At 32.4% G+C, this 114,152-nt stretch overlaps 3 protein-coding genes across 4 annotated transcripts; 2 read left to right on the plus strand and 1 right to left on the minus strand.

Moving 5' to 3' along the window:
* The first annotated feature begins 5,102 nt into the window (after positions 1-5,102).
* Positions 5,103-36,225, plus strand: LOC126846887 (kelch-like protein 17). Its single transcript, XM_050586733.1, has 12 exons — positions 5,103-5,426; positions 25,667-25,800; positions 26,140-26,236; positions 26,325-26,446; positions 29,109-29,223; positions 29,933-30,039; positions 31,246-31,362; positions 31,490-31,703; positions 32,200-32,344; positions 32,860-33,116; positions 33,907-34,162; positions 34,983-36,225. Exons 1-12 carry the CDS (start codon positions 5,375-5,377, stop codon positions 35,263-35,265), a joined length of 1,899 nt encoding a protein of 632 aa, XP_050442690.1. The 5' UTR covers positions 5,103-5,374; the 3' UTR covers positions 35,266-36,225.
* Positions 36,226-36,671: 446 nt separating this feature from the next.
* On the minus strand, positions 36,672-39,341 carry LOC126846890 (prohibitin-2). Its single transcript, XM_050586739.1, has 7 exons — positions 39,070-39,341; positions 38,787-38,959; positions 37,879-38,052; positions 37,579-37,812; positions 37,317-37,394; positions 37,117-37,213; positions 36,672-36,811 (listed from the first exon to the last, which is right to left on the minus strand). The coding sequence occupies exons 1-7, from the start codon at positions 39,194-39,196 to the stop codon at positions 36,705-36,707; spliced, it is 990 nt and encodes a 329-aa protein (XP_050442696.1). The 5' UTR covers positions 39,197-39,341; the 3' UTR covers positions 36,672-36,704.
* Positions 39,342-41,801: 2,460 nt separating this feature from the next.
* On the plus strand, positions 41,802-85,106 carry LOC126846678 (ubiquitin carboxyl-terminal hydrolase 48-like). 2 transcript variants are annotated; one of them, XM_050586398.1, is made up of 18 exons: positions 41,802-42,082; positions 42,204-42,413; positions 44,046-44,252; positions 44,336-44,546; positions 44,613-44,728; positions 44,790-45,032; positions 45,101-45,279; positions 45,699-46,261; positions 46,388-46,563; positions 46,668-47,463; positions 47,550-47,725; positions 58,193-58,309; positions 61,382-61,494; positions 65,675-65,817; positions 70,998-71,201; positions 76,720-76,848; positions 82,220-82,280; positions 84,990-85,106. In XM_050586398.1, exons 2-18 carry the CDS (start codon positions 42,274-42,276, stop codon positions 85,007-85,009), a joined length of 3,594 nt encoding a protein of 1,197 aa, XP_050442355.1. In that variant the 5' UTR covers positions 41,802-42,082; positions 42,204-42,273; the 3' UTR covers positions 85,010-85,106. The 2 variants fall into 2 exon arrangements, with proteins under 2 accessions (XP_050442355.1, XP_050442356.1); XM_050586399.1 differs by having other exon boundaries at positions 41,802-42,069.
* Positions 85,107-114,152: the final 29,046 nt, after the last annotated feature.

A 114,152-nucleotide genomic window follows, 5' to 3' on the forward strand; every position in this document is an offset into this window, starting at 1 on the left:
CATTTTAAATGGTTTCCAAATCTATAATTTTTCTAGTACTTAAAACAAACAAATTCGGTATATATTATATTTAATATTAAGCAAATAAAATATCTATATCCAAACAATTATTTTGTATTAAATATTATAAACATATTTTTTTATTATTAAAATAATCGTTATTGGCTTTTGAATAGTATCATATTTTTTAGCATACTCAAATATACAATGTACCCAGTTAGTCAATATAGTAAACCGCGTCTAAACGACACCTTGTACGCATTACCTATATAATTGATTATATATACATAGGTGTAACATAAATATATATATTTATACATTTTTTTTAGGTGAGATGCAGCCTATAATATTATTCTTTAGTATACTTAGATCAATTACCTACATAGAACCGAGCATAGTATGTTTTTTTTTTAATTTGTGGTAAATAAAATCGAATATGATTTGCAATAATAATAATTTGATGTTCATCTTTGTTTTACTCTTATGGTCGCTTGACGAGGAATTCAACTCAGTGGCTTGCAGCAATCGACCGGACAAATTGAACGCTATTCTAAGTAGCTTTGGATGGAGCCAGATCGAAAACGTGCAAAGCAAATGCAATTCAATAACGAGATCAGAATGGTTCTCCGGACATGATTTGTATGTAGGTGTTGATGACGAAAACGCCAAAATCACAGCTGGTAACTTCAAAGAAAAATTGCACATGGCCATCCATTTGCTGGGATGCGTCTATGTGAACGCTGTGTTTGAATTTGTCGATTTCCTTAAGTACATGTTGCACTTGTGTAAATTGACCAAGCGCAGGGAATTGGCGTTTAGTAAAAGAATGCAAATCAACACGGACCACCAGCAGGGCAATTACGAACACAATAAAATGTTTCAAGTGGTTTTGAGACAATTGGAAAACAGTGGATTCATGTTCGAGCACATGGCTGGCGCACTAAACTGCTTGGTCGGATTACTGCAGTTTGAAGATGAAGAGAGAAAGTTTTTAACACAAGTCATATCGGTGTTGACCAACGGTTTGCGCAGGTTTAGCCGGATAGACGTTTGTCAAGTAAAAGATGTGGATGATTCCCATAAGGTCGGAAAAACGATAAAAATCGGCTGCCATCATTCCAGTACTTTCCACACTTACCTGAATACTCATATAAAACGTTACTTCGGTCTGTTCAGGAAAACCTATTGCCGACAGCTACCCGACCACGTTGATGATTCGGTCAATGCACAATTCAAAACAATGACTTCCGTGTTGCCAAAAGGCCCGAACAATGCGGACAAGTACGCGATAATCATATACATATTCGAAAAGCAATTTCAAAAGTTCACCAACCACGTGGTCGAAAAATACTACTCGGATTTGGGTTTCGACGGACAAACGCCAGAAATAAACAGCGGCATTGGCCAAGCGTCTTAGGAGACAATGTCTTCAGACATTTAGTCTGAATAGTTTTTGCGATTATTATATATTTAAGTTAAAAATATTAACGAAAAACAATATACCTACCTATATATTTTTTCAAAGCCTTTTTCCTTGTTGTTATAGAATAGTGTAGTAAAGAAATACAATATTTAAAATACAAACCTTTAACTGCAAAAATAATAATACTCTATGGCATTAACCGTCAAAACCAAAGCGGTAACTGGTAAGTGATAGTATTGCCATAGATTTGCCGCCATACCTGTGTGAGAATCATGGTAAGCACTACAAAGATAATTCCTAATTTTCTCTCAATTCAGGCGACACTATTTATTTCCTAATCGGAAAATGCGTGAAATCAGTTTCGACAACAATGAATAGTTTGTAATAATAGTTGATTTCTGGCTACACTGTCTCTTGTGGTTCTTCTGTGGTGCCACCAGCCGTGGTTTGTTTCATACTAATCCACGGATTGTTTATTTCTGTTATGTTATTGACTGGTTAATAAGTTATTTATCAATTCAACACCTTTCGAGTTCTTACTAAAGACAAATTAAATGGGTTCTTCTTCTTCCTTGGTTTTGGGCAATCAAAACCATACCTCTAAATAAACATACTGTCAAAGGGATTGCAGTTCGTCGTTGAGTAATTTCCTCCATTAATTTGTCTGACCGATAAGTATATGGCCCATACATTTTCCTGAGTACTTTTCTCTCAAACGCTTGTCATCCTTTGTTCGTTTATGATTTTTAAGTTCTTAGAGATTGCTCTTGATCTAAATAATTTTATAGATAAATTAAATAAGACAAAGGGGTCAGGGGGGTGATAAGTATGATGTTTAGACTACGAATATACCACCTACAACTAAGAAATAAGCGATCTATATTCTTTACTTATGGTATGGAAATTGTATTGTTTTGTTAAAAAAAAACACATGTGTTGGTCTAATGCAAAATCCACCGTGTATACTTAACGTGTAAACAACAATGAGTTGATTAACCGCTGTTGAAACACAATGATCAAACCGTTTATTTTATAAAACTACTTTTTTGCCCTGTATTTTACATTTGTTCGCAAGCAACTGTGTATTTGGTTGATTTTTACCATTATTTCGTCGTTGGAAATAAAATGAATCTCAAGTTTGTGAACAATAGTTTACTTTACATTTTCCAATCGATGCTGTATTGCATCGATTGTTGCGCGATCGTTTTCGCGATGGAAATAACAGTTTATAGCCAAAATAATATTATCATACTATTTTGTATTGTATCATTATAACAGGAGGATGCCTATAATTTTTTTCCCTAAACGTTTAGGTGCATATTTTACTACATTTTTCGACATTTTGAAAATTTTTAACACCAATCCATATAAGCCAAAAAGGGGGATTTTTGTTTTTTTTAAATGATAACATATTTTTTTAATTACATAAATTTATAGACAACGAAATAAAAAATATGTTAGCGTTTAAAATTTAAATTTTCATTTATGTGTTCATTTGTTATGACTTTATAAAGATTTGATTTTTTCACTGTATTTCTTAATGTTGTCAATCGTTACTACAAAGACGAGTAGTTTTATTACATCGTACAAAAATAATTTGATGTGTTACCATACTCTGTATCATAATCAGATATAATAAATAACCTGTAATCTAAGTAATATGTAGATAAGAACCGGTTGTCTATAATTATTCCAAAATCTTTTATAGTGACTTCCTAGTTGTTAGAATAGTATCGCCAACTGAACAATGCGAACATAAATATGAATTTTATGTGCTACTGGTCTTAGAAAACCGAAGAAATATGATAAATATTAAGAGGAAATGTAGTATCTTTACAAGGTCGTAGCTAATGAAAGTTCAAAATTCAAACGCTTACATATTTTAGCTTCGATGCAGAGCGGCGAAGGTATTGGTTTTACTCTGGTGTGGGTTTTTTTTATCTGTATACACTGTAACTTTTTTAATACTGGACCAATCCCTTCGAGTAGCAAACCATACGAGTAAACTGTCTTTTCGCAGATTGCGTATATTTTAACAAAAACACCTAAAATCTTTTTAAATTTAGTTAGTATTTTCAAGCCAGTACAGTCCAAACCAGTATAAACCAGCAAAGTTAGAAAGTATTAAATTGAGGTGCTGTATTTACAAATAAGCATCAAAGCGTTTATTTGAAAGTGATTTTATCCGAGAGGACTAGTACAGTAGAGTATAGGCGTAATGGAATCAAAGCAACGAAGGGACGAAGATGTCACAGGTCTACAGGAATTATTATAAAAAAAGTGATAAAATTGAATAAAATCACATTCAAATAAACGCTTTAATGCTTATTTGTAAATACAGCACCTCAATTTAATACTTTCTAACTTTGCTGGTTTATACTATGCTTGGTTTGTACTGTACTGGCTTAAAAATACCGATTAGTATCGAAGCGTTTTTTTTATCACTTTCAGATTTAACAATTCCTGTAAACCTGTGACCTCCCCGTCCCCACTATGTCCCGACCCCACTGTACTGGTTTTTTAAATTTTTTGTCTACAAAATTATGTAATTAAAAAAATATGTTGCCATGTAAAAAAACCAAAAATGCCCTTTTTTGGCTTATAAGGATTGGTGATAAAAATTTTCAAAATATTGAAAAATGTAGTAAAATATGTAACTAAAAGTTAAGGAAAAAAAAATCCTCAAAATATTCATAAATCACTCTGTATATCTATTTAATACTTTGACACGAAATAATTAAATTCATTGTAAAGTTTTTGTACCTTTCGAGATTCGCATCGAATCTAAAGTTAATCCGAGTTTTCAAAATGCTTAAATTATATTATATCTTTATAGCAATTACCATCGGAGCCAGAAAGAACGAACGATAGTGAGGCTGAATTTATTAACTAAATCACTTTTTTTATTTTAATATCAACTACATCTGTATAAAATAAACAATAAGCATTTGTGATATATTCATAGGCGCAATTTCAATTTTTAATTTGGGGGGGCTGGAATTTTTTTTAAAATAAATATATGTAAGTAAATATATTTTTGTTTTTCAAAATTGTATGCATAACCTAATTTTTTTGGGGGGCTAAACCCACCCTAGCCCCCCCGTATTTGCTCCTATGGATATATTATATGCATATGACATACTTAGGAGGGGAACTCCTACTGACTTTGATAACTGAAGGAGGTCTCTACACCAGGATCTTTATAGAAGACGAGGAGGGTTATCAGGGATCGTGCGGGAGGACAGATTGTTAATAAGAGGGTTTGGATGATTTAAGAGACAATTGTGAAAGTGTTTATATCTAAAGACAGCTTTTTTTTTAAGTCATTATCTTTTTATTTAACTGTCGAAAAAATGAAAACTGGAGGCTCATTTGAGGGTCCCCCAGATATCCAATCACCTATTACTTACCTTTCGTGCTGGAATACCCTGTATATGTATATTTAATGACATCAGCACTGTGACAATTAACATATCCATGTCAAAATATTAACCAAATAACGCGGTAATAGGTATCGAACGGCCGTATTGATGTGGTTAACCAACCGATCCGGCGAAACGGTCGGTCGGGCGCCGTCGGCCGTCGTCGCCGGCGTCGAGTCGCTCAATCGAACACGGCGCGCGCGGAGGTCAAGGGACGGCGCGGCGCAGCGTCTGCCGTGCAGCCTGTTGTGAGCGCGTGGTCGCCCGGGCTGCTTGATCTGTACTCCGCGCACACCGTCTTCAGCAGTCGTCGCCGAACCCGCCAAACCGTTTAATAAAAAATAATATTTTCATATTTTATTAGTCGATTGGCGTGTGTGGCGTTTGAATTACAGCCCAACGATTATTATTATTATTGATATTGTTATTTTTTTTTGCCCGGTGTTAATGAAATAACATTGCACACCTACCTATATCATTATTGTGTATTCTGTATTGTGTTTTCCTTAAGAATCGCCGCCGCCAGAGTATGTCTTCAACCACGTCGGGTACATGGTCATCTTCTTCGTCGACTGGTCCGAGTGAGTACCGCCAAAGTTATTACAGTTATTTGATATTATTTCCAAAAAAAAGTCTGTTGTTTGGCCAATTCTAAAATACCTACTTTTTTAGGGTCGGTTTTACCATAACATAATTTTTTAAACGGAAAAAGAGTTTTTTTTTTGTTAACTTTTCCAAAAGTCTTACAAAGTTATATTGGCACCGCATTGGGGTTTTGCATAAATGCATAGGCGCTACAAACTAGACCAACATTTTACGAGGTGCTAAAATGATGTACATACCTGATTAAACTTGATTCTTATCTTCAAACTATTAAATATAAAATAAAATATTCTAAAATACAAATGTTTAACAGAGTATGTACCTATAAAAATCAAGGATTAAGGGTGCGAAAGTTCCCCTTGCAACCCCTATAGTTGCGCCTATGCATAAATGAATCGTTCAAAGTATAATAATTAAATGAGTGGATAAAGGTGTTAACTGACAGTGTTTTCAAACCTTTTCTTATCCACCAACCCCCATTATTATATTTTCAATTATTTATTTATGATAAAGCCAATGGGTTTAAAAAGTTTGTAAGACTTTTGGTAAAGTTAAAAAAAAACTCTTTTCCGTTTACAAAAATATGTCAAGGTAAAAACTGGCCCTTTAGATTGGCTAAACAAAGTATATAAAATTATTTTTTTACAACCCAATTATTGAAACTTAAAGTTTTATTGCCAATGGTTTTGTTTAATACATATTAAACTAGCCAAAGTACAACGTTTAACAAGTAATGACTAATAAGCCAACCGAAACTAAACATTGTATCTTATATTTTAAATCACGGATTTTAAACAATATTTTTGTTACGGTTAACCTAACCTAACCTAACCTTACCAACCTGATTATAGGTTAAGGTTTAGTTCAGGTTAAGTCACGTTAAAATATTTACACAATAAAGGAAATGAAGACATTAACGGACGATGGATTTAATTATTTCCAAAATGTATTCTTAACGTTAAGGCGGTTTTCAAGGATTTTTATGTAATCAATATTGAAATAAAAAAGTGGTTTTATTCATTTTCGACCATGTCAATTTATTTTCCGGTTATTCGTATACATTTATTTTGAACGTACACAATTTTTTCTATTGAAAAAAAGCCATTTTGGTGGTAAAAAAATGCATTTGCTGTAATAAAATTCTAAAATTATGGCTGATCCAAGTTTAGTTCTGAAAAAAGAAAATAATTTGTCGGTCGCTTTACTAGGTTATATCAAAAATTGATTTTCATTGAAAAAATACAGTTTTTTTGTAATAAATTTGATTTAATTTAAACGTTTTCCGATATTGAAAAGCAGTTTTTTTACATAAAAAAAGGAAAAAAGTAGCCAAAGAACTTGCATGTCTTCATAGTTCTTAGTCAAAATGAGTTAATTTATTCAGATTTTCAGATCTGAAGTTTTAACTCATTTTGATCCATATTTTTCGGTTGATTTAATATTCTAACTTAAAAGAATTTAAGGAAAAATCACAAATGTTACGATAACAACAAATAATTAAACTCTTACAATAATGGTGATTTTTTTTCAATTTGGTCTAAACTTCGAATATTGATAGTTTAGATAAATAATATTTAGCAATTTAGTAGAAATATTAAAAAGTCCGTTTATATGCGTTTTATCGTGATTGAAGTACTTAAACTTCAATAATAATGTTCTGGAAATAAGTTATTCACAATATTTACAAATTTGTACTATATTTCAGTAGATAATATCAATACAGTTAATAAAAAAACAAAAATAGATTTTATTAGAGATAGAGGGAAATTTGTCTAAAAGAAACTAACTTCGATTACCTGAATGATAATTTCTATAGAACTAACCTAACATAATTTTTAAATTGTGTCTTTTAAACGTGGATTGCAGTCAAGTTTTTTATTAGTTTTAAATTTATTTGGTTTTTTTTAGTATCTCTTTATTTATTTTTTTGTTAATAAGAATAGACAGTCCAATTTTGTAATAATCATTATGTATTTTTTTTAAGCTCAGCAAATGCTTTAAAACAAAAATCAGTGGATTTTTGATTACAATATTATCGTGGAACGGTTAAGGGTTTTTAAATTGTTGGAAAAAAAACTAAGAGTCGAGTTGAAGAAGGTGAACTCATTCAGACCTTACTCTCTCTCTTTAAAATCCTGTTCAATGATTGGCACATGCTGGAAAATGTTATAATAGGTTTTGGTCGAGTGGTACTTTGGTAGTATATTTTTTTTAATTTTATTTTTAGTAAAACGCTTACCTTTTAATAAATTCATCAAATGAAGTGTATTTTTCTGTGCGTTGAACGATCTAACCTCTTTGAAATTTTAATTCTGGCCGCTCGTCGAGTTGTTGTTTGCACAATGTATAATAATAATTTGAAGAGGATAACCCCCCTAAACAAATTTGTAACTTTTTTCCAAGTGGAAGGGACACATGTGAACTTTTTGTGTTACACAATACCTCTAGGTCCAGTGTTTTCTATGGTTACTACTTACTGGGGGTTCACTCCTAATGTATGATGAAGACTTAAGTATGGAAGCTGGTTTATAAAAATCAAAGCCCGGCACGGTGAATTAATATTATTATTGGAATAGGTAATCTAATGATCCAGAGCTGATAGAGGACTATTAGTTCCGTTTGTTGACTACGATAGGCAGTTGCTTATGTTATGGTAATTTGCCTTCTTTTAATTTGTAGGTAATGAACGTTCTCATTTTTTAATTTAAAGGAAATATAATTTGGCCACAGGTGTCTGCGTACCTAATCGAATTATAATAACACGTTTTGTTGCTATATAATAATCATCAAACGGAATGTCTGGGTCTCAATGCACACACAGCGGCTACCTAGTGTTTTTAAAATATCAGGATTGATTATATCCAGAGAAACAGATACGACCGAAAAGTGTGTAAAAAGACACGTTATTACTGTCGTCTTATAATATATTATTATTTAATTGCCCGTCATTTAAATCTACCTACTATAGTAAAGTAGTAAATTAGTCATTGCGTGCCTAATTTATCTTGTACTGTTAAAAGAAAAACATTTAGAGCGTACAACTACACAGCTAACTACTCATTAGTCATGTATTCTTACACAACAAACTGAGTGTCATGATAGTTTGGATTATTTGTTTGCAAAACAAAAAAATAGTCGAATTATTACTCAAATCAGTTGACTTGTCTCTTGTAAATATGTTATTTTTTATCGTTTTCACTTTATCGAATGTAATCTAAAAAAAAAAAAAACACTAAAATCGGTATCTTGCACAATTATTATTACCTTTAAAGTATATAAATGTAAGTCTGTGTATTTGAGCTGAGACCTCGAATCGAATTTTTCTATTATTCGAATTATTCGAATGATCGAATAATACTATTCGTATGAAAATAATTCGAATATTCGAATAATTCGAATAGTACAAATAGATTATTAAAAATAGATCAAGAACACCTTAGTTGTCTCTTAATTATTATTTTTTTTAATCTAATTAATCCTCCAAAGAAAATGATAAAATATTTGAATATTCGAAAAATCAGATTGAATATTCGAATAACCTATCGAGTATTCGAATAAAAAAGAATATTCGTGTGAATAAAGTATTCGAATATTCGAATTTTTTTTATCCGAATAGTCCCACCACTACTGTATATACTACACATAGTTCAATTGATTACACACGCAGAGTAAAACTATCTTTACCTTGAGACACATTTGGTGTGGGACAGTTTACTTTTTAATTCATATTTCTTTAGTTTTAACTTATTAATCACTCTAATACTATAATACAATGTCGAATTCTATTTAATCAACGTCAATACTTTGAGACGACTAATATAGTAGTTTAATAGTAAAAAAAGCAATGGAATTAATGGGAATGGAAGTTATAAAAAAAAAATATTGATTATTTATGACGACTATTTTTGTCGTCCCAAATTTATGCCTTTTTTCAGCATTAAAAAAAAGAAATTAATAACCTCATAGCAAATTAAATGTACGTCTTGAGGTTTATTATATTTTAATGAAAATAAACGTTTAGTCTTTTAACTGAAAAAAAAATGTGGATATGTAGATGACAAATATTAAATACTTGGTAATACATTACAAAATTAATTTTGAGAGCTAAAATCTCTATTTATAAGTTACGATTTTTATAGTTTTTAATGTACACCAAAAGTTTTTGGAAAATTATTGTGTCGATTTCAATAGTTGACTTTATAATATGAAATATTGTGTTCACCAAAACGTTTTAGTAAAATTAAAAAGCTATTTTTTTTGTCTCTTGTGTCGTACAATTGAAGAGTTGAAACACAATTTGAATGGAATAGGGTCGATAGCTAAAGTTCATGTAGTATAGAGGGACATTGAACTTGGCCTTAACATGTTGTGATAAACGTGTAGCTTAGTTACCGATTCATGCAACGCAAAATATTATTTTAATTGTTTGAAAAGTTATTTTAAATTTTAAGATAATATAAGATACGGAATTATAAAAAAAAAAAATCCAAAATGCTTGAAAAACACAAAAAAACTGTTTTTTGCTAAACACAAACGTTTTAAAAATTCAAAAACCATTTTTTTATTGATATTTTTTTAAAAACATTTTTAGGTACTTTTTTGAGCTTTTCCAGGCAGTCGCAACTTAATTATTCTTTTCCTTTAAAAAATTTGTGATTTACAATTATTTTTATTTTTACAATAATCGTAGTTTTCTTGTGATTTGAGTTTTACTATAAATTTCGCGCTTTTCTATTTTTACTAAATTAAAAAAAAGGATAGGTACTTATAATAAATCCGGTCTAATGAATTGTAATAGTAATAAAAAAAATGTATTTCTTGACATGCATTACACTAAACAACGTCCCACGCATGTTTGTTTTGCAATGTAAACACATAAATATAATTAAGATCCAGCGCGCGCTTTTCTTTTATTTATCGCATGATATAATTTAAACGAAACACGTCGTAGAAAACTGAAGATATATATATATATATATATATATATATATATATTTATAATTTAAGTTATTATCTTAGGATTAGGTGCAACAAAAATATGCAAGTTTAGTGATGTAAAACTACATATTTTTTTCATCGAACTTAACAGGAAAAAAAAATTAACATGACATGTACCGTAATGTAAATTATAATTTATTATAAAAGTATATTAATGTAGAGCGTCTTATTTATACGGCTATAATTTAGTTTTGGAATACCTACGCTTTTTTTTTGTTAAAGTTATCAGTTCTACGAAAATATTGCTTTATTTAATAAGTTTTTTTTTGTAAGAACAATATAAATGCAAGACAAAAATATTGATTCATCAATCTTCTTCTACCTTATAGGAAAGACTCTTTATCAATAAACTTTTATTAGCTGTTATTCAGTAATTAATGCTTTACTTTTATCGCCATCCCATTGCCAACTGACATAAAAACAAATATTTAAAAATAGCCAAAGAGACAAGAATATAAGCCGCTCGACAAAAAAAAAAGTTTGTTTGGAAATATCTCAAAATTAATTTTGTTTTAATTGCTTTAAAATCTTTTATATTTATCCTTTTTAAGGAAAGACATTGGATCATGAACATGTATTTTGATCAGCTGTCTCTTATCAATAATCTCATATCAGCTGATTCTCTTATCAGTTATTCAAGAACAACCGGTTTCTCCTCATCACACTATTCGACCTTTAAGATTTATTAATTTTGCGCGCCTAAACGTTTAATTTGTTACTTTATCCATATGTTAATATAAATAGAAATGTTAATATCATACAATATTAAAATGTTGAACCCTAAATCCAAGGGAAACGATAAATCGTGGGTCTTCGATTTCGGAAATTGTGATTTTGTGCGTACAGGAAGTGTTTTACATACACATTATTAGAACCTACTAGGTAAACGTGACCTTAGCGACATCCGATTTTAAACCGTTTAAATTTCTTCTGTTTAATTAACGTGAAAAACGAAACCGTCGTAGGTAGGACCGTAGATCCGTTAGTATACCGCCAGACAGAATGACATTAATTTAAATATATATGTATATATATATAGATAAATATATAAATACATATATATATTCATAAAGGTACTCCTATTGTATTTAGTTTATTTATTTTTTGTGAACGATGTTAACTAGTTTGCGACATTATTATTGGTAGGTTAATCTATTACAGTTTCTTGAGCGGGTTACACGTGAAATTTAAACAGGTATTTATTTTTTTTCTATGGACAGGCAGCCGGCTATATTGTTATTCATTATAGTCAAGCTTATTGTGCGAGCATATTACAGTACTGTATGGATAGGTCCATTGTTTCACAGGGAACCCGGACGCCAGGTTTTTTTTTTTTAAATAACCAAAATACCTTAATATCGTTGAAAACGAGTAGTCCAATGTGACGGCGTTTATTGGCCGTACACAATAAATAATAATACACACAATAAACTAACAATTACATAGAATGAAATGCATCTGTCGACCGTAACAACTAGCGTGTATTATTCTAATATCACATTCCGACCGACGACCGTTAGGTTAAGTTAAATAAAGCAAAACAAATAGCTAAGACACTGTTTCGTCATTTTCGGTACCAATTTTAAGCATTTGATCACGAGGGAGGGGAAAGAAAAGGGTTTGGAGAGATAATCCTCGTTTAACTGATAAGAGATAATTGTTAAGAAAATCGGCTGATAACAGATGAATGATATGAGAAATAGCTGATAAGAGACAGTCGATTGGATAACTGCTCCATAGGACATATTAATAAACTTGTGCGTTTTCCAGTAAAGGGAAACGAATTTTTTTAGGTCTGGCGAAAATAGGAACAATATGGAATTAATTTTTACATATTTTATAATATATTATGAACGAAATATGATTAAAATTATTAGAATTATTGATTTGTTGTGTAAAATAAAAGATTGTACTTCCAATGTAATATTGCTCTGCGTGAGCCAAATTAACAGTTCTAGTAAAATTTGTTTTGCATAAAAACCTTTACTTTCGGTCAAGAATGATCAGTTTTCAACAAAACGTGTAAAAAACAACAGGGGAAAAATTTAATTTTAAAGTTTTGGAGTTAATTTAAATAAAATGTTCGAAATTGAAACTTTGTTTAATTTTTTTTTTCAACCCAGCAAAATTTGAATTTTATTATACCGCAATTGTGTACTTGTGTCTCCTTTGTTGATAAGAGTAACTAGAACCAATTAACTTCCCGTGTGAAATGCGTTGTACATAAATTGTATAGTGTATAATATTGTATTTCACAGATAACAGTAATCGCTTTGTCGTTTATTTTTTTGCGACGGATTAATGTCTTATTGCGATAAATTTGTAATAAATATATCATAATCATTTTCCTAGTTAACTATTTTTAAATATCGAACAATAACTTTATCAAACGCGAAAAATATCGTAGTAAATGGCAGTTAAAAACAAGCTGTTATTTTTTTAAACAAAAACTAAACATCGGATGCAAATAAAAAAATAAATCACTTGTTAGATAATAAAAAACGTAAAATATATCTAAAAACAATAGGTTGTATTTTAAAAAACTAATTTTTAGCTTGTTTATTAGTTTTTCTTGCAAAAAAAAAAAAAATAAATAACAATGAAGATTCTTTAAAATTTATTTTTGCGTTCTAGGTATTTTGTACTGTATTGGCCATCTTCAGTTTTGCTGTTTTGTAATATTGCTGACCTCAAGTCCTAAAACCGTGTTCACAGTTTGTCTTAATGTTTTTCTATTCGTTTTACAAATTCCTTATCGCACTTCATCCCTTTTTACAATTAGCTCAAATCACAAATCTATCCATTTTTTTGCGGTTAGTGGTACAATTTCCTTAAACTATCTCTTGAGTCTTGTGCACGCATTCTTAGTTCTATCCAGCCTGTTTACTCCACAAATTTCAGCGATTTTCATTATTTTCTTTCTTTTCTCTTGTCCACAACGACCAACATTCACTTCTTCTATAATACATCATTGCTAGCCTCGCTATGGTATAGTATTATTATAAGCGATTTTCCTTTCGGCTTTCACTCTACACCTTAGACGCAGGTCTTAAGACACATTATTGTAACTGAAAGTGATTAAGTCACTTTGAAATAAACAATAATTTTTGGCCCAATAAAGTACTTCTCGAGTAGGATTTCTTATCTTAAGACTTGCTTAAATAAGACTGAATAAAAAAATTCATCATTGTAAAAACAATATATTTTCATAGAAGCCAAAAGTTACTTATTTTTCTTCTTATATATATATATATATATATGTATAAAACTAGTTCTATTTAATTTTGATTGTTTTTTTGCTCTAAATAACTGTTTGCTGTAGTACTAATTCAGGTCTGTGTGTGTGTGCCTCAATACAAAAAAATAATATAATATTATAGAGTAATGCCAGCTGTGACGGGTGTGATGACACCGATTTTCGTCGTGTTATTATCATTATATTTATTTTCTATTTAGTCGGAAAAGCGGACATGACGAATCGCGGACCGTCTTTAAGAATCTAGTCCATTCCAATTCGCGACGCCTTAGTGAATAGAGAATATTGTGCGAGTGAAACCGCTTTATCAATACAGAGAAAAGTCGTTTGTATAAGTATATTTTCTAAATTCCCAGTGCTGAAATAATACCTAATAGATACTGAAGAAAGTCAAAAATAAAAAAATAATGATTAAAAATATTCACATCAAATGAGGGCTTATACTACTCAGATTGTTGATTATTGTTTACAATAAAAAACTATAATATATTTATTATTTTAGAAAAACAAAACCAATAAAAAAAGTTTCTATGTTGTGTTAATAGACTTAAAACCCATAAAGTATTATACAATTTTGGAAGATGCGATAAAGTACAACATGCAAAAAATGTAGGTTAATTATTACTATTTTTGTTTTAGTTTCATTTACCAAAACTTGGTCGAATAAGTGACAAACATATATTGAATATTTTTACCCAACTGAATTTCGAGTTAGGACAACTAAATTCGACGGTTTTTTGTGATCACAAAGTATATTTTTATTTAAGTATTTTAAATTGTGATATTTAATTACATTTTTTTTTAATTGTTTTAAAAATAGTTTAAATTTTACTAATAATGTTTCTCACAAAAACCGTCCAGTTAATGTTGTCAACTTGATTACATTTTCAGTTCAAAATTATTTTTATTCAATAAGGCAACTACAAAATTTTGTTGCAACTAATTTTTCAGGAAATTTATTTTTATCTAATGTGTAAAGGTAGGGGACTAAATTCCAAAATTAACCTCTAAGAATAATTTGCAACCCTTTCCAGGAGAAATGACCTATTATATTTTTTTGGGCTTTTGACTGTGTATCTAGTGCTATATATAAAATATACAGAATGCCTTTGCTTATACAGATTGCCTTTGATTGAATCACTTTCAGATGTATTAACTGTCTTGCTCTTACTTTGCCAATTTTACAGTGTTGGTATGTTTCTGTGTTTTCTTGTGTACCTAACTCTGCGCTTGTTCTGATGTGCTGGTTTGTACTGTATTAGATTTTTTTGCAAAAACAAATGTTCGAGTCAATTCAACAAATTTATTGCGCTTTATTTAAGCTTTTGTTTATAGATGCACTCTGTTCGTTATGTAAGAAAATATACTGATGTTTCTAAAAATTGCATTAAAATGAATTCGTATAATCTATATTTATTACGTTTCATATAAATTATATAAATTATATAAATGATATTATGATATATTTATTTTTAGCAGTTATTCATAGCTTGCCAGCGATAATAGTTTGGATTCAAACATCCGGACGGGAAAATTCAACTAATTACACACGAGTCAGAAAAATAGTGCATTTTGGCAAAGGAAAAATTGCATGAAAAATGTTGGTTTACTTTAGAAATTACTTTCATTTTCAGAAATCTCAATCAAGAGCGACTTTTGGCCGTCGCTACTGGTGTGTTTTTTTAAATGGTAACTTAACATACACGTGTGGACTTTGTTGTGTATCGCAGTAAACAATTTATTTTGTAAAAAGCGTGCGCAGTTTTTGACATTGAACTTGTGATCATTTCTATACATAATAACAATAATAATAATTTATAACGAATCGAGTTGGCATGTGTATTGATTAAATCGTACAATACATTATGCCTTTTTTCTTCTTTTCTATTATACAACGTTTTTTGGTTGTAAGGACAAATATCGATTTACTAAGTAACCTAAAACCCATCCCAAAAAAAAATATTTCTAGAAAAATGATTTAATTACAAACAAATATTTCCCTTGAAGAATAACAAAGTGGATCATGGATATGTCTTAAGACTAGCTGATTCTTTTATCAATATTTTCTTATCAACTGATTCTCTTATTTATCGTCCCTTATCAGTTGTTTATCACGAGGTATCATGTTAATTGTTCCTGATAAAAAGATAATAGATGTTATTTGCAAGGGAGTTAACTGGTAAAAAGTCTATACGTTAATGCCGCCATGGAGAGTGGTTAAGTTGAGAGGATAGGGACGTCCTATTGATTAAAAGAATTTGATAATCCCTGAATCACTGATAAGATGTTATTGATAAGAGATGAGGGAAAATAAATAATCTGCAGCGGGTAACAGACTATAACACATAATACTAAATAGGTCTTTAAAAAATGGTAGTCACGTTTTTGTTTACTTTGAAAGTGACTGACCCTTCTGATTTTATCTATTCTGTGGTTGAAGTTACCATTTTTCGCCATCTTTGTGGTAACCTTATCACTTGTTTATAACTGTTATCACTAATTATAACAAGAGTTGATTGCACAGAATCATATACATTTATATATTATTTTATACACACATAAATCCCGAAAAACAAATGGCCGACGTCGACTTCCATGCTTATTACTAGTTAGCAATTTAGATAAATTATATAATACATTTATGTGACTACAGAATACTGAAGAGATTTGTTCACAGGGTTTGGGGAGAGTGTTAATGCTATTAGTACAGTCGACCATATAGATTTTTTGTGTGTCGAACAAATCATTATACCTACGCGACCGGTTGTGGATTTATTGATCCGTGTCGGTCGGGTTTATAATATATTGTAATAGATCATCGACGAGAGGTCGCCGTCGAGCTTAGGTCAAAAGCCGGATCGTGTGATAAACGTGTGTAATTAATGTGAAATTAACCAACCGTTATTAGCCATACGCCAGAAGCCTATAACCCGTGGATTTTTATGGTAATCCGTCAGCGATATCGCCATATTAAATGTATGCAATAATGAACGATTATCTTTTATGCCTCTACTAGTCGGTTATTCATCTGACAACACAATGAACGCTGTCGGGTAATTATTGTGATTCGACCGAATTTACGGTTTGCATAATAACATAGTGTGCATAATAACACAATAAAAGCATATCATACGTTTAAATATAAACTGTGTAGGTGTTGGCGACCGTCCTTGGCATTGACCTTACACTGCGGATTTTTCTGTTGACACACATTGAACTTTAGATCTTCCACTTTCGTTTTTGTTGTACTGTTATAGTTGCCCGTGCTTATAGATTTTCGATTTTGTTACATTTATTATTTAACTTTTATCAATCGCTATGAGTTTGTACTTCATAGAACACAAAGTTCCACTAAGTAAACATATCATGCGACTCGTTATTTAGTGTTTAAGCTGAAAACGTAGAATGACAATTTTTTTTTAAACATCAGCTGATAGACGTCATTCTTATCAGCTGATTTATCCTTATCACTCACATTTTTTAACATTCATATTTCTTTTTCAAAGCGCATTTAAAAATGTCCAAAATTATTTTACTAACAATTAGTATTAATTATTTTAATAACAAATCAAAATGTTTTCTTGACATTTTTTTTATTTTGTTTCGTTTAATAGTTATTCAGTTTTATTACTTATTGTCATATTAAGTATTCTGGATAATTTACCAATAGTAAATTAATTTCGTTATTATTATTTTATTTGAAAAAAAATATTATTCAAGTATGTTATTAATCTAAAAAAATAAGTTTTTCAGTTTTGTTACTTTTTGGACTTCTAGTCTGTAGTTATGGTATATACCAGCAATCAATGGATTTTAATACTATAATTTAATTTAAAAAAATACAAATCTGCGCAACGGTTTTAATAATAAGTCTGCGTTAGGTTTACCTGTTTTTATACATCAAACGGGTTTAGTTTTGACCATTCAACCCCTTTCGGATTAGCCGCTTACTCGCACAATATTAATAGTTAAATTTTACAAACTTCACTTACCTATTAAGTAATTGTAATTAAAGTGGAAAACAAGTTGAATTTGTGCAGTAAACTATCGGTTTACTATGGTCATAATACAGGTCGTAAGTTTAAAATATTAATCGATTTCTGACAGAATGCCAAACGCGGTGGAAATTACTGTTGACATTTAGAACGGAATATTTTAAATGATTTTAGAGGGGTTCGTTCAAGTCGGTAATTGCAACCCGGGTATTGTATGTGTATGTATTTATATATATTATATATGCAGGAGTGTATGTGTGTGTGTGTGTGCTGTATGCATCAGGGCGTTGACATCGAGCGTTAGTAAGCAACGATGGAAAACTTCCCCTTTGTGCTGTTACACCGGTCACCACCCGCATGCGTGGTGCCCGCCTATTCCTCTCACAGGTAACAGGCGGTAGCTCCCAAAATCGAAAGGCAAACACAATAATAATGGTATGAACAACACCGACCGTGTATGTTTTGACGGCTTGGGCAAGTACGGTTGAATCGTTTTTATAAACACCTTATATTTTCACATTTTACAAAATAGCAATTATACGTCATCCTTTTCCATCCCCACCCCCAAAGGTTTTAGAGATGTCTTGTCCCCACAGTGTTTTTTCCCATTAATAAGTGTACCATAATTGAAAGCACTCCTTACGTTCCAGAGTTACCCCATATCCTCCTCTCTCTGCCCCTATCCACCGTAAAACACTCCCTTCAGTTGATAAACCATTGATTCGCTAATCGAACCATAAATTATTGTATTGAGGAACACAGTAAGTTTGCCGTCTCTCAGCCAACGAACTTGGACCAAGCTTATTTATAAAAACAGTAAAACTCAAAAATTTACTTTGTACTCTTGTAATTTTTTAATTCTATTATACTGGCAGTACGAAACTCCCTAATTCTTGGCCCATACTACAAAATAGCTAACTAGTGCACAGTAGAAAGCTCCTTGCAGCAGCAGCAGGAAGCCTCTAGGTATGTAAGCATAATCCCAAGATCTACAACTGTACAACTACCCACGGGCTTTAACGAAATATCATACAAACTTTATGGGATCACGAATCTTGTTAAATGACCTGGTATTAAATTCCAAATCTAAAGTCCTTGCCAGCGTTTGCAGACAATTTTTCAGTTTTAGTAGAAGATCTTCAGAAGGTTATTAAGAATAATCTAAATCAAGCTGGAAAATTAATGGGCCTTAGTGTTAGTGCGGAAACAAAGAAATATTTGATAGTTATAAGTTCCTTAAGTTGTATCAATTTAATTTTTGAATATTGCTATTCCTAAAAGAAGACATGCGTATTACCCATATTTGTCAGAAGACAACACAAACCTAATCGGTTCAACGCATCTTTAGAATATTTTCACGTGCATTTCTTATTCATACTTCAACGGTCGGTTAACGGAATCCCCAAAGCACAATACATTACATTATTGTGTGCACACGAGCTGACAAGCGCGGATCTAGAAATAACAAAAATAATAAGATGTGCATTACATGGAGAATGTGAGCAAAATAGATTTAGGCACAAATATATATAAATGACCAAATTGCTTTATTCTAGACACAAAAACCAATAATTTAATCAAGGCCAAATGGGGAGCAACAAAGTGATTCAAAGTAGTCTAGAAATTCTTGGAATAAATTAAGTTTTGATCGCTATGAAATCTTTCCATTGAAGGAAGATTCGTGGATATGTACTATGATTTACTATCACTCTTTAAATCATCTTTTATCAGCTGATTCTCTTATCAGATATATTTTTAACCTCTTATCAGTTCCAGAAATTGTCGATTTACTCTTATCACAAGGCTTCTAGCGAATTTTCGACATGCTTATTTCTGTTTAACACCACTAGCGTTCTCAATTATTAAGTTTTAATTGTTAAAATACACTGACCGCATCTGAGTTATCGATTAATAGGTCATTCAATGATTTTTTTTTTTCCCAATACACAACATGTTTTCGATAAAATTATTAAAGTCGGTTGACCCCCACTATTTTTCGCGTGACCTTTGTTGTAAGTTTTTCCGGTTTGCCGAGCTTGTAGAGCTTCTAATTGAAAGTACGTTGACGCTCTTCAATCGTTTCTGAAAAACATTCTGCACTGGACAGGCCTCTGAAAGCAATTACGTCTAAGGAACCGCAGCAGAATATCTTGTTAGGAATTCCTAAGTGGCCACGCACGTCTTTTTATTCTATGTTGGAACTAGGAGATTTCTGGGACAGGTGGACTACTTAAAAAAATGATTTTTAGTATTTATTTACCAATAAAAATAATAGAAATCTAAAAAAACTACCAGATAAAATTTTAGGTTCGATGCGACACTTAGCTGAGAAGGTATTGGTTTTATAATGAAGTGTATTTTTATATGTGTGTAATTTTTTTTACTCAAATTGTTTTGGATTTACATAACGTTGAAAAAGTTTACACGCATTTTTTTTCCAAATCCAAATTTGTTTGGGGGTAGTATTAGGATTTAAATTTGCTTTGGCCTAGATGAAGGTATTGCTTTAAATCTATTTTTTTCAAATCTAGTATGTGTTTGTAAGATAATTTTTTGTACAAAAATCTGTAGGTAGTTTGTTTTTTTAGGTAACACAATATTTTTCCTGTCTCAAATGATTCTTTTATTGAATTATTAATATTTTATTATTATCTGTAAAATCCATCTACAATATTAAAGTGTATATTTGAATGCATATTATTTGTCTTCTTCAAACAACCATACAGTGCCTAATGTTTTTTTTTCTTTGCACATATATTCTTAAGAGTTTACCTAATGACAGAAACGTTTAAAAAAAATATTTGTTTTCCAAGTGTTTATGTAGCTTTATTTCTCTTTCATGTTAAACATCTGTATTTTTCTGACATACGATTTCGGCTAGAGTTCAAGTTCATTGTATAAACAATGCGGTGTCTAATGTTGATGAAAAATAAATTTACGATTGTATCTACGAAAAAATAAGTTAAAAACTAAAAAAATACTTCAAACAAAAACATTGATGGCTCATATAATTTCCATGTATAATAATACAGAAAACTATAAAAAAAATTATGTAATAAAAATACTTGATTATGCTGAATTACTGATGATTACAAGTGAACTCAAATATTACCTATATGTAAAATAAAATTTTCAGTAAAAAAACAGAGTAAATGAAATGCAAGTTTTCTTTGAAACAGTTTAACAAAAAAAAATTAAAATCGATCTATTTAATGACAACTAATAACAAAATTATAGTTATTATCCATTAATAATAATTAATTTGCGTTATTTAAATAGTAAAAAAACTTTAAAAATATGAACTCAAAGTTTAAGATTTTAGCTTTTATAAAATTAATGTATTTATTTTACAACATAGGTACTTCCGGTATATTTTAATTAAGTTTCATTTGTAGTAGACATTCAAATAAAATAAAACAATTTAGCTGCTCATTTAAAAACAATTAAAACATGTTGTATACTTGAAAAAAAAACGTTTGTGTTTATTATTTACTGTTGACAGTACATGACTAGGTTAGATGATTGGACAACCAAAATAGTTTTTTTGATGAAGCTGAATTATACATGATTAAATATTTAATTTTTTTTTATTACAAAAGTTATTTTCACTACTTTTAAATTTAAATTCTATAAACGACTTTTTTGTTGTTTTTAAATTACCTTTTGAATAATTATAAATAAGTAAATCGGTCCTAACACAGATTAACACATTTTTTGCATTCAATTTTAAATTATGTTTCCTGTAGAGTAAAGAAAACTTTATTAACGTTTCTCTGGTTATTTTCTATTACTATTTTTAACTATCAATAATTTACTCAATTCTGCACCGTTTTACTCTTTGAAGAAACGACTTACTTCCTTTATTTACAGTCTTACTTACTTGCTTAGTAAAAACGACCATAGCACAGCTGTGTAATCCGAAGTAATGTCATGTTTGGAACGCACTTCTTTGTGCTTTTTGTTCTTATGGTAATGACTGTTGCATTTTGCCTGTAAATCGAAGCCAGCAGATACCAATATCTACTAATAATACGTTCTAATGAAGGTTGTGTTCGTGGAAAATAAAATAATAGAGCGGTCTCATCTGCGTTGCAAGTGAATTATTATTATTGCGACAACAAAAAAAAATCCTAAGAATAGGAGTAATAATTAATTAGTTGCTGAACAAAAAAAAAAAACAACAACAATGGGAAACGCATACGCATGATAAAAAAAAAGTCGGTGTTTTTCTTTATATATAAATATATATATAATATATATATATATAAGATATATATATATATATATATATATATTATTATATTTCAAGTCCACTTTCCTTTGGTCTTGATCCAAGAAATTATCATCTTGACACGTGCGCAGTAGTGTTCCTGTACACTACACGTGTGTATTATTAATCGTGCCAACGATACATATAAATAATAATAATAATAATTATATATAGAAAGGAAATAAAGATTAATACATACAATAGTAATTGAGACACTTATTAGATCAATGTCTTTTTTTTATTGGAACGCACTGAAATAAGAAAATATAATTTTTTTTTACTAGCAAAAAAAGCCACATTAGTGTTATTTCATAAACCAAAGTACAACTGTGATTGAAAAAGTCTTACAAAGAATAAAGTGTTGTAATATTCTCCTCAAAGTTAATATTAATTTCTATATGACACTTTTTATTTTTTCAACCATGTTAATATAATATTGTGCATGTTTTATTGAATGAAAAATGTTACATTTCATAAGTAGAACAAGTATTTTACTAAATAAATATAAACTTTCAATTTTAAAAGTTTTGATTAGAACAAATAGGTCAGATTTAACAACTTTTAAGAAATCTTTAGGCTAAGTATAAAATTAAAAATTAATATTTTTATAAATTAAATCAACCCGTTAAATGGTAATAAATTTGACAAAATATAAAGTTAAAAAAAGGTACCTAGAAAAATAGTTTTTTGTGTCTCAATTATTAATGTATTAAATAGGACTTTAAAAGTGATAAAATCGCTTTCGAATAAACGCTTTGTACTGTTATAAATATATTAATAATTTTATTGACAAAATAAAACTGTGTTATTTTTATTTTTGCATAATGTAAGATAAAATTAGAAAAGAAAAAAATAGATCTATTTGTTGTAAGTCGAAGCTTTAATCGCCATTTTTTTCCCCAAACAATTTAAATACAAACCTTGTTATTATTATTTTTTTAATCAATTAGGATAGTTTTATTTGTGTCATTCCAAAACGTCGATTATTGTCATAAATAACTTGAAACAAATTTTAAATTTAAGTAAAGAAAATCGGTTTAAAGAAAGACAATAAACTAAATCGTGCACTTTGTGGCGTTTAATAGTTTCAAACCGTACAACGTAGTTTGGATATGGTTTTCTTTACTGGTTTAATAAAAAAATATAGGTTCCTTTTTCCAATGGAAGCCGCTTAAGTTTGCTACTACATTAAAAAATGGGAAATCTCAAGTGCAGTGTGTTTTGCAATACTTTACAAACGTCATATTAGTATTATTATTGTATATTACAAGTATGGTTTGCAATGGGTAAGTCACGTTCGCGTTTGTCTATAAACTTCTGTCTTTGTGTATGACATATAGGAAGGCCACCGGGCATGACGTTATCGGTTTTTGTTTGAAGATATATTATTGTATTTCTATATTGGTAAGAAACCAACAGGTCGCATCGTATCCTGACACGCGACCTGTTGATTGCACGTTATTAGTATAATATTGTTTAAAGCAAAACATTGCTTTATTAATTAACGATGTGCTTTTAATGTGTAATGAATCTAATGGTTAATAATATTGCAATATAAACGGCAAACGACGGTGTAAAATTACTTAAGATTTACCATATTGTTTTATGTACATTTTGTAGTAGGTCTCAGATACATAGGGTGATCCATTTAATGTAAGACAGCAGATATGGTAGTGATTATGATATACAGGGTGATCCAACTACTAACGCAAGACACTCATTTTCTTTGAAAATATGAATATTTTGAGAACTTTTTTTTTCCTAAACTTTTAGGTACATATTTTACTACATTTTTTGAAAATTTGTATCACCAATACAAGCCTTATAAGCCAAAAATAAGAGGGATTTTTGGTTTTTTTAAATGGCAACACATGTTTTTAATTACATAAATTTGTAAACAAACAATTTAAAAATATGTTAGCGTTTGAATTATTTATTTTCATTTATCTGTTCATTAGTTGTGACTTTGTAAAGACACTTAATTTACACTTAATAATAACTTCGGTTTTTCAAAATCGGTAGCACATAAAATTCATATTTATGTCCGCATTGTCCAATTATTGCATAATATTGCAATTATTCTAACAACTAGGAAGTCACTATATAAATATTTTGAAATAATGATAGACAAACGGTTCTTATCTACAGATTACTTAGGTTACAGGTTATTTATTATATGATACAGAGTACATTTACGTTAGTTGGATCACCCTGTATACATATAATATATATACACTATGAATGATATTATGGTATTAGCGCAGAGATAATTAATTTCTGGCACCGATCCAAGGGCGCCATGTCCAAAGACGTCATATCGACTAAACAGATGTTTTAACAGTTAAGTATACAAAATTATTTGCATTTTCTTAGAATGGATTTTTATCGAGTGTTGCCTTGTGCGTTACTTTAAGCGTAGGTAATATAATATTATTATAAAATCGTATCCAAGTCTGGAAAGTATAAAGTATCGACCAAGCGTATAAACGGTAAAATGCACGGTGTCTATTATTATTATGTATATTTTATTTATGTGGTATTTCTTCAAACGGTCGACGCCGTCGCGTGTCTCCGGTCCGTTTAGGTGACCAGACACGACGAAGCAATTTGCTAATCAGACTTAAAGCGCACACGCTATATACTCATAGGTACTTTGCAGTATCTGCTTTTCGACTTAACGACATAAGTGACGGTAGTATAGATTGACAACTTGGGTTTACAGACGGCTGGTACACGTGTAAGTAACGTGGTCACTATTGTCGGCACTGCTCCCGGTTTGAGTCTAGATAAAAAAATGTTAATATTTCAAGAGTTCCCCATCCCTCATAAAAAAAAAAAAAAAACTTAGAGAACATATAAATAAGTCTTAAAAAAATTTTCTTGAGATAACTAAAGATAGATGTGTAGGATGTGTTTTGGCTTTATTATATAAATCGAGTAAATTAGTAAATAAAAAACTTGTTAAAGAAATGTTAAAAAAATGCATTATTAACTGACCGATTTTTCAAGTATAGAAACATTGTACACAAATAAATGTGCTTAAAAAAAAAACGTTTAGCCCACCAAAGTACCAATTGCATACGATTTCGTATAGACAATTGTCTGTCCGTTAAATTGGGCTTCATTGGCCTTCTTAGCTACCAATGAATAATATGTTAGTATTTCACGTTAAACAGTTTTTTTCCATTATATTATATACATAGTGGCTAATCAAATTAATATGTTCCATTTCTCGAATAAGCGATTCATTTAAGAACAGTCTTGTTTAATTTTTTGGCTACTTTTGGTGTACGATGATTGAATGATTCCGCCAAATCTCGAAAGTCACCAGTCACAATTTATTAGAAATGCTGTGTAATTAGCATAGAGTATAGTTTATCAGTTATATTTAGTAGACTAACGTATCAATGGAGAGGCTACTACCTCTTTCACACTCTTTTTTACATGCAAAAGTGTAAAGTGTTCACAAACCATTTCCTATAGGAATAGGCGACAGGACAGGGTAGAAACATTTAACAATGCGGGCGACCTACCGTGGCGCCATCGTAGTGCCTTTGGCGTCTGGCAACTTTGGCCGTAGTTTGAGTGTAAAAAGTATTTTTACGACCACTAAAAACATAACGTCTTCTCGGTCCTTCCCCTTGCACAGCCCCAAAATCGTTTTTATTGTATTATATTCTTTTCGTTTTTCAATTGCAGAGCTGGAAGAAACTGTCGAGGAGACGCCGCCGACTTGCGAGTCGCCTGAACCCATGTCTTGTTACTTGCACCACGATCCGGAACATCCTATGTCGTCGTTTTCGGTCATCAATAAAATGCGAGTCAACATACAGGTAAATTTACAATTTCCACTTATAATTTGGCAGGAATTAAGTGGGGGACTTAGGCAAGCCAGGGTGTTGTGTGGACGGAGCATATTGATCAAGGAAACCCGTGAATAAATCCATAAATCTTCTGAAAAAGTCTGGAAGAGGTTTGATACGTTGGGACCAAATTCCTAATCGTGTATGTTGACAACTTTGATGTTTCATTGTCAAAAACAACAAATGGGTAATTGACCCTTCTTGACTCGAGCCACGAGTGTTAATTAAAAAAAAAACATGGAAACGAAGGACTCCTGATAAAGTCCATCGTATATGATACAAATTATTTTTAATGGTGTGCCTATATAGCTGTGCGACGTTTCCCTCCGAATAGGATCCACCGTCACCAAAGCTCACAGACTGGTGTTGGCATCGTGCAGCCCATATTTTTATGCCATGTTCAACGGTGGGTGTTATAATTTAGTATGACATATCGAATTCCTTGTAAGAAGTATACACAATTGAAATACACTTTTGTATTGTTATGTGCACAGACGATATGGCCGAAAAGTGTCAACCCGAAGTAGTGTTACACGACGTCGACTTAGGAGCTCTGCAGCTCTTGGTCGAGTACTCATACACCGGACAAGTTCACATAACTGACGATAACGTACAGGTATGTTGACGATTATTTTGAACAAGATTAAACATCACTTGAGGCTTATACCAGGTCGACGCAAAAGTTATTGAAAGTCACAGTCGAGTAGATGATAGGTTAGGTTAGGCGTTTTCTGGTGTAAATCACTTAAACCTGAATCTGTTCCCTGGTTAGATCCACATGCCACGCTTGAATTTCTGACCATTTGAGCCGTTTTCTTAAGTTTGTTGCTCTTGTACCCTTAAAAAAAAACTGCCCAAGACATGACTACTTCAATATGCTTCACCATCTAAGTCCTTCATTTGTTACCGATTAAACAGTTGCCATTCTTGCGTAACCTTATTGAAGGGTCAATTGATGCTTCATTTATTCTTTCTGAAGTTCAGTTTAGAGGTCCCAATCGACGTGTTTCTCTGTTAGTCTCTCGGTCTCATAATTACTACAACCATTAAAATTGATAATTTCTACCAAATTTAAAACTAACTTAGCCAAAACCTTCCTTGACGTTTGTGACAGTTGAATCCATTCTTCAATACCTAATCAATTTGTTACTTCTTCTCTTGAAAAATTCTATTATTAGTATATTAATATCTTTTATCACTTCTCATTTTCACTCATTCTTATTATAAACTATTAGGTGAATGTTCAGTTAAGATTATGTTTCTTCTTGAAAAGGAAGCAATTTCTTCTACTTTTCCTTCTCATTAGGTAATTGAATATGGGCTGCAGTGGCTCTTAGATTCTTCCACTTTTGCCTGGAATTTTTCATTGCTTCTTCAATTAACAAATCGAAGATCCACATGAATAACAAGCGACCTACTATGTGCATCGATAATTTAAAATAGATTTTATAGAGAACCATAGGTCGTAGGTAAATGCGGTAACTATCGGTTTCACATACTTACTCTGTATAATATTGACTACTAAGAGCTAAAAAAACGCTAATGGGTGTTGGTACGATAGTGTAGGGTTTGAATTTGAAAAAAAACATAACTAGTTATTATAATGTTATGATGGAAAAAAATCGTTAAATAGGAATGTAAAACGTACAAAGAGAATAAATTAATTTATGCTCTTTTAAAATATATACACAATAAACAATATTCGTTTTGCACACAACACTATAGACTGTTTGCACTCGTTTTGAACATGGTTTTATACAATAAAGCACAACGAAACGGCTTTAATCGAAATTAATTTGTTTACATCAATAACAACATTATTTCCAAAGTATATTAGTTGGTGTCGGAAGTAAAGCTATTTGTTATAGGGTACGTTGTGTGTACTTTGGCTTTGACCTAGATTTCGCTTGACCATAAAAAGAAACATAATTTGTAACCGACAAGTTAATTATATCATATTGCATGTTTTTGTACCGCTTTTGAGCTTTGGAACTAAGTTTTAGGAGTTATTATTAAAAAAAAAAAAAAAAATGGGAGTAATAAACGTTTGACCACGAAAACATTATGCGTTCAATACAAGTTAAATTCGATGGTTTTTCTGTGTCGACACAAACACATTGGAATTTCTATAGGCATACATTTTATGAAAAGGCAGAATCATCGTTTTTCTCATCGGGATGTACATGTTAGACTTGACCTAGATACGAAGTACCGGAGGGGTTGAATGCGTTTTGTAAAATGATTCTGTTACAATGCCCTTAGGGCTACTCGAAATGAAAAAAAAATCAGCAGGGTACCAAACGCCATTGTGTTTTTCTAAAAAGATGTACTGGAAACAAAGGTATCTTTGACGTTAAGAGGTTTACAAGAGTTGTTGGATGCTTCAAATAAATTATTACATAATATAATTTGTATTGTTTCTTTCCACGCAGGTGCTTTTATAACAACATTATAAGGATTATATTCAAGTTTTTTTCTATACTAACAACTTTTTCTTAAAAAATCTGCGAGCGCCAACTATTGTTAACGGATAAATAAATTGATGTTTATTAAAGTTGCATAAATACTATTTTCTCGAGACGTCTATTTAGTACAACCAAAAAGACAATTTTCGTGAAATTCGAGTTTTCTAATATTGTACATATTTATTTGAAGAATTTGAAGCTTAAAGAAATTTTAAGGTGGTCAAAAATATAACCATATTATTGATTCTTATCAACTGATAAGAATAAATTCATTTATTACAGACATGATAGTGATAATAATGGCGATTGATTAGGCAAAATATCAGCTGATAACAGATATGATAACAAAACTGATAAGAATAGTAAAAGTGGAATAATTCGAAGTTTTCAGATTTAGCTCGAAAATGTTATGATTAGCTTCACGAAAAGAGAAAATAAAAAGACAATTTTATCCTAAAATATTTGTTTCTACTACTCGAAATTATAATTGTGGTAGTAAAATGATTTGAATAATACTCATTTTCCATTCTTTGTATGGAAACTATATCGTTGGGTATAATAAACTTTAACTAGTATTACAGTTTGAATTCCCTAAGGAAGAATAAATTATTTTAGACTGTGACCTTAATCGGTCCATTAGCTGCTGACATAATATTCGTGGCATTTGTTCGTGAACACGCCCAATTTGCTTATGCTGTCAAAGGCAGGTCGAATATACCGTGTCTGGCTATCATATTGACATAATAAACTGTACCCTAATGGACATGGATACTAATTAGTAATTATTATTATTATTCTTGCGCTTCCTTTTAGGTTCTACTGCCCGCCTCGTCTTTACTGCAAATCAATTCGGTCCGAGACGCGTGTTGTACTTTCCTAATGAAACAGTTGCATCCCACCAACTGTTTGGGCATCAGACAGTTTGCCGGTAAGTTAATAATACACACATTGTAGTAGTAGACGCTTTTCCATTACTGTCTTTCACTCAGGTTCGACAAGCGAATCGACATTGTAATTTGTAATAGTATACAATATTTCTTCCTATTCTAAAAACAAACATATTATGAATCGTGAATTTGTCTTATTGTAATCCACTCTTAAAAACGTATCATCTCTCCTTATCTCTTATCGCCTATCCTAATATTTGATCCACCATTTTTTCTCTTATCGCTATTTATATGTTTTCACTCCTCCTTATCACAGTTAGCTTATCTATTATAATAGTTAAGAAGACCTATAAATAGTTCAAATATTTGTATGAAAATGTTCAGTACATTTTAAACTTTCATTTAACAACTTTTTAACTGAAAATTGTACATAAAATTCTGTTTCAAACCCGCCTTTGAATAATTAACAAAAAAAGGCTTAAATTTATTTTTTAATATTTAACCAGGAAATAAAAACAGGTACGATTATCTATAGGTTAAATCCGTTACTTTGAGATAGTGATGGGGAGGGGGTGATAAGGGGAAATCAATAAATTCCTAGAACACTGATAAGAGCTGATTGATAAAATAATCAGTGAGAAGAGATGATAAATAAAATACAATCGGCTCATCATAAGATAATAATTACGTTGAATATCCGATATCTTTTCTTCAAAATGGAAAGATAGATTTTATTTTTATATTTTCCAGAAACCCATTCTTGTAACGAACTGAGAACAAGATCGCATCGTTACGCTCTGCAGAATTTCGAAGAAGTCGTGAAAACCGAAGAGTTCCTATTTCTGTCGTTTTCCGAGGTAAGGCGTTTAGTGTATAATAGTAATAATAATGATATATTAAACTATACAAGCCGTTTGTTTTATGCGATGGCGGCGGTAAAACTCGTCTGGGACGGGCCCTCGAAAGGTCAAAAACATTTGAGTTTACGGTTGTTAGCCAAGCGCAGACGGACCGACATGGACGGGGAAAACCCTTTTTTCGGGGAGGAGGGAATGTAGTATAGCACAATAGAGGGGAGTGGAGGTAGATTAATAAGGATATCCACCCTTTGCGAAACGCCGTCGAATTTATCTTTACAGTGTCGTTTCTACACGCCGGCTGTGGCTTGTGGTCTTATGTTGTATATACGGTTTGGTAGAAACACTCAAAATTGTTTCCTAACTCGACGACCCCAAAATGTAAAGATAGTCTCACTGCCATTACTCAAAATGTATTTTTATTTAGCGCATCAAATAATGTTTTGTAAGGCTGTTTACTTACAAACGAGTTGTTTGAAGAATCTTTTCTCAAGAACTACTTGGCCAAATTGTATGATTCTTTTTGGGTCACATTTTATCTCGGCTGACTCGCTGCAATAAGAAAAACACTTAATTTTCAGTGCCAAATTTCTTTCCCTTTCCACTGATATTAAAAAAGTCGAGAGTATCAATACATGGATATGTCCTGTAATCTAATATCTAATATCTTATCTCTATTAATACTTCTCCATAATCCCTAGAGTACCTAATCTCTTATCTCTAATACTATGTAATCACTTACAACCGCTAGATCGTGCCACATTTCTTCGGTAACGTTCAGCGTGATGCACGCACGTATAAGATTTTCTTATTAACCACCAGCCAAAAGACATATCCGTGTCAAAACGGACAAGAAGGGGCTTCCCACCAAGGTGTGTCTTGAGGGAGGTAATACATTTATCTCAAATGGCAAAAGAACTTGACATTACAAGAAGCATGAGTTTTTGGTATACTATAAAGACGCGTTGGTTAAAAAACTTAAAAAAATTACATAAAACGTTTCCGACTTCATAGTTGTTCACAGTCGCATTTAAAATAAAACCGTTTTTTTTTACTAAAAAATCAGGTAATGAATGTGATTGTAAGAACCAGAATTGTGTAAATATACACATTTTTTAGCGGCTATAAGAAATTAGCAAGCGAAATATGTTGCTTTTTTTACGTTGTGGAATGATCTATATTCAACATTGTTCTTGGTTTGTTTAGGTGGAAGATTTAATATCGAATGATAAATTGAACGTCGTGTCGGAAGAGCAAGTGTTCTTAGCCGTTATGGATTGGATCAAACACAATCCAAGCGAACGGTCTCAGCACATCGCTAAGGTTGGGAAATATTTTAGCTTACCTACTTTAAGTATAGGTCGGGGTATTTAGATAGGGTTTTTAGACGGTACTTATCTGGCTAATTGCGGCCTTATTGAATAACGATTTTTGCAAACGGGTTTTCTAGCTGTTGGGGCACGTGCGATTGGCTCAGATGTCCAAGATGTTCTTGCTGAACGTAGTGGAAACCGAACCGCTAGTTCGTAGCGAGCCCAGTTGCAAAGACTTGTTGTTGGGTGCCATGAAGTACCATCTGTTGCCTGATCAAAGATCCGACTTCGCTAGCAAACAGACGGAACAGAGAAGTCCCGACGGTCTGATGCCTTACATCTTTGCCATTGGTAAGTTTGCCAATCATATGAATCAATAGTAAACAATAGGGATCACATTTTGTGGCGTGTCCCGTCATTGGTACCTCACTGTCCTGCCAAGTTTTGAATATGTAGCCAGGGATGGTTTGAGAAATGTTTACTTTTTGCCTCCAATGTTGACTTTGTTTGGGAAGCAGTTTATATGCATTAACAACGTGGCGATAGGCTGAATTGGTGGATGTAGTTTTCACTTACCTCACTCCTCTTTCAATCATAAATCACATCATGTAAGTAATTTTCTTCTAAATGCACGTTACCATCTGAAAGCAAACTAGAATCGTTAAAATTTAATTTTTCAATCAAGATAATCACAGTTTTCGTAGAAATCCTCACTCCCCTGGATCTCGGACCACCAGCAATTATTGTACTAAAGTGTTTATTAGTAAACGAAAAATGACGACCATTTTTTGGATTTTGGCCTTGGTAAAATTAAAAATATGACCGACTTACCGTTTGATTTACGCAGGAGGTGGCAGCCTGTTCACTATACACAGTGCTGGCGAGTGTTACAACCCGAGACACGACCGATGGCTACCAATCGCTCCCATGTCCAAGTGTAGAAGCCGTGCGGGTATCGTGTCGCTGGGCAAATTGATCTACGCCATTGGAGGGTAAGTGAATCTCTTGTAGATCTAATGTGATTAATTGTTGAGAAGCCTAGTGAGTGGTAAGAGCACGAGAGAAAAGTGGGCGATCGTAGGAAAGACTTAAGAATAAACGCGTGGTGGCCATTAATGGAAACAGCCAAGTGTATACAGAAGAGACCGATATCGATGGAGGAAGGCATTGGGAGCTAAAGCTAGAAATATAGAAGCACGATCACGTTTTTAGGTTTTGTCAAGGGAGGAGAGACGAGGTAGACCGAAGAAGAAGCGGCTGGATTTTATGACCTGGAGATGTGTGGACAGAAGGACAAAATGAAGCTACGAAGGGTGTGCCAAAATAACTGAGAGTAGTGCTCGTAATACCGAATTACACTTTCTACCAAGCTCATTTGGTAAAGAACTTTCATACAGTAAACGCATACATACGAGCACTACTCTCAGTTGTCTTGGGACATCCTTTCTCGAGCCAAGTCCCAAAGTCGTGTGTTCGTTGATTGTTGAATGGTTATATTCCCAAACAGGTACGACGGCATCGTGGACTTGTCTTCGGCCGAGTGCTACGATCCGAACTACAACACGTGGTCGTCCGTCACTTCGCTGGGCACCAAGAGAAGCTGCTTGGGCATTAGCGCCAATCACGGGCTTTTGTACGTTTGCGGTGGCTTCGACGGGGCTTCGTGTTTGAGCAGCGTTGAACGTTATGACCCCTTGACGGGTGTTTGGTCATCGTGCCCCAGCATGACTACCCGTCGTAGATACTGCCGCGTGTCAGTAGTCGGTAAGTAAACGGTTACAATGCTTTAGGTTAGGTCACACATATCAAGTTAATATGCCAATTAATCAAAATTAACAGGATTATGATTTTATCTCTACTCATTTCTCATCCCTTGTCTCCTTATCCCTTACCACTCATCTTTTTTTTTATAAGCTACTAGGTGAATCGTGTGAGATGTAATTTTCTTCTTAAGTCCATCTTCCAGAAACGGAAGACCCCTCAGTTGACGTTGGCAACAATCCCTTTCCAAAGCTCTCGGTTTTCTGCCGATCGAATGGCCTCTTCCAGGGGATAGCCAGAGATGGTCTTGATCTGGTCTATCCAACGCATTGGTGTTCTCCCACGGCTTCTTTTCCCTTCGATCATCAGCTTATCCAGGCTCGATCCATCCCTTCTTATGATGTGGCCAAAGAACCTTAGGATCCTCTGCTTACACACCACTGCCAGTCTTGTTTGCACTTTTCCATTTAAGAGATTCTCAGCATCCGTCTGTAGGCCCACATCTCAAAGGCGTTTATGCGCTTTACATCTTCCACTTTGAGTGTCCATGTTTCAGATCCATAAAGCGTCACTGAGAAGGTAAGTAAGGCCTTAAGCAGCCGCAACTTGCTGTTCCCATCTGCTTGTACAATTGAACCTAAATAAGTAAACTCATCTATTTTATGGTGTTAGACGTTCAATGTTATAATTAGGAGTGGGTGGGTGCATTGGCAAACGTATTCACGATTCGTACGTCTCTCCTTCGAAGTGGAAGACAAATCTCTTGGACTAATTTGTGTATTTTTACTTCTAGACAACTGTCTGTACGCTTTGGGCGGATTCGACTCGACCAACTACCAATCGAGCGTGGAGAGATACGACCCCAGGATGAGCAAATGGATGTCAGTGCCGGCAATGAGCAGCAGGCGCAGTAGCTGTGCGGTAGCCACGTTAGACGACATGCTGTACTGCATTGGTGGCAACGACGGCACCATGTGCATGTCCAGCGGCGAACGGTTAAACATCAGAAGGAACGCGTGGGAGCCCATAGCCACTATGCAATGTCGAAGGTACTTACACAATGTCAAAGCTCTACAGGAAATAAGCGAAATTAAATGACGAGATCACTCTCAAAATCTAAATAAACGCTTCGATGATGGCAAGGTTAGGTTAGACGTTCGGTGAATGCTCTCTTAGATGGTAGAACCTATAGAAATAAAAGCATTGTAACTGGGCTGGAAGTACTTAGAGCTCGTTTTTTTTTCAAACTTAAAAAACGTTCCTATTTAAAACAATTAACATTACAAATAAATTACAGTACTTTACATTTACTGCAAAGGAACTTACCTAATTTTAATCTACCCTGTGTAGAGTTAGTGAGGCAATCTTTACAACAATCATATGTGTTTTCATTGGATTACTTAAGGATCTTGGGATTTGAGTGTGTATGTACTCAATTAATGCCGTTATCTAATAACAGGAAATTTGAAAAATGAACTAGTTTTTATTAAAAAAAAAGTTCCACACTTGTAATTAAAGTTTAATTAGTGAGGGGAGCAAATGCAGAGACTTAAGTCCTCCAGGCTACATTAATTCAGTCTATACAATAGATAATATGCGGTTATTGTATATTTTTCCATTAATAGCAAATATGCTTAATATTTAAAAAAAAATTGACTTTAGAGAGTCCAAAAACATCATCATGTGACAGAACTCAGAAACATTAAAATTACTATAATAATACTTTTGCAATTCAGTTGGAGATATTATTTTGTCTGTATATTATATAAACTATAGAATTTCTTCAGCTATACAAGTGTTTTAACTAAAAAAAATATAGTAGACAATAATGCTATAAGTTTTTGTTTAACGTTGTCATGTTGTGTTTAGAGCTACACATGACGTTGTGGAATTGGACGGTGGCCTAATGGTTCTCGGTGGCAACGACAGCAACTCCAGTCTCCACTCGACCGAACGATACGATCCACGCGTTAACCGCTGGACGATGTCCACTCCGATGCCGACCAGACGCAGTTCGGTCGGTGCCGCACTGTTGTATTGTTTCAACATGGAAAGTAAACTGACAGCTCAGCCCGTGGCGGCACAGTGCAACTCCTTGGGCACGTCGTCGGTCACTCATTCGCCGTTCAAGTCGACCGCTACGTCCGTTTGATGGCCGTTGTCGACCTCCGACAGTTGGCGGTCAGACGGTATCGAACATTCTCATTCATTGCCAAACTAAACTTTTTATTATGTCATTAATGTCTGATTTAATAATTGTAAATTTACATTTTGTACATTTTCTTTTTTTTACAGTTAATTATCATCCGTAGAGTTAGGCACGATGACTTTTTTTTAAACGTAACTCGACGGATACGTATGATAATTTACAAAATTATTATTACACATTTATAATAGTTTATTTAAATCTATTAAAAAAATAAATTGACACTGATTATACACACTTACTCAATATTTTAAATAATTCTTTGTAAAAGCAAAAAAAAATAAAAAAGTGTAATAATACATTCCACTTGATTTGGATTTTTAAGCTTGAACCGAATTAGAAAAGAATGTGTTAACATTATTGTCTTTAATTCAAATAAACTAAATGAGAACACATTTGACGTCTTTAAAATATACAAATATTTTTTTACCGTTTTATAAATAAAAAAAAACAGACACTTAAAACTACGCTATTATAGTTTTTTTTAAATTGTTTGTGAGAAAAATTACAAAACAAAAGTCAATAATTTTTGTGTTGATTTACACTTTTCGTCAAATAGAAACGCTTAAAAAGTTTGCACGTTGTTCGATACAAGACACGAATTTAAAACTGCGTCTCGTTTAACGGATTTGATTTTTTCCAGTAACTATACGTAACGGTATTAAATTACAGGGCTATCGATTATTTTTCTTAAATTTTACTAAACAATGTATAAACCACTACAGCTCGGCTAATAGCATAAATTAGTTTAAAATATATATATAAATATTATACTACTAAGATTTTACAGCTATCGAATAAAAATCATACGATAACAGTACAATTGTACTCGTTTGGTTTGCGAAATGTAAAATATTTTGTCAATAAAAAAAAAATATAGTCATTATTTTACAATTTTACATGTTATTGGTTCCTAAATATTTTTACCATGTTTTTTTTTTTTTATATTTTGTAGCAGAGACTTTTTTTTGTTGTTGTTTACGTCACCTATTATTTCGCTTGTGTTTAATTCTACTCAAATAGCTCAAATTTTTGTTTCGAATCTTTGGCGTTTCCTACCTACCTTTTATATTATTAGATTTACTATTATTATTATTATTATTTACTGTGATGTCGTGTACACGACACAACCTATGTACGCTTGTATGAAAATAAACAAAACCTTTTTTATGTCTATAAAATATTATATATAAATGTCTTTTTTTTTTTTTTAATTTTAAGTAGAGTTTGTTTTAACGAGCAGCACAAATTATAACAGAAGAAAAACAAAAGTAAAAGTAATATAATGGCAAAAAAAGATAAAAAAAAATGTTTATATAAACTATAAAGAGAGAAAAACGATTGGTTTAAGACGTTAGATCGGTTTTTATTGTTTTGGTTGGGTTTTACCTTAAACGATTGTCTACAATATGTGTTGCAATACTGAGAACATTGCTGTTGGAACGATTGTTAATAGTCGGCACGTTATTTGGATCTACGTAATACAATTCGCCTAAAATAATGAGAAAAAAAAAGTCACCCTGTATTTTTTTCACATAATATATTTATTTTTATTAATAAACTTATATATTTAACTTTTACATTTCTATTTTTTTTTTTTTTTTTGGAGTGTTTAACATACAAATCTTTAAAACAATACAGTACATTCTTCGTACCCTTAATAAATTGTTTATGAAACAAAAACAAACATTGAGATGGAATACATAAAAAAAAAAATTTAATTACCATGACTCGACTACTACGTAATTTTAGCTTCAATGCAGTTATTAAAAATTAATTTTTACTTCTACTTCTTACTTCTTAACTTATCGCTTTGTTCATCAAATGCAGGGTCGCTAATATTCAACATGAGACCGTTTCCGTTCAAGTAAACTCTGTTTTGAGAACCGGCGATCTTTAAATTAAAAAAAAAATTTGTTGTAAACACAATTAATTAGTATATTATTGAGAAAAAAATATATACAATATCATTCGACTCGACTATAAATTGTACGTACCGTTCTGGAAATGCTCTGGGCCGCTCGTATTTTACGCAACTTCAAGTAACCCGGATTACGACCAATCGCTTCTCCCAAGTGAACATCTTACAGTTAAGGAAAGAACAAATTCAACGTTAATACGATAAGACAAAACAAATTTTTTTAAACAAACACCTAATTCTTCGATACCTAGTTAAATGTGGGTATTATTTTTCAAACTGTTTAGGAATTATAATTAAATTTAACAATAGTTCTCTTCAAACACCGTTTAAAAGGATATCATTTTTGCCGCTTCCGCTTCACCCTCGGCTTGTAGAATTTTCTGCTGTCTTTCTTGCTTTGCCCGTTCAACGAAGAACACAGCTCGTTGCGCTTCCTGGTGGGCAACTTGTTTGGCTTCTACAGCTGCTGTGTATTCTTTGCCGAAACTCAATTCGGTAATTGAGACGTCGTCCAATATGATGTTGAAATCACGTGCGCGATCTACGAGTTGCTTTCTTATAAGAAGCGATACCTGAATAAAAATGTAAATATTTTATTATTGGGATTGATATAATTAAAAATGTCAAGTCTATCTAACCTGTTGTCTTTGCGTGATAAGTTGTGAAGCGTTGTATTTAGCTACAACCGACTTGAGCACTTCGTTACAAATCGACGGCAAAACTTTTTCGTCGTAATCGATACCTAAATGTTGGTACATCTCAGGTAATTTGATGGCGTCGGGTCTGGACAAAACGCGGAGTGAAATATTTACCTGTTGGCAAATCAAACATGAAATTATGACATATTGAAAACAATTTTTTTTATTCCTAAGTAATTTTTTAAAATAATAAACAGTTCAAGTAATTAGTAATGTGGCAAAACTGTTTGACTCTGAACCGAATCAAATTTGGGTTGTTTGGTTCAAAAATTGAACTTGATAATATTTTCTAATTAATTTTTGACTGAAGTACTCTTTTTGATAAGGTACTTTTTTTAAAGTTTTAAAATCACTTATTTATTATTAAAATGGTTTGCTTTAATCATTTTTAAGTTGGATTACGTTTGGGTGTGGTAAAATGTAAATAACTGGTTCGATTTCAAAGGTGATATAAAATAAAAATTACATACTACAAATAATAATAATTTATTTCCTTAAATAAATAATAGGTAGTTTTTTTTTAATTGGTATTTTATATATAATTATGTATAATCAAATTTCTTAATAAATATTACTGAAATCTCATGTAAAAATTCTTATAGCGTAATCAACTGTTAGGTCGTTACACAAAAGCAGGCAACGAAAATCGCCAAAGTCTTAAGTAGTAGATCTAACCAGACGAGTCTGTGGATTTTCAAAAGTAGTAACAAAATTGGCATAAATAAAAAAAAATTAGCATACAACGTAAAGATCAATCCGGTCCCGGACAAACCGCAATCAAGGTTTGGTCGGGTCCAGTCCCATTTTTGTTTTACAACGGTACAGAAATCTGAGTAAATTCTACCTACCATTTGCAAATCCTTGGAACCGGTCGGCGACGATATTTTACGAGGTCTCGACCTGATATCGTAAATGATGGGGTACTGAAACCAAGGTAGGCGAAAATGTAATCCTTCGGGAAACACGGTTTGTTGAATACCGCCGATACGGTTGAACATGATAGCACGATGGCCGCCTTCGACTGTAACAATAATCGAAAACGACGATACGTACATAATGGAATTGGACTGTTTATTATAATAGATTTAGTGACGACAATATTATGTAAGCGTTTTTTTAAAATTATTTTACCTGTGAACATTGAATTTGCCACACCGTAGGCTATAACGCCGACACCGGCGACGAGTTTGACACCTAAACTCAAGCCTTTAGCAGCTCCCATTTTGTTGACAAAGTCGTTCATTTGTTGTTGAGCCATGACGATTGCGTACGTACAACAAAATAATATTTATTTGTGTTTTTCTAATAACGACTTTTAATTAAAGCAATTTTTACTGTCTTACACACACATTAAGAACAACGCGAAGAACGTCTCGTTGCTTTGCTATCAAATTTATCAACTGTAACCTCAAACTCACCGGTGGAAAATATTGAGCAGGGGTTCTCAGAACACAGACAACGTTAAGTCGACCGTGGAATAGTCAAATAGGTATGTCGGTAGGTCACGTTATCAATTTTTATAATACGGCCGCTGATTTTCTTGCGTAAGAAATAAACGACCGCTTGGCAGCCATATTGTCGTTATCAATGTGTTGACATACCTCTTGGTTTTTTTCATGATGTCGAAAAACGACAAAAATATCAGCTGGGCGGCAAAACCGGAAATCTTTTTACAATATCACAGAATAACCAGAAGGGAAACCTAGACCGCGAACGATAAGTGTGCGACATTTTGTTTTGCAGTCAGGCTTTTTCGACGGTTCATAGAACCCATGTCATTTTTTAAAGTTACCCTTCGGTGTTTCTGTGATAGTATTATCAGTATCAACAAAATTTCAAAATTTCAAATTACAATTAATACAAAAATAAAAACATGTTAATACCCGAAAAAATGAATAAAGATTTACTTGTAAACTTAAAAGTAAAGTCCGGATTTCAACGCATTAATAAAACCTTAAAATTATGCTCTTAAATTTGATTAAATATAAATGCAAAAAAATTCATTTGTTTGCTACGTTTTTTTTTCATTCGAGTACTTCATACTTTGAAGTCAAAATGCCTTTTTAAAACGTGGTATAAACGCAAATAGCATAAAGTAATATTTTGAAATATATGATTTAATAAACAATTAAAAGTTTATTGACAGCTAATTACGCAACATTTATCATTTTAGAATTAATCGGATTAGGTACTTTTTTTAGCAAATCTTATTTGTATATAATTATTATTTAAAAAAAATATTTTACATTAATATTATTTATTACTAATATCAAATAATAAATTTCCTTAAAAAAAAAAACTTTAGTTATTTTAAAATACGATAAAATAATACAAATAATTTTCCTTTTTTGATATTTTGGTCGGTTTGTAAATTTTATAATATTCTAACCAAATTGTAAAACAACAAACAAATAATTTTCAAAAAGATATAAACTATTAAAAGAATTACTTGAGAAATAACGTGTCTAATGTTAAATTGATCATTATGTTTATTTGATAAAAATATTAAAAATCACAATATTTAAATATCCTCAATTGACAATACTGCGTTTGTACCTTGTCCAATTGTATATTTTGTTTAGTTATTTCGTTTAAATATTTTTGTTGAGAAGGAAAGAAAAAAACTACCTATTTTTAATTTAATTTTCAAATCTTATCTTAATTTATCATTCAATAAAAATAAGAATTAACTGTTGCGTTATCTGTTTTGGGTTTTTTTTTAGCCGAAACCGAATTTGACCTCATTTTTTTACGGTTTATTTCAAATACTTTAAATATTTTTTTTTTTGCTCAATTCAGAACTGTCCTATTAGAATTAATGTAGTATTTTAGGGAGTTCTATTGTGGACAAAAGACTATTTTGACTTTTGATTGATACCTATGTTAGTTTATGACTTCGGAGGCGATTTAAAAATAAAAAAATACTTACTAACAACAATTCTGAGGCCAAATTCAGATTCTATCAATTTTTTAAAAAATAAGTAAATATTTAAAGTTTAAACCATGTATTTGAAATCGTAGGTATGTGTCAGTTACAATCAAAATAGGATAATTAAAGAAAAATAGCTAGTTTTATGCTTAAAATAACCGTCGTGAGTCGTGTTTTCTTTAAAAAAATCATGTTTTGTTAAAAATTGTTTTATCAATTATGTTAAAAAAAATATGCATAATATTATGTTATTTCACATCTGTCCAACTCCCTGCAAAAAAAAAATAAATTAATAATCATACTTAAAAAATATTAGATTATGAAAATTGCTGCTTGAAAAAAAATAGCTGGGGGGATAAGACACTCATTTTCTCTTAAAATAGTTGCAATTTTATAGTTTCTTTTTTTGGAGACACTTTAGTGTATGTTCTTTTAAAATATTATACAAATTCAAATTTTCATATTATTTATTTTTGTCCACAGCACTATCAAATTTGTATAAATTTAGTTAACATTTTAAATTTAGAATAATTTTTTTAACATTTTAATAATAACTATAAAAATGATTAAAGTTTAAAATTAAGGACTGAAATACTTACTACACTCCACCCTGCCTTCCGTCCTTAATCTTAAAGTTTAAAAACTTTTACAGTTTCTATGAGAAATATCTATTATCTACATTATAAATTGGACTTTAAATGTCAATTATTTAAAAAAAAAATATATATATTACATTTAGACGAAATTCGCAATTATGTCGGTCACCCATCCGGCCGCGGGTGCCGGTAACGTACGGTATCAACCACGTGTGCGGTTACCGGCTTACCGCGAAACGGGTTAGGTCAGGTTAGGCCATGTCGAACACAGAGATTCGGATAGTATGCGGAAAAATTTGCGAACCCCTAAACAACATTTGGTCGTTTTGGTGTGTGCGGCTTTTTTCCTATGTTGTTGTTGCTGCGATAATAAAAATAAAATAATTGTACGCCAATGCTCGACTGGATATCGTATGTTTTCAATATTATGAAAGCCATATTATTTATCCATTTATCACAAAAGAAAAAGGTTCTTGATGAAAGCCCGTGCTAGCAATTACCGCTTTTCGGATATCCATCGCGCCCGACGGCAGTTGAATATTAATTGCCCGTGAATAATCGCCACTGTCGGTGTACAGTCGACGATTCCACCGAAAATTTAAAAAGGTATCTTTTTCTTGTAAGTATAAGAAAACAAAAAAAAAAATTCTTTTCAGTTTTGATATTTTTTATACATTTTTCAATGTACAAAATCATAATATGTTATCACGATTTTTGCCGTTTGTTTACAATTTTTTCAGATAGCCGTTGTCTTTGGTGTCTGCCGTCGTTGGCCGTTGTACACCTACCGTCGTATATGGTGCGCTCGAGATGGCGAAAAAGCGGCAAGACCACGAAAAGAAGAGTCCGTGGGCGTGGGCCGAAAGTACACATCCTAACGACATAGACTACGAACACCTGTGCAAAGCGTATCGTCTCAATTATCCAAAATGCAAGCCGCTCTCTTGTCGGTAAGTACGCTTTAATTTTGAAACAAGATTATAGATGACTGTTAACACATTGACGGACATGACTGCTATATCAGTTATGCGCATGACCGTAATATTAGTGTCACTCTCATATCTCAATAGCTATCATAGTTATGACAAAAAATGTTAGAGCTTTTCTGTTACAAATTGTGATCTAAATACATTGTTAACATAAAAATATATCACTGCTATAGCAGTTCGAGTCCCTTGAAAACTTTTTTTCTTTTTATATGGTCGTGTGACTGCTATAGCAGTTACATAAATAAATTACCTATAATGATGGGTTTTCATTTATTTCATGGCACATAATCAATGAAATAAATTATAATTAACAACAAATGAGTAAAAATTTTAAACAAATAAGATTGTTAATCCACAAGAGGCCATACAAAATAATATTAATACAATTTATTTTTAAAAAATTTGATAAACATTTGCCCGACCTTTTGTTAAGTCACAATTGGACACTGCATAATTCCCAACACGGTGAAGCCATAACAACAGCCACTGCAATAGCAGTTATTCTATTTTACGACTTTCAAAAATTTAACTGTTATAGCAGTCATTAACGAATCGCAACTTAAAAGATTATGACTACTATAGCAGTGAATGTCCGTCAACGTGATAAAAATAATCGAATCAAATTACATACCTCTTAAGGGAGACCAATGTTCATCATAATATGTATACCGTGTTATTATTATCAAAATGCTTGGTGCCAAATTTGGTCGTTGGTGTTGTTAAATTTATTAAAAGTATACTTGACTGGGTCTTAAGGATACGTTGAAGAAATGTTATACATATTATATACTTTTACTTTTATTGCATTACTTAGAATTTCGTTATAAATTATCATAAATATTGATATTTTGGTTTTGGTAAAACGACATAGTTATTAAAATTTCTACTGCAGAGCGTCTTTATCAAATTAAAGATTTTTTGTACTTTTTATTGATATACTTATATTATTTTTTTCTTAAATTCTTAAATTTTCTATAAAATTGAAAATCTTAAGCCTATCAAGCAAAGACTAACTCCAAAACAAAGTTTAAAATAATAGTTTCATATCATAAAGTCTGTTTATGAATATCTGGAGGACAACAGTGTACAATCAACGATGACCGATATAAAAATATCTACATTTTATTGTACTGTATTATTTTTTCTTTTATTTGTTGTTTGTTTAATTAGTTTTTCTCTTCATTTCTTCTATCGCATTTATTTGATTAATAATTAATTTCCAACAACAATTCACATTACTTAACTGAATACAATTATACATTATTGTTAGTTTTTTCTTAATGACTAAAATTATGAATTTGAAATAACTCATCAACAGTTTGTGTATATATTTATATTATTAACGCATCATTCATTCGCACAAAACTACCTCCATTATAGTTTAAATTGCTAATTCGATTTTTCTTCGGTTCGAGTTTTATTGAACTTAACTGTTGCGTTTTGATTATTTTTTTTTGTATTTTTGATACGACTGTAGTTGGCTAGAAGTATAATTTTATTTTGGGTTTCTAACAGTGTAATGTTTTAGTAATTTAAAATATTTTTACATTGTACACTTTGTGTGTTGTATTAAAAAAATTGTATGGTTTTTAGGCGCAATTGTAGAAACAATCCGTATTGTTTATCGGGACTCGGCGAACAACGCTGGCTACAAGACAAAGTGCGAACGCCCGTTCCTGATTATGAAGACCCCGAACTGGAGCGTCGTCAGAATAATAAATTTGTAGGTTTAAAAAACTTAGGTGCTACTTGTTATATTAACAGTTTACTGCAACTATGGTTTCATAATATTAACTTTAGGTAAGAAGAGTTTGTCGATAATTTTTTTTGTTGAAAAAATCGGCACAACACGTTTTAAAAACCGTACGTATCACATTTTTTAGGAAAGCTATTTTCAATTGGAATCCAGAAGAAGACTCTGGGGAGAAACAAAACCAAACTTTGTATGTTGAAGATGCCTACACACCGGAGACTAGCGTCGGCCACTTGCAATTAGTGTTTGCGCTCATGCAATGCGGTATACAACGATCGGTGGACCCAGGCGATTTTATTACCACTCTCAGAATTAATACGGGCATCCAACAAGACGCCCACGTAAGTATACAATTGTTTTTTCTCGTTACACAAAACTACGATAGCAAAATTGTTTTTTTTTTTCAGGAATTTTCAAATTTATTCTTGTCCATGTTAGAAAGCAAATTCAGCACTCAGTCGGACACCTCGGTCAGGGATATGGTCAAAGACAATTTCCTCGGCGAATACAAATACATTACCACGTAAGACAGTATGGTTGAATTATATTTTCCGATAATATAGCTGAACGGATGTTTGGATTAGGTGTGTGAATTGTAAATTAGAATCTACGCAGCTGTCGACGTTTTACGAACTGGATCTGAACATCAAAGGCCATAAGTCGCTAAACGATAGTCTACAAGAATTTCTCAAAGAAGAACACCTTACCGGGGACAATCAGTACTACTGTAACTATTGTAATAGCAAACAAGATGCCGTCAGGAGAATATGTTTAACGAATTTACCTCCTGTACTGAATCTTCAATTCATGCGTTTCGTATACGACAGGTAAATTGCTTATTTTGTTATACGCCATTGTTTTTACTCGATTTTTGTACATATTGATATTTGTCCAGGCAAACGATGCAGAAGAAAAAACTAAACACTTACATACAGTTTTCGCAGACGTTAGACATGGCCAAGTATTTGAATTTGCCGTCTCAACTCGATGAAGCGTCTAAAGAAAAACACATGTACAATTTGTGTGCAGTGCTCATTCATAAAGGCTCAAGCGCATATTCCGGCCACTATATAGGTTTGTACTTTTTTTTTTCTTATGTACTGTACGTCGTTTGAGCTTGATAAATATTTACTTTTGTACTCGGCGCGTCAAAAGAAAAACAAATTACAAACATTTTGTTGTTATTTCACCAGCTGAGTACACAAAAATAAATATTTGTTTGTACTCCTTTTTTTTTCCTGTAAATACTAGTAAACAATTTTCATTCATTAAAAATATGAATTCTAAATTTAAATTAAAAAAATAAAATTATTGAGCGGTTTCCAATATTGCATTGCAAAATTGGTTTAGCAAATATCTTCAAACCGATTTCAAATGGGTTTACCAAAAAAAAAGTGTATAGTTAATTTATTTTTCCGATTGACCAAAATAAAAAAAAATTTAGCTTCGACATTTGTGTAATTTTTATTAATGTTGTGTGTGTTTTTGTTTAGCTCATATAAACGATATTGCCGCCGAAGAGTGGTACAAGATCAACGACGAAAATGTAGAGAAACTCAAAGGCAAAGGTTTGAATTTGTGCACAGAAGACGAATTCAAAGTAAACGGTTCTAAAATAGCCAAAGCTCCCAAGATCCAAAAGGGTATGCTACAAACGAATAACGCTTACATGTTGGTTTACATGCACATCAGCATGGTGAAAAAATTGAAAACCGAGTCTTACGACTGGAAGCTATCGCCTCGGTTGGCGCACCTGGTCAACGCCCGTAACGATAACTTTGAAAACACCATATTGAACATAAAAAGCAATCGTGAGTACGTCGAGGATAAAGACAAGGAATTCGTCGAACAAATGTTGAACCTAATCACCGAAATGAACGTGGTGTCTGTAAAAGAAGACGAAATGGAAGCGATTTCGTTGCAGTGGTTGAACTATTGGTTCAAAATTACTCCCAATCAAAGCGTCAACGAAATCAGCAATCTAGCCGTGTTGTGCAAACATGATCTGCTCGACCCCGACAAAGTCTCTGAAGTTAAATTTATTAGAACCGAATTGGTACGTGTTTAAAATCAATTTGATCATTGAAATTAAAAATGTTAAATTTTTTCAAAGTCCAATACCCTGTCTAAGTTCAGTTCTAAATACAATACGTTTAATTTATTTACTTTTGATCATGTTTAGGCCGAAAAACTGTACGGAATATTCCAAGGCGGTCCGAGACTGAAACTGAAGACTTCTTTGTGTTTGAAATGTGTACGGAATAAGTGTGCCTTACTGTACACGAAAACTGTGACTTCTGAACAAAACAAGACCATAAACACACTCTTACAAAACTGGAATCCTATTAATATCTCAGAGTATGATTTCGTATATTTCTAATTGATCGATGGATATTTTTTTTTTTACCAATATCAATAACTTTTTTGTAATTTTGGTATTAAAATTGTGTTATTATTTACAGAAATAAGCCGTGTTATTGGGTCGGAAAGGATTCGTTAAAAAATTGGCGTCGCATGTATTTACAGTTGTTTGAGTATTTCGTCCAAAACCGCGATGTTTCGCCGGGCATAACTCTTCCGCTCAACCCCGAAGTATTGTCGGCGGTGTTTGACTCGAATAACAGTTTCGACGACAAAAACAATAGCAGTGTTCGATCTCAATCCAATTGTCAGCCGGCTCAAATGGGTGGAATTACGCTCGGGTCCGTCGATCAGAGTCTCAAGCTGGCCCGAATGTTGATCAACAATTCGGAGACAGTTTTCAAAACGCTGCAACTTACAAAGTTCCAGCCGTTTCACATATCCCTGCTCGAATTGGAATCGGTATTGGTGGAAATGATGAACATACTGACTTCGGTGATTGCGAGGAAAGTTAACGGAGAAATATCCATCGACAACAAGCACGATCTCGACGTAATCAAAACCGAGGTGAATTCCAAATGCGAGAGCAAAATTTCCATCGAGAGCGACTCGAAAACGGACGACGAACACAAAGAAGACGACGACAGAATGGACGCCGAAGACGTAAGCCCAGAAGAAAAAGACAAACACGAAGATTCCGATTATTTGGATGTGAAACACGACAAAGAATGTATGTCTTGGGTGTTCAACGACGACATCACGTGTGTTCACGGTGACTTGACCATCGAACAGAACGTCAAGCGTTTGATTCCGGAAACCGTGTGGAACATCCTTCATTCGTACTTCCCCAGAGCACCGATATTTAATAAAGAAATCGAACCTTGTCATTATTGTCGAGTAATTATTTTATATTTAATTTGTTTTCAAAATTAAACACAAACATTATATTTAAAAACTGTAAACTGTTTTTTCTGCACACTTAGAACATGCACAATCAAGGCGAGATTACGAAAAATATTCACAAGCAATCAGCCATGACTGAAAAAGAACTGTTGAGTGATTTGCTGTTAAACAAGAAGCGACCGATTCCTTCGCGAGAAAATTCACCTTATCCCTGCGTCACCAAAGACTTTTTGGAATCTTGGCGAAGGTTTATCAGGTAACGTTTAATGTTTTGCTATTTTTGTGTGATTTATGCTGTAAAGCTGACATTCGTTCTGTCACTTTTTTGAAATGTGAAATATTATACAATTTGTCGGTACCGAACAAAATTTCATAGTATTCCCAAATGTAATGGGGAAAAAAAATACTAAACCAAAAAAACATATACAGGAACAAAAACTTCAGTTACGAATATTTTCTTAGAAAAAAAAAATAATAACTTGTGTTTAACGGTTTTTTAATGTGTGTCTATACACACATTGAAGATAATGAAATTTTAATTAATTAAACAAAATTAACATTTTAACATTGTTTAACGGCAGGGACTGATGAAATTGAATATTCCAAGTACAAATTTACACTATTTGTTATTATACTACTGCCAAACAGTTAATAATATACAATTATTGATAGCTAAACTCATTAAAAAAAACTTTTCTTTGAAACATAATTAATTATTATACAATACATTTTTTTGTCTATTTAATTAAAAGTTTTAATAGTAAAATTTAATAACAAAGTTTAGTCACATAAATTATAAAATTACTGGTTAGTGATTAATTTATAATATTTATAGTACATAAGATATAATATAATAATTATATAGAAATTTAATTTATTTAGTAAAAACATATTACTTATAGTTACCCGAGTATTAAAATGGTTTTTTATTATGTTTATATATAATATATATATGTATATATTTTAAAGACATGAATGCTATATAATTTATTAAAGACTATTCTATTAAGGTCTAATAGTTTTAAGAATTCAAGTCTGATAGTTAGACTGAATGTAGATCTAGAATAGGGCTATAACAATAGATTTTCTTAAAAATCTTTAGTCAAACTTTTTTTTATTAAAGAAAACCCAAAGGGGAAAATTAACTGCTAAAACTTGATAAAACAATATTACAAACACAATAAGTTGTATAAAATTGTAAAATGTAAAATATATATTATGCAGCTTGTTACGTTTTAAATCTCAGCTGAGACTTATGGAAATGTGTTACAATACATTTCTCAAACGAAACTGCTTTTTTAATACATGTAAACTGCCAACCACTTATTTTGTGTCTAATCAAAACAATGTTTTAAATTGCGTTGCGTGTGATGTAAATATTAGTGAGACAACAAATCGTCGTAGACAATCGTCTTACCGTCAATTACCATAATTAAGAAAACGATATTTGTCGATGAAAATTGCTGTTACAATATTTGTAAATTATTTTCAACATTTTACAATTATAATATGCAGATGTTAGTTTTTGCAATGACATTTCTGACTATTGCAAAGTCCACTATCGGAGACTAACAGACTGTCTGCACTGTTTAAATGTAGCAACTAAACCGAGACTACTACACACATCATACGAATCGATTTTGTTTTTGGACTTAAAATTCAGCCTAAAATCGAACATCTGGATACATCTGATTTATTTTGAGAAAGTTCTAGAAAATAAAAAAATGTGTATACACATAAATTAACAAATCCCGATCGTTATTATACCAAAATTATATTTTTTAGTTATTTACACAGTCATTGACCTACAGAAATTAATATTTCTGAGCAAAGTCGGGTAGCGCGTTAAAGAAAAATGGAGTAAAACTAGAGTTTGCTTTTACATAAAGTAACAGTTTACATAAAAGTATTTGTTTCGTTATAGTTTTTAATATTTTATGGCACTGTCTATTTTATAATATTATACATAAAAGTAGTAAAATGCTGAATCATTTTTTATGTGTCCAAATATTTGAATTACTAATTGTGTTGGGAATAATATTTAAACGAACCGCCGCGTTACTTTTATCGTTTTAAACTGACAAGAATAATATACATTTTAACGTTGTATATTAATATGTTTATTTATTTTTTAACTGTGAAAATCATCACTGACTTGCCGACTTACTTTATTTCAACTAATTCAACCTAAATTGTAAAAATACAATTTTAAACACATCACGGTTTTGTACAATGCTTTGATACAGATTCGTGTTAAAGCTTTCATCACTTTCAGTTGTATAATGGTTACTAAAAACCCGAGATTGTGCTGGCTTTTTTTTTTTTATTTTTTTTTTTTCAATAAAGTAACCTTTTGGTTCTTTATCGTTTTTAATATTTCATGACATTGTCTATTTTATAACTAATAACTATACATAAAAGTAGTTGAATAGTTGTAGCAGAAAGCTGAGTATTTATTTTTTTTTTTTGCAGGAGAAGGGTTTATATTTTATAATTACTGTGTTGAGAATATTTTAATGAACCGCTGTGTTGTATTAATCGTTATAAATTTACAAGAATACTTAATATATTTTAATGCTAAACTATGATAATTATGAACATCATTAATAACGTGTTGACCATCTTCGTTTTAAAAATATATATTTTCCTAGTAGTCTACCTCTGAATAAACTTAAAGTAATACATATTGTATCTCTAACACTTGTGTCTTTTAACATTTCATGATTAAAACTCTACGTTTTATATTTGTTTCATATAACTTTGTTAGTACAGTGATTGTCTTGTGTCAGTCCGAGACAATACTGTTAATTTATTTAAATCAAATGCTGCACAATAAAAATAGTAAACAGTTACAAGAAACGAGAGAAATAAATAACGGAATATTTTATCATAATTATACACAAATAAAATTAAATGCCACAATTGGAAGAATGTCATTCTGTGACAGTGGGAATCCAGGGGCAGAGGCGAGCCAGAACCCTCGTAAAAATTAATCCTTTACATTTCAGGGATTTAATGTGGGGAAGATGACATGTCAGGTTTCCGGGATAAGTGCCAGGAATATCAAAAATTGTATACAATCCTATTAAAACAACAAATTAGAATTACACAATATATTATGCACATTACCTTTGCAAGTTCAACACAACCAGTTTTGTTTGAATAAATTACATTACATTTTTCAGTTGTTTTAAATTGATTTCTGTTATTAGTGGTAGCTAAACCTTCAAAAGTCGATTACAAACATGGTAAAAAGTCTTAGTGTTAGTTTTACATGTGACAACATTTGGTCGTGTATAAGTTTTGCGTTTGTTATTTTTCTTATTATTATTATTATTTTTTTTTTTTTGCTTTCTCTCTAAGCTGCCGTTCGCAGTTTGCCAACTGGACAGATATCTTTTGGGGGAGGATATTTTGACACATGGAGATTTAATGCACTTTATATATATATATATATATATATATATTACTGGTAGAGGTATATATATATATTGGTATAATATATTACTAGCAACGGTCTTCGGTTTTGTGTGCGGTTTGTCGACTCTGCTCATTCCGGAAAATATTACCCTTTTTTCTTATTTTTTTTTACCCTTCAAAATTGAATTCTGATTTATTGGCTAACCGCTTGCGGCCGCTAACCCTTACAAACACTTTTGCTTTCCCATTGCCGCCGTTTTATCCCGCAATAAAAACAGTAGGTAAATACAGGGTGTTTCCTGTTATTCAGTGCGAAAAGCTCACCTTAAAAGAGGGGTCACATCGTTTCAGTTACTTTCGGCACATAACTCAAAATGTATTTTCTCTTATCACTTTTCTTATCTATTAGATTTATTCGTTTTGAAAAAAAATGTACACTAATTAGTTTAAAAACGAACGGTTTGATGTACACTTGTTGTGAAAAAGTGTACAATTTTTGACAAAACGAACAAACCTAACGTTTCTAATTATTTATCTCTTATCAATTATCTTTTATCACTTACCATTTATTTTTTATCTCTTGTCATTTTTTGAGTTAGGGCCCGAAAAGGACTGAAAATGATGTGACCCCTCCCTCTTTTAAGGTGACCTTTTTGCACTGAATAACTAAAAATATTTTTTTCTTTTTTAAGTCATTATTTTTTTACTTATCGAAAAAATAAAAACGGGGGGCTTATTTGAGGGTCCCCAGATGTCCAATCACCTATTTACTCTCACCTATTTTCACCTTTCATGTTAGAACACCCTGTATACAACGATTCGTTTAATTATTATTATTATTATTATCGTGTACCTCTGTGAAGAGGATACAATAAACAAGATTGATTTCTTTTCGGTTTGGTGTGGCGGCACGGCCATTCGTCACTGACAACTATATAGGCTGTCGTTCAACGAGGTGTGTAACGAATTACTGGCGGTTGTGGATAATGAAGAATCATTGTGTGCAAAACTGTACGTTCATTACGTTCATTTTACACAGAATCTATCACTCGGACGGTTGTCTGTCTTCGAGTGACGACCGAGAGCTAATTAACGGTTGGTTTAAATTCATTTATAAAAAAAAAAAAACTCCAATTTGATCGCCGAACGACATCTTTCTCGGGATTCGGAATCTCGTCAATAATCTCAACAAAAAAAAAAAAATAGCCAGCACAATCTTGGTTTTTCAGGAACTATTACATACAACCGAAAGTGATGAAAGCTTCAACGCGAATATGTATCAAAGCATTGTGACATGATTAAAACTGTATTTTTACAATTTAGGTTGAATTAGTTGAAATAAAGTAAGTCGACAAGTCAGTGATGATTTTCACAGTTAAAAAATAAATAATCATACTAATATTCAACGTTAAAATGTATATTATTCTTGTCAGTTTAAAACGATAAAAGTAACGCGACGGTTCATTTAAATATTATTCCCAACACAATTAAGTAATTCAAACATTTGCACACATAAAAAATGATTCAGCATTTTACTACTTTTATGTATAATATTATAAAATAGACAGTGCCATAAAATATTAAAAACTATAACGAAACAAATACTTTTATGTAAACTGTTACTTTATGTAAAAACAACTCTAGTTTTACTATTTTTTTTAACGCGCTACCCGGCTTTGCTCAGAAATATTAATTTCTGTAGGTCAATGACTGTGTAAATAACTAAAAAATATAATTTTGGTATAATAACGATCGGGATTTGTTAATTTATGTGTATACACATTTTTTTATTTTCTAGAACTTTCTCAAAATAAATCAGATGTATCCAGGTGTTCGATTTTAGGCTGAATTTTAAGTCCAAAAACAAAATCTATTCGTATGATGTGTGTAGTAGTCTCGGTTTAGTTGCTACATTTAAACAGTGCAGACAGTCTGTTAGTCTCCGATAGTGGACTTTGCAATAGTCAGAAATGTCATTACAAAAACTAACATCTGCATATTATAATTGTAAAATGTTGAAAATAATTTCCAAATATTGTAACAGCAATTTTCATCGACAAATATCGTTTTCTTAACTATGGTAATTGACGGTAAGACGATTGTCTACGACGATTTGTTGTCTCACTAATATTTACATCACACGCAATTATTTTGTTGATTTTGACCTTTGAAGTTATAAGAAAAGGATGATTGGACATGTTTTTTAACCCTATCAGTCCCCAGGCATATTACAATGTGTAAAACTTTTGTTTTACATTTTTTTGTGATGATACTCACACATATGTGATAACGATATAACTCAATTGACAAACATACAAAATAAATTATAAATGTGGTATTGCATGTTGTATTGTAGTAAGCACCTATTAGAAAAAAATATTCCCTAATTTTAATTTGCGACCGAAAGGGTTAAAAAGTTCAATACCGAAAGTGGTCACTTTTGGCGAAATGACTCATTTGTGTAAAAATGTGGTCTCCGGATTTATGTAGGTATGTGTTGTTAAAACGAATTTCCTGTCTTGTCCGACCGAGCTGTAAAGGTTATAGCCGTGTCGGACCGGCCGGGGAAAAGATACAATAGTATAATAATTAATCACAAAAATATCATCCGACAATGCAAAGTCAAGTCAAAAAAGGGACGGCTTGTGTGTATTGTTTTACACCAGCCCTTCGTTAGGTTGTGTAATTAATAATTCACACTTAATTAGTCAGAAGATATTCTTCGGGTCGTGGTCAGGGCCCGATAACAATACTTAGCCCTTAAGAGGTTCGGCGACCGGGAAAGGGTTGGGGATTTCCCGGTGGCCAAAATTTATCGGACAATGTAATTATTCAAAATCCGTATCGGACTTTTTGCTTGTTCGCTCGGACGTTAAGAAACGTTTATAAATTACATATTATTATCATCACAAAAGGCCGGTTATGCTTAAACACTTAATGCTTTGTTGTTTGCCGTGTGTGTGTAATAAGACCGCCGGCCTCTGCTGTGATTAAAACGTGTGGCCGTACCGTATAATATATCAATATAGCTATCTTTTAGCCCAAAGCGTAGGGGCGAGGGGCGTAGGACAAATCAAAACACCATAAATCATTCATAATTTGATTAATATGCAAACTCTCTTGCTAACGACAACATTGGAATTTCCCAAACTAAACGCGCATTCGATCGATTCGAGCACCGCTTTAATTCATATTATTAATATTACCATAACGGTAGACAACTGCGAAATTCTTCCATCGTTCATCATAGTATGGTATAGTTATATTTAACTATTAGTCCTCCAGAACTCGAGTAAATTTTTTTTTACATTTTTAGGTAAACTTCGGATGAGCTTTAGCTAAAAAAAAAAAAATAGGTTATAGTCAATTTTGTCCCAGATAAAAAATATGGAATATTCCAGCTAGTTTACATTAATTAAGGAGACGCTGTATTTTCTCAGTATTTAACTAATACTAACATACAATTTTTTTAACCGAATTATTATCCTTTACCATTTATGATTATATTAAGAGTTAAGTATAAATTGGTAAGCATGTAATGGATAAAAATTGAATTGAGGTTATGATATAAGAACTTAATTAAGCCCAGACTAGTATAATGTTCTGTTCTCTTAATATATTCTGGTTTTCAATATTGTATTATGATTTCTTTACTTTTTACTTTAATACATATTCCGTTGAAATATAAATATATGCACGTTGCAAGGTATAAAATAAACCATGCAGCTAGTGATAAAAAAGCCTGAAAAAGTAGTCATGCTTCGACATTGTTGTTTTTAACCTAACCTCAAAATAGCTAGTATTTTTTCAAAAATGTCTCTTATTACAATACCTTAGTTTAGTTTAATTACATTTTTTTTTATCTTCGGGGTTAATCGATTAGTTTTTGGAGATGAAACTTTAAAACAAAACATTTAAGACATAAATAAGTAATTTTGAGTGTCTTTTGATAATGTTAAAGTTGGTTTAAAATATTTTAGTTGATAACTTCATCTTAAGTATTATTATTTTGAACGGTGTCCGCATTGTTATCAATATTATCATATTATGTTAATTATTTTATCCTGTATGAATGAAGAGATGTAATTAGTCGAGTGAATTGGAAATAGTTTTGAGTTGTATGTGTCTAAAATGCGACGGTTCTAGTGTAGATTGTTATTTACATCATAAAACGATTCCATAATCCTTTAAGGTGTATTGTCAATTGAATAAAAAAAAATATATATATTTATATCTTATTTATTATTTAACGCGCTACTTGCTTCCAACCTTCGAGATTTGATATTGAAAAAAAAAAATCAAGTAAAGGTCACGCCTATAATGGTAGTTGTTATTCTATAGTATCCCTGGTCATGTGGGCATGCAATCCGCTCTGGAACCAATCATTTAAATAACGCACAAGGTTATTTTCACTTGGTCTGAATATTGTTTGTAATAATATTATAATATTATAACATTTATATTATCACGTCAGACATAGTATATTAATTTGATTGTTGAAAAAAATATATATTTTTTTTTATTTGTATAACCGAATTTCCATTTATAATATTATTATATTATTTCAGACGCATTTAATATACCTGTAAAAAAAAAACAACGGCGTGTAAACTAAACGGTTATTGTTAATGTCTTAATAAACCAAATAAGTGTGTTAACTACTTGTATTTTGTTCATAACAACCGAAAAACATTGAATTATTGATATGTTTTTAGCACAGAGTATAGTCTATTATTTATTAGTCTACCAACACAGTGTGTTAACATGATTATTATCATACAATACAATGCATTATGATGATGTTATTAAACCGTAAAGTTTTAATTATAGTTGTACAATTATTTCCACAAGCACAGTAAAAAACATGCCATATAGTTTTGGGAATAAATTATAAAAGGAGTTGCTTTGACATTTATTTATATTCTCTAATCTATTATATTATTTAAGCAATAGTAAAATTTAAATTTTTAATGATTTTGCTTATCCGTTATCACATTTCGTGATAACCAATGAGAACGTTGGAATCAAGGTAACCGCCTTGGTATAACCCAACTAACATTTCGTTAACTTAACAAATAGAATTTACTTACTTCATTTAACCAGATATTAAATTTAAATGAAATATTAATTAACATTAAGCTGAAAACCGGCTGAATATGTTGTTATTTTATTTGTTATTTAAAGTGTGAAGTTAAAAATTTGCTAATTTTTTTGCACGTTGGGTTTTTCCTGGGATCCGTTGCTGGGTCTGACCCATTAAAATCCTAATGGTTTGGGTGCAGTGCTTTAATCGGTGTCCGACAATGAATATTGATCAGCCGGAGGATAAGCAACGTGCGCCGATAAATCGGTTCATCTCGATGGAGTATTACGAGGTGTGTGTGTGTGTGTGTGTGGAGGCGTCCGTCCACGGTGTGTTGTCCTCTTTAAGTACAGGCAATTGCCGGCCGATGGCGGCGCGGGTCCCCGTAAACGACCGGCGGAGGAATCTTTATTGGAAAAACATTGTTTCGGCACGGCCGGCTCGCGTTTTGTCCGCTCGATGGATAATTTTTTTTTTCCTGACACCGCATTTAGGCGGCGGCGGTTAATACAGTGCGGCTGCCGCAGAAGAGGACGAATATCAGTCGCCGAATGTTGCGCCTACGTGGGCAGGAGGGTCGCGCGTACGGTATTGCGTGTGCACCGCGCCGGCACTTGACTAGGCCGCCCCCTCGGCTTCCCCCGGCCGGCTGCGGCGGTAAAGTTGACTGATAGCCGGCCGTCGTACACATGTGTTGCTGTTGTTGTGGCGCGTTAAAGACTTGTCCGAAAACGGTGAATTACAGGGAGGGCGAATAGTACGGTGGCCGTGCGACGGGGAAGAGAGCAAGCAGCAGCAGCAGGGAGAAAGAGGACGATCTTAGACGATCGCAGATGGATTGCAGGCCATCAAGGCTAACACACACACACCGGCCGGCCGGCCGGCCGTGTTGCTAATGACGTCTCTCCCTCCCTACGGTATATTTTTACACCGAGGTATAAAACATATATATCCCACCTCCACTCACCCCTGTCGGATCAGGAAAATCGATATAAGTCTATAGAGCTCGGCATCGTATGCCTTAAATAAGTGGCCAAATAGGATGTAAATAAGCAACACTTTCTTTGTTTTAATTGGGAACCAGCTGGCTTGGTTTTTGACATGGATGTCTGATGGCTTGGAGTCATTTTGAAAGTCACGTTTTGTGTCACAGTGCTGACGTCATTATGGATCATGGAGGGATTACGGAGGTGAATTAATAGAGATAGTGGTTTAGAGATAGATATTAGAGATACTATATTGCAGGACATAACCATGTATTTACACACATATATCTGCATGAAGTGTGGATACTCTTAACTTTTATTTACAAGTAGCCAGGCTTTTGCTTCTTACTTAGGACTCAGTTCGATGGGTTTGTTTTATACGATATGCAATAAAGTGCATTATAGTGCACTGGATAAAAAACGATCAAGCTGCGTTATTTATTAAGGGGCAAAGGATAGGCAATATATGAAAACAATTTATCCAGTTTTAATATGTCGACTGACTTTAAGGTGAACAAACGTCAAGTCTTTCCAAGTAAACAACTTTTAAAATTATTTTCCTCCGAGTTATGGCAAACGTTTATATGAAGCTTACTAACTTCCCTGTGGGAGTTAAAAGGATGATTTTTTATTTAGCTATTTGGAAAATTAGTTAGAAAAAACTATAAAAAAAAGTAATAATATAAAATTTTGAAAACGAAAATAAAAAAATTGGTCTGTTAGCACCATAGTGAAGATTTGTGACTTTATAACAAAACAAATTTTTAAAGTCTGTTCAGTAAACACTTCAGAAAGTTATACTTAGCGTTTTAGTCTTTATTTTTTTTTGTATAAAATTTGGCCCTTTCCGTTCCCCTTAAATATTCCTTATTACCAGGAATCGGTAATCTGTTATTATTCAGAAAGATCAAAAGAATATTATTCATCCTATTTACTGCAATAGGTGGAAAAAATAGTTTTTTTTTTGTTATCTTTGTAAGTAATAGTCGGATTTTATTGTTTATTGCTCCTAAAGGTAGATAATTTTCCCATAAACATTTTTTTTTTCTGAATAAAAGTGGACACCTTTTTGTTGCTCTAAGCCCTTCAATTTTCAACTGTGAAGTTCTAGTAGTAAAATAAGTGTTATGTGAGGTTTTATGTGTAACATTGGTTAGTAACTAAATGAATGAATACTATTTTATTACAATATCTGAACTAATTAATAATAAACTATATATTTGTTTTTTTTTAGAAACCCATCAAAAGAACCGAGGCCGGATTCAATTGTAAACGAATCGCTGCTGTGTAGTGAACATAATGGACTACTTTTTGAACCTGGTTCGGCAGTGTTTCCCTCTGATCAAAATCCGTAAGTTGAATAACTGCTGGTTACAATCTATTAGTGTACTTTAGTAATAGTTACAATAGTTACAATATTGCAATTACAGTAAATTTAGTTGGGTTCTCTTTGCTGCAGTTTACACGTTACACTAGTACATGCTGTTAACGTTAAAATTGGCATTTACATATTGCCATAAAAACAGAGTTCTAGTAAAATATAAATCTTTCAAGTATAATCGATTTCTCTTGGCTTATTTGTTTTGCTAATTTTTTCAATAAAAATGTATGGTTATTTATTATTTATGCGTGTAAGTTATTTGGAAAGGATTCTTGGCAAACGCACATAAACATTTGAGGAAAAATAATATGCGGAGTCGAAAACTTTAGAAAAAATATAAATTATTTATTTTTGTCACGCCCTTCAAAATAATTAATTTATCCGAAAAACGATAATATATTTTAAACTTCACTAATTTTTTTACAGTGTGTTCAAAAAGGGTTTCTTATGTACCCAATCCAAATTATTAGATTTACAGCGTATACTATTTTATTAACTTGCCAACGAGATTTGTACATATTAGTACACATTCTTTCTTCTTCTTGGGTTTTCCGGCCATCAAGACCATCCCATAACACATCCAATCTTCCAGCCTTCCCTATCCACCGCTCTTGTTTTCCAATCCCATATTAGTACACATTACTGTCAGAAAATAATTTTTGAAATTAATTACGATGGGTGTGGACTATGGAAGTAAAACTAGAGGTTATAAATAGATGTATTCCTGAAAAAGAAAACTGAACGTACCTAATATGTATTATCGTAATATTTGGTTTCCAGTAAATTGAGGTGACCTCATCCATGACCACTGTAGAGTTACAGTGGTACTTAAACTGAAAGCTGTTTAAAAGAGATTAAAAAATGTATATGTTCTAAGATTTCTGCTCTGTTGCAGTACCACAACACAAAAATAATTTGTGTTGCTGTTTTTTAGGTTTTTATAATACCAACGGTACCTATATGTATTTCGCACAACACCGATACAGAACTACACTTACAGTTTTATATTATACTTCAAGTTATATATTGATCTTTCTTTGATCGTTCTTTTGGGACTTAAGGTCTGAATAGTAGACTGAAACCACATCTAAAATAGGACTAGACGTTTACAAGTTTCTTAAAAATCTGTAGTCAAACTAATTTTATATTGAGAAAAAAGTAAAAAAGAAGGGAAAATGACACTTGGATCATATTTTGTGAATGAATTAACAATAAACAGGTATCAGAAAAATATTTTTATTATTTTATAACAATAATATATTTATTAACTACTATTCTTTGGACCACATTTCGACTTCACACCTCTCCTTTTCCAACTACCGTTTACACGTTTTTTGGAAGACCAAAACTATTTACAATCAATCCTTGAACCCCTCCCCACCCCCCCGTTTGGTTTGTGATTTTTGCGACTCATCTCGTTTGGCCTAGAGCGTGATGCGCTCTTAATACGTTTTGCAATTATTTCAAGTGGAAAACGGCTTCGAAACTTTCAAAGCGGTTTCTCGATTGGTGGGGTAGGGGGTGAACCACGGGGGAGGGTAGGGTAAGTCAATCTGTCGTTTGTACTTGTCGTTTAATTTTACATCGCCTGAGTATAAGATTCCACAGGTTTTTATGGCGGTTTTCCCGACAGACCGACCGTGTTGGTTTTTAATTAATTCCAAAGTTTCACCCTGCACAACCGTGATTGCTTCCCACACGTTTTTCGACTCCTGCCCTCCCCCCTCCCCCAAGGAGGGTGTTACTTTTAACGGTCTACTTTTGGCTTGCCGTGGGTCAAGTCGCCACCGTGTCCCAGCGCCGCCACATTATAATATTTTCGCGGTCTGTTCAAAATGGTTTTTAATAGCTGGGCGGGTTAGAGCGGTATTATTATTATTATTATTATACGTCTCGGAAGGGGTATGCGTTTATATTATACATTTTAGCTGAGAAATGATGGTCTCTTATTGGCCGGCTGCAGGCAGCGGCGGCGGGTCTATGCGGTGATTATGCAAATAGACCATGTGCCTCTCGTTTGTGCACAGCTACTATGCAAATCGACCGCGTGCCCATAGGAGATGTTTTTGTCAGCTGCCGTCAGTATTTAACAAATTATCCAATTAATTAAGTATTATCGTTGCACGCCCACCGGAGAGGAGTCCTCTTTGGTCTGCTTCAACCACAGTGCACACCACCGGTGTTTCGCCCAAGACGGCAACCTCTGGTACCGCCGGACTTGTCTTGATCGACGTGGCCCGAGTCGTGCCCAGGAGGTACTTTGAAAACCTAAAAATTAAATGCACGCCTTTTCCTTAAAATCCAGTAAAAAAACACCCTCAGATTTGATTTATTTTTCAACGACTTATGAGAAGTAGGTACAAAACTACTGGTGTAGGTCTCAAAAACCAAACAAAAAACCAGGACAGCCGTTGTGGGGTCGGACGGGCCTCACTCTAGATCTACCTTCAGTCTTATTTTCAGACCTTAAATCCTAAAATCACGCTAGTTAAATTGAAAAAAATATGCCAACCCTTTAAGGGGTTAAAGGGCTGTGGTATTTTTTTACTAGCGGTATCGAGTACTTATAACGGTTACTTAACTTCTTATACACTGAAAAAATAAATTATAACATTTTTTACTGAAAGTTTAGTGCTTTCATCTTTAGTTAGTCATAATAATTGTATACAAACTTGAATTGTACACAGTCGCCTCACTGTGGTGAGTTTATTTTTAATAAGACAATATTGTTTTAAACTCCAAAGCAATAATAAGAAGGTACTTGTGTGTGCACTAAAGTCAATTTAATGTGCATTAAAGTCCATAGATCGAAAAACCGTTAGCCAAAGTTTATCGATAAAAAAATCCTAAACATGTAATTATATACTTTACCTACCATTTGATATTACTCTGTCATTATAATATTGGAATAATTGTAGTAAAATCATTTTCAAGAAACGCTTGGATACTTAATTTTATGGAAAGCTACCGCGTTTGTTTCTTCATTGGATAAGACTTTGATCTCAACCTGATGAGGTTTGTAATGCTTTTATCTGGTTCCAGATTAGCGCTGTTGACCAAAGACGAATGGGAAATCATTTCACGCTGTTATCAGACCGATTATGGAGTGTTTTTATATTTTGGCGAGTACGGAGAGTTTAAAACGTCGAAACCAGGTAAGAAAATGTATTTTTTTTTTCATTTTTAATTGGAAAGTTTATTAAAACTCTTCTTTGTTCTTATATCGAGTATACAACAATATATTATACATTCGGTAGTATTAAAAACACACCAAAGGGAATACAACAACTCGTTGAACGTTTATTATAAGTAAAAGACATAGGAAAATGTTGTCTTCGTTGTCGTATTAATATTATTTTTATTGTTATTATTATTGTTGAGATCAAATTTGTTTTATTGCGGTACAATATAATATACTTTTATTATATTTGGTATGTTCGGTTTTATTTAAACGCTAGACACTTGTTGGTAGGTCTTGTGCGAACTTTAACGACTTAATCTTATAATGTTTGGTTTCTTCGAGTAACGAATTGAAGTTGTAAAATCGTTTTTATTGTCTTTCCGTCCGTTTAACGTGGCCAATAATGATACACTAGAGGTTCTATGGGGAGACGGCCTACTCGTCGTCGTAAATCGCACAAGTTGCCATTTCTCATTGAGAAACGCTGTTTTTATATATATAAAAAATAAAACATGTACAAAACGGATTATTGTAAAATAATAGCCGACTAAAAAATGTCGAAGATGGGTGGGTGGTACCTATCGCTGTGTAAAATAAATAATTGAGAAACCGAAAAACAGTGGAAATATATTAAGTGAACAAATGAAGAAGTTGAATAATAGTAATAAAACTAAACTTGACTTTATTGAGCCAATATCATTTAAATATTTATTTAAAAAAATAATTGGGTTTAAAAAAAATATTATGTATTAGTATTAAATAAATACAAAAATAGGTTAGAGTAGTAAATTTTAAACTGGGTCTCGGTTTCCCAAATCTGCCTTATGTATATTTTACAAACACACTTGTATTTTTTTTTTATCTATTACTTTCGACCGTTACTGTGTGGCCATTAGCAAATTGGTCTAATTTATTAAGATTTTCACCGAGGTCAAAGTGAGTGAGTGGGGGTGTGGAAGAGGTCGAGAAAGGGTAAACGAGACAAAACGGCCAACGAGCGTGAGATATTGTTATGTATTTTCATTTGGAACAGTCCCAGGAGAACCCAAAACTTTAGTCCGAGCTTCCTTGTTTTTTTCTTACCACCACAGCCGCGCGCCACACTCCCTTCGGGCGCGCGCGTGCACCGCTGTTTTTGCTTGCCCGAAATTGATATCTCGCAAGCGCCACCCGCAGCTTCTGCTTGTCCTGCGAATTTCAATTGAGAATCGTCGGCGAAAGAGGTCATCTCTTGTCCCACATCGTCTATATAATATTATACCGGGGCAACAACATACACACACACACACACACACACATAATATTATTTATACCCGCGCCATAGGAGCAGCAGAGTTAGCGGCGGCAAGAAACTAATTCATTTAAGGGACTCGCCAGAGACGTGATGGGAATGCTTGTAAATCATTAAAAGGTCACCTTGTCGCGGTGTTTGCACCGAGGGGATCCGGCCGGACCCTGTTATCTGTGGCCAGAACGGCATTGATCATGTTTGCGGCGAATCCAATTAAAGATATGGAACGCAAGAAGAAGTCACACGGTTCTCCAAGCACAGACAGGGGATTGTATATTAATCGGACGGGGTCATTTTACCCTTTGCGCCTCCCTATGGCGGGCATATCGCCTTGTCGCGGCATCGTTTAATCACATTCGTATACGGTATTCACAATGGTTCTACTCTCATTACAACACTGCCGCACACATTGTAATATATCATAATACGTGTAACGTTTGGCGGCACCGAATCTCAGAATTAAATTATTATCGCTTCCCGGTGCTCTACCAATCAGAATTTAATTTATTTACCATACCGGACCATTGTCCCATTTCGGGCATCCGATTCATCGACGAAAAAAAGTTGTAATTTTTGATATATTTTCTCACATGTATTTTATACAGCTGATGCATGATCATGATTGAAAACGTTGAATCAGTGCCCACGTTAATTAAAGCTAGCTAAGAACACTTTCGGGAATTCACAGGTTATTTTAGTGGTTATTTCATCAAGATGAAAACATGAATACGTATGTTCCCATCAGACCTAAACATGAAAATAGCGGATTTCATAGGTACACTACAATTTTTAGAAATCTATTAAAATTCTGGCATTAATTTTCCCAGATAACATATTGATCCCATTTCCCTCCCTTTCATTATTATTCCCCTAATTAATACAGGTTTTAAAATTCAAATAACATTTAAGATTTCGGGTATTTTGCTATAGGATTTTTCAGTCTTTGACAGTATTGTGTTTTTAGTTTCATCCACCTTGCGTCAATCTATTTGGACTTTAGATTGTATAAATTGTTTAAGAGTACTATTCGATTTTTAATAATATTTTAAACCCTTTTATTGTCACGCATATTATGTGGAATAATATATTGTATGAATATTTGCACGATATCGGATTAGTTGAGGAGTAAATGTGGGTTTGTATCTAATACAATTGCGCTTTCTACCGATAGTGATAACAACGGTAAAGGGTCAATTTTGTCTCCCCTCGCACAAAATAGTTAAATGAAGCGTGTTTTGTTACTGGTCAGCGGAATAGCAGATAACCCGAAAATGATTCGCCTCGTTTAGAGATAAGTATTGTTTTAACTTCACCGGGGGGCTGAGAAGGTATTGGTTTTTTTCCCGTGTAAATTTGTAGATAGACCTAATGATGAAATTTTCCCAGCAAAGCGGCGCCCAGTGGTCAGTAGTTTAAAATAAATGTTTGGTGGGATAGGTAAAATTATGTTATTTTTTTTTTTTTGGTCGCTAAATTGTTAAATGAATATGTTTTAAGACGGAGGTCTATCTGTAATTACTCAGCGACACCGTTGGTTAGGTTGGGTTTTAATTAAATAGGTAAGGCTAGGTTAGATTTAGATTCACTTTAGGTTAAATTTGGATTGGATAGGTAAATAAAAAAAAAAGTATCCAAGATTAAAGCGAAGAAAACTTCGCTTCGAAAATAGAAAGGTACAGAAAATGTAAACGGTTGCATTTTTATTTATTTATTTTAAATTCACTCCTTATTTATTAGTTGAGGGGAGTGTTTTTTCAATTGGACAAAAATATATTTTGGAAATAGACTTAAATGTTTTTAGAACCACTGTTTTCAAATAAAATATTAATTTTTAAATGAACCCCTAACATTCAGAGTTGGGAAGCGTTAAAAAGCAGTTAGTGGGTTTATACAGGGGGGGGGGGTGGTTTAGTTTTGGGGAAGCTGATTTAATAAATTTGATATACTTTTTAAAACTTTTCATACCTAACATTTTATTTTCATAGTACCAGGGCGATAGGTTATAAACTACTTTCTAATGTGATATTAAATTGCTGGCAACTCTAAAGGCGGCTGAAGGTAGATAAATTATATAAGGGGTTAAAAAGCTGACAACTTGTACTATAACCACTTACAATAGATTAAAAGTTCATCTGTATCGATTGCTTCTATGTAAGTACACTAAAGGTTATAATATTTTAAATCAGTAAGTTATAAACCGGTTTATCAGCTGCATATTATTTATTGACAACTTTTTTTTTCAAAATTATTTTTGACGCTTAAACATTCATTTTGGACCACTGTGCGACGTTTACACAAAAGTAGCGCAGAAAAATCAATTTTGATTTCTCGACTTGTGTTTTTTTTTCGGTCTCACATAAAAAGACCATCGATTTAATAGTTGCTCAATACGTTTAACGACCGGTTGAAAAATCCGAGAAAACCTCTTCCGCCCTCTGTGCTCGTACCCGTAAAGGTCGTTAAGTATCTTTTTTTTTCACCCGAGTAGACCCTTCTTTTTTTCTCTGGCCTCCGAGCAGGTTAAAACGAGGGCCCGACGTGGTTTAATAAATGACAAGGCATTTGTCGCTGTTTTATCCCCCTTTCGAAAAAGGGATAGCTCATCTTGGCGGCGGTGTGCGACAAGGTCCAAAGATAATTTGGAAGGAAAAAAAATACTAATGACGCGTTTTTAAACATTAACACGGTAAAAATTATACGTGTGTAAAGTTATTGTTATTTTTTATCAATTTGTTATCTTTTTTTGTTGATCGACGTCGAGGGTGTGTGAAAAAAAGTCATCGTATTCTTCAAGGCACTCGTTACCTTGTCGTTAAATTAAAAATTACCCTTAATTTTTTTTTTTTTTTTTGCACTGTTATAGAAATATGTGAACCCTGTCGTAAGAAAAAACTGGACGAGGAAAAACGGGAACAATTGAAATACAACAAAGCGAAAGTTTTCATTAAAGTCGTCGAAAAAGAAGAACGCGAAGACGGTTGCAAGTATAACGGCATCGACGACAAGGTAAACCGCGTTAACACATTACAAAACTAATTTGCTTCAGCTAGATTGGAAATAAATTAAAGGGCTGTAAAAAAAAACGATCATAGTCAATTTTTCAAATTTCAATTTTAAATAAGTAATTTTTTTTGTTAATTTTTAACTTTGTAATAAATGGCTAAATAATAATAATATATCATATATTTTGTGGAGTTGCCTTATATCTTATCTACGAGTCTGAAACTGCATACATATTTAAAATTGCAACACTGAAAATTGGGAAGGATTGACTTGATTACGATTGTTTTTCGCCGCAGCTCTTTAATTGTTAAAAAAATTTTAATTAGTATTTTTATTTTGGGGGCATCGTATGGTATCACACTTTCTTTTAGATTCTAAATTTCAAATCAACGTCCATAAAACCATTTAATTTGACCAATCTTTTGAAGTCCAGACTTTGGGTTTAGATGCAAAATTTTAAAAGGTATTGGTTTCACAATTATGTGTTTTTCACACAATTATAACAATTAAAAAATGTTCTTTGTTACACATTTTGTGTGGCGGCTCATCACGTTCAAATATAAATTTAAAAAACTGAGTAATTAAATCATTTTCAAATAGACGTTATGATGATGTATCTATAAAAATTATTGTTAATGCAATAGCATGTTTAATATTGTATATACAGTATTTGGGGAGAGGGGGGCTAATTAGGGTTGATTGTCTGTCTATAATACAAATTTATTGCTTCTCTGTCGTTGAATCAATGATATATTTGAAATATTTTTCTGATACCTGTAGGCAACCTAATTATTAATTACAGTGTAAAAGTGTGATTTTCTTCCATTTTTAGGGATTTTTTTGCATTATAAAAAAAAGTATTACTACATATTTTTGAGAAAATTGTTTGTCTTAGCACTCTATGTCTCAATAAATCAGTTTAATTTTTAAGCCATAAGTGTCAAAGCTACGCTCGAAAATAAAAATAAAGAAAAAGGCTTCTGGAAGAAAAGATTTATGATATTTTTTTGACTCGTCAACGTTTAACGACAGTACACTATCTAAATAATATCTCTCAAAATTTCGAATTGGACTATTAAAAAAAAAATCGTGAGATTTTGAAGTGAAGTAAGTCGTTTAGATGTATTATGCCGGTTTTAGGCCTTGTTAAAGAAATCATCTTAGTTAATGCAGTCTCTCAAAAATCGCAAGAAGTTTCTGGGTTGACTCCTAGCCTATAAAAGGTTAACAATAGCTTCTCAGGTCCGCGCGTTGGCACAATAAAAAATGTAATTCAAATTACTATTGTTTGTAACGTGAATTTTCGAGACATTCTGTGAATTGGCGAGCTAAGTATGTGTGTGTATTCGACGTTTCTCGAACCCACCCGGTCGCACGAATAAATGAATGGTGTTAGGCCTCTCTCTACCACCATGCCCCTTTGCCCAACCCTCGCCTATATAATAATGCAATTGTGTATTCACTCGGTAATCATAAAACAATATAAAAATGCGTAAGCTAACGATAGTGTTGTTTTATTCGATTTCGAGCACCGACAGCCACCACAACCCTTCTTGCCCGGCCGGACTGAAAGCGGCGAAGGCGATCGTAAAACCCGATAATTTCCTCTTTCTCGAGAGATGAGAGCGAGAAGGAACAAGCAGAGAAAGATAGAAAAACACCATATACATATAATATGGCCTCGGTAATAAAGCCATCGTGAACCGTTTGTAAAACGTTGCTCGATGCTGTGTAATCATGCGCCAAATCGTAAACTCGCCTACTCTTAAGCACACACACACACACATATAGCCAAGACCTTATAACCACCGTGTGTGCATTATAATTACCTGCTCTCAGAAGAACCCTTTGGAAACAAATCAACCGGCGACGACGACGACCACAATAAAGTCGGACGTAATAATATCATACGTCGGAGGAAAAGGAGAAGGGAAAAAAAACACATCCTCGGGGCCGCCGTTGTATATAATATGGTTAGCGTTCTGCGTCTGGACTGTCAAAATAATTACCGTGTGGTTTACGACCTCGCACGCCGCTGCTGTGAAATCGGTTGCTGTCCCCTTTATTTATTAATTTTTTTTATTCATTATTACCCTCCCTCCCTCTTGTTTCCTCTCCGTTTATGTGTGTATTTCCTACTTGCTCGGACGATTTTCTCTTCGTCCTCTTGACACACACCACACGTTGGCTTACGCCGAAAAGACAGCAGCCATAACGTGTATGACTGTTTGACTGACGTCCAAACAGTTGCAGGTGCTCGTCGCACAGTGTTATGTTTCTCCGGTCACCGAGAAAACCCTAAACGATTTTCAACCCTAAACCCGCTGCGGTACACCCTCGTTTATGCCATTACGAAGGGGATGACACTTGTACACCACCGGCGGCACCGTTTGCTAAGCTCGGGGTCTTAATACAATTGGTTTTTTTATTTTAACATGAAGTATGTTTTAAGGCTGCGGATCGGTTCAAAATGTGCGCAACACTTTTTAAGTAAGATCAAAATATGACAGTTTGTTGACCTATAATAAGAGATAAAGAAGTGTGATAAGCGGGGATGATAGGAGCTGAAGAATGATAAGAGATTTTCAAGAGTGGGTGGGTGCCGTATAACATACTCATAAATCATACTTTTCTCCTGAAAAAAGAAAACATTTACATTTTTTTTCTAAGGATTTCTACACTAGTGTTTATTAAGGAACATTGTATAGGCAATTTCTCATTAAAACTTGACTTAAACTAAAATTTGTGTTTTATGTGCTTAATTTTAAAATTGATATCGAATTTGAGCTCATCGTTTCAAAATTACATAATCATCTCCCAATCATCTCCCTAACCGCTCTTTATATCTTGCTAGCTCTCAATGTTGGAAGTTAATTTAGAAATTAATACTATTTTTAAATTCAGTGATATAAAAATCATTAAAGGCAATATGAAATATTTTTTTACAAATTAAAAAAAATGGGTAATTTGCTCCCTGGTCCTTTGAACCACGTAATTGTGTATAGAAATTAGAAATCATAGACTCGTTATGGAATAAACTGTACATAATAACACCTCCTATACACTAATTCTCGCTCTTTTTGGGGAATTATTAATAATTTCTATATAGTTTTTCCTCGGTGGACGTGTTAAACTTTTAGTATGTGTCTCTTGCTTAATTATTATGAAACCGGTTCTCTTTTTACGCCCAATACATTTGTAGTATTTTTTTAAAGTATGGTAGTACGTCAATACCAATTTTAAAAGTCAATCATCTTGAGTAATAATTATAAACCGTTAATTATATGTTTTATAGTATCTCGGGCATGATATGATTTATGTATTCATATATACTTACTGAATTCTAGTATGTTTTAATGATTGTCATTTCTTCTTCCAGATAATACTTCTTCGACGCCACGAACTGTTTAATTTGTACGTTCTTTTTTTTAAACACCATTTTCCGATGCGTCATAAATATCATTAGGATTCCTCCAATAAATCATTTAAAAAAAAAATACTAGCAATAAATATAGCAATTATCTTGTTACTATATTGTGTAGAAATATAATATATACACCTACCTCAAGAACGGCATACTACTTCCCTATGCGTTGTTTATTAATTATTTTACATTTACATATGTATTTTAGTAGTTGTATTATTTCAGAGCTATTATTTATTAAAATAACAAAATAATTATTATTTGCGGTGCAATTATTTCTAAAACGTTGGCTAAAGTTGTTTTATTATTGTGAGTTGTCAGTGGAATATAATACAATATTTATTGTCTGTGCTGAAGCTTTAGTTCAAAACAAAATAGAAAGCTTACACAGTGTGAGGGGTCTTCAGTAATTGATAATTTTGACGGTAAAGGCCTTAAAATTTGGCTTTATAAAATACCATTGTACCATTGTGTAAACTTCTAATTTGAAGAATTCCGTCTTGTGGTTACAGACTATATTCAATTCTAATAAATAAAATTAAACATTTTGTATGTTGTTAAACAATTATGTGAAAATCTACGAAATTGCTGAATCTGTCTGCAATAATGATTGTTTTATTTGTCTATTATTATTTCAAGTGTTGCTAGCTAGAAACGTCTTACCCAAATTTTCAATTCAGTGTTTTATTGTAACTAATGTTTGTAGAGAGCATCAGAAATATCAAACCCGGTTTTGTCTTAAGTATCGAATGTCGATCGGAATGTATTTCTCGCCATTAAAGGTTAGGTAATAATTATATCACTTTGAAGTATAAAATAAAACAAGAGGCGTATGAACACGCCTCTGGATCCACACGCTAAAACACCGATACTTAATCTGTGTAAATAAATCATGCTCTAAGGTTGTTTAAAAAATAAACAACGCACACCGTCCACAATACGACCGAAACGCCTCTGAAAACAAGTGCCTGTTATCGCCCCGTTTGATTTATAATCAATAAGTGTTGGTTTGGGGTTTGGTCAGTCGGTCGTGATTCCAGTACTCAACATAGTGTTTGCATATAGCAACATGTAATATACAAATGTTCCTTCCTTCTCCAACAACCAAATCTTATTATATAATAGTGGACAAATCAAACAAGTATTTCTAGATTTGTCTAGGTCGTCACTGTAGACCATAGAACTAATTCATATTTTGCCAAATTTCGGTTAGGATGATGTGATGTAAATTAAAGAAGGCGTGTTATTTATCGATATGATTACGTCCACTGATAATAAAACATGGCTATAAAATACAATAATATGTGTTAGGTAAAAGTGTTCTTTGAAAGGTTACACTGTCGCCCTTACGAATACTTCGTTGCCAAGTACAGTGTCTTGTGTGATATTGTAGCTATCTCTTCTTACTTTCTATAGCATGTCGTATGACTATATAGGAGGAGACATTGTGTTGTGCACGCATAATAAATTTCGAATGTTGTGTGTGTTAATAAAGCTCTCGACGGGTGGTGACTAATCGAAGAAAGGGTCTATGCCTGCATATAAGTCAACCCTTGTATAATAACAATAATAATAATAGTAATAATTAGCGACACGTCAAGTCGGTAATATAGTATAGTAGCTGAAGTTGCGTTTTAAAAGGAAACGCGTCGTGATACCATCTTGCCATTACAATAATAATAATAATGTGTCACTCGAGACTGTTGTGTACTTTCGAAATTCTGGTCCGTCTTAAAATGTAATTTTGTTTTGATTACAGGATGAATTGTGGGGCAATTGCTCGAAGAAAATGAAACTAGAACCGTCGGTAAACGGTAACAGCGTACCCGTAGCCGTGCCCACTGACGTCAGCAACAGCGCCTCCCTCGAATACGGCATAAGGAGGAGTGCGAGAAATAGAAGACCTAGGGGCGAACTGATAGTAGTATCTTCGAACGAAACGTTACTTGATCTCAAAATGAAGGTAAGCTAGACAACGTTGTTTTGGGTGGAATAATATTACAATATCGCATGCTCTGTCCCCGCTATGCCCCTCCAAGGCCTTTTCTATTGAGCATAAACCGAAAACAACTAAAACAAGATTACTAACACTTTTTTAAAACCGTAAAATCTAAAGATGTTCACGCATAAAGCAGTAAAGCATGAATTTTTAAATGTCAGCCGAGACTTATGTAAATTTTTACAATAAATAATAATAAGTAAGCTGTCTAAGATTTATTTTGTGTCTAATCAAAATAATATTTGAATAATTAAGAAAACGACATTTATCGATAACAATTGTTTTTAAAACATTTTGAAATTGTTTTCAACATTCACAGTTAAAATATGCAGATGTTAATTTTTGCAATGACATTTCTTCTGATACTGTACTATGATATGTTACTGTACTGTTCAGTTGAAGCAACTAAACCGAGACAATATAACTTCATGTGAATAGATATTGTTTTTGATCTTAAAATTCAGCCTAAAAATGAACACCTGAACACATCTGATTCGCAACATTTTGAAAACTTTAATTTTTCGACAATATTTTGGAATTTTTTTTAAAAAAGTATTTATTTTTTAAATTTTGAGTAAAATGTTGTAAAAGGATTTTGCATGAAATATTGTGAAAAAATTCTACTTTGTTAAAATCATAATTTTATTGAAAACTAATTTTTATTAGACAAGTGTCGCGAGATCCATGTTAATATCGATATTAAGATCTGAAACTTGGGACCTTTTTGTTTTTACCCATTTGAACCAATTTAGAGAGCATCTCCGTTAAAATTTTACCAAAAAATTCCAAAATAAAGCCACCCTAGTACGCTTTGTATTAATGTTTTGTGAAGTAAAAGTTAGGTTTATAAAAGTTTTTTCTTTGCTGGTCGTGTATCGTGGACGCTATAAAATAAAATGTACGATAATTGAGATTTAAAATTATTGTATGACCACAATGCTCCACCTCTCCGATTGTGTTGTTCGTTTTACGATTTACAAATGGGGTTTAGCCGATATTATTTAACACACGGTCTCTCGGTATTATATTATATACTAATAATTGTTGATCATAGAGTAGATCATTATTATTATGCGCCCTAGTCCTCCGTGGCCAGCGATGATTATGGGCAAAAATTATCTTATCGCCGTCGCCACCAGGCTATTGAGTCATTAAAAAACTGCGGTCAACACGCCTCGGGGCCGATTCCTTTGGTTATAACCCGTTTAAGTTTAACGTCCGCCTGTTGTAATGTTTCTTTTGTGTTGATTTTCGAACCTACTTGTCCTCGCTCCGCCATTAAAATTGGTATTTCCCCCCGACAACGCATAAACCATGTAGCCAACAAGATTGCCGTCCACGGGTATAAACGTACCTATTAACAACAACCCGGTCGTCGTTATCGTTTTCCGTCTTTGAACAACGCAAAAATGATATAGAAGCGCCTCTTGTCAAACAAGTCTCGTATCTATTGTGTTTCTCAGTGACAGACACAGACAGATAGCTGTCGGTCAAAGTTGGACATAATATTACAGCGATTACATTTTTTTTTTTCGTTTTAAAATGACCAACGGCAAAATGTCTAAAAAAATAAACTAATGACTAAATTTACTCAAATAATACTAAAATTCTTACTATAATAAATAGAATAACAATAAAGATGTGTGTTTACATGCTTTACTTAAGGGAAGAGCCAAATAAAGATTTAAACGCGATGTCACTACAACTGTTTTTAAAATTGTGTTATAATTGTTCATTTTTTTACTATTCCTAATCGATTTGAAATGGTTTCCTAATATTTAAATTAAAAAACTACCTTATAGCCCCCATAAAAAAATTGAAATTGGCCCAATAAAGATTGATTCTACAGTAGTAATTTCTAATTAAATATTCGCCATAATTTGGAGAAAAATAACTTAACAAGCTGTTTGTAACTAGAAATATATAACATTAATTCACCCTAAAATTATTTGACATATTTGTAATGATGTTTAGTTCAGTTCTTTTATCTGACTATTGTAGCATTCTTGACAGCGATTTAACCTTTTTTTTATCGAAACATAGAGTACATTTCACTCGTTCCATAGTTTTAGAGCAAAAACAACTATAATGAAATCAAAGGACAGTGACATTTAGGGGAAACGTTCACATCGGTCATTACAAGAACGACATAAGTCATACAACTGGAAGTTTACACTAACTATAAGTAACTTAATTACCCCCTAAAATAAATGAAACACATTAATTAACAACAATTAAAATATTAGACTTTTTGACACTGAGGTTAAAAATATCAGTCAAAATATTTAGCAATTTATTATTATATTAAAAAAATAATTAAGTTTTTACGCTCCCATATGAGTTTCAAATATTGATAGTGCTCTGAAAAATATAAAAATCAATAGCCTCTCAGCTCCGCATCGAAGCTAAAGGAAAAACTTTAAAATTGTAATAATTTTCTGATAAATGAGCATCTTACGTTAAATGAATCTTCCGGTATAACGTCCTCTTGACAAATTCCGAAAAAAAGAAGTTTGATACACAGTTATTATTTTTAACTCGAAAAAATCTCTCAAATATATACCAAACGTTTACTCGTTTATCGAAGACTAGCAGTTGTACGGTTTTGTGGTGGAAATTTATTAGTCTTTTTGGGAAGTGGCTGACTTCCGGTGGAAACGGATATTAGCCTTGTTGTTGTTTCCGGAAGGCTAGCAAAGATTTCGGTCGTAATTGCTGCTCGGCCAAAAAGGCGTCGTGTCTTAATTAGTATAATTGCGCGTTATCAACAGTGTCGGGGGCTATACCTAACCGGGAGACAAATCCGTTTTGAGGGATACGGATTTGGTCATGCACACACACTGTAGGCATGTACTTAAGCGTGTCAAATTCGTTATCGCAACTGTTATTCGGACCTTTTGGTGGTGGTGTGTGTGTGTGTGTGTGTATATATAGGGCAACGGAGAGGAAATATTAATGACGTCGGGCCGCCGCCGGACCGAGCCGGGGCGACAAAAAACAGTTTACCGTTCTATTATTAATCTAAAACATTCAGATGTGAAGTTTGTAGGCGAGAGGGTTAAATGACCGTAAGTGCTGGCCCCGACAGCGAAACCCTCCTAAGGCCGCCGAATAGGTTTTTACTGCGAAGAAGTCACCCTTTCCCTTGGCCGCTCGAAATCTCCTCTCGTATATCTTTAATCATAATTCAAAGGTTTTACACAAGGCATTGTATAGCGCGTGTGTGTGTATATAAGCCGGAGAGTGTATCGGACACCGGGCGGACGTGATTAACTGCCCCCCGTGAAACTGTAACTGTTTGTTAGAGTGTGAACTTGCACCCCCCGCCCGAGTACACAACTACCATCACCCCCGCGGTTCCTCCGGACTAAATTGGCCGGACACTGGATAACTGCTGTAACCCTATCTTTTTTTTTTGTGTGTTTTCTCTTCTCACAAAACTTCACAACAAAAGTTTTTTTTCTATTCTTTGAAAATAACAAAACGACATTGTTGAAAATTTATATTCATACGGTTTTCACCCCTCCCCCCCCCCATTCCACGTCGTTTAATTTTTCATCCTACTTTTCATCACGACGCTTGGCCCGTACTCGTGGGTGGGGGAGAGGGAGGGAAGTGTATCCTGTCGCCTGGAGTTGCGATTTTTCTAGTTCAACCCTCATATCTCAACACCCGCACTAACAACAAAATGCGCAGAATTTTATTTTTCACGAAAAATATTTCTATTTTTTGCAGTATCCGTATTTTTGTTATTAAAATGTTTAAGTTCATTTTTAATTGCTATGCACAATTAAATTGAAAAACGTATTATCTAAATCGATAATTTTAGGTTTTGGGGAAAATTTAGTGTTTGTACATGTTTTAATAGTGAAACTACTTAATAACAATATAAAGTAGGAATGATTTTGAATCGAGAAATTAATTACAAGAAAAATAATTTAAAATCAAGGGTGTTCAATTAGAACAATTACTCATATTCTTTATGTAAAAAGTACTATTCATTCTGACTAGATATTACTAAAAATCTTAATATTTTTGTTTTCCTTACTGTAAACTAGTCTGTATAATTATTATAATTCTGTGAAACTAGTGCATAACAACATGCCGTCTTTTAATTAATGCTTGATTACTTCAAACTAATATTGTCTTTAACGAATTTGGTATTTTACTTAAATTTTGAAAAAAACTTATTGGGAGGGGGGGGGCAATATTGATGGGTGACTGAATTATTTGTCGTGTGTAGCAAACAACAATCGCCCTTAGCCTTTAGACTTTGCACCTGTGACTCGCTTGACCGCAGACACGGTGACGTTGACTGATCATATATATTTTGGGCGGAGGGGGTTCAGAAATCAAAATTCACGGCCTTTTGGTCAAGAGATCGGCTTTAATCGAGCCAATTATCCGCCGTGCAGCACTCTCAGACGGGTTATTAGACAAATGCCCTCGGAGTCGACCGGCGGCGATTAACGCAAACAACTTCTCCAAAAGGCCAACTCCGCGAATTAGTATCAATCATCAGCAAAGTGCCGGACACTTGCCCCAAGGGTTCGAGCGAGGTGTATTTTCCTTAACTGCTAATATTATTATCATACGACATTATAACGCTAATTCCCTCGCGCTCGTTTTATCAATGGTCGGTTGAACAGAGTTGCCATTATTTTTTAACTCCCCAACTTTTTCAGTGAGAAAATTTTGCATGATTCATTATTTTAAAGTCATTTTTTGAGGTGCTATTAAAAAAAAAGTAAATATTAAATCCTCAATTCGCAATTCCACTACTTGATTTACACTCGTGTAAAACAAATCATAATTAATAATTGTATTAAGTACTCTGTTAGTATTAACATACTTTGACTAGTTTGGCAAGTAGATCATATAGGTTTTCTAAAAAACCCTAACTTAGACATTAATACAGTATTATATATTATCATATAGCATATTAATCAAGCCTTTTTTAGCTTCGACGTGGAGCTGAGTAATATTGTGTTTTTTTTTTGTAACTAGTCTTGTGGTATCTTTTAAATAGATCGACCGATTTCTTCGTGTAGCAGGTCTAAATAGACTTTCTTGTAATCGTACCTGAAAGGTACTTAGTTGGTCCAAAAATGTTCGGCCAAAACTTCTAAAAATTCACCCGTTCCCCTTTCAAAATCGAGAAAATACCTTACATATTTACACATTTTCTTTGTTCAACTCCTAATAGTCTTAATTGATTCCAAAATTGTAAGGAAAATTCTTTACACAAGTACTATCGATATATGTTGACAAATGAAAATAATATTAAATGTCCTTTTTCACAGATAGGCTGGAAACTTTATGATTATTTAGCTTTTTTGAGACCTGAACATTAAAACTGAAGGCAGATCTCAGACCTCTCCCATCCCACTGTGCTGGCTTTTTTTACTATGTGTATATATTTAATTTTGCGAGTAACAAAATGTTAATTTTTAAGTGAATGTAACGTTTTTTTTTTTTGCAGATCATGAGTGCGTTCAACGTCATGCCCAATGATCAGCATCTGAAAACTGCAGAAGGCGTGCAGTTGAGCAATAACGAAGCCACGTTAGCCGACCTTGCTATTCTTCCCGATTCGCTAATTTTAGCAAAAGTGAGTGGTGACTTTGTATATTTTTGTCAGACACTATTATCGATCAAAAAAAACATTACGATTGTGTAGGATTTGTAAATTGAAACACTTTGAAGTGTGAAATAAATCATGTGGTGAACGCATACATAAATTCAAAGTCTGTAGGAATATTCGCCATCGTCTGGTAAACGGATTTCACTAGGCCAATGTGAATGGCGAGCACAGATACGAGGAGTTAAGCTCTTCAAAACTGACCGAGTCGGGTATTTATTGAATGTCGACCGTTTCTGCTGTGTTAGCCAATGATTTATTTATTTTCCACGCCTTGGTCGAAAATAGTCCTATCGATTCGGTTCCCTTTTTACACGAGGTGTAATAATAACAATAGAATGCGCTAATTGCAGAGAAGAAAGCGATTTTACAAAAAACTGTCTGGGCAAAACCGGGAAGGAGCTAGCAGTAAAAACAAAATCAATTACCTTATCATAATTTTCTTATTTAAAAAAACCTCATCTCCTTTCCGCACTGGGTTGCGTTTAGAACGCAGATATTATATTAACATAGATATGTCAGATATGGCTGGTGGTGGTCAGTCTGAAATTTGCTGAAACACTCTTAAGAAGATCAAACTCTGTCCCATCGTTAACCGTTTTTAATATGAACTATCAGTTTCATTATTTAGTATAATCTTTCAAATTATTAAATATCATGTAATACTCATTTACTATAACTATAACAAAGTGTTTACAGTTTTAATATTTTATTTTTGTCAGAAACATCTAATGTATTCGCAATACAATTAAAAAAAGTAACTATTAATTAAATTACGTATGAAAATTTTAGAAATTATTTGATTTTATCCTATTAAGCTGTATTTTTGTCGTAGAATAAATGTGTTACAATGTGTGTAAACTTAGTTAAAACTTAGAAATTTAACTAGTAAATTAATATTTAAAAATTCCAACGCATAAAATTCGAGTCGACATTACAATTTGTCTAATGAACAACTCGGGAGGCTTATCTCTTATTAAGTAAATAACCATTTTTAAGACTGACATTTTTAACACGGTTATTATAACAAAACTTTAGTCAACTTTAGCACACTAAAAATCAGGCGATAACTCGATTTTCATCAAAAAAATTGAACATGTTTGATAGTGGTTGTATTTTTTTTCTAGAATTTAAATTCCGTATCGCTGTTGTCGTTAAACGTTCCGGGCATTCTAGTTGAACCGTCGTCGATAATAATAATAATAATAATAATTTATCACGGTCGGTATTATAATAGATGACTTGCATAATATTCTTCTTGTTGCGAGTAACATACTTTGATATACCGAAGGAGGAGTAAGTGCCGTCGTCGCTGATTCACCTGCAACAAACGCTATGTTGTTAATGTATAATGATGATGATAATAACAATAATAAATATTCAATAGTATTGTTTAAAAAAACAAAAACAGTCCTAACCGGCACTATAATGATCGAGTTTATACGTCGGCGGCAGCTGAATAGGTTTCGATTGAAACAAACTGTGTTTACTTAGGATTTTTTTTTTTGGTCTTGATTTTTTTTCTGGACAGCCGAGACACGTGCTCCGTGAATTACCAGGTTAGGTCTTTGGAATCCCAAGTAATTGCCTGGTGCTCCATTTATACTTTGGTATTTTTTTTTTCGCCATCACCTGCTTCGTCCACAATAATAATAATAGTATCAACCGTCTTACCGTCGTCAACTGCCACCTTGTTCAAAAACATAATTAATAAGCTTGTATTTACATAATCCGTTTGTGTTATTCTATATTTTTATACTGGGCGATTTTCTCCTAAACGGCTAACCGTAGGTTAGTAACCTAACCAAACTTAACGTTTTTTTTTGTAACTAGCATTATGATGTCTGGTCGTAAGAAGTATTTTTGTGTTAATAAAAAATGATATCCAATTTTGTTTACATATGTTATGAGTTAGGCGCCATTAAATGTTCAGCAATATGAGAAAGCGACATGATTAATGCTACACTTGTATTTTTATATGTTTTTATCATTGACTTTTGACGCGTATTTATTTCCCTTATAAACGTTAAAAAAAAGGATTGATGTCTAAAAAAATTAAACGCCGATTGTGTGCTAATTACCGGAGAAAAAAAATAGATTGATTTATAATTATTATTAAACCATTTTTCTCACTCGTATTGGAGTCATTGAATTTTATTATCACACTACAGTTGTAATTATTAATTGCTTATCGCTCTTATGATTTTTATTTTCATTGCAAATTGATATAATTTAAATACATTTTGAAATTTTGCTTATGGTTTATAACTGTGTATTTTATCGAAACCCCAACCATAAAACATATTCTTGTTAACAATTACAAAACAACACACGACTGAGTGAAATCAAGTAAACTAGTAAATAAATCGAGTTAACCACATTGGAACATATTTCGATCTTAATGTAGTGTTTTGAACTAAACTCCGGCCATAAACTTATTAATATACTTATATATACATATATAGGCAGTTTTTATTAATTTGCACAATTCGTTGTCTAAAACTAAAACTTTTCAATATTCTCTGAATCTGACAGTTTTGTTCGAATTCCATGAAGTTACTCTATCGTTTATAAAAAACGTAAAATAATAAAACGGAAATAATAAAAAAACGTATATTTAATAATTAAAACTTCTATGAAACCATATTAAACGAGCTCAGATTTTATATATTATTATATCAAACAATAGAGGAACAAAAAAAAAACATTTTTTTTCTACGCCACCCTAATATGTATTTATTTATATTTTTTTTTTATTGGAGATATTTACAATCTGTGTTAATATGTACAATAAGTAAAATGGCCAATTGTTTTTTTTTTACAAAGCTGGACGACTTGGTGTAGGAGTCCAGTGACACTACTACAGCTTATTAATATTAAAATATATATATATATATATATATATATATATATATATTCAAAAGAAAGAACCATTGTTCGAAAGAAGTTCATCATAGTACGCAAACGGTAGATCTTAATTAATTTTAACTAACTAATTAGGTATTTTTATTGTTATTATAAAGCAGTTTCGTCAAATACATTTAAAAGTTTGACCGAGATCACTAAAACTCGATCCGATATTTAGTATGACATGTATATTTTAAACACCGCCTTTTTTTTTTTTATTGAATTAGTCTAGAATTTTATTGGCGCCGACTAAGGGTTTTTTTTTATACAACTTACGGTTTTCATCACCTATGCGTATTAGGAGATGGGTAGGTATTAAAGCGATTCCGAGCACAATTTTGACGGTTTTGTCCCTTAGGCCAATTTAAACGGCGTGTGTTGGCGGTTAAATTTTTATTTTTTATAGGAAATTCTTTTATTTGTGGGTCTGGCTGGATGATTTGTAACTTGTCGAGAGGCCGTTTACCCTGCGGTAGGTTCGGCTTTCGGTAGGACGTTGGCCCTTTTCGAAAAGGTATAAAATCGCGCGTGTACAGCAGAAACGACACCACGTGCTGCGCTTTTTCTGTGTATATAGATGTTCTGTGTGTGTCTTATGTAGATCTTATGCTGCGTGTCGATGATGAAAACTACAGGCAGGGCTACATCTGGGCCATCAGACCCCCAGGCTAGTTCCCACGACTTCTTTACTTGTCACCCATTTATTTATATGTATATACATAATAATATAATACTATATACGTGTGTGTATTATGCACATGTGCATTTGCTTTGCCTCGCCTCGCCTCGACTCGGTTTCGTGATATATGAAGTGTAGAACAAAATTGTTCACGCATCAGCGCCATGTGTACCCGCCGGTCGGTATGATAGTGTTTAATTATAATATTATTATTATGCGGTCTATATGGTGTGGAGCGGCGCGAGGGTGGCTCAGGACGAAACGGGGGTAAAATAATGTAGGTTTAACCAAGTGCCGGGGTGGTTTATATATTTTTCTACACTTCTTCTGGCGGTCCGCGTTTAATAGTCTGTAAAAAAAAATGTCTAATATGGTAAGAAAAAGTTTGAAAATTGTCCAAGACAGTTATTCGAAAAAAACAAAATATTTTGATAAACCTTAACCACAAAAATATTACTCTATAACGTATTACTTTTGTGGTTAAGGGTTTTATTGAGACAAGTGGGCTTACGTTTTTCCGTTTATTTGAATAATTATTTTGCAAATTTCTGAATTAACGACGTCTTTGGATTATAGAAAAAAAAAGTATATGAAAATAATTTTTCCACTAAGGTCGACGAGCATAGATTGGAATGCTAATAATAGATTCTATTGTGATATCGATTTTATCGACTGACTTCAATTGCCAAGTCAATTTTCATCCAAGTTAAAAAAAATTAAAATTATCCGAATAATACTAGTTACTACTCGACCGGCTTAAGTAGAGTTTGTGTATATAGTTAAAATATAATAAGTTTAATAAAATGTTTGTCCTGTATTCATTTTAGGTGTAATGATTCTAATGGGTTTTTTTTTTTTTTTGGCAAGAGTGACAGTTCAAATTGTTTTTTTTCACGCCAATTACATTATCCTTATATAATTTCTATTTTTTTTTATGCTACACAATGTTATTTTCAAACCATGTATATTGAAATATTTTCTTTTCTTATTCGTGATGTTTGACTTTAAAATTTTAATGTTTTAAATATTCTACTAACAATTAATTATTTGATCGAATAAGTCAAAATTTAAAATCTATTTAACGTTTTCACAATTCAATCAAGATTGATTCTAATCGAACAATTAAATAGGTATTAATTTAAGCATTAACTCTGAAAGACCATCATTTTAAATCTGGGATGCGACCCTTCTTTTTGCAAGATGTTTTGATTCTCAATATATATATATATATATATATATATATATATGTGCTAAATGTCTGCCCAGTCAACATATTAAAAGGCGGTTGTATTAATATTATTTTTTATATGATCATTTAGCAAAAAAAATTAGTCTGAGAAGAATGAGTTATTTTTTTACCATTTATTCGAGAACGAGACAGTTTTCTATTTTTGTACAAAATAGCTCATAAACTCTGGTATTTTTTATACATTAAAAATAAGTAGTTTCGCTTGTTTTTTTTGTAGTCTGGTCAAAGTAACCTACATTTTCCTTCTTAACCGATTATTGTATAAGCTACTAAATGTACCATTAATGGGGAAATCGATAATTATTAAATAATTGATAAGAAAATCAGCTGATAAAAGACTGAAAATCAACTGATATAATAATAAATCATATGATTAAAAAACCGTTTGAGTTTTGAAGAATACCATTGTAAAACAAAAATGAATATAATTTTACTAAAAAAATGTATTTGAACCTTATTATGTATTTTTTTAGAACCTTTAAAAACTGTTAATTTTTTTTTTTTAGTTTGACGAACCCACGGAAGATTTACCGGAGTTTGTCGTCGAGGAAGAAGCCGGTTTTAAAGGTGAGTGTGTTTACTTGAAGTTATACGTACTGTTTTAAAAAAAAAAAATTCAAATCTATTATTGAACGTCCTTTGTAAAACGTTAACGTTTTTTTACATTTTTTTTTTTTTAATGGTACGCAGACTGACGGATAGATGATGGAATGTGAGAACACGTTTGTAATGCGTTTCCAACACTCATTTGTACTTACTATTAGGGGACGCGATGAGCTAATATTGTTTCTATTCGGATATGCCCTCAGCTTCCTGAGTCGGTGTTCACAACATTTGTTTTGATTTTTTTCTCCTTTCACACGCACTGCTATATGATATAATACGAGTACCGTATCAAGATGCTATCGCTTCCAATTATTGTCCACGGACCCGTAAACCCGTTTGGTCGTGGAATTATTATTATTATTTTTTTAAATCTTTCATTTTATCGTTTAATGAGCTTCCCTTGGCGATTTTCCTTTATAACGCGTAATTTCAAATTGTCATTTATTTTTAAAAAAATAGTGTATACATAGTAATAATTATTATTTTACTGAATTTTATCATTTTCTGCAGTGTTGTTAGGGTTGCCTAAGTTCGAGGCGTTTTGGCATGTTTGTTTTAATTGTAAATGGTTCTGGGTTCGGATTCAGCTGAAAGAGGTTATTGATAAGAGATTATTTATTGTGAATAGGATTAGATTATATTAGGATATAGATTAAATATAATCCAAAATAGATGATTTTATGGATTTAATCCGTATTTTCACTTATCTTTACTAAAAGTGAGGGAAAGAAAGGAGAAGGGTGAGTAAGAGCAGTGGGCAGAAGTACACATATTCATAATTCAATGTCATTCGGAAATATTGTTGTACATTTTTTTTGAAAAAGTTATAAATTGTTAAAAAAAAATAATATTTTTGGGCGTTTCTTTATGGATTTTGAAGGGAAGAGATGATTATTTAACATTGTTAACTTGTGTCTTTTGCACAATCGATGGAATTGCAACTGACTCTTGCTCGTTCGATACCGTTTGCCATCGGCGGACACGTCTTATGGCCAAGTCCGTTTTCTCAAGTTTCTGCCGTCGTCGTGTACGAAGGAAGTATACATCCGGGCACGTTTATTATTATTATTATTTTTTTTTACAAACCGTGCAACGGTCTGTTATTATTTAAATGTGATCGCGTTTCGACGCGGTTATTTTGTTTTAGTGTGTATGTTATTATTATTATTATATTTTTATCATAACTATGACGAATCGTGGTCATCGCCGTGGCCACTGTCGCTGTCGTTACTCACTATACACCACACGAGTCCGAAAAACACACAACGAGTAAATAATAATAATAATAAAAATATTTGGTGGTGGTTTTGCTGCTGCTTGTTGTGTCCGTATTGAAATTTTTGTTACCGGGTACATGGTCGCGTGGGTCAGCCCGCAATTACCGCAAAGAAGTATATATAATATTATCGTCGTCGTCGTCGCCTCCGGTGTGTATCATACCCAATTATTATCATCATCATCATCATCGTTCCCTGTTATTTCCGGTAGCATCTGATTATTTATATAACGGTCCTGGATGGTCAGTGTGTTGGTTTTGGTCGAGAGCAAGGACCAGGCGGAGAACTCGAATATCGCTACGATAGGCGAATAACAGATAGACCAAAGTCTACCAGTCTCTAATGGATAGTAAAGCTTCTTGTTTCGTAAAGTTCGAATATTCGCTTAGTTCTTGAATTTCTACCTCGTATTTATTGTACATGATAAAACTAAAATAGTTAATTTCTTAAAAAAATCAACCTTAACCTGTGTAACTAACGTTGCCGCCAAAATATGTCTTCTCGGTCGGCGGCGTGAGGCAAATAATATGCCTAAAGTTTTTAAGAATCTTAAAAAAGACCTATTTATGTATCATAGTATGTTGAAATGTATGAGCCGCGGTAATGAAGACATTTTAATTAGACTAGGAAGACAAAAACAAAAAAAAGGCTAAAAACCGAAAAAATTATTAGATAGTTGCAATTAACGACACATGGAAGCTAATAGGTTAAAAATAATGTTTCAAGGATATAATCTTAAAGAGTTTATTCTATTAAACAATATAAAATTAATGGATTTCATGTAAATTTTTTTTTTTGTTGTTTCGCGCATGCTTATAATAAGGGAGGAAAATGATATAGTAAGACTCAAAGAGAAAGATTAAGAGGTATAATGTCTGTCGCCTAACTTTAACATGTATAAATACTATTAGAAATATGTGTCAATCTTTTGACCAAGTCTTACGTTTTTTTTTTTTTAAGTACCGTTACTCACGTCCATTTAAAGGTGCTCGACTCGTCTACTTAGGCCTAGAATTTTGTTAACAATTTCTGTTAAGCATATTCTACAATAACCGAGGAGATTTTTGGAATGCCCTACAATTATTTTAAATATAGGTATACTTAGGGAATGTCCGAGTCGAGTAGTCGAGAGCTCTTTCTCTTCCCGAATTTCCGGTAGTTTTAACATAGTCGTTATTTTTTTTTACTCAACTTGGTCGTCGTATAAGCTTTGACGAAGTCACCTAAAAAGTGTTTATCATTCTTAGCAAGGTAAATACAATAAAAATGTACCTATCTAAAAAGCGTTTTTCAAGTTATCCCCAAATGGCCACAATGGGCCCTATAGTTACTGTATATTATGCGTTTTTATTATAATAAATAAAATAAGTTTACATTTATTTGTATTTTTAAGGTACCGAACTCATGAGTTGAAGAAGAAGACACCACCCTATCCGAATTATGTGGCAATAATTTATACACGGTTACATAATAATAATGTATAATAGTAAAAAAAAAAAAAAAAGGAAAACACCGAAAGGATGTGAACAAGTTATTTATTATTTTTCTATTTGTAAGACAAAATTTATTGTATTGTAATGTTTATATATTTTGATCATAAAAACAAAACAAAACTAACACACAAAAAAAAAGAAGAAGAAAACTGTGTAAATAAAAATATTATAATTTTTTTATTATTAGGTTGTTGCGATATATTTTATGTATCAAAACATACCGCGTCGTTGATATTAAATATTATATTTTTAATTTATTATTATTATTATTATAAGGTGCGAGGTGTGTATGTGTTTAAATATTAAATGTTAGCATCGTTTATTGAAGAAAAAAAAATTGTTTTGTTAATAATTTGATGTTGGCGTTTAAAATATGAAGAAACGTGTGATCTTTGTAAACAAACGGTAATCTTGTGTAATTTTGTTAAATCTCATTGGATAATTTTTTTTTTTTTAATTTATAATATTTATTTAGGTTTAAATATTAATTCGTAAATATTACTGCTCGCCTACGTTGGATTATTTTTTGAAACCCACCGCAGTTCACAGTTCACATCATTCGATTGTAAATAGTATTAATAATATATTATTATTATTATAAATATTTATAAATTTATAAGTAAAACGGTAATCTAATATTATTTTGTTTCGTTGTTTATTCGTTTATTCTTTAGGTGTACATACATTAAAAAAAAATATATATATATACATACATACATACATACGGTTTTCCGTGACAAAGGAAGATGTCGAATGTACAATATAATTTATACTATCTATATATGTATATATATATATGTATATATGTTATAATGTAAGTAAATCATTATATATTTTTTTGTAAACAAGTATTTTGTGTTGTTTTTACTGGGAAAAAAACGTACCCATCGAATAAAAAAAAAATAAGCAAGAGGAATTATACAATTATTATAACTTGAAAAACACATTTTACCCATTCAAACAATCCGTCACAATTTTACATATTGCGTTATTATGTATACAGACAGTGAACGTTCTATAAAACTTAAAACATTTAAAAAATAAAAACTGTTTATGACATGATATTTATACGTTACAGATGCAATGGGACGTAGTAAAACATTTAAAGTAGCCGAGAAATTTCTCTACAAAATGTGTATTGTGTAAAATTAAGTAAATATTTGTTAGTAAATCATTTTTTTAAACTATTTATTTCAATAGCCGAAAGAAACGTATTAAGTTTTAGCATTTTTATTTTCAAAATAACAGAAAAACAAAAATTTGTCTAGTTCACTTGGCTATAACTCCAGCTATTTTAGATTTTTTGAACATTTTCAGTAGCCCATTTTTGCCATCTGAGTTTTATTGTCAGACGACTGAGCGGTGGTTGTGATAGACAAATAATGGACCGATTGCTTTCAGTCAAAACATCTCGCGGCGTGTAAACTCGGTTCATTAGGGCTGTTGCTGTTTGTGGTTCGTCATTGTTATGACAGATGATTTATTATATTGTGCAGAGTGAAGAAGAGCTCTCGAGAAAACTTGGAAGCACTTACTTGCCGGCCGGCACCTGTCGATAAGGGTGAAAACTTCCCGTGTGTTATGAAACCGCGCAATAGAATAGAAGAGAACACCTATGCCGCCGCCGTCACATCATTATAGGTCGACCACAAAGTTCAAAAATACAAGTTTGGAGCCCGTCTGACTTGAACCAAGTGAGTATAATATTATGTGCACAACGATCACTCGTCCTATAGTTAATCCTAACCATAAATAGTTGGGAAAAACCCCGGAGTTTTTTTTAACATTATTTCTTGTAAAAGCCCACAATGGCGACGCGTCTGATATTATTTTTATGATAGCTTGGATAGTTATGGCAAACTTGTAGCAAAAAACAAAACTCACATATCTTAACACACATAAGTGTATACAGGGTGTCCCACAAAGATAAGACAATTGAAAAAAACTTGTTCTGGTGAATATTTTTAAGATTTTTTTTTAAAGTTAATTTATACTCAATTGCTGCGCTATAAGCTCTACGGTTTTTTATTGCACTTAACTATTTTACTTTTTTTAATTTTTGCTTTTGTTACATTTATTTTTATAATATTCAAGATATCCATTTTATTGAGAATAATTTGCTGGAAATTTTGACTGGTCGACAACTAGTTTTGGATAATTACTTTTAAAGTTATTTAAGTTTAAAGTGTAGCATGGGAGGTGGAGTGGCAGTAGAGTAATGCGTGCAAATAGAAATACCTATCTGTATGTGTAATTAAACATTTAATTAATCACATATAATAAGACTATTTATCGTTTAAAAATAAAACAAAATTATCTGTGATAGTTTCAAATACATTTCTTAAATAAGAAATATAAAAAAAAACAACAATAAATAACTTTGTATTCACCAATACAAAATTATGGGTCTTAGATAATTAAAAAATTCAAACATACTTCATAAAAGATAACAAAAATAAACGACGGATGGCAAATATTCACAAATAATCGGAAATAAATGATATTTAATTTGAAGACAAAATAACGCTTCATTTATATGAAAAACTATTCTAATGTCATAAATCTTATGTAATTTTATAAGTACATCCCAGTCATCGTCGGCAAGCCGTATTCATTTGACCAATAGTGTCGTACATTAATTGCAACGGTTAGGCATTTTTTTTTCTGATTTATGTCAAGTGGTATATTTGATATTGCGTTTAAGTAAGCTTCCTTTTTTTGCTCATAAATAAGAGTGGTCTAGAGTGGAACAAAACGGAAACATGCGTTGGAACGAAACGATATTATTAAGTGGTTACCGGTCGATTTTTATGATTATTATTATAGTGTTTAGAAGGTTGTGTTTTTGAGGATATCGTTTATTTTGAGTATCGGTTACACGAATAAACAACAATAGTCCGTGCCAATGCAATAATCACTGTTATTATTTGGGAGATAAACGTCGAGAGAGGAGAACCGACCACCCAGCAGGTGATTTTCCCCCTATTATCCAAAAACGTCGGTTTCCACCACCAAAAAAGTAGGTATAAAAAATAATAAATACGTATAAACGTTACTTTTTTGAAATCTGTCGACCCTCTTTACAATGTAACCTAAACATATTGTGCGTGGACCGTGTCGGCTTAATTAGTAACTCTACACAAAAATATTTTGCATTTTAATGACTTACTCGAGCAATTAAAAAAAGTAAGTTAAAATTTGTGGATAATGGAATACATAATAGATGTCAGTGTCTCTAGTACAATTATTACGTTGGCTTCAATATACTTTACTATGGTTTGACCCGACTCGTATAAGATAAAATATATGTTGAGTGAACAGCCGAAGTTAGTGTACTGTGTTTGACTTGTTCTGTGAAAGCAAACCGGCGGCGGCGAACGTGATTTATTTTGGTATCCGGGAAATATATGTAATATATATATATATATTATATAAAATGTTACTATTATGGAAGGGGGGTATGAAAAAAAAAATACACTCGAAATATGCATAGCCTAACTTTGTGTTATTATAATAGATGGTGACGGGAAAAGTTTATTATCTTTTGTTTACGTTCGCCGTGCACGGATGACGTCCGTTCCTCCTGGACGCGTTCTACTGTGTCGATACTCTTTTTACACAATAATATTATCATCAGCCATTATATTATAGCCTATAGCTGGATAACATAGAGTAGTCGGTCCGAGGCATAGCGACATTCACGGTTGATTGGAATATATTATTATGTATATTATCGTCGTTACTCTACGGTGTATAGTTGCATAGTGTGCATACGGTGCGGTGGCTCATGAATGGGAGAACACAAGAAACCGAAAACTATAGATACGCTCGGGCCAAAAAGTGTTGGTCATCGTTTGTGTGTCTCCTTGTGGTCGTGCATAGTGTTTTACAGAGTACAATGGTGTTGCCATGCTCGTTTGACGAACCTAACCGATCAGCTGAATCACGGCGCGTCTTAAAGAAGAATTTAAAAAGTAACCGGTGAATTGCAAGAAGATGGTGTAACGTTCAAATTGCTACTCTTCAAGGAGAAACACACGAATCATGAATACGTTTCAAGGCACCCGCCCACTCCCTAGTTTACAGCAGCAGAAGTGATAAGAGATAAGGAAGGGTGAATATAGAGACATAGATAATAAAATAATGGATAGGCCACTAGGTAATATAGAAAAAAGATAGACAGTTCCTTTTCCATGAAAGTTTCTATGTTTTTTCTTGTTGGAAGGGGTTATCTATAGCTGTATGACGTTATACCCCTAGTTGTTATCATTTTATTCTCAGGCGATAAGGTTAGGCATAAAACGTGGTGATAGTGCGAATTTGTGGATGTAGTCACTTCCCCACCGATCATAAGTCGGGTCACGCAAGTAATTGTGACCTGAATAAATGTACATAAAAACAACTAAGATAATCACAGTTTCCATGGAACTTCTCATACTACTGGTATCTGATTTATGAGTTTATTCGGTAAATGAAAATCAAAACGTTTCCATGACGACCTTATTTGGAGTTTCACCTTTACAGTGATAAGGAAGAGCATGATTGCAACAATTTTATTCGTGTAATTCGTTATACGCTTTTACAATTGAATTTAACTTGGCGAATGTATCTTTGAAATCGCCCAAAGTGCAGTCGTGTCGGATGTAATGGTGTACGTATGCTTTGTGATTGAACGCTTTTACCGCACTCGATATGATGCCTTTAATGGGTTCGATCACCAAAGAGTTGTTGGACACGACAGACAACAATTTCGGAGTCTTCCTGTAATATCTGGGCTGATACCTATCGATTGCGTACCGTTCGTTGGCTACCCATTCGGGAAATACGTGAACGGTCGACATGTCCAATTTTTTATCAGGTTTTTCGCCTCGATAGATCACTACGTTTCCTAGGGATCTGTAGGCAGGTCGGACGTTTTGGTCGGACGTATTGCTAGATGTGGACGACGACACCTTAGATCCATTTAGTACAGGCATTTCGGATACACCCGAAAGCGTACGACGTGTCTCCCTGTATATAGTAAAATTCAGCGGACCATTAACAATCTAATTCTGGAAGAAATTCCAAAAAAATGGCGGCCAGCCATATAGTATGCCCTATCTAAAAATATGGGAATAAAATTAATTGTCACAATTGGGGGACATCATAGTTGAGGAGTATAAATTATATAAATTCTCGTCATGAACCAGGTTTTATAATGGAAAACCAATTGGTAGACTATAAAAGAGGTAGATAGACAAATCCAAGATAGCTGCTTGAATGGAAATTGGAATACAAGGCGGAGACACACTAGCTCGGAGTAGGGATAGACGTGTGTTGCGTTAATGGGGGGCTCAACGGTCTTTAAAACCGAAGAAGAAGAAGAATACTTGTATATGACTTCCCAGTGGACTGGCGTATCGTAGGTAGACGGGTTTTTGATTTGCTTTGGCACCGTGTGAATCATCAGCATTTTATACATGCGATTTGGCGACAACAGAGATTTAATAATGGAATGATCCACCACCATGTTCTGATTTCCGTCCAAAATCGGTTGCATTATCGATAATAGCTTTAAAACCGCCGCTGTATTCGGTTCTAGAACAATACATGAATGATGATGAGCTCCATACCCAGGCCATGAACCACCGTCTGCCCCTTTTTTGATATTAGCTGACATTTTTATCATTTCTTTAACCACAAACTGAATATTGCATTATTCAATAACATTATGCTTATGATCTCCATTCGTGGCTAGCGGCATTTTAGTATTGGACCAACTATTCGATCAAATCCAAGTCACTTTTTAATGAAACCCGTCTTCCTCATAAGCTTCTTGGCCGAGCATTACACTATTGTACTTTTGGACCCCACGCTTGAACAATCTACCCACAATTATTCAAGAAACCCTTTGAACATTCCCTTAATGATTCCTTTTTTTTTCATTCTTTACCCAAACGAATGCGTTTGTAAAATAGCCCATTCGAGTTTTGATTGCCTATTCCGCTTGACTGTATTTACTCTTTGGAATAATTATCATATGTTTTATACACATCTCAATAACAAAGATAGAGCTCGACACGCGTTAACCTAGTGACTTAAACTCTAATGCTTACCGTTGTTGTCTACGATATGATCGTCAAACAAGAAAATACCGTCGCTGGGATCATAGATCTTGCTCAGTGTGAAGGAAGTGTTGTAATTTTGAGTAATCACTTCGTCCGATTCAAACGGTAATAAAACCGCAGTGAACAACGTGGTTGTCGGGAATTCTTGCTTTAGCTTCTCGACGACAAACGACCCTATGCCCGATGCTGTGTTGCAAGACGTGCCTATTATCGCCATGATAGTGCCGACGTTGTTATTTGCACATTTGTTGAGTTCCAGTTGGATTTTCACCAACAGGCTGCCATAGTTCTCCGGACCTTTCGTCTTGTATCCGTACGACCAGTTGTTCACTCCGTCGCAGTTTATCATTATTACTTGTTCGGTGTCTATTCCCCAACCTTGTTCTAAATGAGAAACGAAACGGGTGAGTGGTCTGTGGATGAATCTTCACATCTTCTCCACTCAAGCCCCTCTCAACATCCACTCATTCCTTCTTTGGTCAACCTTTAAATCCCTGTAAATCTTATTCCTAATCGATTCACACGCCCATAGGTATGTTCAACTTCACCTTCAACAGCTTTTGTTTGTGACTGTTACCTTCGTGGGAAAATCCTTTCAATGATTTTCTTATTTTTTTCGTCGTCGAATCGTCAATATCTATCATAAGACAGCGAGCCTCAAAGTAGTCTGGACTTTTCTCAACGAAATATGTATCTTCGCTCGCTTTTTTGTACTTGGCATTTTGCTCTGACGGAACACCGCAATCCGAACAATGATTGTCTTCGTACAGCTTAGTGTAAAAATCTGTACCAAACTGTATGCCACATTTCCCAAAGCATAACATCAATAATGCCATGTTAAAAAGGTTGAAATTCTGTTAAAAGTATACTGTTAATTTTTATGAATAATTTATGAATCTGTAGGTTTACATTTAAGATTTTAATTAAAATTTTGTTTCCGCTCTATTTGTTTTGTTTATTATAAACACAGATTGTTTACTATTAATACCAACACAGCTGAGCATGGAGTTACTATGTGTAAATGTTTCAAAAATTAGATGCATAATAGTCACCGTCTCTTTGGATAATATGTGTTAGCAATAGAAAGTTTCAAATAGAGAAAAGGTTAGATTCACATTAGAATATATCCCAAATTTAGTTAATAAGACTACAAACACTAATAATTTTATAAAATATTTGTCGATATCAATATTGTTGTTACAATATTTGTAAATTATATGCAATAATTATACAAATGTAATATGCAGATGTTAATTTTCGCCATGTCATTTCTTCAGAGACTAACAGCTGTATTCCTGTGTGTTACTGCACTGTTTAGTTGAAACATTTAAACCGGGACTATGTTTAATATGCTATGATATTTCCTGTTTTATTTATAACAATTAACTAGATGCATACAAATAGTAGAATATTGAATAGTTTTTGTGTGCGCATATTTTATAATTACCAATTGTTTTTGGAACAATATTCAAACGAACCGCTGTACTATTTTAATAACTGATATAAATTGACAAGAATAATATACATATTAATGCTAAATTATAATATAATAATATATTTTGGAGGTCAAAATTCAATGAAAAAGTTAATAAAAAATAGGAAAATATTAGTTGAGACAAAAAAATTAATTATTCTATTTTTTAGAACTCTTTTGTGTCTAATCAAAATAATATTTTCGTTTATGTGGTGTTTAATATTATAAATGTTATTAGCTAGACAACAAATCGTTATGGACGAAAGCTTTACCGTTGAATAACATTTTCTAAGAAATGATGTTCATTTCTTAGAAAACGTTGTTTGTCAATTTTTGTTGCAATATTTGGAAATTTTATTTTCAACATTTACAAAATATATAATAATATGCAGGTGTTAATTTTCGCAATGACATTTCTGGCCGTTTGCAAAGTCCATCAACAGAGACTAACAACTGTACTAACAACTTATTTAGTTGCAGCTGCTAAACCCACACTATTCACCTCGTGCTAATAGCTGATATTACTTTTAGTCTTAAAATTCAGCCTTACATTGAACACCTGGATACACCCGATCTGTTTTGAAAAAATTCTAGAAATTAAGAAAACCTATAAATGACTAAATCTTGTTTATGATCATACCAAAATTATATATTTTAGTTACTTATATTGTGTTACATTGACCTACAAACATATTCTGGACAAGCCAGGTAGTAATGTTGAAATAATGTAAAAACTTGAGGCGTTTTTACATAAAAACCATTTGTTTCATTATCGCTTTTAATGTTTTGTTATATTGTCTATTGTAATATATTTAGCTGTTGATATAATGGTTTTGATTGCAATCATTATTACACCTGTATTTACAACTAGCCATTTAGGTAGTAGTTACAGTAGGTACATATATTATTATTTTAATTGTATTTAATTTCAATATTTAACGTTTAGAGATTACCTAACCTAAACCATTATTATTATACATCTCCAATTTATTTGGGTTTAATAATTAATTACTTTGACAATTTGTAAAAAACATACAACATTATAAATGATTTCAGGTCAAGCGTGTGAATATAATATCCTTTTATTATGAGCGAAAAACATGTTTAGGGGGCTTAATGTTATACAGTTGATAGTTTACTCTAAACGTCATATATTTTAGTTTGTTATACAATACAACATTTTTACATAAAACCATTTGTAACGTTATCGTTTTTAATATTTTATAACATTTTCTTTTGTAATATTGTTAGGTATATATATTTAGCTGTTAAATATTGCAATGACATTGTAAGCCAGGCAGCATGTTGAAATACTCTAATGCCCTATGTACTCAAAAAATGTACATAAATAAAAAAATGTGTGTGCACATTGAGTGCGTTTTCTTACAGATTCCATTTATTTGAACTATACGAAATATTTATTTGTATTTTAGGCTGATTATAAACGTAATTCGTTCTTTGTGCAATTCAACGTGCAATTGCCGTTACCCGATTCAATACGCACAACGTGTATCCGCTGTAGTTAACTGTTAATGCTTGTCTTAAAATAGCGCAAGGACTCTACTGGGCAGGTATCGCGTGTTTTTTAGTTCTTTGATTCGGCTGGGTTAGGTAGAACGCGCTATACACGCGCTCTTGTTAGGATGTAGCCAACGGTTTTGGGATTTTAAAAATATTTTCGACAATTTTTTCGGAATTTATTAAACACACACACACATTACTCGAGATAGTACTTAGTCCGTCTGCGTGTCTATATGCGAGTGCGTTGTACGTGCAAACATGTTGAATAATGTAATCGACATGTGCAAAAGCGATCACCAAGTATAATATAATTACATCGAGTCCAGTATATATATATATATATATATATGTATTATACCGAATGGAATTAAAGACTGTAAGCATTTTTCGGTGCTTGACCGGATTCTTTGCGTGACCCGCAAAACAAAATAACTACAACCGCACGTTAAGTTAGGACCGAAAAATTATTATTCTCTTTCGGCGGCGGTGGAAATTAAAAGCAAAAAAAAAAATGATAATAATAAAAAAAAATAAGGGGGAAAAACAATAGGCGGCATCTAAGGCGTCCGTTTACAGTAGCGATTCGGTTTGATTAATGACAGTCGGTTACAGTTTTGGTACACACACACACACACATGTCTGATGAATCGCTATGAAGACAGACATAAAAGGATCACGAAAATAGAAGAAGAAAAAAAAACGAGTTATATTATTATACAATAAATAATTCGCATTTCTCGAAACTGAAATGATTTAATAAAAAAAATAATAACAATAAAAAAACCGGTAGGTAACCGCCTCCGGTCTTTACTCGGTCCCGCACTAGTGTCCCTGAATATTATAGCTAAACTCATAACATAATATAACATAATAGTATTAAAAAAAAAGAAAATAACGCCAACCAACCGACCGGAGTGTCGCTACTAAACAGACATTCTTGTCATAGCTTACTTGAACCTAAGTTCTTGGGTTCAAATAATAGCTGTGAATAATTCCAAGTCAAGTTCTTGGATCTCGTTGTGTTATTATTTTTGTTTCAATTGTTCCAAGACTAATACATCTAGGTTAGGTTCACATTTTCGTTGAACTCTACAAAAGTTCTTAACCTGATTTATTTCATTACGTTCTAAAGTCATGGGTCTATCTCACTGTTGTCTTATATTGTTGCTAACGATTCTATTTTCATGATGCTGCCTATCTTTTGTTTTCAAACCTTAGAATACAAAGAAAAAGTCAGCTGATAAGAGACATTATGGCAGTGACAAAAATAGCCATTGATAAGGAGAAATCCGCTGATAAGAGATATGTGTAGTGATAATAATAGTATTTGATAAGGAGAAATATAAGAAATAAGGGAAAACCAGATTCTTTTAACGCTCCACATCAGTTTTCTCTTAAAAAAAAACCATTTGTCTATAGTTTTAGTATACGCCTAAATAATAATGACCAAATAGTTAATAAAATCTAATTAAGTCAACTGATAGTGAAGTCCGAGTGAGCCAACTAGATATTTTAATAATAATAATTTTGATTTTGTTTAGCCTTTGTTCAGTTTATTAGTTACTAGTCTCAATTTCTTAAACTAGTTACAATTCGGTAAATCTATTGGCATAAATGTAAAAATATTATTTGTTTCATATATATTTTTTTACTCTGAAAATATACCTTCTTAAACGGGTTATTTTTTTAAATAATTGATTAGACATTAATTAAATGAGCGTGGACTGTCAAAATGAGATAAAGCAACACTCTAGTTTCACTTGTATCATATTACGATGGTAGTTTCTTCTTCTAAGCACAAAAAACGATTTCCACCTCTTTTTAAAAAAAAATTATTTTTTACATTTGACGACCAACTAACTAAATCCATTGACACAGTCAGAGTTTTACCCAGTAGAGAATTCGCTGAAATCAAATATTAACGTCACAAATGTTATGCTTTATGACAAAAACTAAAAAGAAATAATTGTTTAAGTGATGTTGTAAGTGAATATCAAAAGCTCCTTAAACGTGTCTTGCCATTTGACAGTTTGATAAAAAAAATGCCATTTATTTTATGCTAATTATAATTACAATTATTGTGTCGCCTGATCCAAAAGCCTAAAGGGGTTGGAGTTCTTTTACTTTTGTCTTTGTCATTACCGTGACAAATCACGACCATCGAGTGATTTATGAACGACGAGACGGTAAGTGTTAAAATTGCAAATTCATCGTTCACACATTCCCCGAAGTTCAGACAGACGGTCCAACATGCCTTTGGTGTGTGTATACTGTATAGTGACTGTTTAAAGTTTCCCCTTTATTGTTAATTTCGCCAATATTGTAGTTTGTGTGCATGCACTACTCGAAAAGGGGTTAGTCGTTAGACCATAAACAAACTCGACATATTAATATTAATTGATGGATAACTACTAGATAGTTTTAAGACTTTCAACAAAAATATTATACATTTCTCAATGGATAAGCGAAATAAGCACAGTCCTGATGGTACTTGGATTTTTCTAAATTTCAACCCTTCATCCCACCCTCGCGCAACCGGGTACATTTGTGGGGTTTGCGGTTTTAAGATCAAAGGGTACCTGTCTGTATCTTTAAGCCATAAAATTTGTGTCCTTCGGTATATACTATAGGTGAAAGAGAGAGGTGTTATGGACATGAATGCAGTGGGAAAAAGAGAAAGACCAAAGCAAAGATGGATGGACGAAATAGAGAGAGTGATATGAGGATATTTGGGGGGTGATTGAACGAGATGTAGGTACAAGACCGAGCTCTATGGAGCCGTAGGACTAGGGCGGCCGACCCAATGTAGTTGGGAGTGCAAGGCGAAGGTAAATAAGAAGATTGTGTATGTATTGGCGTGGCTGTTTTTTTTTCATTAAGTGCAAGTGCATCACGCGAGCCGACAGTTAGGACAGGAAGACGATTTTGATTATTATTATTATTATTATGACGGTGATCATTGTGGTTTGATTATGTCGGCCTATGTTGTACGTGTGTAGTATAAGTACTGAATTTTTTTTTTTTCAAGTTGTATTTTTATATGGACGCGCGGAATTAGCTTGTCCGGTCTCCGAAAAGGATTCACCGTCGAAAGAGTTGAACGACATGCCGGCGAGCAATAACGAGACGTCTTGTCTTACATGAACATGTTTGCGTTCGAAATAATACTAACACAATCATATATGCGATGCGCTCAACAGGTAAGATGGTAACAACAGGTGGGCTCGTTGCAAAGTCACAACCGTGTGTTCGTCCGGTTGTGGGTGGTCTATTTATTTGCTTTACAATAATGTACATAATATATCTCTTACAGAGTTACTCCCCTACCCCCTTAAATCTAACTTCTGACAGAAAAGAAAAACACAAAAACTTAAGTCATTTTTCCAACTAACATCAACAATTTTCAAGTGGCAATATCTAAGAACGTTTATTTCAAATAATTAGTTTTGGCCCTCAAATGTGTAAATGATAAGTTTGGGATTTAAGTTGATTATCATGACTTGGTAAACGACAGTAATTTTGTTTTTTCGTTTATTGAATATTTTAAATTTGTTTCCAACTTTGATATTAAAATATAATATTACTACCTATATGAAAACCGTTATGTTGGTAGTATGTAGACTGTGAATATGTACAATGAATATACGATGTTTATACTGCAGATAATAACTTTTGAAAATGTAAAGTATATTTTTATCAGTAAAATAATGAGTTTTGAAAATGTATTTTTAAACAAAACTAAAGCAATACGCTATCAGAAAAAAAAAAATAATAATAATTGTTTGGAACTTAATTAGTGTTGGAAATAGGCTACTCAAAGGCAAATCAACTGTATATAAATAATATCACAGATTAGATAAAACCAGATGGCGCACCGCCGTTTACTGATAACAGTGACCCTCCTCAAGTCAGTGTGACCACATACTAGAAATGAAATTATTGTATAAGACAAGTTTTTAAAATATTTAACGAGTGAACCAGTTCTGAAACTATAATTTCAGACAGTAAATATTCACATTTTCAAATGGAAAAAGCTGGGTAGGGAATGAGAAAAACAAATAAATGCTCTGCTTATAAAGTAATTAAGAAAATACATATTTTCACGACAGATGACAGTTTTTTAATTTGGCCGCCGGTGATTCCGGTTTGAATGTATTATTATTTTGTCGTTTGTTTCGTTATTTTTTAAATATTTTAAAATGTTCATATTTGTGACTATTTGTATTTAATTTATATAAATATCGTCCAACCGTCGCGGAACACATACAAATATAATACATATAACAGTCCCATTAATTATCATAGTATAAAAAATACATACTTAAGAAAAAAAATATTTTTTCGTTTTTTTTTTCAACATATCATTGTGAGCTAGTTTTTTTTTGGAATTATTATACTTGAGACATGTATAATATGTGTAATGTAGACTGTATGGACTGTTGTGTGTGCGCATTTAAAACGTATGCTGTGCAACAAATATACATTACAGCCGACCGAGGAATGAAACCACATGAGTCATTAACACCGGAAGTGAAATTACACCGCAAACAACCGTGTGTCAGGCAGAAACGTGTGTATTATAATCCAATTATTGTCTTACACAAAGTGGACCGCCGTATTATTCTACATCCGAATTCCTTTGGTTCGTACTAACACATAGTGTGTTGTTTATTGACACAAATTACATTAAATTACTTAATTATTGTAGTTTTACAAAATGTAAAAAAAAAGAAACTTTTTTGTTCACATTTAAAGTTTAAAGAGGTGCTTATAGTAGCAAAAGTCAGTGTGCCCAGAAAAAAAACAAAAATGCTATTAAATAGGTTAGCTATTTGTACAATAATTTAATTTTTAGAATGTGGTCACATTGAATTGAGGAGGGTTTCGGTTATAAGTAAATAACGAAGTGGACCATCTGGTTTTATCTAATCTGCGGTTTTAATGTGACGAAAATAAACGGGCAAAAGCCAGAAGAAAAAAACATACCGTCTAGTATATTATTTATATCTTATCACTACGATAATAGTATTGTAGTGATATGATATCAATGATTACAGTATTTTGTAACAAACGATAAACTGTACGACAGGGGCAAGTGGGATTGATGTGTTTGATGATAGATTTGGTGTGTACCTAAAAAACATAAAGAAATCTGTATTCTTAACTAATACTTCTTGGCATTTACAAATACTTGAAAAAAACCTTTCAGTTGTGCCAACTATGCTCCGACATAGCTTGTGGGTTTTAAACCTTTTAATAGGTATTTATTAATTTATTAACTTTTTTTTTTTTACAAACCTTTACACATAGCAGTTAATACCGGTTGAAACGACACTTCTACTAATAGGTAGTACATATCATATTGGAAATCCGTTTCATCAATTACTAGTGTAGGAGGTATGTTCTTTCATTACCGAGTTGATGAACGTTGATTAACAAATGAAATGTCCCTGTCATAAAATGCACCATCCAAGTGTGCTGTACTGTTGCCTCTGGGAGTACACACACTTGATGTATTGACGTCTACAAAGATTTACAGCTCCGAACGTTATCCTTGACATTGCATTGGTTGTGTATACCATAAGCTGCGATCAACCGGTATCGCCTTTTATAGACTCGAGTAAAAAATAATATAATTTAGGTATATATGTATTTTTTTTTAATTCTATAAACTACAAAACAATTAAATACGAATGAAATTAATATTAGTAAATCAATTATCGGCTGCTTCGAACAGTTAAAAGGATTATTCAAGTATAATAGTGAATCCTAATTGGTCACATTCGTTATAGACTGTTTATCGACGACGTCGTTTAACACTCCTTTAAGTCTTCTTTGGTAGAAAAAAATATTAAGATTTTGACCAAAAGCTAGAAACTAAGTAGAAGCATAAGATGGTTTTTAAGACTGTTGAATAAATCGAGTAAACGAATAAGAACATCAAGTAAACGAGTAATTAAATAAGATAAATGAGTAAATAAAACGAGCAAAAAAATCAAGTAAACGAGTAATTAGTTTTGAGTAAATTAATCGAACAAACGAGTAAACATAGCAAGTAAATCAGTCGAGTCAACAATTCGAGTAAAGAAATCGAATGAATAAGTAAATAAGCCGAAATAACCATCACGATTAAATGTTTTAACATGATTATTATGATACAATACAAACCATTATGATATTAATAAACTGTAAACATTTACTTATAGTTTAACTTTTAGATAAACAGAAATACAATATACAGCGACACGCCACTGAATAAAATCTAGTAAATCAATTGTGTAAATGAGCGAATAAGTGGCATAAATGATTCAATAAATCAAGTAAATGTGTAAATAAATAAAGGGTAATACAAAAAATGTTAAAGACATTATTTTCATAGTGAACAAACGACTGAATGAAATTGAGTAAACGAGTAAACACAATCGAGTAAATGAGTAATAATAGAGCATAACGCGGAAAATGTCTTGCAAAAATTTCACCGATTTTCTAGGTTGGCCTCCTCTTAGAAACATTACCTATCGTGTTAACATTACAAACTGTTTTAAAGAATTAATTACTATTTCTTTTTTCATTGGAAACATTTTAGCTTCTCAAATACTTTGTAAGTATCTTTTTTTACTTACTCATAGCCGGCGGACTTATTCCCTTAACTAAGTACAACATGCGAAAAAGAAATTAAGTTCAAAAATTGCTTATTAGCAGTACAATAAAATAAGTCGAGTGAATAATAAAATGTAAATGTAAACAACTTTATCACCGACTCAACTTAAATCGAATTATGACTAATTTTAATATTATATCAGCCTTATTCCTTCTCTGTGGCATATTTCATAGCTACTTACTGTGTTGAATTGTTCCTTTTGATATACTAATTTTTGGGTAATTAATAACTTAAGGGCTGTTAACACGAATATATAAATATCTTAGCAAATCGAGTAAATAAGTAAATATTGGCGTGACGCAAAAAATCTCACATAATTCCTTTTCCAACCAAAACCAAAAACGATAACGTGTAAAATAAAAAAATGTTCTCTTAATTAATTTTTTTAAACTAATTATAATAAAACAGTACGGATGACACTACGTTTTCTGTAATTAAACTTAGAGTACGCCTTAAGAAAGTTCAATTAAATTCACCGAACCGAGGCGGAAAATAGTTTCTAAGAGGGAAAGTCGGATAAAGAAGTATCCATACTGTCCATTTTTTTTTTTAACATTGAAACAAAAGTTATTTTCCCCAAGTTAATCTTATCAATTTGGATGCAATTAATACAAACCGTTGTTTGCAGTACTTAAAATACTTAAGTTAAGGATTATTAACCACCGCTCAATAAAAGATAGAGATAAATTAATACTGACACATACGAATAACAAAACAAGCCCCTTAATTTGTGTGATGATTTTTTTATAATTAGCCATTTATAGAATAAATTATTGTGATATTTTGTATAATATTATGTAATTCTAACTTATATTATTATTCACAAACTGATATTGATACATTTCTTGAAGGTGGGTCTGAATGGATTGAGTGGGTAAGGGGAGGTCAGAGGAGGGGATTTCCGTAAGTAAAAATTAATAATTACTTACATCTATTGAAGAGATAAGTTAGGTTAGGTTAGGTAATTAGAGCATCAACTGTTAGATTTGAATGTTAACAGAATCAGCTTATAAAAGACAGAAAATCAGCTGACCCTAGGTCATGATCTTTATCCAATTTCTCTACTATAAAATAAGAATGAAACATTTTTTTAAAAATTATTTCAGTGACGAGGAAAAGGAGAACATTAAATTTCTTAAACGAAAATGTCTTGTAAATGTAAAACTGCCCATCACTTATTTCGTGTCTAATCACAATAATATTTTCATAAATTATATTATAAAAATATATGTTAGCTAGACAACAAACCGTTATAGACAAAAGCTGTTTGGCAATAGTAATAATAATTGTTGTTACAATATTTCTGGAAATTTTATTTTCAACATTTATAAAATATAAAATAATATGCAGGTGTTAATTTTCGCAATAACATTTCTGACCGTTTGCAAAGTCCATCAACAGAGACTAACAGCTGTACTAACAACTTATTGCACTGTTTAGTTGCAGCTGCTAAACCGAGACTATTCACCTCATTCTAATAGATATTACTTTTAGTCTTAAAATTCAGCCTTACATTGAACACCTGGATACACCTGATTTGTTTTGAGAAAATTCTAGAAATTAAGAAAACCTATAAATGACTAAATCTTGTTTGTGATCATACCAAAATTGTATATTTTAGTTACTTTTATTATCTTACATTAACCTACAAACATATTATGGACAAGCCAGGTAGCATGTTGGAATAATGTAAAAACTTGAGGCGTTTTTACATAAAAACAAGTTTGTTTCGTTGTCGCTTTTAATGTGTTATAACATCAAAAATAATTGATATGGTTGGAATCATTATTACAGCTAAACCGAAACCATACAACTAGTGTTAATAGTTAGTGCTTTTGGTGTTAAAATTCAGCCTGAAGTCGAACCCCTGCTTTATTTTGAAAATTCTTGATAATAAGAAAAATTCTGTATTATTATTATTATATTTTTTTTTCTCAAATATTGTCATGTCGTTATTACCCATCATTCGACGTTATGACAACTGCACGACTGCCTTCCGGAGGGAACAGGTTGTGTCCACGCGCTTTTGTGGACCTGATGCACGCAGTCGTCTGTCTCGCAGCTATAATATGCTTAACAATTACAATCGGTTCTCCTAATGCTTTACACACAAACGTGTATATATACGGTATAATATATTAATAAAATAATTGAAGGACTCTGCGGCGGCGGCTAAGTCAAGAATTTCGAACACACGGCCCGAGGAGGAGTAGGACGAGAGTCATTAAAAAACGCGCGCTAGCACACTGTGCACCGACTTTGTTCCCAGAAACCATTCCGAATAATAATTTAATGGATAATAACGCTCTGGTGTGCTCTGTCAAACGAATGATCAAAACGAAATCGTTGACAAAACTTAACGGTCCGGCAATACGAATAGACGAATTGTGTTGATCTGAAAACAAATGATTTATTTTATTATTTACATGCCTTATTTTTACTAGCATACTGAACTTACCTGAAAACAAATAAACGAAAATTAAAGTATATCCTTAGAAGTTAACGTTAAATTTAAATAAACCTAATAAACTTTTAACAATTTAATATAACAATATTTCACTCTTTACTCAACTCATCTTATCTGTTATCGACCTGCTGTAATCATAAGCATTCACTATACAGTGAGGTTGATAACAGTAGTAGTAGTCTATGATAACAAGTAATACAAATGGTCATTGAAGAAAAAATGCTAATCTAACCTGTTCTTTTTGACCCATAAATATGGCTGTAAGGTTTGTCGAAAATTTGTGCGACACTTGTGTGGAACATGGTGAAAGGGAGAGGATGTATTTAGCGTGGAAATCAATAATTCCTGGTCAACTGATAAGAGACAGAAAATCAGCTGACCTAAAGACATGATCGAATGTGTCTTTCCTTAGCTTCTTGATAGCTGTTGCTTTTGCTATAGGGGTTTAAAACGGGAGCTTTTGGGTTAGGATGTAGAAATTTGAGCGGTGATATTTTTTAGCCAACCGGTCGAGTGTAGGTACTTTTAGATCTTTGTGTTGCCTAAGGGCAAGGGTGTAAGGTCGGAGATTATTGTTTCAACAAGTTTAAAGTCTCATGATGTACAGCTATGTTGTCTCGGATCATATTTAAGTAGTCGGCCTTGGATTACCGAAAAAAAAAAAAATAATAATGAAAATAATGTCTTCTGGTGTCTCTGTGGTGCGCACATACATATGATGATTGACAATAGCCGGCTTCATACTGCAACGGACTGACGTTTCACCGAAGGCAGACCGTGCCAGTGAAACACGTTACGTTGTCATTCCGTTTAGGGTAGAGGAATTTTAGCGGCGCCTTGTTCGTTGTGGAGTAAAAAAAAATAATAAAATAATAAAAGTATATATATAATAATATAACAATATTATATCAACAATAAGACAATATTATGGTGGTGTACCTACGCATAGAGAAATGATTACTCGAAAGATGTAACAGACGTTGTACGCAATAACCCCATCGAGTAGACGTTATAATAACTATACAATAAATAAATAAATATAAGATAAAAGAGAATATTTTTTAAAGCACCATCGAGCGTTTGATAATTGTAGTGTATTTTAATGCGCTTTAGCTGAAGAACGCTTATTTCGTGTCTAATCACAATAATATTTTCAACAATTATGTTATAAAAAATATATGTTAGCTAGACAACAAATCGTTGTAGACAAAAGCTTTACCGTCGATTAGCACAATTTTCTTTGAAAACGTTGTTTGCCGATAGTAGTAATAATAATTGTTGTTACAATATTTCTGGAAATTTTACTTTCAACATTTACAATTATAATAATATGCAGAAGTTATTTTGCGCAATGACATTTCTGACCGTTTGCAAAGTCAATCAACAGAGACTAACAGCTGTACTAACAACTTATAGCACTGTTTAGTTGCAGCTGCTAAACCGAGACTATTCACCTCGTTCTAATAGATATTACTTTTAGTCTTCAAATTCAGCCTTACATTGAACAACTGATTTGTTTTGAGAAAATTCTAGAAATTAAGAAAACCTATAAATGACTAAATCTTGATTGTGATCATACCAAATATTTTAGTTACTTGTATTATCTTACATTGACCTACGAACATATTATGGACAAGCCAGGTAGCATGTTGGAATAATGTAAAAACTTGAGGCGTTTTTACATAAAAACATTTGTTTCGTTGTCGCTTTTAATGTGTTATAACGTTGTCTATTGTAATATATTTAGTTGTTGATAATAATAGTTTTTATTGCAAGCATTATTACGCCTGTGTATACAACTAGCCATTTAGGTAGTGGTTACAGTAGGTACATATATTATTTTAATATTTAACTATTAGAGAGTACCTAACCTAAATCATTATTATTTTACACCTACAATACATTTTTTGGGTTTAATAATTAATTACTTTGACAATTTGTAAAAGACATACAACATTTTAAATGATTTCAGGTCGAGTGTGTGAATATAATATCTTTTTATTATGAGCGAAAATTATGTTTAGAGGGATTGTTAATGTTATAAACTTGACAGCTCACTCTAAACGACATATTTAGTTTGTTGCATAGGTAATACAAAATGGCAACGCTTCGAGTAGGGCCAATGTGAAAATATTTTTCTATCGATTATATTGGATATGTATAGATAGTAGATACTCGACGATGATCCTTGTGTATTATTTTAATACCGCCTTACAATATACCTAATATTCGTTCCACGTTGTTATACCGGGTAAACAAACACCCTTGGCTGGGGGGGGGGGGCGGTGGGAATGGCAAAGTGTAAAATTGTCATGCAATTCAACAGCGGATGTAGTGGAAAAAACCTGAGTAGCACTTTAAGGTGCAATATTTGTTTGGGACAAAAAAAAAATACACATAATTCGTTATTATAACAAATATAAGATGATAATAATAATAATAATGCGAGCGAGACACTTCATTGACGACTGTGAAAAATGAATGGAAACGGCCGCAAGAAAAGACACACTACAACTGCACAGCACAGGAGAAAAAAAAACGCCCACGATAACGGTAAGGTAAATTATCCACGGTAACCGGTAACCGATGGACCGCGGTAATCGTTGGAGACGGTGACCAGTGACTATATTGTATTATTATGGGTGAGCGCGTAGGCGGATTTGAAAAATGCGATTATACACAGCTGCTATAATACAATCTCTGGATCGGGTGTTAAACTGGCTAAAATTAGAGATAGACCAACGAAAAAAAAAGTAATAAAATAATATCAAAAAAAAAAAAAACACCATTAGGGTATATATTATATTACACCGTGTAAAAACAGGAGGTAACCGTGACCGCGGCTCTGGTTAATAGGCCGTGTGACTGACTTGTAGCTATAGGGTTTTCCGGCTAAACTGATGCTAAATAGAATAATTCAATGTTGTGGGAGACAACTATAAGGCGCTCGACGGCAGCAACATTAAAAAAAAAAGCAATATTCTAGACAGTAAAATGTATATTCGGGTCAATCAATTAGGTCGTCAATGAGTTTACAGACTAGCAGTAGTTTATAGTAATATGAAATTATCCTAGTATCATAATCCCTTATCATTGATAAGATATGATAATAAAAGATATGATGATAAAAGAGCCAGAAACGCCAGAGCCTCATTTTCTCTACTTAAACCGAGAACGATAATTATAAATTATTATATTTTTTTTTTGCTGAGTGCACCAAATAAATAACAAAATCGTTAAGCCAACCAAAAGTCAAAGCAAGTAGCAACTATACATTTTTAATTTGCTTAACTATTCAGTTATTCCAACTAGGGGTTTCTTGAAAAATGTTATGCTTTAAAGGAAGTCGAGAGGATACCCAACACTCCAATTTATTTTCTAGAATTATTTAAAATATAATATGTATCTTTATTAAGATACATATATTTCAACACTATATAAGATAAAGTTCTAAAACTATTTACTGCACTTCCACATGTCAAGTGGCCACAACTATGACCACTCACCCCGTTCATAAATTATTTCCCATTTGCGTTCAAGTCATTATAAGTAGATAATTTTTTTTATTATTATACAACGAATTTTACAATGTTGGCTACAAATAATTGTAATAATAATAATTATTATTATTTACATGTTTTATAGAAAAAGATTTCTGTTTATTTATTTGTGTTTTGTGATTTTGTTGATTGAATTTATTAAAAGATTTGATGAAAACTATTGTGGTTTAATTCAGTTAAAATAGAAAATATGTTAATTTAGGAAATAATATGACAATATTTTCTAGTAGAAAATAAAAATATTTTATATTATTGGGCAAAGTGGATATAGCATGGCCAATTTACCTTTAGCTAAAATATATTTCTAATTGCAGATAATGATGTCAAATAAGTCAAAGTATACATTCCAATAATAAGTAGAATTTATTTTCCCTAAAATTTTAGGTACATATTTTACTACATTTTTTTTCAGTATTTTATCACCAATCCTTAAAGGCCACAAAGGGGGATTTTTGATTTTTTTAAACGACAACATATGTTTTTAATTACATAAATTTGTAGACAACAAATTTAAAATCATGTTAGAGTTTGAGTTTTTTATTTTCATCTATCCGTTCATTAGCTATGACTTTGTAAAGATACATCATTTCCTCTTAATAATTATCATATTTCTTCGGTTTTCCAAAACCGGTAGCACATAAAATTCTTATTTATGTTCGCATTGTCCAATTGTGGCGATAACATTTTAACAACTATAGGAAGTCACTATAAAAGATTTTGAAATAATGATAGACAACCAGTTCTTATCAGCTACAGATTACTGAAGACGAGTAGTCTTTGTAGTAACGATTGAAAATACAGTCAAAAAATAAAATCTTTATGAAGTCATAGCCAATGAACAGATAAATGAAAATAAAAAATTCAAACGCTAACATGTTATTTTTTGTCAACAAATGTATGTAATTAAAAAACATATGTTGCCATTAAAAAAAAAAAATCCCCCTTTTTAGCTTACAAGGATTGGTGATAAAAATTTTGCAAAATGTAGTAAAATATGTAGGCTAAAAGTCTAGACGAATAAAAATTCTTAAAATAATCATATTTTTAGAGAAGATGAGTGTCTTACGTTAGTTAGATCACCCTGTAGTATCCGGCGGCGTCGGTCGGGTGGAAGTAGCCGCAACCACTTCCGGACCGCGGGGGGAACCAGCCGACCGCCGTGGCCCAGCGCGGCTACCGCTGTGGCGGCGGCGGCAGCGGAGGAATCGACACAGGTGCCTAGGCCGCGCCCGCGCCAATGCGCGGCCGTTTAGTGGGCGGGTCGGACCACGCCTGGCCGGCCGTGTGCGCCGGCACCGGATGACCCGCGCTCGCACCTGCTATGCTGTACCTAATTTATTGTGTGTGTGTGTACTATGTCTGTGGACCGGCAGAGATTTTCACCGATTCGGCGCATGGTCTCGTTTGCTCTGTTGAATTGTATATCTACATAATAATTGTATTATGTAGATAATATACAATGTAGTGTTGTCGTTTCCGGAGTGTCGAATCGCTGTGTAGGAGGAGCGCGGTTTCCCATAAGACGGTGCCCACTCGATCAATTTGTTTTTGGCCTACAACGAACTACTGGTGCCCGCAATCGTTGTTGCCCACACACAGCTCTTAACAACTATTAGTAATCGAACCGCGACCCATCCCCTTAATTAAAATAAAAAACAACTTGGCTAAAAAAAAAGTCAGCGCAGTGGGGTCGGACCGTATATAGGGCATATATAGGGGATGTCACAAATTGTGACTCACAATAGTGTTTCCCCTTTTTTGGAGGGTTTTTATTAACAAAAAAGAAGTACAAAAGGTTTGACTACCGATTTTTAGGAAGACCTAACCTAACCGGATTTTTTACTGTTAGATCCAACTGTTCTGTCTAATTTTCAAACCTAACTTAACCTAACCTTACCTCACCTAACTTAACCTAACCCTTTTTTTTTACATAGAATCTCACCAAACCTAACCTCACCTCACCTAACCCAAACGTAAGTCCGAACATTGCACAAAAAAAACCTAAGCAAAGCAAAAGCTTAAACCTTTATTTTAGTTGAAAAATAACAGCTGTACAACTGTCAAAAAATAAAAATAAATGCTCAAAATGTAAACTAAATATAAAGGTTGAATGTTATTTCAACATATAAAATGTGTAAATATGCCATTTTGCTAAGTATTAATAATTCATAATTGTATTTTTATGCATTTATAATATATATATAGAATAGAGAATATGATATATCATAATAACTTACTAAAAATAATATCTAATAAAAAAATAAGAAGTTTATACACATTATTAAACGTAAATGAAACTACTTTTAATTTTTTTTTTTACTTTTAGATTTTGTAATAATTATTTGTAAATGTAAAAAAAAAAATCATTTTTTGATAGTCACTTGTATATACCTTCCATATAGCGTTAACTTTTTCTTTATGTGTGTTGTACATTATATACATATTATTACTATTATTATTATATAATATGTGTAGCGTTGTCAGATGCAAAGACTTTGTTGTTACTTATTTTTTTTCTTATTCCTTTCCATTATTTTTATTTACCTATTTTTAAAAAAATATTCCATTCGATCATGACTCGACACTAATACCGTATCATCTTTTAATAGATCATTGTTCTTAAGTTTTCGTAACGAGCGGATGACTTTATATATTATTATATTATTATTATGTATATTATGTATATTAAGTGGCCGTAATAATTATTATTATCAAACGCATAGTATCTATTTTTCTATTTTTAGCAATACAGTTTTACAAAAAAAAATCCATCCTTAATCCTCATTGTTGATATTTTTTTTTTAATATACTACATAGTTTTATTCATGTTGTGTAATTAATATCTGTTATTGTAGTAAAGGTTTTACAATTCCATTTTGGCCCTTTGAAGCTTACATAATACCATTGGAATACATTTTTTTAAATCCAGACTAACAGCAATGGGTAAGTTCATACAATTTAAATGATAATACTTATTAGTATACATATCAATGGTGTGTGTTTTGTTTGTCAAGCATAAACAGTGTTGGGAAAAGATAACTCAACAATTATCTAGGTAAGATAACAGATAATTGAAATGTTATTCAAAATTATCTATCATCAAAAAAATCAAAAGACAATTATCTGGATAAGATATTAGATTATTAATAAAAATTATATCTAGAAATAAAAATAGATTATTAATAACAATTTTATCTGGATAAAGATTTAGATTAATTATTAATCAAAATTGTATCTAGATAAGATATCAGATTATTAATCAAAGTTTTATCTAGATAAAGATATTAGATTATTAATCGAAATGTTATAAGGATAAAATATTATATTTTTAATTCAAATTTTACGTGGTTAAAGATTTTAGATAATTAGTCAAAATTGTATCTAAATAAGATATTAGATTATTAATCAAAAATTGTAACTATAGATAAAGATAAATACAATTTTATCTAAATACAAATTGAAAAAATACCTTAATAAAAAATATCAACTAACAAAATTAACACAACGCTCTGTAAAAAAAAAAATCTATGAAAGAAAAATTTACAAATATTATAGTACAATAACGTCGAATGACAAAAAAATGTATTAAAAATTTAGAACGTTTAAATATTAACATTTTTATTATTTTTGGGATATAAAAACTGTTTGATTGGCTTCCTTCTGGATATAATAATATTGATGTCCATCTTGCTTAATTTAATCACTTTTGACATGTTTCACGATTTAGAGTTGGGATTGGCCGTATAAAAAGCGCAAATAATAAGCTAATTAGCTCTAATAAAGCAATAAAAAGGAAAGCGCAAGAAAGAGACGTGTAATGAATTAATAGAAAAAAATAAAAAAAACCGATGCGGCACGTTTGCGATAATGGTTTAGTTTATTTTACCTACTAATGAACATTATATTATACAGAGTGTTTTATTGAAGATAATTCACTGATTTTCTCTTAAAACGATTGCTATTTAATTGTAGATTATCTTTTCAAAGACAGCTGTTTAGCTCAATATGTTATTTTACAATATTCAAATTTGTATCTTTTTCTTATTTTTTTTCCCCAGAGCTCTATAAACTTTTATAACTAAAACGGTAACGTAGCTGTAGTTAATTGACTTTTTAAATTAAGAATCATTTGCCGAAAATGATGACCGGTCAAACTAGATAAAAGTAGCACTCCATCCTTACTCCCGCCTTAAACTTTATGGACCAGTCAAAGTTTTCAGATAATTATTCTATTAACTTAAGCACTTAAATAATAAAAACGTTATAAGTTCCAAAAGTCTACAGAGTTCTGGAAAAATAAAAACAAATTAAGGGTATCAACACTTCATGCAGATACATCAACACATGGATATGCCCTGACTTTATTATATTTCCGATCTATAATCTCCTTACGATATAATATGATGATAGTATAGTCCTAGTTATATGTTCTGGCCAAACGTTTTGTAGTAGTTTCTGGCTATAATCGATTTACTGGCTATATTTATCAATATATAACATTTCTCATAAATCAATTTCCGTGGTTCGCTAGTCAGTAAGTGCCTACCTAACAAATTAATTTGTCTGTCCTTATATTCTTATACATCATAATATATCCGAATATATCCTTATATCCTTATATATCCTGCAACTTGATGTATCTGCATGAAGTGTGGATACTCTTAACTTTATTTCAGAAAGAACCCCAGCCATAAGACATATCCATGTCGAAAGGTTAACATTTTGTAGTTTTATAATGTTATAGAAAAAAACAAACTAAAATGTTACGAAAAAAGAAAAACTGCAAAATTGCAATTGTTTTAAGCGAAAATTAGTGTCTTGTCATTTAACTCAATAACGCAGGGTCGGATTTAGGGATGAAAAACTAAAGAGATGGAGATAGAAAAAAAAATTCACTTTAAAATTTAAATACATATAAGCATGTCATAGTAATATATATTGCATTATATAATTAATTTATATTATATTATAAATACAAAATATATACAAAAACACACCATTAATGCAAATGCAATTTAAGTACATAAGGGGAAGGGGTGGTTTCGGCCCTCCCCTCATTTGTTTTCCACTCCTACAATCACTCTGTATAATATGGTTTTTTTTTTTTGCTGGCATCGCGTTATTATAGTATTTAGGTTGTATTAACGCGTTAAGTGAAGTAATATAATATATATATTTTTTTAAATACCCAATAATAATAATAAATGTAAACAGCGTTTTTTCCCATGGTAAAAAAAAATATATAAAAACCAACTCGCACACCGTGCTTAACGGATCGTGGAATAAAAAAAAAAATAATAAATAAATAAACGAGTAGCAGACGATTAGACGGGTGTTGGGATTGTAAATTAATTAAAAGATTCTTTCGAGTCTGGTCTCTTCGAGAGGTATAAGCAACAAGTGTAACAAAAAAAAAAAAAACTTATAAAAAAAATACCAATTATTGTATTATATATATATATACATATACATATAAAAAATGGCCGTCGTTACCAAGACGACAGTTTCCGTTTGTGTTGGTCGTCGGTTTTCGCCAAAGTAGAGGTGTATATATATATAAATATATATATATATATGTACTTATAATATAATACTCTGTTAACCTTGACAGCGACAGTGAGCAGTGTGTGTGTGTGTACTTACAAACAATATATATGTATATAATATGACATGTACTATTTAGACTGTTTTTTCCTACGGCTTACCATTTTAATCAATATAATCGCAAAAAAAAATTTTTTTTCTAAAATTAATATATATATATATATATTTTTTTTAATTTTGAACAATCTGTGGTTGGTACATATTGGCTTATGTTGAAATATGTCACTTTTTGTCAACTTCAGGTGTGATTATTCGGATAGGTAAAGAGTAGTTATGGCAACAAATTGGCAAAACATTGTATGGCTGGGTACATTAATTATTAAGCTATCTAATTGGTTACATGGATACTAACAACTGTATCTAATTCCTGGAGCCAAAAAAAGGGGAAAATTACAGTTTGATTGTAGTCAATTTCCAGGTTGTGATTGAATCAGCAGATCCAATACCTCTCTTACTTACTCACTTACTACTACTTACTACAACTACTCATTTACATACAATACGTGTTTACTGTGCTGGTTTATACTATATTTGATTTATACTGTACTTGTTTTTTTAATGATTTCTTGGCAAATAATTTAAATGAATTTTATATATTTGGTTGTATTTGTAGTATGTTGTTTTGTTTAGGAAGTAGTATTAGTTTTATTACCACCTGTTCAGCTGCGTTGACTCAGAGTCCAGAATTATGCTAAAATCGTAAGGATTTGAGTTAAAATGTAGATTGTGTTCATGGACCAATGTCTCCTTCAACGCAAAGATGGTATTCTTATTGACCATCTCTTTTTATCTATTGACATGGATATATCTTATGGCTGAGGTTCATTCTGAAGAAAAAGTTAAGAGTATCTACACTTCATGCAGATACATCAAGTTGCAGGATATATAAGAGTATATAAGGATATAAGGATATATAAAGATATATACGGATATATTATGATATATAAGGATATAACGATATATATATAAGGATAGTCAAATTAATTTGTTGATGATCAAAATGACCCCCCATTCTGAAAATTTATCTTTCCCGTTTTGTGTCACAGTGTCATAATGGATTATGGAGGTGAATTAATAGAGATAGTGGATTAGAGATAAAAGATTAGAGATAAGATATTAGAGATACTAGATTGCAATACATATCCATGTATTGATGTATCTGCATGAAGTGTGGATACTCTTAACTTTATTCGGTCTTCTTCTTCCTTTTTTTTTTAATTTATAAATAATCTCTTATCAGCTATCCAGGGATTGTCGGATTCCTCTTATCACTAATCCATCCCCGTGTCCTATGCACGAACACCATAAATATTCACCTTGACATTTTTCTCTATTTCCAGTCTACCAGATGAGTGAAACAAAAAACCGATAACTAAGTTGGTACCGCCGGGTTCCGTTTAAGAAATTATAAAATAACATTCAAGTAAAAGCTTCGACGCAAAGACACTGGACCTTACTTTGGTAATTCTTTAGTGTGTTTGTTTGTACCGTGCTTGATTTATATTAGCTTCGATGCGATAGCTGAGAAGGTGTTGTATTTACAATGATGTGATTTATTTATTTTTATATTTTTGTATCTGTACCCACGATATTTTTTAAACCACTGAACCAATTTCTTCGTGTAGCAGCTCTTAAGATAAGAAATCGTATCTTTAAGGTACTTTATTAG

The sequence above is a fragment of the Adelges cooleyi genome, unplaced genomic scaffold (genome assembly GCF_023614345.1).
Source record: "Adelges cooleyi isolate 19-005CV unplaced genomic scaffold, UGA_ACOO_1.1 ACOO_flye_CR_arks_rails_tigmint_CR_PRNA_9, whole genome shotgun sequence".
NCBI lineage: Eukaryota > Metazoa > Arthropoda > Insecta > Hemiptera > Adelgidae > Adelges > Adelges cooleyi.

What these genes read in the sequence shown, in the direction of transcription:
- LOC126846887 (XM_050586733.1), top strand. Translation starts at nt 5,375, where the DNA reads ATGTCTTCAACCACGTCGGGTACATGGTCATCTTCTTCGTCGACTGGT. An exon ending in TTCTTCGTCGACTGGTCCGA is followed by an intron (nt 5,427 to 25,666) that starts GTGAGTACCGCC and finishes TTTCAATTGCAG; the next exon opens with AGCTGGAAGAAACTGTCGAG. An exon ending in AAATGCGAGTCAACATACAG is followed by an intron (nt 25,801 to 26,139) that starts GTAAATTTACAA and finishes GTGCCTATATAG; the next exon opens with CTGTGCGACGTTTCCCTCCG.
- LOC126846890 (XM_050586739.1), bottom strand. Translation starts at nt 39,196, where the DNA reads ATGGCTCAACAACAAATGAACGACTTTGTCAACAAAATGGGAGCTGCT. An exon ending in GGCAAATTCAATGTTCACAG is followed by an intron (nt 38,960 to 39,069) that starts GTAAAATAATTT and finishes TTATTGTTACAG; the next exon opens with TCGAAGGCGGCCATCGTGCT. An exon ending in GTTCCAAGGATTTGCAAATG is followed by an intron (nt 38,053 to 38,786) that starts GTAGGTAGAATT and finishes ATTTGCCAACAG; the next exon opens with GTAAATATTTCACTCCGCGT.
- LOC126846678 (XM_050586398.1), top strand. Translation starts at nt 42,274, where the DNA reads ATGGCGAAAAAGCGGCAAGACCACGAAAAGAAGAGTCCGTGGGCGTGG. An exon ending in TGCAAGCCGCTCTCTTGTCG is followed by an intron (nt 42,414 to 44,045) that starts GTAAGTACGCTT and finishes TATGGTTTTTAG; the next exon opens with GCGCAATTGTAGAAACAATC. An exon ending in ATAACGGCATCGACGACAAG is followed by an intron (nt 65,818 to 70,997) that starts GTAAACCGCGTT and finishes TTTTGATTACAG; the next exon opens with GATGAATTGTGGGGCAATTG.